This window comes from Mobula hypostoma, chromosome 3, assembly GCF_963921235.1.
Source record: "Mobula hypostoma chromosome 3, sMobHyp1.1, whole genome shotgun sequence".
Classification (NCBI taxonomy): Eukaryota; Metazoa; Chordata; class Chondrichthyes; order Myliobatiformes; family Myliobatidae; genus Mobula; species Mobula hypostoma.
Window position 1 is genome coordinate 171927384 of NC_086099.1, and position 121896 is coordinate 172049279.

Consider the following 121896-nt stretch of genomic DNA (forward strand, 5'->3'; position numbering starts at 1 on the left):
GATTCTTTGTCTATCTTGCTTCTTGCTTCTTCAAAGAATTCCACAGATTTGTCAAGCAAGATTTTCCCTTGAGGAAACCATGCTGACCTATAAGGCCTATTTTACCATGTGTCTCCAAGTACCCTGAGACCTCATCCTTGATGATCAACTCCAACATCTTCCCAACCACTGAGGTCAGACTAACTGGCCTATAGTTTCCTTTCTTCTGCCTCTTTCCCTTCTTCAAGAGTGGAACGACATATGTAATTTTCTAATTTTCCGGTCTTTCGGAACCATTCCAGAACATAGTGATTCCTGATAGATCATTACTAATGTTTCCATAATCTCCTCAGCCACCTTTTTCAGAAACCTGGGTTGTGCACCGTCTGGTCCAGGTGATTTATCTACCTTCAGACCTTTCAGTTTCCCAAGGACCTTCTCTCTAGTAATGGTAACTTCACACACTTCATGATCCCTGACACCTGGAACATCCACCATCCTGCTAGTGTCTTTAACAGTGAAGACTGATGCAAAATACTTATTCTGTTTTTTCCCCCCCCCCCCCCATTACTACCTCTCCAGCATCATTTTCCAGTGGTCTGATATCCACTCTGGCCTCTCTTTTACACTTTATGTATCTGAAGAAACTTCTGGTATCCTCTTTAATATTATTGGCTAGCTTACTTTTGTAGTCCATCTTTACCTTCTTAATTACTTTTTAGTTGCCTTCTGTTAGGATATAAAAGCCTCCCAATCCTCCAGCTTCGCACTAATTTTAGGTCTATTATATGCCCTCTCTTTGGTTTTTATTTTGGCTTTGACTTTCCTTGTTAGCCATGGTTATGTCACCTTTCCTTTTGAATACTTTCTCCTCTTTGTGCCTTCTGAATTGCTTCCAGAAATTACAGCTATTGCTGCTCTGCCATCATTCCTGCCAGTGTTCTTTTCCAGTCAATTCTGGCCAACTTCTCTCTCATGCTTCTGAAATTCCTTTTACTCCACTTTAATACTAAAATGTCTGACTTTAGCTTCTCCTTCTCAAATTTCAGGGTGAATACAATCATATTATAATCACTTTCCCCAAAGGACTCTTAAGCTCTCTAATCAATTCTGGTTCATTGCACAACACCCAATCCAGAATAGCTGATCCATTCTTGAGATCAACCATGAGCTGTTCTAAAAAACCATCTCATAGGCATTCCAGAGATTCCCCCTCTCAGAATCCCACACCAACCTGATTTTCCCCATCTATCTGCATAGTGAAATCCCCCATGACTATTGTAACATTGACCTTTTGGCATGCATTTTCTATCTTCCTTTGTAACTTGTAGACCACATTCTTACTACTGTTTGGGAGGGGGTCTGTATATAACTCCCAACAGGGTCTTTTTTACTCTTGCAGTTCCTTAGCTCTTTCCACAATGAATCAACACCTTCCGACCCCATGTCACCACTTTCTAATGATTTAATTTCATTTTTTTCCCAACAGAGCCACGCTGCCCCCTCTGCCTTCCTGCCTATCTTTTCAATACAATGCACATCCTTGGACATTCATCATGCAACTATACTCTTCTTTCAGTAAGATTCAGTGATGCCTACAACATCATACTTGCTAATCTGTAACTGTGCTACAAGTTCATTGACCTTATTCTGCACGCATTCAAATATAACACCTTCAGTCCTATTTACACCCTTTTCGATTTTGTCAGCCTTTTACTTTGTAACTCATCCTGTTGACTCAATTTTGCCCTATCATCAGCCTCTCCTTGCTGGGAGCCTCATTACAAATTGCCTCTATTTGTAAACCAATTACCTTATCTTCAGCACTATCACTCCAGTCCCATCCTCCTGCCAAATTGGTTTAAACCCACCCGAACAACTCTAACCAACTTGCCTGCAAAGCCTTCACATCCTTCCTTTAATGAGGCATACAGAAATGCACACAATAATCCAAATGTGCCCTATTCAAAGTTTCTAAACAGAGGCAAAATGACTTTCCAAACTTTATACTCAAAGCCTTGACTGATGTAGTCAAGTATGCCATACACCTTATTTACCAAGCTATCGAATTGTGATGTCACTTTCAGGAAGCTATAGATTTGCAACGCAAGATCCCTCTGTACTTCAGTACTCCAAAGGTCCCGACACATGCCAGCTACTCTCTTCTTCTATTTGATCTCCCAAACTGTAACACCTCACCCTGGTCTGGATTAAACTCCAGCTGCCAAATTGTGTGTCACCTACAAACTTACTAACCAACCCACCTACATTTTCATCCAGAGACCCCAGTATTATCCCTGTAGAATATCACTGATACTAGACAGAATTGCACTCTTCCAACACTACCCTCTATCTTCTACGGCCAAGCCAATTTGAATCCAGACTACCAAGTCAACATGGATTCCATGTGCCTAATCTTTTGGTTCATAGTGTGCATAGCTGACATAACTATTGTAGGAATCTGTCACAAATCCTTAGCTTCCCCCTCCACAGAAAACAATCCGGAACCAGGTCTAAATCCAACAATGAATCACCTGAACTCTATGTGGAGAGACTTCCTGAGGTAAGCAGTGCGACCACCCATTGCTGAGATAGGCAGCATCTGCTCCATGTGCTAGCAGAGAACCCGGATCCCGCATCTCTCTTGCCAGTTCTTGATGAAAGCTGTTATCTCCCCTTCTCTTCAATAGAAATAGAAAATGTTGGAAATGCCCAGCAGGTCAGGCAGCAGTTACAGAAAGAGAAACAGGAGGCACAAAGATACAACATCAGAGCTAGAAATGGCAGAAAACAAGTTAGATTTAGTTTGTAGAAAATGTGGGGGAAGGACAGGTAAGGAAAAGGGGCTATCTCTGATGGGACGGAGCAGTGAAGCAGGATTGCTGTGGCAATAACATTTTCATGAAGCCACCTAGATGATAATTTAATAAAGGCAGTTAAAATAAAACAAAGGGAAATAGTGTATAATAAATTCTATGGGAAATGCCCAGTGAGTCAGGCAGTGTTAGTGGTGGGAGAAAAATAAGTTAATAATAGTTTTAGAACTGATATGAGAATGTTTAGTTCTGCTGTGCATCCCCAGGTTACCAATGCCTGATTTACAGTATGCACAGCCCACATATACACATGTGTGTATGAGAGACTGGTGGGATAGGTTTGCTGGATGCAGCAGCTCTGGGGCACTTCCTACCATTGGGAATTCCATTCAGGGCTGCATTTTCAATTTACAAACTATGTGGGTTATGAACAATTCTGAGGATTAGAACCTCGTCATAATAACCTGGTTGTCACTGGAACGTAGGCTGATAGCTTCATAACAGCAGGGTAAAATCCTAAGCCTCACCTTTGAGCAGCCCCAAACAGGGTCCTGCGGTTGGTGCAGGGTCCCATGTCCACATTGCCCTTGTATTCAGTAATGGAGATCACAATTTTGGGAGGTGCTGTGGCAAGTAATTGTAATGCATTTTGTATATGCCACACACAGAATCACAATGCACCAGTGGTGTAGGCTGCTGCAGTGCCAATCAAGTGTTGGCTTTGCCCTGTATGGTACTGCGCTTCATGAGAGCGATTTGTAATATTGCGTTGATTCAGACAAATGGTAAGCATTTTCACAACATCACTGATTTGAAGGATCTGAGGATGTCCGGAAACAAGTCACCTGCTCTAAGATTCGTGACTGAATTTTTGGTCACTGGTGATCGCCCAGATGTTTTGAATGTGGGAGATAAGAATAAGAAGTTTGACCCGCTGTCTTAGGAAATTTCATGTGATGTCCCCATTGGCCCACTGAATCTCTGCTGCTGCCAGGAGCTTCTGTTTATAATGTGAACTGTTGTCGCCCCACCAACAGCCTGCCCCTCAGTGTTAGAATGTAATGCAGTCCTACATACAGCTCTTCTTGAAGGATCAATGCAGATGCGAAGAGAATAAAGAAATAAAAAACACTCACAACACGCTGGAGGAACTCAGCAGGTCAGGCAGCATCCGTGAAAATGATCAGTCAACATTTCTGGCCAGAACCCTTCGTCAGGACTGAAGAGGGAAGGGGCAGAGGCCCTATAGAGAAGGTGGGGGGAGGGTGGGAAGGAGAAGGCTGGTAGGTTCCAGGTGAAAAACCAGTAAGGGGAAATTTAAAGGGGTGGGGGAGGGGAAGCAGGCAGGAAAGGTGAAGAAGAAATAGGGGAAAACACAATGGGTAGTAGAAAGAGGTGGAACCATGAGGGAGGTGATAGGCAGCTGGGGGAGGGGGCAGAGTGAATCCCGACGCAGATTGGGGGACCGCTTCATTGAGCACCTCCGCTCCGTCCCCAAAACAGACAGGATCTCCCAGTAGCCACCCACTTCAACTCTGCTTCACATTTCCATTCAGAAATATAAATACACGGCCTCCTTTACTGCCATGATTCAGGTTGGAGGAACAACACTTCATATACTATCTAGGTAGTCTCCAGCCCCTTGGTATGAACATAGAATTTTCCAACTTCCGCTAATTCCCTCCCTCTCCCTTCCCCTATCCCTATTTCACTCTGCCCTCTCCCCCAGCTGCCTACCACCTCCCTCATGGTTCCGCCTCCTTCTACTACCCATTGTGTTTTCCCCTATTCCTTCTTCACCTTTCCTGCCTGCTTCCCCTCCCTCACCCCTTTAAATTTCCCCTTACCGGTTTTTCACCTGGAACCTACCAGCCTTCTCCTTCCCACCCTCCCCCCACCTTCTTTATAGGGCCTCTGCCCCTTCCCTCTTCAGTCCTGACGAAGGGTTCCGGCCCGAAACATCGACCGATCTTTTCCACGGATGCTGCCCGACCTGCTGAGTTCCTCCAGCGTGTTGTGAGTGTTGCTTTGACCCCAGCATCTGCAGAGTATTTTGTGTTAAAGAAATAAGAAAAGCTTGTGGCAAATATAATGATCCCAGTGATCCTGATTTTTCCAGAGCTGTTACAACACCACAGCACTGCTTAGTACATTTGCAGAGGTCTGAAAAGATTAAGAGTTATGCTATTTCCAGTGATGGTTGCCTGCCCAGCTGAGATTTTCTAATATTTCCCAAGTTTTATCATGCATTTCCACCATTTTATTTTAATATTCACTTACAAAGGAATCTCACCGACTTTGTTATCTGTGTAGTGAAATCAGTGACAACAGGATGTTTTCATTTAGAGATACAACGCTGAGTAGGCCCTTCCGCAGTGCCCCACAACCCCAAATTAACCCTAACCCAATCACGGGACAATTCACAAAGGCCAATTAACCTACCCAGTAGGTCTTTGGACCGCAGGAGGAAATCGGAGCATCCAGGGGAAAACACGCGCAAACCACGGGGCGGATGAACAGACTCTACAGATGAGGCCGAAACTGAACTCCGACGTGCCGAGCTGTGATACCGCGGTGTGAGTAAATTAATCGGCCTCGCATAATAACGCGGCAAGAGTTCACGTCTTCACCCCTCCCACCAGCACTGGCTTCCTGTAAAACCCACACATTGCATCAAGAAACCGAAAGTGACGGAGTTTACTGGGAACGAACAGTTCAGTTGAGGGTATTGTTATATTAACCTTGATTTGACTGAATCATCGAAGGGTCTACTCTTACTTCTAATTCGTACGACTGTAAACCAAAACAATTGCATCACATTATATCATCACAACGCGCCAACTGCTTCCTAGAATTAAATCTCCTGCTGGCTGCTCCAGATACTAACTCGGTTTCCATTTGACCAACCAGCCTAATTCTCCATTTTACAGGTGACGCAGGGACAAGCGGTAGGTTTGAGCGCGAGTTTACAAAGGCAACTGATAAACGTAAACGAGCTGGGAGTGGAAAGTCCCACGAGGGGTCGGGCTTCTTGTGTTGCACGGAATTAAAACAAGGAAGTGAAGCGAGAGAGGGAGTGGATTTGAAGCTACAGTACTTGGGGGAGGGGGAAGCGCAAGGAAAGTGCCAAGGACGCGCATCGCTGACTGGGTTGGCGGGCGATCAGCCAGCCGGTAAGTGGGGGTCTCTCACTGCGTGTCCAGGTTGCGGGGAGAGCGGGTTAAACGGGTCGTTTAGCTCTCGTTCGCTCTCTGTCCTGCCCAGCCTCGGATTTTCCCTCCCCGCGCGTCAACAGGCGACCATCTGCGAACTTTGCGTCCCCGGAGTTACAATCAATCGGCCTAGAGGTCGGAATAGTACTGAAAATGCACATTTTAGCGACCGAATCGTTGTCGAGAGTGATCGTTGTAAGAGATCTTTGAGAGAAGGAAGCCCAATTGAACGTGACGCCGATTGCAGGAAAGTCCGCGTTGTTTTGATTTCGTTAAAGACAAAAACTACTGGTGATCTTTTCGTGGGGATTTTGTTTTGTACAGGAAGTGGTTGAGGGTGTGTTGGTGGGGCCGCCGCCTCTTTAATACTCAGCGACACAATGCCGCAGCGGGAAGCGCCGGGGAACGGAACCATGGAGGTGGGCCAGGTCTACGAGAGAACCACCGAGCCGATCCAGAGTACTGGGGGCTTCTGTAATTCCGACTACTCCAAAAAAAGATGTATTGTGAAGGTGTTGGAAGTGGTGAGTCCTTTTGGTCTCAAAGTTCGGTTACGCGTGAACCTCCCGCGTTTGTCGGCCTTACGTTTCTCAAGAATGTAAAGATACAAAGTTTCAACATGGGGGGGGGTTGAAGTAAAATTTAATGCAGGTTGAGTAGCATTCTCCTAATTCCGAAACAAAGTTCTGGAAGTGAATATGAGAATACGTGCCTTTGCCAACTTGTTATATTGAAGGTTTCTCTTAACTGCTTTGATTCCAAACGAGCTTTACCAATATTTCTGTAATATATGCTGCGCAAACAAATGTGTAGATTCTCCTCCCCCCCCCAAAAAAAAATAAATCTTCTGTATAATCCATCCTGGGCAGTGGCAACCTTTGCAGAGTACTAAAAGCAGGCTGGTACGTCCATGATTTTTATTCGTGTGGATGAGATGTGACAGTTGTGAGCAAGGCCAATTACATACTGCCCTTCCTGATCATTCTGTTGAAAATGATGATGACCCACTGCTTTGATCTGTGATCTATTTGATAAATGTACTCCCACTGTGCTGCTGTTCGGTGGGAGATTCAGGATTTTGTCCCAAATTATTCAAGCCAGGAAGGTATTAGGGGAAGACAAGATGTTAAAAAGGTGGAAGGATCCTTCAAAGGGTTAAATGAGTGGGAAAATTGATGGTAATGTGAAATTGTTTTGGGAGGAAAAAAATAGTGAAAATGGGAGAAAATGGTAAATGTTGGTGTCTTTGGGGAGCTTAGTATGCAGTGTCATGACATGACTGTACTTGGAACAGCAGTTGGGAAGGTAAAGACATATTGACTTCATTGTCAGAGGGAGAGAACACAACACTAAGTGCATGTTGTAATTGTTTATGTCTTTGGGATTATACCATTTTATAGAACTGCTTTGTTGTCCCAGTGATGTAGGTTCACTCCTAACCTCGTGCTGTCGGAGTGGAGCCTGTGTGTTTTCCCTGACTGCATGGGTTTCCCCCAACTTTTGTGGATTCCTCCTACATCGTCCTTGTGACCTCTGTAAATATCCTCTAATGTCTGGGTGAGTGCTTAGTGTCTTAATGGGAATATAGTTACAGGGCAAAATTAGTGGAGGAGTGGGATTGTTCTGAGGCAGCCCTAGGTCAAAGTAACCTCCTGCCATATAGAAATTTCTGGTTCTGTAGATGCTGGAAATCCAGAGCAACACACCACAAAATAGCAATATTTTGTGTTTAGTACTCTATGCCATTTTGGTGTCTATAATTTCTTGTGGATGCTGTTCAAATATGGATTTCCAGGATTGATTCTTGGGATGAGTGACCTTGGAGAGTATCATTAATATTGTCTTAAACTTGATGGAGTTCAAAATAAATGAGAGATGATCTTATTGAGATATAATGGATTTGGAGAAAAATTGATGAGATTGATGCTGGGAGGTTGATTTTTCAGGATTGAAGACTTCAAATTAGATGCAGCATCAAGGATACAACTATGAAGAATTGAGATGATGGGAAGTGTTTTACACAGAATGGTAATTCTTTAAATTACAGAGGGCTATGGATATTCATTGACTGTATGCAAGGGTGAGGTTGATTACATTTTTGGCACACTGATTGAGGAATATGTGGAGAGGATCTGAGGCACCGACTCAGTTATAAACTTGCTCTACAGGAAAGCAGGCTCAAGGAGGTTTCTGTTTTTTGTGTTCTCATGATTATAGAGTGTAAGGGTCAGCCATTGAAGACAAGGATGAAAATTGTTTCTTCACTCTGAAGAGGGTGAATCTTTGGAATTCTCTGCCCAAATATTCTTGCAGAGGCTTGGTCACTAAGAATAATGATTTTTCTTAGATACTATAGGATTTAAGTGCCATGGTATAAACACAGGAAAATGGTGCTTGAGGTCAGTGATCAGTCATGAACTTACGGAGTGAGCTGGCAGAAGGGAACCAATCAGGCAGATGCTTTTTCTCCTGGAGCTGAGATTCAAGAGTGTTGTGGGAGCTGCCCTCAATAAAGTAAGCAAACAGTGCAAGATCACACTTGTACCTATTCGTTTGTAGATGATGGAAAGGCTTTTGGAAATTGGGAATTTTGTGATTGGTTGTGCCCAGTCTCTTATCCATGAAGAACCAAGGCTTAATTTGATTTTGATAGTGTAGTATTTAGTGATAATAATGCTTTTGGTTTGAGATAAACAATGGCTGGGATATATTTCATACTAATGGCTCTTCCATCAGCATAAGCCTACATGTTGTCTAGATATTCCTGCTTGTCAAAAGGATCATTATTTGGAAACTGAAATTTATTATCCTTTCATTTGGGGCTTCAGTCTCGGATGACCTTGCATAATCACAGTCAGGACTCTTGTTTCATGACTGTATTTGCCATCTTGTGTTGATGTCAGATAGTCCATTTTTCCGGCTGATGCAGAATCTTCCATTGCATAATTGTAAGCTTTTCCTTTGCTCACTCGTGTTTGACACCACAAGTAATTGCTTACTAACATAAACGCAGAAGATTCTATCTAAAGGTAAAAGTTCTATTCCTTGGAAAGGAATAGAAAACAGAGTTCAAATGAACCATTATTTTGTAAGGTTTGGGTCAAGAGGGTGGGGTGAAGTTTGCTGAACTTTCGGTGATGGTGCTATGCTGTCATGATTGTGTACTAAGTTATCCAATGATATTTAAATTTTACATTTCAATATTTTTGTTTTGTATGTGTGTATAAAGGCTTATAAACAAAAGTGATATTACAAGCTATTTTATTGGTTTTCCGTGTGTAAATGCTGGGAAGCTTCCATGTGTGTGCTTAGTCATTGTGAAACTAATTGATTTGATCAGTGATAACAGTAATTGGATTTGGTGTGCTGATGCTAAGGATGGGAATAATTATCCTGCAGATCCCATGTGAATGCCACTTGAGAAGTTGGTTGTGATTTCTCAACCCCTTCCTTGTGCACATGTTAACAGCCAAAACATGGAAACTTAGATGAAGTATTTCAGAGCAATTGAAGCTCAGAATTCATGATCTCAGTGTAAGATACTAAATTACGAGTACTAAATGGGAAAGTAGAAGTAGGAGGGATAGAGAAATTAAGCATCTGCTAAGGGGATTTTTCAAAATGGGTAATTTACCCCTCAAGGGGATAAACCTGGGAGTGTAAACATGAAGAATTTGTTTAAATTCTTTGACTTTGTTATAAATAGAATTGCACAATCATAGCTTTTTTCATGTGTAATGCTCTTGTCAGCTCCATTCATGAAAAGGTAATGAATTAAAAACAATTTTAAAGGAGTTATTTGGATTTTTCCCATTTTGCCTATATAAACATTATGTATTGCCTATATAAACATTATGTAATTTGTTTTCCATCCAATTTTGGAAGATTAATCTATGCTTCTTTCTGTTATCAGGGTGTTAAAGGGTATGTAATCAACGAGGGTATAATGAGACTCAAATTCAACCACTTTTATGATTTGATGTTGAATATACTGTACATACAAAGGATTCTGAAGGATCCTGTTGAGAGAGGTATTGGTTTTACTAGTGGTCACAGCAAAACAAAATTAAGAGAATTCTATGAAGAGTTGAAAGTCAGACTATTCAGAATTCCATAGGACACAGTCCATTATTTAAAGGAAGTCCACAAAAGCATTTAAATAAACTGGCACTTATCTAAGCAACTATCAGATTGGAGGGGAGCAGGAGGGAAGAATGGAATTAGACTTTGAGAGAAAAATGTTAGCTCAGAACGGTTTAAAGCAGTACTTTAATTATCTGTTTATCGAATGATTAACGCTGTAAAATGCTACACATCTTCTGTTTATTCTGCACTCTGGCTAGTAGATTTTCTCATGCCTTTATTTTTTGCTTATTGCCAGCAGGTTTTCTAATTTTTATGCACATAAACAATTCAGACACAATATAATTAACTATTTACCACAGACTTTAATCCCCAAGTTCCATTGAAAGCAAGGCTATAAAATGACCATGTTACAGCAGGCATGTTCAGCATTGCAAGAAATATTCCAATTGAACTATGGAATTTCGCAATTCCCTATGTCCTACATATTGATTTGATTTTTGATAAGCTAATGACTTCCTTCAAATCTGCCATTGTCACTCATCTCAAAAAGAAATCATTCCTTTCACTATGTGAGACCGCCGCCTCATATCCAATTTCTTTTAGCTTTCCAACCACCTTGAATATGTTGTAGCTCTCAAATTCATGTCCACTTTTTCTGGGATTCTATTTGTCCAGTCAGGGTTTTGTCATTGTCATGGTACAAAGTTGCTATTGTTACAGGACTTGGAACAGTACAGCACAGGAACAAGTTTTTCAGCCTACAGTGTTGTGTGGAACTAATTAAGCCAATAACACCTAATTACACAATTTTTTTTCTTCTCCCCATGATTCATATCCATCTATTCTCTGCATATTCATGTATCTAACTAAGACTTTTAAACACCTCTATCGCATCTGCCTTCGACGCTAGCCACAATGGCACAATCCAGGCACTCACTGGACCCGTACATCTCCTATCAACTTTCCCCAGCCTTAAATGCTTACCTTCTGATACCACCTCTAAACTCTGCCTTGATTAATGAAGGCAAGTTTAACGTGTGCCTTCTTTGCCATTTTGTCGACTTGTGCGGCTGCTTTCAGAGAGATAGGGACTTGACCCAGAGATTAGTCTGAAAGTCAATCCTGTTCAGAGGTTCCATTTAACATCAGAGTGAGTACAGTACGCAGCCTGAAATTCTTACTCTTTGCAGACATCCACAAAACAGAAGAAAAACCTCAAAGAATGAATGACAGGAAAATGTTAGAACCCCAAAGCGCCCCTCCCACGGCCCACACACAAGCAGCAACAAAGCATCAAACCTCCCCCCCCACCCGTCTCAGCAAAAGCATCAGCCCCACACCACCCGCCTAGCAAGCTCCCAGAGAGACCATGATCTAGCGTCCATCAAGAACCACTGTTCATCCCAACAGTTTGACATCTCACAGTATCTCTCTAGAGAAAGAGATCGCTCCTGCCACAGTGAGAGAGGAGACCAAAGCTCACCGTTTGTGTTACAGTCTGCAGCGTCGCTTATTTCGACAGTAGTGGACACTACTGCCTTGACGTTCTGATCTCCTGAAACATTGCAGTCGGCAAGACCACGGAGGAATCGGGTTCGTCCTTGGGGCTGTACCCCAAAGTATTGCAAGCTGCTCCTGGAGATATCGAAAATGCTAGGCCGTTGTGAGAGCCTGTGAAGGTCCGCAGTTTAAGCGTCCTGCCATTTACTGTGTACTTACCCTAGACATTTGAACTCCCAATCTGCAGTATTTCACGTTTGCCCAGATTAAATTCCACCCATGTCAGCAACTGATCTAAATCCTATGACATCCTCCTGCACTGTCCACAGTGCTACCAAGCTTTTTCTCATCAGCAACCACACTAACCCACCCACTCACTCACATTTTCATCATATATATCACAGACAGCGGAGGTCTTGGTATAGGTCACTGCAGCAGACCACTAATCACAGACATCCGGTCTTTATTAATAATCACATTCTTCTTGAAAAATTCAAGCAAGTTGGTTAAGCATGATATCCCTACCACTGATGTGAGACTCAACAGTCTATAATTTGAGGATTATTCCTCTTAACCTTGAACAACATTAGCTACCCGCTAATACTCCAGGATGTTGTTTGTGGCTACAGAAGCAGCAAAGATTTTGGTCAAGCCCCAGGAATTTCAACCTTTGTCTCTTCCAATTACCAGTGCTATATCTGATCAGGCCCTGGGGACTTATTCACCCTAATGTTCTTCAAGAGACCCAACACTACCCCTTTCTTTATCTCAAAATGCCCTAGCATATTAGCATGCTCCACACTCATCTTCTTATCCTCCATGTCATTCTCCTTGGTAAATAATGATGGAGAGAACTCATTTTGGACCTCACCCACATCTACCTCCAAGCAAATTTTCTTTCCTTTATCCTGGTATGATCCTATCCCTTCCCTGGTTATCATCTTATTCTTGATGCACGTGTAGAATGCCTTGTGATTCTCTTTAATCCTATTTGCCAAGGACTTTTCATGGCCCTTCCTTGCTCTCCTAATTTCCTTTTCGGGCTTCTTTATATTTCTAAAGGCCCCTTTTTGAGTTTAGCTTCCTAAACCATGTATATCTTTTCTCCCCTTGACTAAATTCACAACCCCCTCATCATCCAAGGTTCCCTTACTTTGTTGTCTTTGTCTTTCCTTCTTACCAGAATATGCCTGTCCTATAATCTCAGCAACTGATCCTTAAACAACCTCCACACGTCCGATGTGAACTTGCCTAAAAAGAGCAGTTTCCACTCAACTTTCCCTAGCTCCTGCCTAATACTCTCGGAATACTCCCACAATGTCTCCTCTTATCATAGCTGTTGTAAAACTTGTTGTGGCAAAGGTAATCTGCTTCTCTTAATCATTCTTAATTAGTGCACAGTCTTTGACATAGTTGGCTACACTAACCTCTTCAAAACCTTTCCATCGCATTGAGCACTTACCTTTGCATTTCTACCAATCCTATAGCATCCCATAGAATTGATTTTCCTCTTGCCTTTGTCTTCCAAGGATGTATCTTTTGCCCATTTCTACTTCTCATTCACACACCGATATTCCAACATTTTGCTAAATTCTTACAGCAGGGTGTTTGTTGCTCCAGATTTGTGGTTAGTTGTGTCTCCGTACTCCTGAGCCTGCCTTTGTTCTTTAGATCTGAAATTATAGTTTGTGCTCTAACTGGCACTGTCAGATCATTCATCATTGTAGAGGTATTGGTCAATCTATTTCTTCTCATTGCTCTAAAATAATCTGAAGCCCATGACAAGTCCTTCAGTTTATTTAAGAGCAATTAGAAGAAACAGATTGCTCTTGTTATCCAAATGCCACCAGTGTCTCTATGTTCTTGCTCCTTAACTCTATAATCTCGAGCTCAATAACTGTGAGAACCCTGCATTTGTCTAATTCTGACCCCTGAATCAGGTATTCTATTATTCACAGATGGACCTTCATCTGCAAATCCTGGGGTTCTGAAACTCCATTCTTAAGCTACTTCATCTTTTAACCTGGCTTTTCCCTTTTAAGATAGCCCTTTATGCTTTTGCTCATCCACCCTAACAACCTCAGGTGGCTTGGTAGGCAATTTTATTACTAACAACACAATCCTCAGAAGCAGTGTGTGACGACTTTCTAGATACAATGGAAACGTAAATAGTTGTTTTAAAGATAATTCTATTAAATGTTAATACTGGTTAGTAAACTTGGTTAGCCAGTTGAATTTGGTAAGCATCCCAAGGAGATGTATAAATTCTGACCTCTTTGAGCTTTATGCTGTATGTGCAGTTCTCAGTAATGGCTTGACAGAGGTGCTTTGTTTTTTCTCTAGAAAGTTCTACCTGCTGCTGTTGCTGTTGCATCACTTGTCTTTTGAATTCATCTAAATTTAAATCCGGTCCAATTCATGGTGCACTGCTTTCCTTCCCTTCACCTTCACTGCCCAGTAAGCCATATTTTCACCACTTTCCAACCCAACTAATCCACAGACCAGTCCCAACCATACTCTTGTAAATAGTTTTCTGTGTTAGGCTCACTTGTTGTCTTAGCTCAAATGCAGCACTCTGTACACAGAAAACCAAAGTGTGCATATTTCTACTGAATTGTTTGCCAACTGATCAGGGGTAGGAGCATGTGACAAAGGTGAGTTGGATAACCGTACATAAATATTTATTTATTTTGTACAAAATAAGGAACTTGCTAAACCTGTCTGCAAAGCAAATATTTAGTTCTCTGTGGTGACTCCTGTCGCATGATACTATAGTTCAGAAAAATCTGCTATTTTTTAGCAAAGTATTGTGGACTGTAGGACAATTTCTTGCAATTCGTAATGAGATATTCCATGTACCGAAGGAAAATCGGGGAAACAGAGCTGCATGTTAACCTTCATCAACTCTTATGATCCCTTGACCTGATCATTCAGTTAGTATCAGGTTTATAAACTAGAATGGCTCCTGATCAGTGTTTTATCATCAATTGAAGATGGTTGACATCCTAATATTGGTTAATTCCTATTGTAGGTTGGTATCCAATGATCCCTATTAAAAGGATATATATCTCGGGCTCAATTAGAATTAATCTCAGCAGCGATTTCATCCCCATCTAGGCAAATATCTGCCCATGTTGTCTCTTTAGATTTTTGTATCAATATGGGAAGCTCTGACAATTGATTGTAGAGAGGTGAAGTGGGAGAAAAATGTTAAAATAATTGAATCAGATTAAATCTTTCGAATTGTAAAATCTTGATATGGTTTCCAGTTTAGAAATTTCATTGTTTAATACTGTTTGTTACTTGGCATTTACTTTTGACATGGGGAAGTTCAATGTGAATCCCAGTAGTAGTTGTCAGTTATTAGTATGGGTATTTCCTGACTTTTTATAGTTCTGCTTACTTTTGTATTGGCCTAAAATAAGCCTCGAGTATTTCTTTAAATGACTGGAAAAACAGTGTAACATGACTACAGCACCTGTGATCGGGGTTCAATTGCTCTGCTCTCTGGTGAGGAGTTTGTACACTCTCCCGTCTTTCAAAGATGTACCAGTTAGTAGGTTAATTGGTCGTATAGATGGTACAAACTCACTGGGCCAGATGGGCCTGTTACCATGCTGTATCTCTAAATAAATACTTTTTTAAAAAAACTAGTGTACAGTGCCTGTTGTATAACTTTATTACTGATGTAAAAGTTGCCTGTCAATTTTGGTCAAAGTATGTATGAAGAAATTCAGCTCAAGTTCAAGTTAATTCAGCTATACAATACATGAATATAGCCAAATGGAAGTGTTCCTCTGGGGCCACTAAGGTCCAGCCCCCAAGCCAGTGCAGATTCCAGTGCACCCATTGAGGCCCCCAAGCCAGTGCAGATTCCAGTGCATCCCACTGAGGCCCCCAAGCCAGTGCAGATTCCAGTGCACCCACTGAGGCCCCCAAGCCAGTGCAGATTCCAGTGCACCCATTGAGGCCCCCAAGCCAGTGCAGATTCCAGTGCACTCATTGAGGCCCCAAGCCAGTGCAGATTCCAGTGCACCCATTGAGGCCCCCAAGCCAGTGCAGATTCCAGTGCACTCATTGAGGCCCCAAGCCAGTGCAGATTCCAGTGCACCCATTGAGGCCCCCAAGCCACTGCAGATTCCAGTGCACCCATTGAGGCCCCCAAGCCACTGCAGATTCCAGTGCACCCATTGAGGCCCCAAGCCACTGCAGATTCCAGTGCACCCATTGAGGCCCCCAAGCCAGTGCAGATTCCAGTGCACCCATTGAGGCCCCAAGCCACTGCAGATTCCAGTGCACCCATTGAGGCCTCTGCTCTCTCCCACACCACCTCCAGCATCTCCTCCCCTGAGCGACTGCAACAGGTGACCCCATGCCAAGGGCCTGGTCCTCGCCATAGCCAAGGCAACACAGCTTCCCCCGCTGTCAGTCTCAGCAATGAACTGGACTTATGATACAGATATCTAACAGGCTCTTGCAATCACAATAAAAATGTCCAAGCCAATCACTCATACCACGCACCATCTCGGAACAACTATGGTACGCAGCGAGTCCAGGCGACAACGCAACAACGGCACGCAGTAAGTCCAGCTCCATCGTTATATGCAACTCACTGCTGGGATGGTTCCTAAGAAATGTAGCATATTTTTGACAGTTGTTGCAGGATTGTGAATTTGATATTGATGAACCTGTATATTCCAGCTGGTGTATAATGTATCTCAGAGTGGGTGTTTCTATAATGCTGCATCAGGGTGTTCGAATTCATGCTTGTGAATCTTGGAATTGAGTTTTGTGCTCCATAAGAGACTGCTCTGTTTCTCGTAAACAGCTGATCATTGTGCTCATACTGCAGCTGCCATGTCTGCTTTAAATGTAAATTATTTCTTGGCATTCCCTTGATTTACAAATACAGTGGTTATACACATACACACAGCACCTATTTGACTTTGGAGATTCACCAGAATGATGTTAGGACTTTAATAATGTAGTTATAAGGACAAATTGCATTTGATGGCTTATATTCTCTTGTTTAGATGTTTAATGGTCGGTTGATGTTTTAAAATAGTAAAGAGATTGATACTACAGGTGTTTTACTGGAATGTTACAAGGAGCTGGTTATTTGTAGAGAATGGAAACACTGAGTTATTTCCCTTGGAGCAAAGAAGAGGTTTAATGGAGGTGTGCAAAATCTTGAATGATTTATCAATCAAGGAATTGGTAAATGGAAGTAATTGGAAAAATTATCAGAGCTGTCAGGACTTTTTTTTCCTCTCTACATCTGCTGTTTGTGAAAGTCTGGAAGTTGATTTGCATTATTTGTTCATTCCTCTTTCAAGTATTATGGGGGGATATTTGCAGTTATGGAAAGGGCAAATGCTCGGGCTAATTATACAGCTCTGTTCTTGGTGTACATTGGGCCAAATGAGATTACCTGAATTGGTCAGATAGATGCCACAAAGCTGCTGGGGGAATCCAGATCAATTTCAAGATGATATCTAACTCATTCAGAAGAATGATGGCTAATTTCCAACTTCTATGCACATGGAAAATGTCCATGGAAGTTTAGTCAGTTGAAATTTCTAAAATTGAAATATTTCTTTATTAGGTAAATGTATTGAAAAAGGATGAGTAGAATTATTAGAGTATGGTGAGTGTTGTGGAAACACTAAGAACACCAGAGTGACTTCAGTTTTGTTTTAAGAGTTTATTAACATAATGTCATGGAGAGTCTGCAGCAATCTCCACTGCCACCAGAACTCTGATTTTTAGGTTGTATAGAGCTCATATTTATACAAGACAAACAACTTCACATAACTTTGTTTGGCATCCCATGGTCAGTACAAGATCAGTCATTGAAAAGACATGTCAATTATTCTCTCAGCAGGAGTCTAACATTTCGCTTTGTTCCCTATTATCAGGGCTCATAATCTACCCCCAGGCGCATCCTCCCTCTGGGTTCCAGGGGCCTAGTATCTTATTAATTGGAGTTCCTGGTACTGCACTTATCATCCAAGGTTATTCTCGACATACATCAGCAGTCTTAAGCCCAGCTGTTCCAGAATGGTCAAGTATCCCATCAGACACTAGTTTTAACCATTTCTACCACAGTGATAGGCCATCTGTTTCATTTGAGTTTATAGGCTTCCAAAGGAGCCATCTTGTCAGTCCCAAGACTCTGCCATTTCTCAGCATCCTTGTAAGTTATTCCATCTCAAGTGCCTAAGCAGTTTCCTTTCCTGAAAGTAATTGATTCTTGATTTCACTGCTCTCACAGGCAGTGAATTCTGGACGTCAGCCAGTTGAAATTGTTTTTCTCTTTGTATCTTCTATGTTCCCAGTTTTGGGTCATCTACAACTGGAAAGTTTCTTTCTCTTTACTCCATCTAAAATATCTTTGTCTTGTCAAGTTTCTTCCCAACATACTTTGTTCCTAGGATCAAATGTAGATAGATAATTTGTGGCATGGTATAATGTGTTTGGGGGGAAAATTGAACCTAGTTTATGTCTGAGTCATCACTGTGTTAGAATCAGGAGATGAATGGTACTTGCATGCCAAGGGGCAGGCAGCTGTACCAATTTTGTAGGCGCTTAATTGAGGAAAATATAAGGTACCAAAAGTTCACAACTGCTGGTTACATTCAGTCATTGCCATTTCACATTCTAAGTACATTAGAGTTTGCCAGCTGTTGTTAATATAATTCACAATCCAGACTGAATTAGCTAGTTAATGAATTGCTCTTGCCTCTAAGATGCAAGCCCGAGAGTTCATTCTCCATTGTGTAAGACTGCAGAATCAAAGTTTCTTTATTTGAGTTGCTTTATTTGTTATAGATTGGCAACAACATCTCCTCCACAATCACCATCAGTGTAGATGCACCACAAGGCAGTGTGCTTAGCCCCCTGATCTAGTCAAGATTCAACATTGTTTATCGTCATTTCCAGGACACAAGTGTAAAAGAGAACTAAATAATTGTTACTCCAGATCCGAAGCAGCACATAAAACACAATAAGATAAAGAACACAGTAAATAATCGCAATAAATATAAATGCATAAGATGGCTTGCACATTGATTGTATGTACATAGTGACACTGGCACAGGAGTGTCTGTACGTAAACTGAATCTGACAGGAAATGATAAAGTAGTGGTGGTGCGGGTGTTGTGGGGTGGGTTAGTGGATGAAGGTATCAATCAGCCTTACTGCTTTGGGAAAGTAACTGTGTTAGAGTCTGGTGGTCCTAGCATGGATACTCCGTAGCCTCCTTCATGATGTGACTAGCCCTGTTCTGTTACCTTTCTGTATATATGATGGGGTAGGCTGGTGCCAGTGATACATTGGGCAGTTTTGATTACCTGTTGTAAAGCCTTGCTACCCACTGCAGTTCAGTTTCTGCATCATACAGTGATGTAGCATGTTAGAATGTTCTCCATTGCACATCTGTAGTAGGATGTCCAGCTCTCTTCAACCTCCTCAGTAAGTAAAGGTGTTGATGGGTTTTCCTGATTGTGTAGGATGTGTTCTGGGACCATGAGAAGTTGTGAGAGATGTGCCTGTGCACTCCCAAGAGTTTGAAACTGCTCGCTGTTTCCACTGTTGTAAACTTTATGCTTGTGTCTATGAGGCTAAGTACCGCTCCAATGCCATATTTAAGTTTGTTGATGATACCACTGTTAGTTGTTTGGGTTCTCCTACATTGCTCAGGTTAAATGGGTACTAATATTGTCCTAATGCACATGAATTTATCAGTTCTGTTCAGCTGTGTCTCATCACAGAAAGAAATAGTTTCAGTTGCTGTACAAAACAATGTTATAGATGCAAATTGGAGACAAATCCATTTATCACCTCATAGCTTCTCACATCATTTTCCCTTCCCCCTTCTCAGCTGGACTTGACTATTTCCAACCAGCTTGAGCTCCTCTCCCTTCCACCAATATTTTTATTCTGGCTCATCTCCCCTTCCTTTTCCAGTCGTAGAGGTCTTGGCCATGAGTTTTGGAAATTTAGCTTTTCTTTTTAAGAAACTGTCTCAGATTGCATATCTTTTTATGAAAGTAACTTATTTTGATCCTTTCCAGTCCTAATGAAAGGTCTCTGCCTGAAACGTCGACAGTTTATTCCCCTCTATTGATGCTGTCTGACTTGCTGAGTTCCTCCAGTACTTCGTGTGTGTGTGTTGCCATATTTCTGTAAGATGGGCTGTAATAGTCTATTTACTTTTCATAAATTCAGACCGTGCTCAGCCCATGAACGTTCACATTTTTGATTGCAACCACATGAGAAATGTGGCATCAGGGGAAAATGTTCCAAAAGATAAAGTTTGAATTTCTTGGAGGTCCAACCCAATAATGTCATTGAGATTTTCTTGGGACAGTGACCCAGGGTAATTTTTTTTATGTAGCATCATTAAAAACTGACCTTCCATCATCTGGTCAGAGAATGGATGCTTGCTGCTTTGAATTAAACATTGTGAGTTTTAGCTCACCTGCAAATGAAGCATTGCAGACCCACATGCAGGTCGACTTGGATAACTTTCAGATTTGTACATGACAAATATCATTGCCCAGTACCTTTGAAGCATGAAAACTTGATCTTCAACTACAGAGGCAAATCACCATTGACCAGAAGCAGAACTGGATGAGTCATGTAAATACTGTGGCTATTAAAGGAGATTGGAAGCTGGATATCTTGCAGCAAGTGATTTAGCTAACATCCCAAAAACTTTCCCCCATCTACAAGGGACTAGTTGGTAGTATGGTAGGATACTCTACATTTGCAGCTCCAACAAACTTGAGTGCAACCATGAACCTGCTTGACTGGCACCCAGTCAGCTACTTTAAACCTACATGGGTTCCTCTCCAAGTTGCATACCACCCATAACAGGAAACATGTCACCGTTTATCGTGTGTGTGAATCCTGGAATTCCTATCCCCAACGGCTCTGTCGAAATGCCATTACCAGAAGGATGTTGTTCAAGAAGCTGGTTTGCCACCACCCCACCAAGGATATTTATAGTTCAACAATAAATATCAGTCTTCCTGTTGACACCCAGATCCAAAAGTAAAGAATAAAATTTTCGCAAACTCTATTTGGTGTCTTAATTATCAGAACTGTTATAAAAAATGCTGCAGTTCAGTCTTGAGTTTGGTAGCTCATTCAGTTTAAGGGTCACTGTAACATAGGAGATCAGCACCTCAGCATCCAGGTATTTCTGCAGTCTCTCCCCTTTCTGAAAATGGCTTTCACATCCATTCAGGAGCAGGATGTCTTGCGGCATATAGTTTGCTTACTCACATGGCGAGCAATTTAAGTTCAGACATGGTATGGTTCAAGTGCTAATGCAGAAAGAGAACCATATTTTCCAGTGCTCGCGGTCTCTTTTACGGCTTTCTGGATATTATGACTGTGGGAGGGAGTCAGAATTCAGATGTCCAGTGCCAAGTAACTTGCAGATTTGATGATAACATCCTTTCTCTCTGTCTAAGTCAGGAAGTGGATGGAATTCTCTGCACAGGCCACTGTAGCAGCACTCAAGCTCAGCACATCTGATGAGAAAGTAGCCCATGTTGAATGTTTATGCCCTTCACTACAGAACCAACCATTTTATTACAATACTACTACTAATTTTACAGTATTTCCCAAACTCATAACCTCCATTATCAGTCCTGAAGAAAGGTGTCCTGAGCAAGCCCCCGAACATTGACTTGTTTATTCCTTTCCATAGATGCTGCCTGAACTGCTCAGTTCCTCCAGCATTTCATGTGTGTTTGGATTTCCAGCATATCTTCTGTTTATCACCTTGGGAGGGACAGGGAGTCTTTCTACAAGTCCCATATTATCTTAACTTGGAAATGTAGCAGAGTTCCTTCGTTAATAAAACACTAACATTCTCAAAATTCTCCACCTTAATAATACTATCGACGTATTTTGACAGTAAGGACTGCAGTGACTCAACTTTATTCTTCATTGCTTGATAAAAGGATAAATAAGCTTGAGTAAAATGCCCTTTTGTCATTGAAGCCCACATTTTGTGAATGTTAAGAAGAAAAATCAGCTGCCACTACTCCCAAATTTTTCAAATGTTTGTTGAGCAGAAGAGATTCTTGTTCAGAAACGTATGTATCTTCATTCTAGTGCAGCTCTTGACTTAGGAGATTCAACAAAAATTGTAAGCCTTAGCTAAGTAATTTATCCTCTGTAGATCTTTCTGTGCTGGTGCAAACCAGTTGAAACATGTTTTATTTCTGAAACCTCCCAATTAAGTGTTGCTGATAGGTTGAGGTCAACTTTGCTCATGTTACCATAAGATTAAAATACATGACTGGTCATTTGCATTAGGCAGAGTTTATTTGCATTGTCTGGTGTCAGCTGCTGATATTTCTGTGTCCTCTGCACAGTAAAAGAATAGAGTTGGTTGAGTTCCAGGAAAGCCACTTGCTGAATGAAAACTCAGAACTATCATAACATCATAGATCTGTGACTCAATCTTGAGTCTTCTTGCTGCCTTGTGTCATGGCACTCCTCCTTCACAGCTGAGATAGCAGTGCTCTTATTTGTAGATGAATATCATTTTTAAAAAGTTATGGGAAATACAAAATGTTAATTTTCTATGATTTGGCAGGAGTATCAGTGTGTTGCTGTCAACCTTCAGACACGGTCTGTACTTGGAGTAGAACAGATTACACTTCTCTATGTCCACTCTAACCAGTCCTTTCAATATCCTTGAAGTAGGTATCCTGTTTTGCATCTTGCTAAAACAGTGATCTCTCAAGCCAGCTGCTAGTTGTTCCCATTTTGTCTCATTCCTTGAGCTCTGGGATACCTTTAGTGACAGTGGCTTGAATTTGTTGTCCTTATTTTCATCCTGAATATCTGACTTAAATGTTATACCTGTATCCCACCTACAAGACTGAAAATATAAGGTTGCTTCCTACATTATGGTGACATTATGGTTATAAACAACATGAGACTTGATCTCACTAATCCCACAAATTTACAGCTATTTCCTATTTTGTGTGTGTGGGTGGGTTAATATTAAGTTCATTGAATCTAGCCTAACCTCCATAGAGATTCACTTATGTTTTTTTTAAATCCAAGCAGTTCTCCAGAAAATGTTCTATAGGGGGATAACTAAAGTACAGATTTTCTTTTTGTATATTGACTGACAACATACTCTCAAGCCAACTGTATAATTAACACAGGGAAAGAAGGTGAAGCTCTGGGAAGTTCATTATACTAAGTACAAATTGTGCCTGTGTTATCTTGACATTATATGGTGTCTTCTGGAGCCCTGACCTATGTAATTTCTTGTGATGAGAATGGGGAGAAATCAATACAAAGATCTCTGGCATGTGGACGAACTTGTTCACACCTCTATCTGGCTAAAAGAGAAATAAACAGTCTAGGCTAAATGGTTCTGTTTTTGGAAATTTTGTGTAAGAACGTGTTGGTTCAAGCGCTACTAAAAGTTCGATCACAAAATTTTTGCTGAAATTTCAGTGCTTTCCCCAGGAAACTACGTATTAGATGTCAGTTTGTCATATCAACGGTTCTTCCTCTTGGAGCACCACCAGAAAATCAAATCACCTATTAAATCATTGTGCCAAACTTAAGAGATGTGTTTGATATATTTAAGATTGAATGATAGAGGTTGTGAGAGATTGCTCCCATTGTTGGGAGAGGCTAGAACTAAACAACATAGATTAAAGGTTTTTGTCAGAAGAACGAAAGATGCCCTGATAATGAATGTTTTTTTTTATGTAGAATGTTTAGCATCTGGAGCACATTATCTTTCATTCAATCATAATTTTTGGAAAAAGATTATTTGAAGGAGAATCTATTGGTGGACAATGGGGAATGAGTGCAACTAGCTGCATTACTTCTGGAGAGTCAATGCGAACTTAAATCCAGATGGCTTCCTCCTGGGGTGTTTTTTTTTGCCTTTCTATAATTGTATCTCAAAAAGGAGCAGTCATAATGTTTCAGTTAGTTTTGAATCTGAAAAGCTCACGATCTGCAGCCAGTACACAAGTCAGCTAGGTTTTCAATCACCCTCCTGTATGCTGATTCAACACCACCTTTGATTTGGCCTATGACACTGGTGTTGTCAGCAAGCTTGAATATGGTATTGGAGCTGTGCTTAGCCAAGTGCAAAGCAAATAGAGCAGAGGGCTAAGCACATGATTGTGGAAAAGATGTTGTTTCCAATCTGAAATGACTGGGGTTTACAAGTGAGGAAATCCAGGATCCAGTTGCACAAGAGGGTATTGAGGCCAAGGTCTTGGAACGTATTGATTAGTTTTGAGGGGATGATGGTATTGAAATACTGAGCTGTAGTTGATTAAAAAAAACATTATCGATTTGGTTTACTGGTAGCAATTGACACAAGATATCATCAGTGATGAATTGCATTTGTTATACTCTTGAAGGGATTGGATAATTGGGTAGAGATGCTGAATTATCTTGCTGCTAGTTTTCATCACTTAAAAGAAATTAAGGCATTTAGTCGAGACCACAACTAAAAGTAGACTGCCACACTGAAGTGGATAGAACAATTCATAGTATGGATACTCCTGTTCATGTGGGCTGATCAGGAGATTGACTTGCATTTTATGTCATTCCTATTAGCATATGTGAAAATAAATAGAACTGCTCATTGAAGGGAAATGCTGCACAGGAACAAGTAAATGATGCTTTGAAGATAATTATTATTTGTCAAAGTCATTGTATGTAGGATTACTGACAATTTGTTCGATGGCTGTTACTGGACAGGATACATTTGCTCAGTCTGCTTAAAGTCTTCTTGTACAACATTCCCAATATCCAAAGGAATCACTCAAATGCATCTTGTTGCTGTACTTCTACTTCTGTGTTCCTTTTCATCTTCATTGCCACTCTGTTCTCAATTTATTTGTTGCTGTCATTTTTTTTTTAACTTTGCACTTTTACCAGACATCCTTTTTATCCAGCTCTCTTTTCGATCATCCATGGAGCTCTGGCTTTAATTTCCCTATTCCCCCTCCTCCCCCATGGGAATATGCCAAGACTGATGTGTAAATGTTTCAACTTTAAAGGCCTCCTATTGTTCAATTACCGTTTTGCCTTGCTTTTACAATTTGCATAAGCCAGATGTTTATATCCTCTCCCCTAACTGTTCAAGTTTGTCATTCAAACATATACCTGTATATCACCAAACAAAACAACATTCCTCCGGCCCAAGGTGCACAACATAATACGTATCACATACACGCACTACTGGCACTTCATACAGTATGCGATGAGACCTGGGTAGCGATAGGGAGTTCAGACTTCTCTTTTTCAATATTTTTATTAATTACTTGTATAGATTACTTACGTAAAATGCATTATGGAAACAGAAACAAGATGGAATTTCCCCATAACTATGTATAGTAAATTAACCATAATATTGAAAAGGTATATTTTATTCCAATCTAAAGCAAAATCAAAACCCCATAACAAAATAGGAAAAAAAGCTGTTTGGTTAAAAGAAAAGGAAAAAAATCTCTGACATATAGTCGTAAATTGAAACACATAATAGCCATCATCTTTGCTGAACAAGTCGAAGATTGTGAAAAGTAGTTCCAAAAAGGTCCCCATAATGTGGAAAAGATCTTGTCTAGGTATAGAGATAGAACACCTACTCTTCTCTAGATTTAAACATGACATAACATCAATCAACCAATGGGCATAAGTAGGCAGAGCGGCATTTTTCCATTTAAGCAACAAAACTCTTCTGGCTGAAAGAGAAATAAAAGCCAAAATATGCAAATCATTTGGCTTAAGAGTAAAATAATTTCCTCCAACAATGCCAAACAAGGCAGTCAGAGGGCTGGGTTTAAAGTTTACTTTAAAAAGCTCCGACAAATTTTGAAATACTGTTTTCCAAAATTTATCAAGCCGCGGGCAGGACTGAAACATATGAATTGGAGAGGCCTCTTCGACATTACACCTATTACAGTATGGAGAAAAGTCTGAATAAAAACGAGAGCGCTTATCTTTAGTCATATAGGCTCTATGAACCACTTTAAATTGTAAAAGAAAATAAAAACAGCCCACTCCCGTCTACCCCCTCCCAGGAAAAAAAATCACCCAAGCGAGGGCGAAAGCTAATCTACTGATAAATTCTTCCCCCAATATCCAACTGGCAAAGCTCCAAGAGAAGAAAAGATTAGTACAGAATGAATTCCAACCTAGACTAAATAACCTTCAGAAGAACTAAAAAAATCAAAACATAATGTTTGCAAAAAATAATTATAAAGAAAACTTACTGAAGTTAAGTCCTAAACAGAAAAAATAAGAGAAAAAGAATTATTTATGAAAATATATCGAAAAAAAGAATTATTCAGAGAGAGAAGTAATAAGCTGCACAATTGCAACGAATTAATCAGTCAAACTGAGGGAACAAGATTATATGAAGCAGAAATAAACATTTAAACTTCTGGAGTTGATAGACTAAATATTATTCTAAAGAGCTAAAGAAGAGTTCAAAACATCATGTTGAAAAAAAATTAACTCAGCAAAGAAAATACGATAAGAACAGAAACTAATTATAGAAGTATACGAGAGTAGAAGAGAGAATTGTTCAAAAAAAAAAGACGTACTAAACCATTAGATTGCAAACATCCAACAACGAAGAATAGGTCAAGCTAAGGAAGTGTAATTTATATGATACAGTCATAAACCATTGGTCTTCTGGACTTGATTTGGCCTGAAGAAAATCGTGCACTTCCTCAAGCGAACGAAACCACTTAGGAGATCCATTTTCCAAAATGATCCTGAGGTGAGCGGGGCAATTTAGTGAAGGTTTTTAGCCTTTGGTGTATAACTCCACCATAAACTTTTTATACTTAAAACGTTCGTTTAATACCTCAGGTGAATAATCTTTGGCCGGTCTTATCTTGTAATCTTCAAAGTTAATCATACCTAACCAATGAAATTGGTAAATTATAGAAACCTTAGTTTGGAAATCATGAAAAGCAATTATCACAGGTCGAGGTTTTTGTTGAGAGGCGGGTCTAAACACTAGAATTTGGTGTGCTCGGTCTATTCTTGGTGGAGTATCCAAAACTTCAGAAAACAAACGAGCCAACAGATTTGCAAAAAAATTCTGCAGGTTGCTTGCCTTCGACCAGCTAAGGAAGACCTAAAACTTGTATATTGTTCCTTCTTGATCTATTCTCCAAAGCGACAATCTTCTTAAAGATTCAACAATTTTCGATTGTTTATCTCCAAGCTTTTCTAATTCATCCGTCTTAGTGTCCAGTCTGGTTAAAGCATCTTCATGTTCTTGAATCTGAGTAGTATGTTCCTGTAAAGTTTTTTGCGAAGTCTGCAGCAGAATCTCCATTTGTTTAAGCTCTGTGGTAACTTTTAAACATACATCGGAAAGTTGTTGAGACATCTCGCTCTGAGCTTTCTAAATTAACTCCGCTTTAGCTTCCATAGTCCCAGAAGGATCCTCTTCTTTTTTTGAAGTTTTAGCATGAGACATCATAATACTCCAAAAGTAAGTTTTTCAAAGCAGATTGGATTCAGTAATTTAAAAAGAACGGAGCCATTGGACGAACGCATCTACTCCATGCAATGCCAGTAAGAGGAGTTGGGAGTTCAGTCTTCTCATGGCCTGCTTTTCATCATAACAGTTCTTGTCCTAATGTTACGGTACCTTCTGCCTAGTAGGGGGGCAAAGAGATTGTTGGACAGATGGGAGGGATCCTTGACTATGCTAAAGGCTGTGTGTTTGCGGTGCTCCTGATAAGCATCTCAGATGTGTGGAGGAACAACCCCAATGATCCTCTCAACATCATGATATGACCACCATTTGCTCCATTTGGCCTGGTTCCTTTTCCGAAGTCAAGCCTACCAATGCTGCCTTAATTGTTGGGCCAGTAACTTGCTGAAAAATGTTCTCCTGACCACACTTTGGAAACTCCCCTTCTTTGTTTGAGTTATTACTGTCCCTATCTATATTCAGTGACCACTTTATTGGGCACCTCCTGTACCTAATGAAGTAGCCATTGAGTTTATGTTCGTGGCCCAACAACTAAGACAGCATTGCCAGACTTGGCTGCTGGAGCCCATCCATTTCAAGGTGCGACATGTTATTGTGCATTCAGAGATGATGTTCTCCATGCCACTGTTGTAACACATGGTTACTTGAGTTACTGTCTCCTTCCTGTCAGCTTGAACAAGTCTGGCCATTTTCATCTAACCTCCTTCATTAACAAGGCATTTTTACACACAGAACTGCACTCACTGGATGCCTTTTTGTTTTTTGCACCATTTTCTAGAGACGTTGTGCATGAAAATCCAGGAGATCAGCAGTTTGAGATTTTCGAGCCACCCCGTCTGGCACCAACAATCATTCCATGACCAAAGTCACTTAGATCACATTTCTTCCCTCTTCTGATGTTTGGTCTGAACTACAACTGAACCTCTTGACCATGTCTGCATAATTTTGTGTATTGAGTTACTGCGATGTGATTGGCTGATTAACAAGCAGGTGTAGCAGTGGCCAGTGACTGCATATTGGTCCTCCAATGTGACTGTTATTTCTTGCCAGGGAAATTCAGGGATGCAAATTCAAATCCTTCAACAGCAGTTATAGAATTAAATTGTCACTCCCTATCCCATCGCCAATTTTGAGATGAATATGAACTAACTTTGTAATGATATTGACAAAAAAAAATACCAGATTATCTTGGGTGTTGTAGTTTTCTCCCACATCCTACAGATGTGCTGGTAAATAAATTGTCTACTGTAGGTTACACCTTGGTCCAGCTAAACTCAAAAAAAGTTTATGGGAATTTGGGAAAGGATAAGTTGCAGAAATATAGGGAAACAGGAGAGGGGGTAGTTGTAAGAAATGGAACTGATGGGTCATCTTGTGTTGTGATAAGTGACATCATTTGCATGACTAAGGAAATCTAGTTTATTTTCACCTACCATCCTCCCTTGCATGTTTATCCCCCCGCCGCCCTATTTTGAAGCATTGAAACTAACAATGGCTGAGAGTATATCCTGAGTGGGGAATATCATCAGCCATCTCAAGTGGCTGACGAAGCAGCAGTCCTGGGTGACCCTGAAGAATGTGTCTATAAACCGGATCAGAGCAAAATCCTGCCATCACAATGATACCCTGCATCATGCTGTATTGCACGAAGGGTAAACTCCAAACAGACCTGGTATAGCTCAATATATATATCTGGAACTACAACATCACGGCTTGGCATACCCCACATTATATCATTACAGTCAAGTCAGCGGATCAGGCAAAGGTCAGCTAAATAACGAATGGGTGGAGGTGGCTCCAAGTATGCCTTCAGCCACCACAATGGTGGAATCCAGTATGTTGCTGCAAGAAGTAAGACTGAGACATTTCCCACCATCACTTAAACCAGCCATCTGGCAATTAAATTTCCTCCAAACAAGTTCAGGAAATGACACTGGATCAGTGCTGATAAGGAACCAGACAGCATCTTGGCAGTAGTACGAAGATCTTCTCTGCCAAAGTAGCCGTTCCTCCAACAGCTTCAGTAGAATTGCCGTATTGACGTCTACCCATCTATAATCCCAAATATATATATTATTTCCCCTTGTTTTATCTGTGCACAAAAGAGAAGAGAAATGTGATCTATCCTCTAGTAAAAGACCATGTCTGTCAAAGGGAAAACAATTGAATCATATTGTCTCCTAAAGCAAAAAAATGGTTGTGGATATTGGGCGTCGATCATCCCAGCTGCATGAATTCCTCAACCAACTGGTGTTTGCCCAATTATCTCCATTGGCTTCACCTATGACTTCCCTTGCATTACAAGATCAAATAGGGATACATGCTGATGATTGCACGTTCTGTTTGGTTTGCTTGTGTTTCATTTATATCGAATGGTATAATGGGTTTGACCATATACTCTGGCCTAGCTGAGAGCAATGTACCGGCCATGGATCCCATGCTGTATAAATGAGAGAGATAGTGGAGAGGATGGCATGCAGCACAAATTGTAACAGATCAAAGAGAAGTTCTGCTAGCAACACTCCAAGTAAAAATGCAGATTTGCTTGTGGCATTGTAATGAGATTGTATCAAAGATCCATTTTGTCAGCTTTGGCTCTTTGGGGAAAAAAAAATATAAATTTTACATGCACTTTCTATTTCCTCTGCCCTGCAATTTAATTTAATTAACCTCCAATGTTTAACAGATACTGTGAAATCAGCTTCATCTGCCTATCAGCTGTGCACTCCACATCTTGGATCACTCCAGGATCTAGCCATTTTCCTAAGAATACAAATTTTATAACACTTTTCTGTTTCTGCTGGCAATTCAGTGGTCCTGTAGACCCTTGTCTCATTCTCTCATTGCAGCATCTTGCCAGTGACAACATATCTTATCTCAACTAGAGTATAATTAATTAATCTTTGATTCTGTTGCACTTGCCCAACATGGTTGTGAAATAGATGGAAATGATACTGAAAGTTCTTAACTTTTGCACAGTGCCAGTAGTTCAATATTTGTTCACTCAAAAGTTACAGTTAGGTCAGGGTTGCCTCTGGCTCTAGTTACTCTGATTTGAATAAGATCATGATGTGATCAGAGTTGGTCAGATCATGACCAAGTGGAGAAAAAATCATTTGGGCTATCAAAATGTTATACGTGTGCATTTGTACTTGTTTAACTAGAGAGCAGCAGGATATAGATGTAGCTTTCTAGCTGTAGCTTATGGCAGGTGAAGTAATGAAGCAGTACATCATTTGTACAGATATAGCATAATGGATTAAAAATATTAGACAATAAGACATGAGAGCAGAATTAGGCCATCTGGCACATCGAGTCTGTTCTGCCATTCAATCATGGCTGATCCGTTTTTCTTCTCCTCCTCAACCCCAGTTATTTGTTGTAAAGTCTTGCACTTTTACAGCAACATGTTTAGGTTGAGTCTGTATTTTCTGCAGTTGAGAGTGAGCTGTGATCTCACCATTGGAATGTTTAGTACTTGTAAAGAATTTGGCATATTTGATGCTGAAAAACTGTTTACTTAGATGAAGGATCTAGATTTGGGTGTTGACAATGTTGGAATAAATAATTCACCAATTAGTATGGAGATACAAAACAACCCTGTAGGGGCAGAATGGGCACTTTCCACAAATACTTGTGGACTAGTCTTAATGACCAAAATTGGCAGATTTTAGGATTGAAATGAATTTGAAGGATTCCAGAAACATGGAATTAAGTTACTATTGTAAATGTTCATCCATCCTCCTGTGGAGAAAATACTGACAATTATAATCAAATGTCACAAGCTGATTTAAATGAGATTAATTAAGGTAACAATAGCCGTTGAAAAAGTGTGTAAAAGTAGAGGATCTGGATAAGATTTTAGTCTGGAATAGATGTAGTAAAAGAAGGGAGTATTAAGGGTTTAGCAGTTTTAAGAGGATAAGTCTGCAGGTTGTTATGGGTTAGGAAAACTCTCAGACTGTGCGAACCAGGGGGAGAAATTGGAGGCTTGTCAATATCTCCCTACAATATGTCTCACCATGAAACCAGTACCAGAGTCTTGGATAACCACCAACATTATTACCTTATTCTTTAAAAATGGGAAGAATGGGATAAAACAAATAATTGTTACTGTAATTAGATTAACTCTGAGCAGATTATTTGAATCACTTCTAAATTTTAATCTTAGTAGAACACAATCAGAATAGAGATATACAGCACGAAAATAGGCTTTTTGGCTAACCGAGTCCAACTAATCATTTTACACCCATGCACACCAATAGCACTTTAATCCCAGTTTATTCTCCCTATATTATGCCTGTATGCCTGATGGTGTAGTGTGTACTAGCAGTATGCCTGATATTGTAGTGTGTGAAGGAAGAAAAATGGGTGCAGTTACTGTTACAAGAGAAGGTGCTCAAAAAGCTGAAAGACCTAAAGGTACATAAGTCACCCGGACCAGAGGAACTGCACCCTAGGGCTTTGAAAGAGGTAGCGTTAGAGATTGTGGTGGCATTAGAAATGATCTTTCAAAGATCATTGGACTATGGCATGGTGCCAGAGGACTGGAAAATTGCAAATGTTATTCCTCTCTTTAAGAAAGGAGGAAGGCGGCAGAAAGGAAATTATAGGCCAGTTAGCCTGACCTCAGTAGTTGGGAAGATGTTGCATTCAGTTGTTAAGGATGAGGTTATGGAGTACTTGGTAACACAGGTCAAAATGGGACAGAGTTAGCATGGTATCCTGAAGGGAAGATCTTGCCCGATGAACCCGTTGGAATTCTTTGAGGAGATTACAACTAGGATAGATAAAGGAGAAGCAATGGATGTTGTATATTTGGACTTTCAGAAGGCCTTGACAAGGTGCCACACATGAGGCTGCTTACCAAGTTAAGAGCCCATGGTATTACAAGAAAGTTACTGATATGATTAGAGTATTGGCTGATTGGTAGGAGGCAGCGAGTGGGAATAAAAGGATCCTTTTCTGGTCGGCTGGCAGTGACTAGTGGTGTTGGTGTTGGGACCACTTCTTTTTGTGCTGTATATAAATGATTTAGATGATGGAATAGATGGCTTTGTTGCCCAGTTTGCAGATGATTGGTGGAGGGGCAGGTAGCGTTGAGGAAACGGGTAGGGTGCAGAAGGAATTAGACAGATTAGGAAAATGGGCAAGAAAGTGGCAAATGAAATAAAATGTTGGAGAATGCATGGTCATGCACTTTGGTAGTAGAAATAAATTTGTGGCCTATTTTCTAAATGGGGAGAAAATCCAGGAATCTGAGATACAGATGCAGAACAGCCTGAAGTTTAACTTGCAGGTTGAGTCGGTGGTGAGGAAGGCAAATGCCGTGTTAGCGTTCATTTCAAGAGGTCTAGAATACAAGAGTAAGGACGTGATGCTGAGGCTTTATAAGGCACTGGTGAGTATTGTGAACAGTTTTGGACCCCTCATCTTAGAAGAGATGTGCTGGCATTGGAGAGGGTCCAGAGGAGGTTCACAAGGATGATTCCAGGAATGAAAGGGTTATCGTACAAGGGACATTGATGACTCTCGGTCTGTACTCACTGGAATTCAGAAGGATGGGGGGAGGGGCGGGGGAATCTCATTGTAACCTTTCAAATGTTGAAAGACCTAGACAGAGTAGATGTGGAAAAGATGCTTCTCATAGTGGGAGAGTCTAGGACAAGAGGACATAGCCTCAGGATAGACTGGTGCCCTATCGAAACATATGTGGAGAAATTCTTTAGCAGAAGTGTGGTGAAGTTGTGGAACTTGTTGCCACATGCAGTTGTGGAGGTCAGGTCATTTGGTGTATTTAAGGCAGAGATTAATGGCATCAAAGGTTACGGGGAGAAGGCCAGGAACTGGAGTTGAGGAGGAGATTTTAAAAAGAGGATCAGCTACGATTGAATGGCGGAGCAGACTCGATGTGTCAGATGGCCTAATCCTGCTCCTATGTCTTATGGTCGTGTTGTCATCACCTCCCCTTAGATTCAGCCAGTAGAAGGAAAGTGGTTTCCCGTAACTTTCATTGACTTATTTGAAGAGGTAACTTAGATCATTTACAAATTCCCACATGGTACATTGGTCAAAAATATAAAATATGACAGATTAAAAGTTTAAAAGATTAAAAGTTGTAGAACTGTTACTGCTGATTGCTCAGAGTTTTAGTGACTTGGGTTTAGTACTGATCTTTGGTGCCTCATATTTTCCCCATGTCTGTATGGGTTCACAACTGTACCCAACCAGACACTGCAGTCTCCATTTTATTACAACTACAGTCTATTATGTGTGCCAGCAGATACAATTCAAACTGTTTAAGGGTGAGTTTTAGAGTACTTTTCCTTCTGGGGAATTCTTTTCAGAATATTAAAAGATGATTGTAGGAAACCACAAGATGGGGACATTGTGTATTCAGCTTGGTAACTGGATGTAGTTTATTCTTGCTAAACATTTTGCAGTGACTCAGTGACCTGTTATTGATCAAAGCACGAATTGAAACCAAGTGGGCAGCTTACAATTTTCTTGTTGCTTATTGGTTGGTGTTTTTTTTTTAATATTCATAAGACATTTTTATCTGAGTCTAAAAGCTTTTGATGTTTATTACTCCTATGAAAAAATAAATTACCTTTTAGATGAGGAGTCTTCATCTAGTATTAAGAACATAGAGCATAGAAGAGTACAGCACAGGAACTGGATTAAATCTGATCTTTGAGCTTCTAACTTTCTATCTTCAAATTCCAGTTTTGAGAGAGAGTTGATAATTGGGTAACTGCAGTGCTGTAAAAAAAGTACTACTTCTACTTATAACGATGCTTAGTGAGGCACAGGGAGATCTGTATTTACTGACAAGTACCTTTATTGTTCAAACTAACAAGTACGTGAATTCATATACTAAATACCTTGTGTGCACACTCGCTAAGTATCCCTGACTCTCCTGAATAGTCAAAGAATAGCAAAGGTATTGCCCAGGCAAAAGAGTTTACGCTGGCCAGGTGTTCCTCGTTGTCCCAATTCACTCGCCACGTGCTTCACACAGGGTTGCTTACGCTTGTATCTGCGATGGTTATTCTTTGAAGTTACCGCTATCAGCAGACACAAAGCATCCACTCTTACATCCATTGCTTATCAATTGAAATATTGCATTCCAGTGTCATTGGCCACAGGCCATGTATCCGTCCTTTAACACCTTGTTATTGGCTCTGCTCCAAGCCAGCATCCATTTGTTATCCTCTTCCCATCAAGTGACAGTCGATAATTTATAGCTCTTTGTTCTCAATTAGCAATGAGCTCTAATCACTTCAGGCAGGCAACAACCCCAACATTCACAAACCTGCATGTTATAGCCAACCAAAGAACATCTCACAAATAACTTCTTATTTGGAAATTATCTCCAGTCCAACAGATTACCTGAAGAATCATTGTGTCTTCTTTAAAACATTGATCAAGCCCAGAAAATGGAGAATAGTGTCTTCACAAAATGGCAGCATCCATTCCCAAGCATGCAGCAAGAACAAAAACTGCTTCCACTGTCCTTGATTCATTTGAATTCACTGATTTGTAGATTGTCATTCTTTCTGGCCAACAGCAGGTTCTAGTATATTTTGTATGTTACCCTATTGAGCTACCATAGGTGATTTTGTTTTTTTGATATTAGAGAGAGGCCGGTGTTTATTACCCTTCCCTATATTGCCTTGAGAAAGTGGTAGTGATGGTTCACATTCAACTATGGCAGTCTTTGGAGTGTTGAAGCTATTATGGTTTTAGACTTCGACTTAAAGTCGTGGAAGTAACAAATTCCATCTTGGACTGAATTCTTCAACTTGCAAGGGATCACTGAAGTGATGACTCTGCATTCTATTCAAATTAATTTTGTGTTCAGTATTAGAAATGTGGACATGTTTGTGTCAGCATTGGACATTGTTTATCTGTACAATACAGAAGTTGACTCAAACTATAATAGTTTCATTTTGGTAGAAGAGTTTCCTGAATATGTCAATGTCATTAGGTATGGTATTTCCCATCTGTTCCCTCTAGACTTTTACCATTAAATGAGGACATGACTCATTTAGTAAGTTGTTTATTCATGTCTTGAAACTTTTAGCTGTGGCTATGCTAGCTTTTGGAAGAGCAGTGTCTTCACTTTGTTTCTCTCTGATTTGTGTCATTCCTTCAAACACATACACAATGCTGGGAGATCTCAGCAGGCCAGGCAACATCTATGGAAAAGAATAGAGTCGATGTTTCGGGCCAGGAACCTTCATCAGATCTGGAGAAAGAAAGATGAGAGGTCAGAGTAAGGCGGGGTGGGGGAAGAAATACAGGGTGATAGGTGAAACTGGGAGAGGGAAGAGGGAAAGAGCTGGGAAGTTGATTGGTGAAAGAGATAAAGGGCTAGAGAAGGGGGAATGTGATAGGAGAGGACAGAAGGTCACGGAAGAAAGGGAAGGGGAGAAGCACCAGATGGAGGTGATGTGCACATAAGGAGATAAGATGAGAGGGGGTAATGGGAATGGTGGAAGGGGCTGTGGGAGAGCAGTTCCTGGCAGTTCCCAGATGAACACACGCATGTAATCCTGCTTGTTATTCTACCGATCGAGGACTGGGGGGCAGACTAATAGATGTCAGTCCCCAACTGAGCATGGACACTGTGCTACACCACCTCCGGCGTCTCCTCTCCTGGACTGCAGCATGCTGCTTGAGGCCCAGTCCTCACTACTACCAAGACCACATAGCTCCCCCTCCACCTGTTGCACCAACAAAAAGGGCAGGGAGCCAGTGGCATCTTACATTATCAGTGTCCAACAAGGTCTTGCGATCGCATGATTAAAAAGTCTAAGACAATCACCCGCTGTTACACAGCACGCCACCTTTGCACACGAACTCTTGACGCCAGCTCGTCTACTGATGAGCAGCTTGCTGATTGGGTGGACCTGCAGTAACTGAAGGTCTTAAATTCCAGCATTGTCTTGCGATCACAAAAAAGATAAAATCACGATGAAGAGTCCTTGAAAGTGAGTGCACTGGTTATGGGAGCAGTTCAGTATTGGGGTGAGTGGAGTTATCGCTTGTAGTTCAAGATCCTGATGCTTGACGGTAATAACTGTTATTTAATTTAGTCAAGATCACCTAAATACATTGACAATATATGCCACTAATCCGAGATGTATGTTATATAGACATGAGATTTCACAGAAGGTGGAAATCTTGAGCAAAACTCATAAAGTGATGGAAGAACTCAGCATGGTAGGCAGCACTTATGGAGAGGATAAATAGTTATGAGGGTGATGACCCAGAATGTTCAGTGTTTAGTTCCCTCCATAGATGCTGTCTGACCTGCTGAGTTCCTCTGACATTTTGTGTATATTTAATAATAAGCACATATCTTTGAATCCTGTCTTATCACAGTCGGCTAGTAGTACAAACGAAATACTCTGTGGATATTCTTAGTCTTTGAGATTAAAACAGATTTGGAAATGCTTGTAATGCGATGACTGAACCCGAAAGATGAGCTTGGGCTTCTTCTAGTAGACAATATTAACTATGGAAAAAAGTGCATGTTTGGTTATTTCAGTTCCAGTGTTTGATGTTCAGAGTAAATCTATGATCAAAGTTCATATATGTCACCATATACACCCTGAAATTCATTTTCTTGCAGGCATACTTAGTAAATCCAAGAATCATGATGCCATACCAACTTGTGAATTCGATCAGTGTGCAAAAGATGACAAACTGCAAATACATAAATCCATAAATAAGCAATAAATATTGAGAACATGGGATGAAGAGTCCTTGATGGTGGATCCATAGTTTGTGGGATTGTTTCAATGATCGGACATGAAGTTCAGAATCAGGCTTTATATCACTGGCATATGTTCTGAAGTGTGTTAACTTTACGGCAGCAGTGCAATGAAATACATAATCATATAGAGGGGAGAAACTGAGTAGATATATGTCTATTAATAAGTTAAAATAAGTAGTGCAAAAAAACAGAATTTATTTTAAAAAGTAGAGAATTAATGTACATGGATTCAATGTCCATTTAGGAATCAGATGGCAGAGGGGAAGAAGCTGTTCCTGAATCGCTGAGTGTGTGCCTTCAGGTTTCTGTACCTCCTTCCTGACAGTAACAGTGAGAAGAGGGCATGTCCTGGGTGGTGGGGATCCTTAATGAAGGATGCCTTCTTCCTAAGGCCCCACTGCTTGAAGATGTCTTGTACACTACGGAGGCTAGTATCCCTGATAGAGCTGACTAACTTTACAAGTTTCTGCAACTTACTTCAATCTTGTACAGTAGCCCCCCACCCCCATACCAGACGGTGAAGCAGCCAATCAGAACGTTCTCTACGGTACATTTGTATAAGTTTCCAAGTGTTTTGGTTGACAAACCAATTTTCCACAAACTCCTAAAGAAATATAGTTGCTGTCTTGCCTACTTTATAGCTACATCAATAAGTTGCGTCCAGATTAGGTACTCAGAGATATAGACAGCTGGGAATTTGAAATTGCTCACTTTCTCCACTTCTGATCCCTCTGAGGATTGGTTTGTGTTTCCCCATCTTACTGTTTCTGAAGTCCAGAATCGGCTCTTTGGCTTTGTTGATGATAGGGCAAGGTTGTCGCTGTGACTCCACTCAACAAACTGGTATATCTCACTCCTGTGTGCTTTTTTGTCACCATTTGAAATTCTGCCAACAGTGGTTGATTCATCAGCAAATTTAGAGATGGCATTTGAGATATGCCTAGCCACACAGTTATAGATTGATCACAAAAGAAAGTACATTGTCACAGTAGCTTTACAAGTGCAGAGATATAAATATTAGAAGAGAAGTAGAAAGAATTTTTTTTTAAAAAGTTGCCACAAACAGTCTCACAGGAGGGGGCCTACACGTCCTCGGCTCTAGGTTGACTCATTATAGACTCTAATGGCCGAGGTAAGGATGACCTCGTAGTGCACTCTTTGGAGCAGCGCACTTGTCTTGGTCTATTACTAAAAGTGGTCCTCTAGTCAGCTGAGGTGGCATGCAGAGAGTGAGAAACATTGTCCAGAATTGCCAGGATTTTCCATAGAGTCCTTTGTTCTACCACAACCTCCTGTGCGTTCAGTTTGACTCCTATAACAGCCAGCTTTTCTAATCCATTTATTGAGCCTGTTGGCATCACGTGTGTTGATGCCTTTGCCCCAGGACACTACCACATAGAAGATCGTACTGGTGACAACAGACTGATAGGACGTGTGAGGGATAGGCCTCCATGCTCCAAAAGACCTCACTCTCCTCAGGAAGTAGAGGCAACTCTGGCCCTTCTTGTACACAGTCTCTGTGTCGGTGCTCCACTCAAGTCTGTCATCCAGGTGCACCCCCAGGTACTCGTAGGTCCTCAATATCAATAGTAACAGGGAGCAGTGGAGGCTTAGTCTTCCTAAAGTCCATCACCATCTCCTTTGTCTTACTGATGTTGAGCTGCAGATGATTCGGCTTGTACAGTTTCACAGAGTCCTGCACCGGGGCCCCGTACTCATCCTCCCATCCTCCCTTTTCACACCCAGCTATGGCTGAGTCATCAGAGAAATTATGCAGATTACATGACTCCGTGTTGTACCTAAAATCTGAAGTATATAGACGAAACAGGAAGAAGTCAATACAGTCCTCTGTGGGGACCCAGTGCTGTCTGACACACAGCTCTGAAGCCGCACAAACTGTGGTCTGCCACAGATATGAGCGGAGAGCAAGTAGTGCAGTGGGCTAAGCATGCACCCTTGTGGTTAGCCAGTGTTGATTGTCAGCAAGGTGGAGATGTTATTTCCAATCTGCACAGATTGTGGTCTTCCAGTTAGGAAGTCAAGGATCCAATTGCAGAGGAAGGTACAGAGGGCTAGGTTATGTAGCTTTTCCTATCAGGATTGTTGGGATGATGGTGTTAAATGCTGAGCAATAGTCAATAAACAGCATAATTACATGGGTATTTGCACTGTCCAGGCCGCACGGAGGGCCATTGAGATTGCATCTGCTGTAGACCTATTGTGGCGAAGGGAAAATTGTAGTGGATGCAGATCCTTCCTGAGATGGGTGTTGATTGTAGCTGTGACCAACCTCTTAAAGCATTTCTTCACTGTAGATGTGAGTACGACTGGATGATCGTTAAGTCAGCTCAAGCTGCTCTTGAGAACTTGTTGCCCTTTTGAAGCAGGTACTTCCGACCATAACAATGAGAGATTGAAAATGTCTTTGAATGCCCTCACCAGTTACTTAGCACAGGTTTTCAGAGCCTTACCAGGTACTCCATTGGGTCCTGCCACCCTGCAAGGGTTCACCCTCTTTGAAAGACAGCCTGATATCGGCTTCCAAGGCAGATCACAGGGTCACTGGATGCTGCAGGGATCCTCTTAAATGTGGTTTTATTCCCCCTTTCAAAGCGGGCATAAAAGCTATTGCACTGGTCTGGTAGTGAAACATCGCTGCCATTCATGATGTTGGATTTTGCTTTATAGAAAGTAATGGCCTGCAAACCCTGCCAAAGTTGACGTGCATCCAGTGTCGCCTCTGACCTCGCTCGGAATTGTTTCTTGGCTCCTGAAGTAGCCCTTTGCAAGTCATACCTGGTTTTCTTAGACAGACCTGGGCCACCACAGATCTAGCCCTCAGACGAGTCCTTGAACACAGCCCAGACCACCAACTCAAAGCGATCCTGTAGCCGCTCCCCTGCCTCTCGTGACCACCTCTTTGTTTTGCTAATCTCTGGGGTTTTGCTGTTTAGCCTCTGCCTGTATGCAGATAGGAGGAGGACAGCCAAGTGATATGATTTACTGAAATATGGTAGGCATTCCTTATCTTGGTATAACAGTGGTCTAGTGTGTTGGGACTACTGCTGGTGGTAATTGGGCATGGTTTTCTCCAAACAAGCCTGGCTGGAGCCCCCAACTGTGATTTGAAATGTGTTGGGATGGACCGTTTCTTGTTTGGAGACAGCGTCATGCAGTATCTCAAGTGCTTGATTATAGCCGGCCACTTAGTGGTATGATGTATGAACTAATTGTGCACCAGTGTACTTATCTTGCCATTCCCACATAAGGAATTGATTTAAGGATGATTATGAGAGAGCCAGAGGGTGGTAGTTGGTGACTAATTTGGGGGAAACATAAGATAAATTAAATTCTTTAGCATAACTTCTACCATGCATTAGGTAACACTGCAGAAACAAAGCTTTGCCAATGCTGAAACAAGGGACTTTATTGAAAATGTTTTGCAAGTCACCGACCCAAACCATTTCCACTGTCATCTCAACCAACACACATCAAAGTTGCTGGTGGACACAGCAGGCCAGGCAGCATCTCTAGGAAGAGGTACAGTCGACGTTTCAGGCCGAGACCCTTCGTCAAGACTAACTGAAAGAAGAGCTAGTAAGAGATTTGAAAGTTGGAGGGGGAGGGGGAGATCCAAAATGATAGGAGAAGACAGGAGGGGGAGGGATGGAGCCAAGAGCTGGACAGGTGATAGGCAAAGGGGATATGAGAGGATCATGGGTCAGGAGGTCCGGGGAGAAAGATAAGGGGGGGGGGGGAACCCAGAGGATGGGCAAGGGGTATAGTCAGAGGGACAGAGGGAGAAAAAGGAGAGTGAGAGAAAGAATAAATGTATAAAAATAAATAACGGATGGGGTTCGAGGGGGAGGTGGGGCATTTATAAAAATAAGTAACGTCCACTGTCATCTGTTGTTTTTATTCCATAGGCGTCACCAGCTGTGGTTGCATTTTTTTTCTGATAGATAACACATGATCCAGTTCACTACTTTCACTCAATTCTAGGTTCTTTCTGTATTGCCCTGGTTAAGTTTTCTACTACTATGCTGTTCTGTAAAAGCAGTGTGCCATGCTGGAAAGTGTGTTTTGGCTTCGACTAAAATAAGGACACATTGTCCAACTTAACAATGTGAGTCAGCCAATCAGGATTGTGGGGAAGACAATCAGGATTGTCTGGTTTGGGTTCTTGGCAGGAGTTGAGAGGGGATGGGAGGGAAGATGGCCGAGGATGCTGTGGAAAGGAGTGTCCCTGTTGCACAAGGTGCTTCGTGCGGATGAATGGCTCCAATGAAGGGCCAATATTACAGAGAGAATGCCCATTTGTTTGAGATAGATTTCGAGCAAAGTTCAGAAGGTGGCGTGTGCTTAAACGTAGACCGTGGGTCCAGAGCATGAGTAAAAAAGCAACTTTAAGCTAAGCTCCTCCGATGTGTGCATTTAGCCAGGTTTAATTGTAATGGGTCCTTTTATTGTTCTCTGTTTTTTCTACTAGCTGTTCAATAAAGCTGAAATATATAAATATACTTCTTTATAATTTTATACAGCGTGCAATTAGTTACTTCTTGCCCTCAGACAATTGTGTATGGGCAGTATTTACAGACCATTTGCTCAAATCGAGGTTTCTTTCATCCAAGCATCACAATGTTCCTGGTTGGTTGAACCCCAGATGATACCAACCCTAGGCATGTATTGTTTATGAAAGGTGACCTTCTCACCATTGACTCCCATGGTTGTCCATGGGGCTGGCAATGAGTCAAATTTCCATAACAAAGACTTGGTATATAGCCATGCTGTTCGCATACTGAATCAGCAACAGGTTCAGTTATGACTGGTGACAAAATCGTATAAAGCTGTTAAGTTGGTAAATCTTAAAACTTGCAGGAATTGTACTTTGTAAAATTTGGCACTGTTTCAAGTTCAAGTTTATTGTCTGTACTGGGTTCGATTTTTTTTTAAAAAAATGTTTTGAGCCTGCACTAGCAAAGATAATATGGGGTGTTTCCAATACATTGTGGTAACCAGATAGTTAAATTAATGAACCAGTAGTTCTGAGCCTTTGATCCATTGATAGGATTTGAATCCCACCATGGCATTTGAGAAAATTCAATTCATATAACTAAATAATTTAGATTTTATTGTAAAAGCTAATATTAGTAATAATAACCATGAGACTAGGACCAGAAAATTGTTGCAAAGATCAGTTGGGTTCACTGTTTTCCGTGGGGGGAAGAAATCTGCCGCCTTTTCTGGTCTTGTCTGTATGTGACTACAGGTGGTTGTCTCTTAAATGTTTCTTCAGTTCAGAAGCTATTAAGAGAGTTATTAAATGGGGAAGTTGCCAGTAATTAACACTTCTTGTAAGTTGAATAAATGGGTATAATAACTAGTAAAATTACACATTTTAAGAATAAAGCAAATACATTATTAAGTCAGAAACAGCTAGGACTATATTACACAAATTTATGCTTGATATAAAAACTTTTTTCATTTATTCTCATTTTGAGCAGAGCCATAGAGGTGACTTTTGTAGTTAGGGTTGCTCAATCCACTTAGATCTTTCTACTTTCAAATCGGGTTATAATCTCAAATCTTGGGGAACTATCATATTCACCATTGTCAGAAACCATGAATTAAAGATTATGTCAACAAATTGAATTTTCTGCAATGAATTAAAAGTCTGTGCACTAGGTGGTGCTACAGTATATGCCATGAAGTATTTGCTTTAAAAAAATACTGTAACGTGCACAAAATAACTTTGTAAATTTGTATATGGCCTGCCATTTGTGGGTCCTTACACTCAAAATTGCTTTGACATTAATGTTTTTATTGAAATTGTTGATTCACCTTTGCTGTGTTATTCCAGCTTTCAAAGTTTTCAATCAAATTTACAGCCTTGTCACAGCATTGAAACTACATTAACCATATCAGAAATTACTTTTGCTGAGTGTTCCATCACCTTCTGTCTGTCTGGAGCCTTTAACGTGATTAACCACACGCACATTTTTTGTAGACTAACTCAATGCACTTATCTCACCTGCTTAACAGTGTGAGCATAACTAAAGCTTTTCATTTTATTTGCAAGTGATTAATTTCAAAATTTGCCACGATTCCACTCTTGCCCCTTTATCCAGATGGTCTGTGACTGTGAAAGCCAACATCCTAAAGTATAATTGATGTGGTCTTCATTAATGCCTTTGTCAAAGTCCATCATGGAGGGATGGTCCAAATGGTTTCGAGCCCAAAGGATGATTTACCACGATGACAGCTCCCCAGAAACAGTACCGTTCTGTTTTGCTTTTATGATTCCATACTCTGTCAAGTATTGGAGGTGTAAATAAAATGGTCCAGTTGGTGCTCTGTGGAAATGGTCAACTGGAATTTCCAGAGAATACACCCGCATCTTTTTCAAACTCGATGAGAAACATTTGCTCACTCAATCACTCAAAATGTTTGAAGTAATGGGTGAAGTGTTGAGGAATTAAGATCAGTTTTTGCAACATGTTGCCTTCCAAGTGAGTTGCTCTCCAATACTATTCCACTTTTATGGCATTTATCAAGTGCTGATCAACCCCAAAGACGATGGCAAGACTTTTCTCAAGCTGCACATTTTGTTCACTGCGTGTAAAAATGGAAGAAGCGCATGGGATTGGCTGAGTGTTGAACTGGGCTACTGTACAATAGATAATGAGGATACTTGCAGACCCCAGGTTACAACTGGATTCCAGTGTGTAGCCAGAGATGACATAGGTGCCACAGTGCTCACTTGGGATCAAGTGCTTTGCATTCATATGCATCTCATTTCCGAAGTTCCAAATGCCTATGGACAACTATTACAAATGAATAGCCATGGCAAACCAGCAGGGCAGATTTGTCAGCTGCTGCAGGGCTGCAAGCATCTTCTGTTGAGTGGAAAGGAACAGGGCACTTCCACGCACTTCCTCTCTCCACCCCTCCACCTCCACCTCCACTCAAGTCATGGGCTAGTGACAAGCAGAGCTGAGCAGGCTCACTCATGTATAAAGTCATCAAGGCCAGCTGACAGCCGCTTGTCTCATGCCTGCTCGCTCTTCTGTCACATGTGTTTCTGTAATCCTCTCCCACACACTGCTGTTGTTCATTTCCGACTTATGTACAATTTGGGTTATAAACAGTTCTCGGGAATAGAGTCCTGCTGTAACCTAAGGAGCTACCTGTATCCTCATTCTCTATTGCTCAGTAGCCAGGTTTAATGCTCAGTTTGAGCAATGAATGAAAACAGGCGTAATTCCAATTGTTTGCTGAGCAAAAGGATCACATTATTCTTTTTGGCTCTGAGTACCCCACAACAGCTAAAATGTTGCTGGGGTGCAACCGGAGAATGAGGTTGGGCCTAGTCCTACCAGTTTGGATGGGAGGGTAGAGGAGAAGATGAGCCAGATGAGATGGTGGATGGCTTGGGGCAGCTGGATATACAGTTGGGAGAACCATTACCTTGGGAAAATACAACTACCAAGTTAGAAATGTGTGTAAGTGCTGGGGGGGGGGGGGCGCGGTTGGGGTCAGACATTACTTACTAATTATCAGTGGGAAATACAAAAAAAATTCATACATGATGCTCAGAGGATTTGTTCAACAGTTACAGTGTGTGCACTGTGATGATTCTTCCAGGCCTCCTGTTTTGTGCATGTTCAAATCTTATAACAAAAAATATCACTGTCAGTAAATATTTAACTGCTGTGAGGAATTTTATCACCATTAATCTTCAGTATGTTTTTGCTATTTCTGTTGAATAATTGTGCACAGTAGAGTAGGAAAAATTCTTGAGCATCTTTAGAAGTAATTGGATTGTGTGAAGGTTTGAGGAGGAAAAAATAAATCATCCTCTCATTTAAAACTGAAACATGACTGAGATGATTATTGGGAATATCTGGATCATTAGCATTGCTGGTTTACACATAGGCTTCGCACATCTCTTGTGTTCAAATATTGAAAGCAGAGGTTGATGGGTTCTTGATTAGTCAGGGTGTCAAAGGATGCAGGGAGAAGGCAGGAGACTGGGGTTGAGAGGGATAATAAATCAGTTGTGTAGGAATGGCGGAGCAGACCCAATAAGCTGAATGGACTACTTCTGCTTATGTTCTTATCAATCTAACTGATAATTGCCCAGGTAATAAATTATGTGAAATTTGGACAGTATCAACTTTGTTGTCCTTTTTTTAAAAAAAAAACACAAAGCTGGCTATCAAAGAAATGGAAAACTAACAACACTGCAACAAAGAGTTTTCTTGAGCTTGACAACTAAGTGCATTTTGGCATAGGAAAAGGGGTGATTTAATCTGCCTGTGGCTATTATTAACCCTAATTGATGAAGATATTCCTAATAATGTCTAACAGAAACTAAACTGGATAAATGGATTTAAATCAGACAAATGGGATTAGTATAGATAGTTGTGATGGACTGAAAGGCCTGTTTTATGCTGTGTGAGTCTGACTTCATAATTCTGTGACTCTAATATTTGTATCACTGCAAGATTTGCAAGTAGTATATTTGAGTTTCTCTTCTGGTTTGTTCCTGAATAGGTCTTTTCATTTCTCGCCTTTGTTCTGGAAGAGGTGGTGGCAATCTGCAACATCTGTCATGCACTTTATTTCTTCGAGTTTGTCAGCTGCAGTGCCTTCTTCCTGACTTTGCTGCTGTTAATTATATTGGTCACTTCTCTGAAACGAAAGGTGGAAAGAATCGACTGGAAAAAAGTGGTAAGTACAATGATTTAAGAAGGTTTAGTTTAGCTTTGCATTTCATGGTAATGTTGATGGTTCTATTACTCTTGATATCTCAGATTCTGTTTTAAATGCCTCCCCAGGCTTAATCAAGTTAATGCTGATCACATTGCTTCTATAAGAAAACTTTAGACCAGATCAAGCAATTCAGTTCAGTTCAAAAAACAGCAAAGAATCAGAATCAGGTTTATTATCACCGGCATGTGATGTGAAATTTATTAACTTAGCAGCAGCAGTTCGATGCAATACAGAATGTAGAAAAAAAAATAATAATAAATAAATCAATTACACTATACATATATTGAATAGATTAAAAATCATGCAAAAAAAATAGAAATAATATATATTTAAAAAGTGAGGTAGTGTCCAAGGGTTCAATGTCCATTTAGGAATTGGATGGCAGAGGGGATGAAGCTGTTTCTGAATTGTTGAGTGTGTGCCTTCAGGCTTCTGTACCTCCTACCTGATGGTAACAGTGAGAAAAGGGCATGCCCTGGGTGCTGGGGGTCCTTAGTAATGGACACTGCCTTTCTGAGACACTGTTTCCTGAAGATGTCCTGGGTACTTTGTAGGCTAGTACCCAAGGTAGAGCTGACTAGATTTACAACCCTCTGCAGCTAATCTTGGTCCTGTGCAGTAGCACCTCCCCCCCACCCATACCAGACAGAGATGCAGCCTCTCAGAATGCTCTCCATGGTACATCTATAGATGTTTTTGAGTGTATTTGTTGACATACCAAACCTCTTCAAACTCCTAATGAAGTATAGCCACTGCCTTGCCATCTTTAAAACTGCGTCGAGTGTAAGGGGTTTAAAAGGCTAAGGCTTCAGTAATATCCCAAGACATTTACTCTGATAGTAGCCACTATCTATGCACTGTTTCAAGACAACCCCAACTCTAAATTCAAGCAGAGGTAGTTTAGGTTATCTTTTGGAACCTATTGATTAGGAGCCGAACAAATACAGGCCAGTTACTGCTGCATCACTCTGCTCTTGAGCATCAGAGTGATGAAAGAGGATCAGTCTTATTCACTGGTAGCCTCCTGCCTATTCCACAGTTCGGTTCTACTGGAATCACCTGCTATAGGTTAATTCTTTATTTACCCTAAATGAGAGACAGAGAAAAAAGGCAGTTGCTTCTGGAGCTAAGATAGCAGTAACTGTCTTTGAATATCACGCAGCATTGAGCACAGCTTAGTTCCAAAGAACCTTACTGTAAAATCAGTCATTGGTTCTACAAAGAAAGATAGTTGAGAATGGTGGAGATGAATCACCTCGGCAGAATGTTCACTGTTTTTCCCCCATAAACGGATTTGGTAGACCATGAGAGCCTTGATTTAATCCATTGGTTTTAGAAACACTTCAAACCGCAATTCATAGGAGCAGAATTAGGCCTTTCAAGTTTGTCCCACCATTTGATCATGGCTGATTTATTTTCCCTCTCAACCTCATTCTCTGGGCTTCTCCCATTAACCTTTGACACCCTTACTAATCAACCTCCGCTTTAAATATACCCAATGACTTGGCCTCCACAACTGAAAATGTTCTTTCTACTTAGTTACATTATGAATTCCACTTAGTTCTCTCTAAAGCAAGGTTTCCTAACCTGTGGTTCCTATTGGTAATTGTCCATGGCATAAAAAAGGTTGGGAGCCTCTGCTCTAAAGCATGCTGCTTCCATTGTTTGCCATATGCACAGGCTTGCGTTACTGTTTCACTAGATTTTTAGATTTGATGCTGCTTTTGCATCCTTTTCTGCATTCTTCAATTAAATTTTTGAAGTAAAGAAAGAAGTCATGTTAACCTTTTCCACAGATGCTGCCCGACCTGCTGAGTTCCTCCAGCGTGTTGCAAGTGTTGCTTTGACCCCAGCATCTGCAGATTATTTTGTGTTTACGAAGTTATGTTGAGTCTCTTAAAGAGCATTAAGGTGGATAAGTCCACGGGACCTAATGGGATATACTGCAGGTTATCTAGAGAAGCAAGAGAAGGGTTTTCTGGGCCTTGACCAATATCTCCATGTCCTCTCTAGCCACAGGTGAGGTTCAGCAGGACTGGCGAGTAGCAAATGTTTATTATTCAAGAAGGGAGTGATGGATCATCCAGGAAAGAATAGACCAGCGAGTGTCAGGTCAATGGTAGGGAAGTTACTAGAGAAAATTCTTAGTGATGGGATTTATAAGCATTTGGTAGAGCCATTGTGGCTTTGTGTGGGGCAAATCATGCCTTACTATCTTAAGTTTTTTGACAAGGTGACAAGGGTGAGTGATGAAGGTAGATCTGCGGATGCTGTCTGTATGGATTTTAGTAAGGTGTTTGACAAGGTCCCTTATAGGACGCTTATGCAGAAGATTCATGGGATCCACGCTGAATTGGCCATTTGGATTCAGAACCGACTTACCCATAGTAGACGGGGGGTAGTGGTCAAAGCGATTTATTTTAGCTGGAAGTCTGTGATTAGTGGTCTTCAGCGGGAATTCTATACTGGGATTTCTGCTGTTTGTAATATATATAATGATATAAGATGAAAATGTAGATGGATGGGTTAGTACATTTGCAGATGATGCAAAGATTGGTGGTGGTGTGGTTAACATAGAAGACTAGCAAAGAATATAATGGGGTATAACTCAGTTGCAGATATGAGCAGAAAAATGGCGGATGGAGTTTAACCCAGCCAAATGTGATGTGTTGCACCTTTGTAGGTCAAATGTGAAGAGACAAGACTCTTAACAGTGTTGGTGAACAGAGGGATGTTGAAGTGCCACTTCATAACTTTGTAAAAGTGCCTACACAGGTTGATAGGCTGGTTAAGAAGCATATGGCATGCTTGCCTTTATTAATTAAGGTGTTGAGTTCAAAAGACTGGAAGTTATGCTGCAGCTTTATAAAACTCTAGTTAGGCTGCACCTGGAGTATAGCATACAGTTCTGGCTGTCCCTTTATAGGAAGGATGTTGAGGCTTTGGAGAGGGTGCAGAAGAAGTTTACCAAGATGTTGCCTGGATTATGTGTTATAACAAGAGATTGGACAAACATGGGTTGTTTCCTCTGGTGGGAGAGTCTAAGACCAGAGGATACGGCCTCAGAATAGAGAGACGTCCTTTTAGAATAGAGATGAGGAGAAATTTCTTTAGGCAGAGAGTGGTGAATCTGTGGAATTCTTAGCCAAAGGCAGCTGGGAAGGCCAAGTCTTTACTTGAGGCAGAGGTTGATAGATTTTTGATTGGTCAGGGATGAAGGGATATGAGGAGAAGGCAGGAGATTGGGGTAGAGAGGAAAATTGGACCAGCCATGATGAAATATCAGCAGACTCGATGGGTCAAATGGCCTGATTCTCCCCCTTTCCCATTTGGTTTTCTCTGGTGTGGCGGAAGCTGAGGGGAGATCTGATGGAGGTTTATAAGATTATGAGAGGCATAGATAGACTAGGCAGACAATATCTTTTTCCAAGGGTTGAAATGTCGAAATACAGAGGGCATGCATTTAAGCTGAGGGGGTAATTTCAAAGGAGATTTGAAGGGCAAGTGTTTTTTTTCCAGAGTGGTGGATGTCTGAAATGTGCTGCCTGGAGAGTTGATAGAGGCAGAAACTTTGAGACTTTTAAGCGATAGGCATACAAATGAGAGAAAAATGGAAGGATGTGGATATTGTGTAGACAGAAGAGATTAGTTATCCATTTCATTACTCATTTAACATGTAAGCTGCTAGATTCATTTAGAAGCTTGCAAATGTAAGATAGTGGTGGAATTTGTGTTCTCTATCATATCAATCTTCTATAGCTGCATCTGAGTCATCGGTTTGGCATGGGCTGGGTCAAGCAGATTTTTTTTCCCTGGTCTTGTATCTCTTATCATGAGCTGCTTGCCTTATCTGACAGTGGAACACAATCATTATTAGTTGTTGATTGTCTTGCCAAATGAATTACAGACCCTTCCTTCCTATACGAAATATTTCACATAAATGGTGTTCACTGTGGATGAGCATGATTCATCATCTGAGGGTGAACAGTGAGTATTCCTCAGCAGAAAGTTCCCTTATGATCCTATGCTACGAGCATTCATGCAGTCCTCTCACCAGAAGCCCCAAATGCCACTGACTTTGTTGCTGTGCTTTCTCATTTTGGATCTGGCTTCCCAATGGAACAAGGAAAACCAAGGTTGGCAATTGGGTGTCTGGGGAGTGAGATGAATGGTACTATCTGGGAATGTGAACATAACACTGTGCTGTTTCCCATCTGTGTGGGACAGCTCTCCTAATGCTGGCATATCTCCATAAGTTCTTTATAGCAGCAGAAGAGCTCAGTGTCATCTCAGCTGCCATAAGTTGATGCCTGATCATATCTGGTATTTTTTTTTAAGTTCATGAAACAGGAGTTTGGTGTACCACTTCAAAGAACAGTTAAATACTGAGGCTAGGTTAGATGAAGATGGGAGAATTTCCTCAAGGGGTTATATTGATCAAGGTCGAATTTTATGAGTCTGTGTGGGGGCTAACTGTTACTGGTAAATGACTTATATTTTGTATTTATTTAATTACTAAATTTTAAGTTCTCCAGCTCCTTTGTTAGGACTTGGACTAATAACTGGGTTATTATGCAGCCCTCTAGATTACTAGTTTAACCATAAAACCAGTATTGACAGCATATAGGTTGTTATTGTAGGCAAAATTCAATAACCATTTTACCATATTTGTTTGCATTAATCCTGTAACCATCAACTCTATTTCTCACAATTATTTGATTAATATGCTTTTAAGTACTCAACTGCATGTGAACCAACCCACTATCAACTGGGAAGGGAATTCTACTGATCTGTGTTTTCAATCAAGGCTCATCAATTCTACAAACATGTGAAGATCTGCAGATGCCAGAAGTCCAAAGCAACACACTCAATGCTGGAGGAACTCAGCAGGCCACGCAGCATCTGTGGAAAAGAGTAAACAGTTGTCGTTTCAGGCTGAGACCCTTCGGAGTCCTGTTGAAGGGTTTCGGTCTGAAAAGTCGACTGTTTGCTCTTTTCCATGGATGATGCCTGGCCTGCTGAGTTCCTTCAGTAATTTGTGTGTGTGCATTGTCAATTTTACAGTGTGGTTAAGCTTTGGGGCAGCCTTGATTGAAAACACAGGAGGTGGTCTTGGAGTGTTATCAGGAAATTTGTGTTACTTGCATTAAGTATATGTGAATAGAGACAGCAATAAATTTGATTTGATTTGTTAGCAATGTACCTCTCTGAGAACAGAAGGATTGCTTGAGTATAGCAGTTTTCTTTTTAAATATCAACTTTTCACTTGGTGCTGTTGGAATGAGTCAAGTAAAATACCAGCATCATTGGCAGCAAGTCTGTTTCTGAAGGTTTTCCATAAACTTACTGTGTGAGTCTGTGCCCATGGGAGGATTGCTTGCTGCTGTATAATATAAGTCATCTCCAAATATAGCAGAAACCTTGAAGCTGTTGTGTGTATAATTTTTTTTATATAAGTATGCTGAAATGAGGAAAAGGAAATGATACATCATTTCCTAATGAAATACAGCAGGAACTTGCAAGCAAAATTAAAAGCAAAATAGCACTTGAGTTTATTCCGAAACAACTTTTTTTTAAGTGAATGTTTGTTTGCTTTGCAGTTTAATTTCACTGCTCTTGTATACCACATTAAAAGCAAGACGGGTATCTTCTTGTAGACTTGGGTTAATAATCGAATGGCTGAACATTAAGGATAGTTGAACGCCATCTGCAGAATTTAGCAGTAGTACAGAAAGCTGCTGTGTTATTTGGATGATACAAATCAAAGCTGATAAAGAAGCTTTTCTTGCTCCACGCTTCTCACCATTCCTTTCCAGATACGAAAATCAAGAGCAGAGTTCTCTGTAGCCTGGAGAAAGATTTAGTCACTTAAATGTCAAAAAGGTTCTCTCTTAATAGGAAAAAAAAGTGAACAACTCTCACTCAGGGCAGCACTATTTCATTTCACAAAATTTAAGTCTGTATTTGTCACCACTGTTAAATGTATTATATCAGATGTATATTACTCACTGAAATATTTTAAAAAGCTGAGTACATTTGTTATTTCTTATCATTGCTTCAAATTTCTGTGGTTTTGTCTCAGCCTAATACACCCAGTTTATCTGAAAATAGGTATATTGATCCTTTTGGAAAGAAACATGAAAAGGGTTTAACTATAAATCTGAAATAATGAACAGTTAAGTCTTTAAAAGAAATCCAGACCTCTCTGTGTACAAAGTATTTATTTCTTTCAACAAGAGTGCACAGCCTGACATATTTTGGATTGCAGCAACTGGCAGAGGGACAAATGCTTACCCACTAGCAGACAAGTGAGAATCAACATTAAAGTTCCTTTGCTCTTCTGTGCTGTGTGAAAAGATCTTGCATTGGGCAGAATTGCTCTAAGTCATCTGTGGGTCTCATTACATCAAATAAGTGGAAAAAATATTTTTTGATGAATCTCACTCCTTGTACAGGGTCACTTTGCTGTCTGGTAACAACTCCATCTGGCTCAGTTACAGTTATGTGGTCGCACTTGGTGTCCAAATCTCTCTGAAGAATAATCAGCAGAGCAAAGTGCCAGTGTGTTTTTATTGCTAAATGAGCTGCTACTATTGCTCAAATATAGAAAAGTTAGAATTTGTAGATGAACTAGGAAACTACCTTATTTTTAGCACCTTATGTTCAAAATCTTAAATCCTCTATTTTTGTCTCATTTGTCACCTTCCCCCATTATAAATTCCTTCATCCCCATTTATAACGTAAACTTTTCACACACTAAATATATCGTCTGCCTCAAAAGCATCAATTACATTTGCAGTAAAGCCCAGTGAACTAAATGCAACCTTTTGGATAGAATTTCAGACGGTTACCGGATATAGCTACATTTGCAGTTGCTGTGCAGCTTTTAATCTAAATTTGCACAGATGTTGATTGATTTAATTCCAGTTTTATTTCTCCCAACTCCTCGGCAGATAAATCTTATGCTCAAACCAGTTTTACTTCCCTATCTTTTAAATGGCTCTCTATTTTATAATAATGTATACAATAAAAAAAAATGTAAGGAAGTGCAGAAGAAGCTTGTAAAATGGAAGCTTGTACGCTTCAGGAATTGATACTTGCCTTCTGGTCCCACTTTCCAAGAAGTTTTGAATGTCTAAACACCGCTTTATCAATGTTCATAAATGTAGTCTCACACTTCTTAGATAGTTCATCCATGTGTTTAATGGATTTTAAAAACTAGATGCACTAATTAATCTGTCAGTTAACTTATCCAGTGTGTCAATGTTAAGCCCCTTTGAATTAGATTACTCAGTGGCCTTGTGCCCAAAGCACCAGGTATAGAATTTGTTAAAATTAGCTTCTCCAAGTCTGCTCCTAATCCCTGCCCTTGAAGATAATAGGTGCTCTCTTAGTGTGAGACCTACTGCCACAACACGTCGACAGCAGATGTGCTTGTACTAGCTATTCGCTGTGCTCTACACCATCTGGACAAAAGGAACACATACATCGGGCCGCTGTCCACTGACTGCAGCTTGGTGTTCACACAGGCATCCATCCAAGTTCATCATCATGCTTCAAGACCTGGGCCACTGTACATCCCTCTGAAACTAGATCCTCCACTTCCTCATTGGCAGACATCAATGTGAGGTTTGGTTCCAACACCACCTCCTGGCTGACCATCAACGCGGGTGCTTAGTCCCCTGCCCAGATCCCTTTACGTATGTGACTGTGTTGCTAAGCACAGCTCCAATGCCGTGTGCTTATTTTCTGGCAACACCGCTGTTTCTGCACAAATCACAGGTTGGTGATGTGTCGGCATACAGGACTAAGAGAGGATACCTGGCTGAGTGATACCTCAACAACAGCTTCTCATTCAGTGTCTGTAAAAAATAAATAAAAGGCTTGATAGTTGATTTTCAGGTAGGGAAAGGAGAGCGAACATACCTCAGTGTACATGGGTGTATAGGTGATGGTGAGGATCAGCAGCTTTTCATATTAACACATTGGATGACTTATGAGCACAGCAGATGAATGCAAAAACAAGGAAGGAATACCACGATCTTTACTTAAAAGATTAAGGAAATTGCTCTCTCACCGAACACTTGTTCCGGGGTACTGTTCAAAGTATTCTGATTGGTTGCATCATGGTTTGGCGGCGCAGTTCAAAGACACAAAACATTAGAAGCTGCAGAGAGTAGCGCAGTGGTCCCCAACCGCTGGGCCACAAAGCATGTGCTGTTGGGCCGCGAGGAAATTAAATGAGTCAGCTGCACCTTTCTTCATTCCCTGTCACGCACTGTTGAACTTGAAATAACCTACCAAATCATACATAAAACCTAAAATAACACTAACATATATAGTAAAAGCAGGAATGATATGATAAATACACATTCTATATAAAGTAGAAATGTATGTACAGTGTAGTTTCACTTAACAGAATCGGGAAGATTAAGCCAGAACTGATTCGTAGAAAAAAATTGGCACATACACACAAGCCTGCGCAAGGCTTCATGGTCATGGTCGTCTTTCTCGGGCTAATCACAAGTGTCCCGTATGTGACTGCTACTTTTGTCCCTTGTTTGGGAGTGAGAAAGTTGCAACCAGTCGGCTATATCTGGTCTTCAAAAATCCGCGCAACAAAGTGAGCTTAAGATGGGGAAAGTCGAAGAAACAATTAATGTAATGAAGAAGAAACTTGACTTTTTGACTTTTAAAAACTCTGACTTGGAATCTAGAATGCGACGGCAGAATTTACGAATGATTGGCGTCAGGGAAGCCGTGGAAGCTAACAACCCTATGAAATATTTCTCCCAACTTTTAAAAGATGCATTCCCTACTGTATTTCCTGACCAACCACCGCTACTGGATCGTGTTCACAGAATCCCATCATACTCGTCTAGGTCAGATAGACCTAGGCATGTTATCTTACGTTTTCATTACTTTCAAGACAAGGAGAGACTGTTTCGATTCGCTCGATCTAAAGGTTTCATTGATTTTTCGGATCTTAAGTTCCGATTCGTGGAAGATTTCAGTAAACCAATCTGGGACCAACGGGTCCGTTACAGATCCGTGATGTCGGAATTCTATAAGATGGATTTAAGACCAGCGCTGCTGTACCCTGCACGTCTAAGGATTCGCATGTTAGATGGAGCTCTTCGTTTTTTTGATTCTCCATCGGATGCCCAGAGTTATCTGGATCAACTTTCATCTTCAACATCTTAATTGCCTTTTTTTAATTTTCTCCGTTGATCGGAGGCTGTGAATTGGTTGGTTTTAACTTTTCTGTGCCCTATTTGGGCAGAAAAGTTTACTTTTGATTTCTTAATATGGCTGCTAAACTTTCTTTTTAACTGCGTCATTTCTTTCTTTTCCCAGGGGATTCTGGGTGGTTACTTCCCTTTTGTCATCTTACGTATTTCCTGTGCGGCCTTAAATTTTGTAGTTTTTTTTTAAATTTTATTCTGTTTTGCTTTTTATAATCATTTTATGTTAATAATCCTATTTTTTTTGTTGCTGTGTCTATTCATGAGTTTGAGGTTTATTGTGGTTTTTTTTTAATATATACTTTCCGGCTTTTGTTCTGTTCTGTGTGTATTTTAATTGAGCTAACTTTTTTTTACTTATTTTTTTTACTGTTTTACAATTAGCTGATCCTTTTCATATTTATACCTTTTTTTTAGGGAGCGTATACCGGAAGTCATGGGGGTAGTTTTAGCGCTTGCTTCTTTCTGGCGGGTCTGCTTTAGATTTCGCCTTGGGGTCCTGGGGTGGGGGGTGGTGGGAGGGGCTTCACGTTTTAGTTTGTTTCTCTTTGGGCTATATACATTATTGAAGTATTGGTTACGTCCTTTTCCCCGGTATCTTTTGTATGTTCTGTTTCCTCTCCGGGTCTGTGGGTCGCGCCTATTGTCAATCCTCCTTGTTATGGGTTGACTTTAGGATTTATGGAGTCTATTATTAATTTTGTCTCCTGGAATACTAATGGTCTTAATCATCCTATTAAAAGGAAAAAAGTTTTTAAAGTGTTCCGGAGACTTAAAGCACAAATTTTATTTTTACAAGAGACCCATGTACGGAGGGGGGACAGACTACGTTTTTTCAAATTTTGGAAGGGACAACAATTTCATTCGAACTCCAATGCTAAGATTCGAGGCGTCTCTATTTTTATAGACTCCTCAGTTACTTTTATACAACAGGATATTATCTCTGATCCGAATGGTAGATTTTTATTGGTTAGTGGTTTATTATTTAATAAAAAAGTAGTTTTGGTTAATGTTTATGCTCCTAATATGGATTGTCCGGAATTTTATAAATCATTGTTTGATCAGTTTCCGAATTTGAATGAGTTTTCATTGATTTGGGGCGGAGATCTTAATACCTGTTTATCTCCAGCTTTGGACCGTTCGGCTCCTTTACTGACTTTACCTAATAAATCTGCAAATTTGATTAATTTTTTCCTTTCTGATTCTGGGTCGACGGACATTTGGCGTTTTCTGCATCCTCAGGAAAAAGATTTTTCCTTCTTTTCACATGTTCATCATTCCTATTCAAGAATTGATTATTTTTTCATTGATTCTCGTCTCATTCCTTCAGTGATTAAATGTGATTATGATTCTATAACCATTTCGGATCATGCTCCACTTAAGCTTTCTATTAAAATTATGGCCAATATACCAAACAATAGACAATGGCGTTTTAATTCGCTGTTGCTTCAGGACTCGGACTTTGTTAATTTTATGAATGAACAGATTGAGCTTTTTTTTACAATTAACCATACAGAAGATATTTCGGTTAACACTCTTTGGGACACTTTTAAAGCCTATATTCGGGGTCAGATTATTTCGTATTCCGTTGCTTTGAGGAAGAAACAGAAGCAGGAGGAGATGGTAATTGTGGACAAGATTAAAGAAATTGATAAGAAATATGTTATGGCTCCTTCTGAGGAGCTATACAAACAAAGAACTGAACTTCAAATGGAACACAGTTTACTACTCTCGTCCTCGATTGTAAACCAATTAAAGAAAACAAGAAGTGATTTTTATGTTCACAGTGATAAAATTGGCAAGCTGCTGGCTAATCAATTGAAATCTAATTATGTTAAATCTCAAATCAATCAGATTTATAACCAAAATGATCGATTGATATTGGATCATGTGGGGATTAATCAAACCTTTTGTGATTTTTATTCTTCTTTATACCAATCAGAGTCTCCTCGAGATTCTAAATATATGAATGATTTTTTAGATAAGTTAGACTTCCCTCAGATTTCACAGGATATGTCTTCTTTATTAGATACTTCCATTACAATGGATGAGATTAAGAATGTTATTTTTTCTATGAATCTGGGGAAAGCTCCTGGCCCTGATGGGTTTACCGTTGAATTTTATAAATGTTTTGCTTCTTTATTGATTCCTTGGCTCTATAAGGTTTTTGAGGCTTCTTTGAAACTTGGTAAACTTCCGGAATCTTTTAATAGAGCATCAATTTCTTTAATACTAAAGAAGGATAAAGACCCTGCTCAATGTGCATCTTATAGACCAATATCTTTATTAAATGTTGATTCTAAAGTTTTTTCTAAGTTATTAGCAAATAGACTAGAAAAAGTACTTCCTTCTATTATTTCGGAAGACCAAACGGGTTTTATTAAAGGTCGTTACTCTTTTTATAATATTCGTACATTGTTAAATATCGTTTATACTCCCTCACAAAATGTTCCTGAGTGTGTTATTTCTTTAGATGCCGAGAAAGCTTTTGATAGAGTAGAATGGCCTTATTTATTTAAGGTGCTTGAAATGTTTAATTTTAGCTTGAAATTTATATCCTGGATTAAACTGTTATATTACTCCCCTGTAGCCTCGGTTCGTACTAACTCCTTAAACTCACCTTTTTTTCCTCTCTTTCGTGGTACTCGACAAGGCTGTCCTCTTAGTCCCCTATTATTTGATATTGCATTAGAACCTCTTGCAATTGCTATTCGAGAATCTTTAAATATTACTGGGATAACTCGGGGATTAAAGTCCCATAAATTATCACTCTATGCTGATGATTTACTTTTATATATTTCTAATCCTGAGAGATCCATTCCTGCTGTTTTAGAGTTATTAGCACAATTTGGTCTTTTCTCAGGTTATAAATTAAATCTTAGTAAGAGTGAACTTTTTCCGATTAATAAACATCTTCCCTTATATTATAAATTTCCATTTAAATTGATTAATAATTACTTTTCATATCTTGGGATTAAAGTTACTTGTAAACATAAAGATTTATTTAAGACTAACTTTTTACCATTAATAGACCATATTACTCAACTTTCATCTAAATGGTTTCCCTTATATTTAACTTTGATTGGTCGTATTAATGCAGTTAAGATGTTTTTTTTGCCAAAATTTTTATATGTGTTTCAGGCATTACCAATTTTCGTTCCTAAATCTTTTTTTGATAAAGTTGACTCTAAAATTTCTTCATTTATTTGGCAGAACAAGAATCCGAGACTGGGTAAAATACATTTACAGAAAGCTAAGAGAGATGGAGGTTTAGCATTACCTAACTTTAGATTTTATTATTGGGCTATTAATATTCGACATATGAAATTTTGGTTACTTGACCGGGACATACTATTTATTCCTAAATGGGTAGCATTGGAATTACAATCTGTTCAGGGTTATACACTTGGTTCTATTTTAGGTTCCTCTCTTCCTTTTGATTCGAAACGTCTTAAGCAGGTCTCTAACCCGATAGTTAAATATGCTTTGCGCATTTGGTTTCAATTCAGAAAATTTTTTGATCTTAATCAATTCGGGTTAGCGATTCCTATTTTAGGTAACATATTTTTTCCTCCCTCTTTTACGGATCGCGCTTTTCAAACTTGGAAGACTAAGGGTATTTTACGGTTTTTGGATTTATTTTTAGATGGTTCCCTTATGTCTTTTGAACAATTATCTAATAAATATAACTTATCAAGAATACATTTTTTTAGATATTTACAAGTTAGAAATTTCCTAAGTACTATACTTACTTCCTTTCCAATGCTTCCTCCTATATATATTTTAGATTCGATAATTAACCTTAATCCATGTCAGAAAGGTGCATCGGCTATGATTTATAATATTATTATGAAACTTAGGAAAGCTCCATTTGATAAGATTAGGGTAGATTGGGAACAGGAATTGGGGCTTACCATTTCTGTGGATGATTGGGGGCAGATTTTACAATTAGTTAATACTTCCTCTATTTGTGCTAAACATTCCCTAATTCAATTTAAAGTGGTTCATAGAGCACATATGTCCAAAGATAAGTTAGCGCGTTTTTACTCGCATATTAATCCTTTCTGTGATAGATGTTCGGGGCAGATAGCCTCTTTAACTCATATGTTTTGGTCTTGCCCTACTTTGGAAACTTTTTGGAGAGATATTTTCAATATTATTTCTAAGGTATTAAATATAGATATCTCTCCTCACCCTATTACTGCTATCTTTGGACTACCTAAAATTTCTAGTAATCTTTCCCCTTCAGCCCGTAGAATGATTGCATTTCTTACTTTAATGGCGAAAAGATGTATTTTACAACATTGGAAAGAGCTTAATGCTCCAACTACCTTTTTTTGGTTTTCTCAGACGATTTTATGTTTGAATCTGGAGAAAATTAGAAGTAACCTTTATGATTCTTCATTTAAATTTGAACAGAATTGGGGACCTTTTATTCGATATTTTCATTTAATGTAATATTTACCCTTCTTGTTTTTTCTTCACTGTTTTAATGGAGGTCGGGATTGAGGACGTGATTTTAAGTTTAACTCTGTTTGGTTTCAAGTTAGCCCATTGCTTTGCTTTGCTTTTAGTTAGTTGCACGGTGGGTTTTTTTTTGGGGGGTTTTTTTTTTTCTTTTTTTTTCCATTGATATATATAAAATTTAGTATACTATTATGTTATTTTGGTTTCTTATGCTTAAATTACATTGTTTGTAGTATTTTCTTTTTGGTATTGTTATCTTTTGGAATTTTATTATACTTTAACATTGTATTAATGTTTATATGGCTTACCTTTTTTGTATACTTACTCAATAAAAAGATTTAAAAAGAAAAGAAAGAAAGAAAGAGAAAGTTGCAACCCTACTTGAACACCCCCCCCCTCCCCCCATCGGCCGGTCCACAAGAATATTGTCAATATTAAACCAGTCCGCGGTACAAAAAAAGGTTGGGGCCTCCTGGAGTAGCGTACTCAGCCCAAGACATCATGGTCACAGCCGTACCCATCTCCACCATCAGTAGAATCTATATGACATGCTGCCTCAAAGAGGCAACATCTATTATCAAAGATGGACCTGCCATCTCTCAGGCAGGAGGTACAGAATCATGACATCCCAAATTCAGGAACAGTTTCTTCCCTTCAACCATGTGGTTCTTGAACCAGCCTTCACACAATTCTAGTCCCTACCTCAGTGTAGCAAAACCATGGCTACTTTGCACTACATTAGACTTGTGTTTCTTTGTTCTAATTATGTTCTTTCTTGTAAAAATTGTTCAGTTTGTGTTTTTTTTCTTGTGGATGTTGTGTATCTGATTGTATGTTCCTGTCACGCTGTTGCAGGCAAGTTTTTCATTTCACTGAGCATTCACGTACTTGAATACAGTTTGTGACATAAACTGAATAGAGTTCCAAAATGATTAACCTTGTAAGTTAACCCTTCGATACCCAGGATCAACCTAGTGATCTGAATCTGAAAAGCCACTGGTGAAATACTGTTCTTCCATTCACGGGTTCCAAAAAGCGCCTTCCTAATTTTATATTCTAATCTCAGTGAAATGAAGGTCAACATTCTGATAGCCTTCACTATTATCTTTTCCCTTATCACTATAGTTTTGCAACACAATGATTACTTTGCTCTAAAATGGACTTCAGTTGTTTTTTGAAAATTCTAATTGCCATAGTTATAGTCATACTTTATTAATCCTGGGGGAAATTGGTTTTCGTTACAGTTGCTCCATAAATAATAGTAATAGAACCATAAATAGTTAAATAGTAATATGTAAATTATGCAGTAAATTATGATGTAAGTCCAGGACCAGCCTATTGGCTCAGGGTGTCTGACTTTCCAAGGGAGGAGTTGTAAAGTTTGATGGCCACAGGCAGGAATGACTTCCTATGACGCTCAGTACTGCATCTCGGTGGAATGAGTCTCTGGCTGAATGTACTCCTGTGCCCACCCAGTACATTATGTAGTGGATGGGAGACATTGACCAAGATGGCTTGCAACTTAGACAGCATCCTCTTTTCAGACACCACCGTGAGAAAGTCCAGTTCCATCCCCACAACATCACTGGCCTTACGAATGAGTTTGTTGATTCTGTTGGTGTCTGCCACCCTCTGCCTGCTGCCCCAGCACACAACAGCAAACATGATAGCACTGGCCACCACAGACACGTAGAACATCCTCAGCATTGTCCGGCAGATGTTAAAGGTCCTCAGTCTCCTCAGGAAATAGAGACAGCTCTGTCCCTTCTTGTAGACGGCTTCCATGTTCTTTGACCAGTCCAGTTTATTGTCAGTTCGTATCCCCAGGTATTTGTAATCCTCCACCATGTCCACACTGAACCCTTGGATGGAAACAGGGGTCACCGGTGCCTTAGCTCTCCTCGGGTCTACCACCAGCTCCTTAGTCTTTTTCACATTAAGCTGCAGATAATTCTGCTCACACCATGTGACCAAGTTTCCTACAGTAGCCCTGTACTCAGCCTCATCTCCCTTGCTGATGCATCCAACTATGGCAGAGTCATAGTTCTGAAGATGACAAGACTTTGTACAGTAGTTGAAGTCCGAGGTGTAAATGGTGAAGAGAAAGGGAGACAAGACAGTCCCCTGTGGAGACCCAGTGCTGCTGATCACTCTTTCGGACACACAGTGTTGCAAGCACATGTACTGTGGTCTGCCAGTCAGGTAATCAAGAATCCATGATACCAGGGAAGCATCCACCTGCATCGCTGTCAACTTCTCCCCCAGCAGAACAGGGCGGATGGTGTTGAACGCACTGGAGAAGTCAAAAAACCTGACCCTCACAGTGCTCACTGGCTTGTCCAGGTGGGCATAGACACGGTTCAGCAGGTAGACGATGGCATCCTCAACTCCTAGTCGGGGCTGGTAGGTGAACTGGAGGGGATCTAAGTGTGGCCTGACCATAGGCCGGAGCAGCTCCAGAACAAGTCTCTCCAGGGTCTTCATGATGTGGGAGGTCAATGCCACTGGTCTGTAGTCATTGAAGCCGCTGGGGCGCGGCGTCTTCAGCACAGGGACAAGGCAGGACGTCTTCCACAGTACAGGAACCCTCCGGAGCCTCAGGCTCATGTTGAATACATGGCGAAGTACTCCACATAGCTGAGGGGCACAAGCTTTGAGCACCCTGGTACTGACACCATCCGGTCCTGCAGCCTAGCTTGGGTTGAGACGTTTCAGCTGTCTTCTCACTTGTTCAGCTGTGAAGCCCACCGTGGTGGTTTCGTGTGGGGAAGGGGTATAGTCATGAGAGCAGGGTGGGGAACTGTGAGGAGGGGTAGGAGGGGAGAGTGGAATATGTGTTGGTTGGGGGCCGACAACAGATGGCTCCTGTGGGGGATGGGCAGGGGTCACAATGTCAAATCTGTTAAAGAACAGGTTAAGTTCGTTGGCCCTGTCCACACTGCCTTCAGCTCCTCTGTTGCTAGTTTGCTGAAACTCAGTGATGGTCCTCATCCCCCTCCAGACCTCTCTCGTGTTGTTCTGCTGGAGTTTTTCCACTCAAGCTTCCTCCTGTACCTGTCTTTAGCCTCCCTGACCCTGGCTTTCAGGTCCCTCTGTATTGCCCTCAGCTCCTCCCTATTTCCATCTCTAAAAGCCCTCTTTTTAGCATTCAGGATGTCTTTAATGTCCTTTGTCACCCATGGCTTGTTATTTGAATAACAAAGGACAGTTCTTTCTTGGTAAAAAAAAATTGTGCTTAATTTGCTTTTCTTGTGAACACTGCTTATATAATGCGAAGTACCTGTGATGTCACATGTAAGTTTCTCATTACACCTGTGAATACATGTAGCTGTGCATATGATAATAAATTGGACTTGGACTTCTGTACTAGCTACTTAGGATTTATGCACAAGTACCTTCAAATCACCTTTGTACTTGTTTTTTCTGGAATATTTCTAATGATACTCTGTTCTGTGGTTCTTACCAAAATGAGCAAATTCACAGTTTTCCCATATTATGCTCTGTTTACTGAATTTTTGCCCATTCATTCATCTTTTCTAAAAACAAACTTCTTTGTATTCCCCTTGCTATTTGCCTTTCTGCCTATTTTTCTGTCATCCACAAATTTGGCTGCCTAATTGCTGCCAATTGTTTGTTCAGTAATGTGTTTGTCAATTTCATTTCCCACTTGTGACTGGGCTGGAGTGGGTCCCCAGCCTTGTACAGACCTTCCTTTCTATTCGTTCTGTCCCTCTGCCCATTCGTTGCCATACACATGCTCTAAGCAGTTTTTCTTCAGTAATTCATCTTTGCTATCAATATTATTGAGGAGAAATATTGGCTTTGAGGGAAGATCCATATGATTGATTTTCATTTTTAATGGGGAGGTGGGTTGATCGGCCAGACACCCGAGCAATTACATTGTCGAGTTCGCTGCTCCAACAGTGATGGGACTCATCAGCTGCAATGATCAGACAGCTTACAGAGAGGAGTTTGAGGCCTAGTGCCAGGCAAATAACCTCTTTCTTAATGTCAAAAGACAAAGGAAGTGGTTATCGACTTCAGGAGAACCGGCACTAGTTTAACATTGCCGGCACATCAGTGGAAATTCCTGGGAGTGCACATCGGACACGACACAACCTCTAATGGTCTCAGAACACATCTTGCACAGTGAAGAAAGCACATCAATGCATCTGCTTTCTGAGGAGACCAAAGAGAGTTGGACTTTGTATATCTATACTCGTGCCACGCTACAAATGCGCAGTAGGGAGCATCCTAACAAGTTGTATTGCAGCTTAGTGTGGAATCTGCATTGCGGCAGACAGGAAGGCTCCACAGTGGGTAGTCAAAACTGCCCAGTGCTTCACTGACAGCAGCCTACCTGCCATCAGGGAAATTTACAGAAAGATGCCGGAAAAGGGCCAGTAACATCATGAACGATCCCACCAAAGAATTCACTTTCACCTTATGTTTTCTCTTGTGTTCTTGATATTTATTACTTATTTATTAGTGTTATTATTTTCTTTTTTCCCTCTTTTTGTATTGGCACAGTGTTGTATTTTGCACAATTGTTGTTTGTCCTGTTGGGTGTGGTCTTTCATCGATTCTGTGTTCGTTTTATTTACTGTGATTGCCAACAAGAAAATGTATCTCAGGGTGACATAAATTTACTTCGAACTTTGAACCTGTTCTCACAAATTGTTCCTCCCACTCCTGTAAGGGGGGGGAGAGATACATAGCGTCCATGACTCAAAAACAGTAACTTTCCCCAAGCAGTAAGGCTCGTGAGCACCTCCACCCACTAACTCCACCACTGCTTCATTATTTCCTGACAGTCACCTTATGTACAGACTGGTGTCACTTTATGGATATGCAATCAATCTTTTTGTATAAACTATCTAGTGTATTTAAAATGTATTGTGTTTTTAAAATTATTATTGTGTTCTTTAACTTTCATGGGGTTTTTTTGTGCTGCATCGGATCTGGAGTAACAATTACTTTGTCCTCCTTTTACAATTGTGCACAGGAAATGACATTAAACAATCTTGAATCTAGTGTGGTTAATGTCGTTTACTTGGACATAAGTCAAGTCTTTTAAAATGTCCCAAAAGATAAGCATCTATAAATTCCAGGATGATTTGGCAAAATGGGTATGAAAATAACTTGGCAGTAGAAGGCAGAAAGTGCTGGTTAAGGGGTTTTGAGGATTAAAGTTCCTGATAGTTAATTTCTTGAAGGTTATGGCTCAGGGACCCTTGCAATTTTCTATGAGTGAACTTGTGAGGTAAGATGACGTAAGAATTTGTGCCAGTATTAATAATGAGGATAGTCTGTAGGCTACAGGGTGATGTTGATGTAAACTGACCAGTGAAATACTGAATGAAGTTATCCTCTAAAACAGGAGGCAATGCACTTTGGAAAGACCAATAGAGCTAAGATTTAAACAATGAATGGTACGGCCTGTGAAGTACAAACTTATCCAAGGAGCCCTGAAGGCGGCAACACTCATGAGTAAGGTGGCTAAGGAAGCATACGGGATGTGTGTATTCTGCTGAGGCATTGAATTGCAAGACCAGGGAGTCCATGATACAACTATGATTTTAAAAAAAACTATAGAAAACTTTAGTAGGTCACTGAAGGCTAAGGGCTGAGTGCTAGAAAATGAGATTGGTGTTCATAGATATTTCATGGACATCATAGATTAAGATGAAGTAAAAGGTCTTTTTCTGTCTGTGACTCTGAAAACATTTAAAGCCACTCCATTCCGATTGCTACAATGTCAAATAGAAGTTGATAGTCAGCCTGTTACCATATTGTGCAGGTAGTCTGGTTACAAGGTGGGTATAGCACAGTGAACGTTGTAGCCATTGCTAAAGCTCTAAATTGATTGTATTTAGTATGAGTGGCAGGAGTTTGTTGCACTAGTGGTTTTGAAGTTGCTTTCATCTGAAATCGTTTTAAGGGCGTAACTTACAGAATGAACCACAAAAGGAGCTTGTGTAATTTCTGATAGCTATGTTTAACTTGCAAAACTGAAAGAGCAGAGGTTGTGCTGAATGTGACTTTTTTGTTGATCTCATAAAATAAAAACTTCCATAAGATGGTATCACAATATCATATAACAGAGGATATCTTTTGTTTACTTTTTAAAAAGACTTTGGTCTTTTAAAATCAAACATATTGGTTGTACAAGAGTAATAATGTACATGCATTGTTTTTAAAATGCGTAATGTAACCATGTGTAAACTTTAACTGATTATTGTAAAATGTATTAAGGAAGTTACAATGAAATTGAGGGGCATGAACAACTGTGATGACATAACTAATCACGTTATGAAAAATGTGTAGTTATTGGATAATCGAAGGGGGGTAGAAGCAGCTTCAGAATGGTTTTTGATTTTTACAAAAGTTAAACGTGGGACAGGGACGCAGTGGAGGTAAAGAATGTGAAAAGATCAAATTGAATTGCACCTGCAAAATAAAGAAGTGACTCAAACTTCACAAGACAAATGGCCTTTGAATGTGCTGTGCTATTTTATGGTTAAGTGCTGCCTCAGGGGGTTATGTTGAATGTTATTTGTTAGTGTTCCATATCTCGCATCACTAGAGCTGAGCTGTAAAGAAGCACTATATGTGGTGAGTTCTGGTTAATCAGGGCCACCTCTTATTTGGGACAACTCTTAAAGAACAAAACTAATTGAGAAAATAGCCAAGACTATGCCATAAGTTTGCCTTAATTTTTATTCATTGGAATGTTATTCATTTATCCCTTCTTTCAGAACTTTACACACTCATAGAACTCCCAGGCATGATGTCTGTCAGGCCAATCCAAGTTCAGGGCTTTGTTATTTTACCTGCAGAGGCATCCATGTTTCCTCATAACTAGGCTCCGGAATTGGCAGACTGAACAGTTGTGTTCCATTCTGTTCTACGTTAGTACATGTAGATTATGATAGGTGAAGGATTGAGTTAACTTAAGCAGATTCAGTCTATTAAGTTTCCCCATCAGTGTGCTGTTCTAAAATACCAACAGTGATGATATAATTGAATGGCAAGGGTTGCTGAAGTTTATTTGCCAGCATTTGTTTGGTGCAACTGTTATTTACTGTATACATGTAGATATGGATTATTTTGCTAATCAAAGAATGGAACTGAAATTTGTAGGACAAGTTGCCTTTTGTTTTGTGCGAAGATGAGCGACAGTCAAGATAAGTTGCTAATTTTACATAAAAGTAGCAGTTTCAACTTTGTGTAAATTTTGAACAATACAAAAAGGCTCTGACACTCATTTCAAGAGGACTATGATCAAATTTCACAATGTATGCCGGTGATAGGAAACCTGATTCTGATCATGCTATGTTTAAAAATCTAGATATTCCATTGCATTCATGCCCTGAAATTCCAACCATCCTCCTGATGTTCAAGGACAATACTTGCTTAAAAGATTCACTGTTTGAAGTTTATTTTCTGGAGCTATTGCTAATTCCTTGCAATTCTTCATAACATTTGCTGAAAGCTGCCAAATCTACTTTTATATGTAAAAAAAAATTGAAAGTAATTCTAAGTTCTCCTCCAACTGATACCTTCTCGGCTTACTGGCAACCTTTAATTTGTTTCAGAACTGAAGTACAGCAACATTTTACTCGCAGGATTTCCAAATGTTGAAAATACCACTCCCTAATATTTTTCCTTTACCCAGTAGTGTATTTTCTGTGGACATGAGAATTCCACTCCATTTGCACCATTGTAGATGAGCCTGTTTGCAATGTGCCTAGGATGATTCAGTACCATTCAGGCATTTATTTTCTGCAGTTAGTCATTGAACTACAATGGCTTCAAAATGAACCAGAGACAGTTTTCGTACTACATGAATTAATATTTATTTTCAAACTCCTAAGAGATTAGCCCGTTCTGACCAGCATGTAGATAATTATTCTCAATCAAGTTAGCGAGATATAACATATATTTTTTCAGGTTTCATTAGGATGGGTTGGAAGCAAATATTGGAAATAGTTCACAAGTCAGCTAACATTTTTGGAGAGTGAGAAAACATTTGGGTTGATGACTCTTCGTCAAAATTACTATCCACTTTGAATATTATCTCTGTTTCCCTCCACAGATGCTGTCTGTCCTGCTGAATGTTTCAAGTGTTTCATAACTTTATTTAATATTTCCAGCATCTGCAGTATTTTGCCTTTAAATTATTTACCCTGACTCTGTCCAAACTAGTGATGGGCCAGTTGATAATTTTACAGCTCGTTAGGGAATATCACTACAGATGGATCACATTGACAGTGAGGGTGAGGAAGGCAGTGAGAGGGAGGAGTAAGACAGGCTGCTAAGTGATGGGTGCAACTGGGTGGGTAGGGCTAATGGTGAGATGCAGCCAGTTTGGGGTGATGGATGCGGTAGTGCTGAGATAAGTTGATAGCCAATAGGTGGGAACCTAAACTGAAAAAGAACAACAAAACATATTAGCAAATTAGAAGCAGATGGTGAAGTGGAGGGGGAAAGGTAGCGAAAGTGGCTGGTAGGCAGTGGGTGGAGTGACGATGAGCACATGGAACCAGTGAGGGGTGGAACTATAGGGAAGTTCAACAAAGGGTGCCAATTTGGGTTTTCTGCTGTTTGTAGAGCTAACGCGATGTGCACGAACTGAAGGACTTGAAATTTGTAGGGGTTTTTTTCAGTGAAGTTTCTGGTTCTGAAAAAACTGCAGCAGTAAGTGCACCTGTTCATTTGAACATGTGGGTTACTAGCAGAATGAACAAAGAGGAACTGTGTATTGATCTGGTCACTTTTTATAACATTTAATTCCTGAGGGGTAATGTCCTGTATCTTTACCCTCCACTACCACAGGGTTTTTTAAAAAATCTTTCTTTGTGACTGGATGCTACTATTTGCATTAGCAGTAACCAACTTCATTGAACTGTGATCCCCAACAACAGAATGGCATTTTAAATTCATTTAATTTGCCCTTTATAAGTCAGGAATAATCAGAAATCTAATGATCCGAATCTTTCCGTTTGTAGTAAGTTGAATAGTTCCTTTTCATACTGAAATCATTATGAAATAATCATGTTCATTTAATTCATCCAGATGCTGCATTGTTTTGATTTCTTTGATGCTTTTTCTACTGCTCAAAGTAAATTGATAATGCAGTTCCTCCTTGACTGTATGTGCTAATTCTAATTTAGAAAAAAATAGTCTCACAGTCAGTTGCAGAAATAGTAGTCGTTATGATTCAGTGTCATGGTCTGCTGGACCTTGGCAAGATTTGTAATTTATGAAAGCCGGGTTTGGAGGATTCATTTTCAGTTCTAAGATGTAAAATGCTTTCATCTTCTTCCCATATCCTTCTCCTGCTTGTTTCCTCAACCAGTTAAAATATTCATTGGATTTGTTAAGCTGAGTGGTTGGTTGCTGATTGCTAGAAATTCTGAAAGTCTACAGTCTTTAGCATTTTCTCTTATATTATTTGGGAAAGGAGCCGACAGCTTATTTCTTTATAACAAATAATGCCAGAAGAAAATATGAAACAATTTTTGAAGATTCTTCTTGAGGAAGAAAAAATTAAAAATTCATTTGGCCACGGAGTGAACTTGCTTTTATTATCCTTGCCAAAAAGATAAACTTGTGCCTTTTTTTGGTTTAAGGTGCAATATTGAATATGCAATGGTTCACCTGTAATGCAGGTTAAAGGATTTGAGGGATTGAATAAAATGGGAATGAGCAGAATCTAATTGGTGAACAGGTGGTTACTGTATACAACCACTTCAGAAATAATCCATTAAACTTTGTGGAATATCTTAAGGTGGAAAGATCTAAAAGTAAGAAATGGAAAATGATAAATCATTTGCTTCCAAGAAGATTCAATCTGAATATTTGGTGTAGATGACATCAATATGTCCAATGGCCAACAGAAGCATTAAAAGCCTCAGGCACTGATGGCGTCCACCCAAAAAATTATTTAAACCCCTTGTATGAACAAGACAACCTACTAGCTGTTTTGGGGTCCCTTTACCAAGCAAAAACTCAGGAGCCAGTCTTGCAATGCTTGAGATTCTTTTATGATGTAAATTGGAGCTGTTTGCTTTTTCATAGTTAAATTCCTGAAGAGCCAGGATAAACTGGAGTGCTCATCCCTTAATCCTTGCATGTTGCCAATTCACCACCTAATTTTGGGCTAACTCTGGAAAGAGAAAACTAACTGGAGTAACTTGCTGAACTAATACTGATGAAGCATGAAATCGGCTTCCAGTTTCCCAGTGAGGCTACTCTAGGTCTGGAAAACAGGAGCTTTTGTGGGTTGTAATATCCAGAATTTACAAAGGTGGATTTGAAGGGGAAATGGAATATTTGGTTGATGCAGATGACAGAGGCATTTGATTGAAGTAAATTTCTCTTCATTTGGGTCAGGATGTCAGATATGTACTTTGGTATAGAAATTCTGCAAACCTTCCAACTCTCACCTTAAAGCTATGCCTTGTAGGATAACTGCACCCTTTGAAAGAGACTCTGTTAATGGAGATAGAACTATGTTGACATACATGTGAAAAAAGACTACCAGAGTATTTTTAAATGATTTTGTGAAGCACCAAAGTGTTGGTCAGAAATAGGAGGAGTTCTGGGGAAACCAGTACGTTCTTGTAATTAATGTGTGGGTGGAAAATCTGAATAATTTGCTTTGAAATGTTACAAAATAGCTCTGCGTCAGTTACACAAAATATTTTTCATAGTTCCATCAATTTTAAATGGACAAACTTAATTGTTCAGACAAAAGGCGATTAAAGGAATCTGTCTCCAACATGTCCCCTGACAGTACGTTCCAGACAGCTACTATTCCATTTAAAAAAAATTAATTGTCTCAAACTTTCCCCTTTTCACCTTAAATCTATGTCCTGTAAGATAACTGTGCCCTATGAAAGTGACTGATTCTCCTCCCTATATATGCATCTCATTGTTTTACATATTTGTGTTACATTTGCCCTGCAACCTCCAGGGGAAACAGTCGAAATCCCTCTAACTTATCCACATGAATAATGCTCTCTAATCCAGGCAACATCCCTGTGAAGCTCTTCTGCATTCTTTCTAAAGTCTCACACCCTTCCTGCAATGTGTGATCAGAACTGCATTCAATATCCCAAATACAACCTAACTAAAGAACTTCATACAGTTGCAACATAACTTTCTGGCTTTTATACTCAACACCCCAACCAATGTAGACCAATGCATATTGCTGCCTTTGCCTTCTTTTTGACCTGATTTGCCACTTTCAGTGAGATATGGACTTGCACCCAAGTTCCCTCAGCATTTCATGCTCCTAAAGGTCCTGCCATTTACTTGTGCATTTGTCCTCCTAAAATGTAGTATGTCACATATCTGGATTAAACTTTAAATTCTATCTGTCATTTCTGTACCCATATTTCCAGCTGGACTATGTCTTGCTCAATCTTTTGACTACCTTTCTCACGATCAACAACTCCACCAATGTTTGTCATCTGTGGACTTGTTTGGAATATGACGTAGGAAAGTGCACTCTGGTGGGAGGAGTAAACGCACAGACTATTTTCTAAGTGGGAAGAAAATTCAGAAGTCAGAGATACAAAGGGACTTTGGAGTCCTTGTGCAGGATTCCTTAAAGAGTAACTTGCAGGTTGGGTTGATGGTGAGGAAAGCAAATGTAATGTTACCATTTACTTTGAGAGGACTAGAATACAAAAGCAAAGATGTCATTCAGAAGCACTATAAGGGATTGGTCAGACCACACAGAGTACTGTGAGCAGTTTTGGGCTCTTATCTAAGATAAGATGTGATGTCATTGGAGAGGGTCCAGAGGATGTTCACAGGAATGATCTTGGGAATGAAAATCTTACATATAAGACCATAAGATATCGGAGCAGAGTTACTCTGATATATCAAGTCTGCTCCACCATTTCATCATGACTGATCCATTTTCCCTCTCAGCCCCAATCTCCTGCCTTCTCCCCGTATCCCTTCATGCCCTGACCAGTCAAGAATCTATTTACTTCTGTATTAAGTATACCCAATGTCTTGACTTCCACGGCGGTCTGTGTCAACAATTCACCTCACTCTAGTTAAAGAAATTCCTCCTCACCTCTGTTCTAAAAGGTCACCCCTCTGTTCTGAGGCTGTGTCCTCTGATTTTAGACCCCCCCCCCCATCATAGGAAACATCCTTTCCACATCCACTCTATAGAGGTGTTTCAACATTGGATAGGTTTCAGTGAGGTCACCCCTCATTCTTCTGAATTCCAGTGAGTTCAGGCCCAGAGCCATCAAACACTCTTCATATGACAAACTTTTCAATCCCGGAATCATTTTCGTGAACCTCCTTTGAACCTCTCCAATGTCAGCAAGTCCTCTCTTTGGGCCCAAAACTGCTCACAGTTCTCCGAATGAAACCTCACCAATGCTATATTAAGCCTCAACATTATGAAGGGCATTTGATATTCTGGCCCTGTACTCACTGGAGTTTTAAAAGAATAAGGGGGGGGGATCTCATTGAAACCCCTACCAAATATTGAAAGGCCTCTATAGAGTGGATGTGTCCTGTAGTGAGGGAGTTTACAACCAGAGGGCACAGACTCAGAATAAAGGGACATTCCTTTAGAACAGAGATGAAGATTTTCTTTGGCAGAGGGTGGTAAATCTGTGGAGTTTATTGCTACAGAAGATGATGGAGGCATTGGGTTGGATGTTGATAAGTTCTTGATTAGTAAGGGCATCAAAGGTTACAGGAAGAAGGCAGAAGAATGGGTTCGAAAAGGATACTAAATCAGCCATGATGAAATGGTGGAGCTGACTCAATGGGCCAAATAGCCTAATTCTGTTCCTATGTCTTATGGTCTTAATTGACCCACTTTGACTTTTGTCCAAATCATTTACATATTAAAAACAACAGAACTCCAGTCAGAATGACATCTTTCCATCACTTCCGTCTGTGTTTTTGTGGCTAAGCTAATTTTGAATCCTGTCTACCAAGTCTCTGTGGATCCCATGTGCCTTAATCTTCTAGATGAGCCTACCATGAGGGACCTAACTGAAAGCATTAGTTAAGTCCATACTGCGTCCACTACCCGATAGTTGTCAGTCATCTTTAATAGTCTTGTCTAATTCCTTGATTTTTCTAAAGCTTTTGCACAGCCTCATTTTGATAAAACACTGACTGATTAAGGAATTGGAACTCACTTGGTATAATTTTTCCTCAACAGGACTTGTATTATACTGCTGCGATAGCGCTGTTTTTCGTGATTGCCTCAATTGTGTTTGCAGCCAGGAATGGAGGATCTGATGTGGAGAAAGCTGCTGTGGTAAGATTTATTTTTTGCCATTTTTTTAAATCCTCCTTATGCTGTCATGTAAGTAATTGAATTGTAATCAAGAAGCAATTCCAGGAGCTTTGGAAGCCCCCTAAGTGATTTAGTTTCTGTATCAGCTCTTTGGGTAACAAGCTTCCTCCCAGGAGGTTGTTGGTCCAAGACCCACTCCAGATTCTTGAGCACAAAAATCTAGGTGTTACTTATCTTTCATGCTAGTCATTAAAAGATGGTAGTTTATCCCCTCAAATAGTTCTGTCTTAAACAATTAATAAGTTTTGGTTTGTTTCCTAGCCAAAGCCTTTTTCTTAATTGACGTAACAAAACCAAATGAGTTGCCTGTTATTTACTATATGCAACTTGGCTGTACTGTTTCCTGCTGTATGAAAATTATTTCTTGAAGTATGGTTTACAGACATTGGAGGCTGTGAAAATCATTTAATTTTGATATCTACCTAGCCAGGAGCATTGGCAGAGGCTGATTTCCTAAATTACTATCAGCTAGGCTAAGCTTAAGAAACAAACTGTGTCTTGCCCTGCAATTCAGTTTCCTAGGGTAGAGTGTGGTCTCGTTCATCATGTGCCATGTCATATGACATGGGCAATCAGGGTCTTTCCATGACCGTGATTACTCTTAGCACATTTTTCTACAGAAGTGGTTTGCTATTGCTGCCTTATGGGCACTGTCTTTATGAGATGGGTGACCCCAGCCATTAACAGTACTCTTCAGAGATTGTGTGCCTGGTCACATAGTCAGGATTTGTCATATGTACAGGCTGCTCATACGACCATCCACCACCTGCTCCCATGGCTTCATATAACCCTGACCAGGGGGCTAAGCAGGTACTACGCATTGCCGAAGAATGACCAGCAGGCTAGTGGAGGGATGGAGCACCTTACATCTCCTTTGGTAGAGACGTGTCTCCACCCTGCCTCTCTCTCTTCCCCCCCCCCCCCACCCGCACCCAGAACTTGGTCTAGACCTTGTATTTGGCCAAGCCAGCCAAACCAAAAGTTCAGCCTTACATTGTGATTGGTGTCTGTCCCTCCTCCGAGCAATCAGGCCAAGTTGCTTGCAGTGTTCATACCTCCACAGGTATCTCACTGAGCCAGTGAGAAGGTAAGATTTGAGAGCAACACACAGAAAATGCTGGAGGCAGAGACTGAAGGGTCTCAGTCCAACACATCAACTATTTATTCCTGTTTATGCATGCTGCCTGATCTGCATAGTTCCTCCAGCATTTTGAGCGTCTTCCTCTGGATTTTCAGCATCTGCAGAACCTCTTGTGTTTGGGTAAGGTTTGAGCTACCCGTGCCAAGGAGGCAAGCCTCAGTTGAGTCCTGTACCAAGCTATTTGTTAGATCTGTTTTGATGAAGAAATAATGTAAACTAGCTTGAACTGAACATGCTGAGAAATATAAAGTGTCAGTATTGTATAGATGCAGTTGGAGCAAATGTTATTAGAGGAGAGAATTTTGAAAAATGGTTAGAAATTGAAATGAATGTTCAAAATCATCAGAGGATATGGGGAATAGTTTTTTTGACTCAACAAATGGCAATGATTCTGGAGTTCACTTACTGAATGAGTGCTGATGTAATCAGATTTAATTTTGCTTTCAAAAGTGAATAGATACTTGAGGGAGAGAAGAACATTGCAGTATGTTAAGGAAAGAGCTGAGGAATTGTTTTTTGTAGAGAGCTGGCTCTAACGTTTTGAGGATATTTTCCAACTGATTATTTGTCTAGTTTATGGCTTCATGAGAACAGCTTTGTTTGCGTTTACTTTTCAGGCATTTGGATTCCTGGCTTCTTTTGCCTTCATAGTGGATGTTGTGCTGTATTTGATAGAAGAGAAATGGTCCACCAGCAGAAAAGAAACGGGACCAACTGATACAACAAAAAGAAGCTCTGAAAATGTCAAAGGAGAGACAGAGCCATTGAATGAGCCTGCAACTGTCTGAGCTACAGAGGCAAACCTCGGTTTTTTAAAATAAATAACTTACCTGTTTTGTATGTGTGTGTATTTTAAATACTTGGACTTGATCCACAAAAATAAACTGTTCAAAGATCTCTTATCTTCTTTGGCCTAAATGTCAGGTGTTTCATTTTCTAGTTGTGAGTCGAACTCATGAGACAAAGTGCTGTCTCTCATTTAAGCACATTTCCTTCATGTATATAATTAATAGGCTGCAGTGTAGGCAGATGGGATGAGATTAATGAACTTGGTAATCTGTGGTAATGTTGGTGTTTCTTGGTCTGAAGCTTTTCCCTATTATGAAGAATTTACATTTTGTTTATGGAAACTTGGATTTAAATGACATCATAACTTGCTTATTGTGCCTTTAATTGTTTAAATCAATCTTGTTATATTAAAAATAATCTTGTTTATAATTGTTTAAAGCAAAATGGCAACACAAGTACACTAATTTTCACTGAATTCTTTACATAATTTACTCAAATTGCTTGAACAATATTTAAGTACCTGCTTTATCTTGTATTCAGTTGAAGTCTACGACTGGACAACTGAAATATTTCTGATAATTTATGTGATTCTTAAAGGACTGCAGCAATATGAAGAAAAAAAGGTCTGGGATTTTATTATTCCAGGATAGTTTGTCCACTGCATTACCAGTACAAGAAACTTTGTCCTTATTAAATATCACCATTGAAAGCTCTTTAATAGTCAAACATTTGTTTCTAATTAGCCAACTAGAGCAGTGCTATATCAATTGAGATTGTTCCTGCAAATGAATTGGTTATATTAGTATAATTTTTTTGAGAATACTAGCCAGTCTGATTTTTAACATGAAGCTTTTAAGTACCATCATTACGTTACAGTGCTGTGCAAACACTTTCCACATAGCTGAAAATGCATGGAAAATCTTCAAAGAAAAAATTATTGGTGGTTGAACACTAGTTTTTATGAAGTAAGTTAAGGCAATTTTAGGTTGTCTTTATTAACGAGCCACCACCTTTAGGTGCATTGCAGCTTATTTGTATATGAATTTGTTATTATGTCCTCCTAGGCTGATCTGCAGAGGATTCAGATTGAACATGTATCACTCTTCAAATTTAAAATATTTACTCATTTATTATTGAAAGCTTATGGGTGACCAGGTAGCCTGTCACTAACCTATATAGAGAACGTAGTTGGGAAAACTAGAACATACTGCTTTTATCAATTTTTAAAATTTGTATGTTTTAAGATGTGCTTAATAGCATCAATTTAGCACGTGTCAGTATGTTCTTCAAACTTAATAGAAAATGTGCTATTAATCAGAAATGAAGTTAAATGATGAATGCTTTTAGTACTATGTTTTAATCAAGGTAGACATTTACAAACTATTTACAGAAAAATGTTTATAAACTGATATGAAGATCAAGTCTTTACTAAGTGTGTTTTTTAATTAATGCTGTAGACTTGCAAAACTCCAGGCAGTTACTGGTAATAAATATGTGGTTCTCTGTATTTCTGATTATTACATGATATCTACCAAAATTTGTCTTTTTTTTTCTCTATAGTAACCTGTTATCAGCTGTGCAAAAATAATTACTTACCTAGGCATTTTTTTGCTACTTTGCAAAATGAACTTGGTCCTTTTCACTATTTAAATCTCCACAATAAAGCTCTCTGACTATATAATTACCTTAAATCTTGCAGGGTAATAAAATGAAATTTGTTAAATTTATTTCTGTTCTACTCTCTTGATATTGAGTTTGACCATCTATCAACCATTCAGAGTAGGTTGTAAAGAAAAGCAATATGAGTGCCTCCTTGGTATGTGCCTGTCCACCTGTCTTTTAAACCAAGGGTAGAATAAAAAAAACCTGCATTTTTACATTGAATGTAAAAAGAATCTGAAGAAACATGAGTATTCAGTAAGATTAAAAATGTTTAGCATTTTCATGAATATGGCAGCAGCGAATTTCTAGTGGGGTGGGGCTTTCTTTGTCTTTAGGAAAGTGCATGTTCTAAAATCTGAGTGTCTGAGAAATATTTGATTAATTTTCAGCACTATGGTGCGGCAGTTACTGCTTCTGCTTCACAGTTCAAGGGACCAAGGCTTGAGCTTTACATAAAGTGCTGTGTGTATAGAGTTTGTGCATTCTCTCTGAACATATGGATTTCCTCTGAGAGCTTCCTTCACTTTCCACATTGCAAAGATGAATTGCCTTGTTTAATTTACAGGCTTCAGTAAACTACCCCTTAATGTAGCTTAATGGCAAAGGGAGTTGGTGTGAGAGATGTGATGCAGAGGTATAAGGAAATAAAGAAATGGACAATGAGGCTTGTGGTTTTTTTCCTCCAGCAGTCAGCACAGAAAATTGACTTCCTTTCTACTGTAGATGTAAATGTGTCTGTGGCTGAACACTTGTTAGTCATGTTGAGCAAAGAGACGTTGATCTTTTAGACCACCACCTTTGAGAGTCTGATTACACTTGCAGAAAAATTAAGAATATTAATGTTAGTCTAGCCGCCCCATTTGCAAATTGATACATGTCAAGTTCCAGGTGGAAGGGACAAATTATGTCTAAGTGAGATCTAGCACGCTTTTATCAATTTGTATTAAAATATTTTATGCTGATGTGAGAAAGATAAACATGTATTTCTGTCAATGTAAAGAGTGACTAACAGTGGATGTAGATTGTACTGATTTGGAGCATGACCACAATGTCCAACAGTATTGAAAGACTGTATAAAGACTCTCTGATCTTTAGCAGATACATTTCTATTTAGTACCACTCTGGCTACATTCAAATAATTTTTTATTCAAGGGCTGTGTGGTTTGCTAAACATGTGCTCAAACAGATCCCGGAGTCTTTTCTGCTTGTTGATTTTTAGCTATCTCCCTGAAACACACAAAATTATGGATTTACAACTTTCCTTGCTTGTGTACCTGCTCCCCTAGACTGTGACATCCTCTTGGAAAGGGGTCTTAGATCAGCTGGAATTTTTTCCCCCTCTGTTGAAGTCGAGTACAAATTGTCTCCGATCTGACTATTCAGGCCTTCAATGCAAAGAGTTGGAGAGAAACTGTGACAACAGGGAAAAGTGTAAGACCAACCTGTCTTTGGCTTCAGGGTGAATGTGAGTTAAAACGCTGCTGTGTTGTGGCTAGTAAAAACAAGATATAGTTATTCCATGCAGACAGTCAATAAGGTAATGCTGTAACTAATGATTGGACTACTCCATGGCTGTAGTTCTTTTGAATCAGTGTTTCTTCCACCTTCAAGTTTGGGTTAAAATTGGTATTGGCTCATAACATTGGGAGCTCAGCAGGTAAATAGGAAAAAGAATTTAATTTTAATGGAGAATGATTGCAAGACATGTTTAATTTTAATGCCTTTTATATAATTGATTAACTTTGCTTAATAGCAATTGTTTCACCCACGTCTGGACAACTGATGTCAGGATATTGATTACATAATTGGATATTTGGATTGTATGTAAAGAGCTGTTGAGACAGTAATTGTCCAAGTAACATTTACTAACTTTTTTGAGGCAATTGTTCTTTACTAAAATTATTTGCTTGTGCATCAAATAAGATGTAAATAATATTTCAATAAGGTAGAAAGAAATCTACAGCAGTGAGTCATCTTAATTCTACAAATATTCTCCTATTTACTTTGACATTGCAGTGTATTAACAGATTAATTGATTGATATAGGTTCTACTCCAGTTTATAATTGTTAACAATTAGATCTAAGTGTCAATATATTTAGTTGCTCACTTTATAGTGAAACTGGTTAAAATCACACTACTTCAGTATGCTCTTTATAGGACTAAGAAATCTGTAATAGTGAAACAGTGTATTTAGATGTTTATTTCTGCACATTCTCCACTGCCTTTATTGTAAAATATAAATGGCCAGAATGCGAAATGTCTTAACTGAACCCAAAACACTGCTCTTTGGTATTGACAGGTGCAAGGTTATTGGGTCCACGTAAATTCCAATGAGTCATATGTGATTTTTAAAATAAATTTGTATTTTGACTATAGTCATATGTATTTTTATTTCACTTGTTTATTTGTACTTCTGTAATTGAAATAAATTAAACTGTGTGAAATTGCACTACTTTTTGTTGTTATGTCACAGGGTAACAAGGCAGGTGGGAATAATTAGATAGCCTGTGCAAAGAGCCAACTCTGACTTTCTCTCTGAAGTATGTACAGAAATTAGGTGTAGGGAATATAGTCATTTCTTGGAGGATGCTTTGCAAAAGCAACAGGACAGTAGCTTTCATCCGCAAGCAGAACTGCTATTTACCGCGAGTGTTAAGACTGCAGAGTGAAGCAGTCCAGCCTGAGTAGAGACTGTGTGTGAGGCCATAAAACCCCATTGGATTCAATGGTCAGAAATGTCGCAAAGACAGGGCAGAGATTCTAAAGGTAACCAAGAAATTCAGTGCCTGAACAGCAGAAAGTAGATAATTTGAGATGACAAAAACCATTAATAAAATTAATCATGTGATATTAGAGAGCAGCAAAATGAAAGTAAATTAGCTGAGGGATAAATATTGAGTGGAGTGAACCAAATATTTCCCTACACTTCCCTTCGTGTTGTGAAGGGGCCAGTTACTGCTGTTCCAGAACCTTTTTCATTTCTGATTGGCAATTTCCGGTGCTTCTGTTGGAGATACAACATTTAACCTTTTTGCATACAACAGTACAACACAAGAATTGGCCCTTCAGCCCAATATGTTTGTACTGATCATGATGCCAATCTAATCCAAGAAAACACATGGTCCATATTCCTCTAGTATACATTTCCAACAAAATAGGAAAAAGACTGATATATGCCTCTCAATTTCATACATTTCCAAGTCTCCTCCTCAGCCTTTAACAATGCAAGTTTGGCAAACTTTACAGCCAGTACTCTCAAATCCAGGCGACATTCTGACGAGCCTCTTCTGCATCACCTCCAGTGTTTCCACATCTTTCCTGTAGTGTGACCAGAACTGCACATAATACTCCAAATGTGGGCCAGCAAAAGTTTTAAGCTGAAACTGACTTGCTAACTCTGTACTGTCCTAATGAAGGAAGATAAACTATATGTCACCTTTACCACCTTGTCCACTTGTGTGGCCGCTTTGAGGAAGCTATGGACTTATACTTGAGTATCCTGCCGCATCGGCGTTCCGAAGGCTCCTGCCACTTCTGATTGATTGTTCTGTACCCCAAATTCTCTTCTGGGCAAAATAAAACATATGTGTTTTTATGGTGAGAGATTGAGGTGTTAGTATTTTAAAGCATCACTTTATACGTCCTAATTAGGACAGAAAACAATGTTGAATTTTAATGCACTGGAATTTGAGTGCAAGAGTATAGATGTCAATTGTACATGGCCCCGGTGAGCCTGGATCTGAAATGTTATGCACGGTTCTGGAATCTATCGGTCCCTGCTGTTCCTTTGGATTCATCAAGTGCGTGGAGAGGGAGATCCTTCTTCATGGGCAACAAGCTTGCTCTCCATATCGTACTGCCTTGGCTTGTGTCATCATGTAGACAGCTAGGAGGCAATATCCATGTTCAACCCTGACCCAAGGTGGGCCTCAAATTGAGAAAAACAGTATTGCAAAGTGAAAGTTGAGCCAAAGTTCACATTTCTGGAATGGTGTATTGATTGAATGAGGAGAAATTGAGCAGATAGGGTCTATTCTGTACAGTTCAGAGCATATGCTGTTTGCAGCAAAACATTTTTTTTAAACTAGGTGGCTTGGCACAGTAGATGGGAGGCTGATTTTCTTGGCTGGAGTGCAAACCATAAAATCAGGTTGGTCATTCAGCACTGAAAAACTCCTACAGCTAGAAAATCTTTGGAGATGTCAACCCAAAAAGGATATGGAATCATAGACAGCAGCTACCTTGATGCCCTTAAAAACAAAAACAATTACAAATGTCAAATTTATATGAAACTGACACTATCTGGCATGTTGTAATAGTGATTTATACATTAAAAACTAGAAGGATGAGCATAAGCTCACAGAAGCTGCACTTTCCTGAGCATTGAATTTTTTGTTTGGTTTTCTTGCCAGGCTGGCCAGGGGTATCAGACCAGACTTAGAGGGGAGCAGCCACTGGTTCAAATCCAGCCAGTTCTTTGCACGCTTTCCATCTTGTGCTGGGTTTGACCATCCAGCTAGCAACCCAGCCTTGTAAAAAAAAAGGCGAACATGCTAAAGCCATGGCAAAGTTGCCACCCAATGCACCACATGGTGCAGAGAGGAGTAACATAATATTTCACTTGCCAGATGCCACATACCATACCCAGTATTTCCAGAATGGGCAGTGCTTTCCCTTCATATTGACTTGTTCCTTTTCAGTCAGGAAGACAGTTTTATAGTTGTGTTCCCTGGGATTAGTTATCAGACCAATGCTAGTTTTGGTGTTAAACCTTGTGACACATTTTTTAAAAATTTTCAGGTGACACAAAATTGAGGTATTTAATACATAATCCAAATAGCAGCAGATTTGAGGAGACAGAGGTGGTGAAAGGTGCAGAAATATTTGAATAGTGAATTTAAGGGCCAAGAGATGCACTTTAGTAGAAACAGGGATGTGGCAATGTAGTTTGATTTGAAAGAAAGAACTGGACTACACACATCTACAGCTATACTTGTATCTTTGATGTGACAATACAATTTGAGAAGGCTATTAATAAAAGCAATGAATTTAACAGGCTTTTTAAGACCATAAGACAGGTTCCATTTTATGTCACATTACCAGTTTCTGTATTATCTTTAAACTGAAAATTAACCATTCACCAGCACAAGAGGAAAACATAATATTGTGTACACATTGCTACTGACTGCTAAGGAGCTATGGAGTATAGTTAAGATCCCATTATCATAGCCTCATCACTTCCACCTATCTCTCCCTCACCAGACTCCATCTGCACCCTACCTGGACCCACCTATTGCCCACCCCTCACCTCTTTACATTGGCCATCTCCCCTCTACTCCTTTAGTGTAGATTACAATTCACAACCTAAAAACACTGACAATCCATTTCCTCCCACAGATACTCCTGACCTGCCGAGTTCCTCCAGCAACGTTTTTACATCCAGATTCCAGCATCCGTATTCTTGTCTCGTCATATCTTGCATCTGTATTTTAGTTTTGTTGTTTGTATCGGCTTGCAAATATTTTGGCATCTTTTTTCAGTATAAAATCAACCAGTGATGAGGAAGAGCTTGAAAAAGATGCAAATACAACAACATGTACACACCGGATTCATTTTATTTACAAAGCGAACCAATACTGATTTTTCCACACAATATGTCAGCATTCACAAAGATGTAGATACAGAAACTAGTCATTCAGACACATTTCCTGCCCCAAAACATCAAAAACTTTGCCAGCATGGCAAAAGTAAAAGGGTACAAAGAGGCGTTTTACTGGCACTTAGAGCAAGAACACTAAATGGTTGTAAGGATTGGTTGAGTTTTACATACTGTATAAGCAAATTGCACTTGGACTACAATGACTATGTGGTAATTCTATAGTAAACCAAAAGGAAGGCACTTATTTTTAAGCTGTTATACAAAATATTTTCATTCATGTTGTCTTTGATACAAACTAACTTCATTTATAAAATATAATATATTTAACTTAGACAAAAGACAATATTAAGTATAAAGCATGTTCTTGCAGAATTATTACAAAATGAATCTTCAGATCCAAAGTCAAGCACAATCGAGTGTCTGGACTGCACACTTCTGATAAAACTGCTTGCTGCCAACTTCTGAGTTATACATTAACAGCTGCAAAGAAACAAAAAATATAAATATAATTCTATTCAGAATTCAAATCTCTTATAGAATATCTATATATTTAAAAAAAACTAGAGTTTGGACTACCCTTCAAGAATTGCATTCAAACCAGAAAATCTTACACATTTGATAATTAATGGAGCTAAGATGACAGCCAACATTATCAAATGGACACTGATGCTGCTCCCAAATAGGCTGCATTGAGGTAAAAAGATTCCCCAAATTATACAAATGCAACATGATGTCCCAACTCCTTAGCATCTGAAGGCAAGAATATCAAATGTATTTTTCACTACCTTATTGCCACTCTGGGAGCAGGTGTCTCTGGATATCAAGCTCCTGGCTCCTTGCCATTTATATGTCTTTCAAGATTTTGACTTCCCAAGTTGCATTACCTCACATTTGTTTGGATTAAATTCCATCTGCCACCACTCCACTGAATTTTCCAGTTGATATACGTCCCACTGTAACCCTAGACAATCTTTGCTATGATTCCAGTGAATTCCTATTGTCTACCACCTACATTCTCAAAAGTCTTACAAACTAAGATCCCAGCAGCCCCATTGCTAGATCACATGTTACAGGTTTCCAGTTGAAAAACACCCACCATTACTACAATCATTAAGCTAACATACCTTGTATCTTTTGTGTCTTCACCTTCCTGGGCCAACCCAATATTCTCCCCCTATGCTCAATTAAATGTTTTCCTCCTGTCACCTCAATAATATTCAAACAAGGATAATTAATCCATCTTTTTAAGTCCTAAAATTCAGGTGTACAAATCTCTGCAATTGACAGCACGTGAAGTTTAGGCTCTGTGAAGTTATGTCAATGTAAACACATTAGCAAAACAGGTGCGTGAAATAATTGGTGTCAGAAAAAAATCCTCATTCAGGAAAATTGTGTTGTACCATAATAAATCAGGTTTCCAGTCTGCATCATCTGAAATGGAATTAGTTTACATTGAACTGAAGTGAAAAGAAGTATTCTATTCCCTAGCATTCAAACCCCTTACTTCAAACAATTTACCCAATCTTTTGTATAAATTTTCTATTTATTTGCATTTTCTTTTAAACTGAAAATTTTAAATGCATTGATACCTAGTTTGAAGAAAATATCTTACCTCTGATTTACAAAGCCCTGGCTACATGCCTAACCACAAGTAGGCAATAAGAACTGTTATAATTAAATCTCCAATCTCATTAATCCAATCACTTCCATGACAACTTTCCTTAATAGGATATTTTTGAATGCCTTGTCCATCCAAATTAGAAACATTTTGCAAATATTCCCACTGCATTATTGATAATTATTTACCACAGGGTTTAAAAGTCCATGCACAATAACATAAGAAATTCAGGGCAACACAAACGATAAGGCTGCCACTTGCATTACGTGTTCAAAGCAGTATTTCCATCCATGGAATGTCATCTAGTGCCGACAAGGAAAGGACATTCTATGGGTATTAAGTGAAGTTGGGAAATAAGCTAGTTAGTAACAGTCATCATGTTTAAGTCACCTGCCATAATGTGTTATCCAGGCTCTCATCTAATTACTCACCTGAATGAGACATTACCTTAGAAAACAAGTCCCCACACAATATGGTGAAATTAGAAGGTAGTGAAGATTGGGAGTACATGGGGGGTGGGGAGGAGCTTTTATGTTTTTTTGAATCTGAAAGCTTCCTTACGTGATGGTTGAGGACCACGCCACATCTTGTAGGCCTGCCAGGCACCAATGCCATACAGAATTGTTGATGCAAAGCCAAAGAACTACAAAACAGAACAAACGATAGGAGTAATTATTTTTAATCACGAATCTTCATCTTCCTAATCAAGTCCGCAGTGAATTGATTGAACTCAAAACAGATGCTTGTTAGGGGCCAGATCATTGCTCTCAGTCCCAAACAAAGCAGAAAGTAATTCAGCTTCCTCCCTCCCCACTGCCCCCCCACCCCCAACTACTACCCGACAACCTTTCAAAAATGGAAGCAGCGTATTCTGTATCAAGACAGAAGAGTGCAGATGCTGAACCTTAAGCAAAAATGAATCCTGGAAAAAACTCAACAGGTCAAGCAGCATCTGTGGAGGCAAAAGTTGTAAGCTGACATACTGAGTCAAGATCCTGCTTCAGGACTGACAGGGAACAGCATATAGTAGTACATGGGGTAGTGTGAAATGGTAATAGGTGGATGGGACAGGGATGATAGGCAGGAGGAATCAAGGGAGGGTTCAGGTACTACACATCCTTCAGTTGCAAGGGAGAGTGGCAGGTTACGGGAAGAGGGAAGATGGATGGTTGGATGTGGAGGCTGGCATGGTGAGAAGCAAGGACCAATTGAACTCTGCTGCCATCCTGCTTGGGGAGAGGGTTGTGCAAAGCAGACCAATGGGAAACGTGAGAACTTCATCAACTGTGGCAGAGGGGAAGCCTCATTTCCCAAACAGGACATTCTAGAAGTTGTGGAATAGGAAAGGTACATCTTGAGTAGAGAGAGAGAAAAAGGGGGTGGCATTCCACTTACCATCATTTCGAAACATAAACTACCCTTCCAGGTGAGGCAGAGTTTAATCTGCTCCTCTTCCAACCTGATCTATTGCATTCAATGCTCACAGTATGGCCTTCTCGACAATGCAAAGGTCAAGGATACACTAGGTGATTATTTTGCACAGCAGTTAAGCTGTCTCCACAACAACCATTTGAGCTCCCAGTTGATGTGATTTTAATTCTCCTTCCCACTCCCACACCAACTTTTGTCTTTAGCTTTCTCTATTGCCAAGTAGCCAAACGTAAACTGGAAGAATATCTTGATTCCACTTGGGCAGCTTACATATTAATAGTATTACAGTTAATAGTTTCAAATTTAAAGTAACTCGCACCCCTGGTACTTTGCTCAGATATACATTCACATGTCTACCTACAAACAAGAGACAATCTGCAGGTGCTGGAAATGAGAGAGAGAGCACATGAGAGAGAGAGACCCCCCCATGAAGGAACTCAGTAGGCCAGGCAGCATCTATGGAAAAGAGCTTTCTTCACTTCGTTTATTTCTTACATCCCCTCCTCCTATCGTGTGTCCTCGGCCGAGTATCCCCCTCCCCATCACTTACCAGCCTCCCTCAATACCCGTAATTTCCCCACACATTGTTTTATCTACTCACTATCCCCTCAAAGCAGGTTCCATCTATCAACCACCTCATCCCTACCTACCACTACATTCTGCTATATAATGGCAAATATTCCTGTTCCATCTCAATCCTGATGCAGGGTCTCCAACCAAATCAATTTAAACATTTTGGGTCCACAGATGTTTTTTTTGGCCCAAAGTGTTCTTCCAGTTCTGCTTTTGGACTGCATCAAAGCCAGCTATGATCTTCTATGATCAGTAAGCCCACTAACATCCACTGGGCATTGGCACAATGTCAAGAAATACTCAAGACAAATGGTAACATAACAGCTAGGAGTGCTCCCATTTTCAGAGAAAAACTTGACTGGCGATGGAGTTGTTGAAGGGTGCAATAACAGTGCTGATGTAACGATCTGTTGGAGGAACTCCATGTGAGGAAAAGAACTGTTGATGTTTCAAGGTCAGAATTCTGCACCAGGACAGGCTTGTTCTAGATTCCAGCATCTATGGTTTCTTGAAACTCCAGTGTTAGTATGATAGGTTAAGCACAAGTCATGGTTTAAAAAAAAAATGAAAAAGAAAATTTGTGAGTATACAAGTCAATCAATGACATCCATATTTGATTCTCATTCTGACGTTCAGTCACATCATCTAGTTGAGTCTACATCTTCAAGAGCCAATATTCAACATTCACTTTACAGGACTTGGGACGGCGCAAGACGGGAAGAGTTTAAGAAATGTAGGTCTCGGGGCTTGCTTGTGAGTTTTACTTTACAGGAATTTAAAAGATGCAAATCCACTCGTTGTGAGTTGAAAGTTGATTGACAATTAGCAGTAGCCAATAGTAGGGTCAAGTAGGAATCAGAATCATCATCACTGACATACTGTATGTCAGGAATTTTTTTGTTCTGTGTAGCAGTACAGTGCAAGACCAAGACTAGTCCAAGTTACAGAAATGAATGAACAATGCAAAAGAGGAATAAGAAGGTGGTGGTGTTCATGGGATCATAGATAGTTCAGAAATTTGATGGCAAAAGGAAAGAAGCTGCTCCTAAAAAGTTGAAGTTAAGTGAGGGTCTTCTCCTGTGCCTCCTCTCTAATAGTTGTATGAGCAGAGGGTCCTTAATCATGGACACTGCCTTCTTGAGGCACTGCCCCTCAAGTTGTGGGGAGGGTTGTGCTCCTGATGCAGCTGGCTGAGAGTACAACTGTCTGCAGCCTCCTTCAATGGTGTGCATTGGAACCTCCATACCAAGCAGTGAGGCAACTAGTCAGAATGCTCCCCACTGTGTATCTGTAGAAACTTGGACAAGTCTTTGGCATCAGACCAAATCTCCTCAAACTCCAATGAAGTAGAGCTGCTGGCAAGCTTTTTTGTAATTACATCTACATGTTGAGCCCAAGATAGACACTCTACAGGAACTTGAAGCTGCTTCCTCTTTCCAACATTGACTCTTCAATGACGATTGGTGCAAGATCTCCTAACATCTCCTTCCTGAAGTCCATAATCAATTCCTTGGTCTTGATGACATTGTGTGCAAGGTTGTTATTTTGACACCACTCAACCAACCAATCTCTCTCACTCCTGTATACCTCCTTGTCACTATCTGCGATTCTAACATCAACATTGGTTGTCATCAGCAAATTTATGGATGGTGTCTAAGCTGTGCCTAGCCAGAGTGATGAATGTAGAGAGAGTAGAACAGTGGGTTCAGCACACATCCTTGAGGAGTACCTGTGTTGACCACCTACTCGGAGATGTTATTCCCAATCCACATTGACTGCGGTTTCCTGATAAGGAAATTTGAGGATCTAATTTCAGACGGAGGTAAAGAAGCTCAGGTTTTGAAGCTTTTTAGTTAGTACTGAACAGATAATGATGATGATGTTGAAGGAGTGGGGAGCCAAGTCTGATTTGAGAGGCTCAGTGTGAGGAGACTGAGTAAATGGCCCAGTGTTGGGAGTGAGAGCAGAGCTTCGAAAAGGCTTTTGTGAAAAGGCACAAATAGGTTTTATATTGCTGTTGATTCTTAGCACTTGGTTAGGTCAGTGGCATTCTACTTGTGCAAGGTATGGGAAGTCAGTCAACCTCGGTCTCCCTGATGACTACATCTGTGGGAAGTGCATTCAGCTGCAGCTGCAGCTCCTGACAGGCTGCATCAAGGAACTGGAGCTGGAGATAGATATAGTCAGGATCATCTATTAAGCTTTCAGCTTCCCAGTTAAGACTTTTATTGAGGTTGTCACACCCAAAGTACAGGATTCAGATAGCTGGGTGTCCCTCAGGAAACGTAAGAGGGGTAGGCGGTCATTATAAGCCATTCCCATTAACAATATCTTTGGATATTGTTAAGGGAGATGTTCTTTCATTGGTTAGCAAAAATAATCTGGTCTTTGCCTCTGTGACTGGACCTGAGGCTCAGAAGGAAAGGGTGCAGTCAGACAGGGTATTAGTGATATGAGACTCAATAGAGAGCAGATCAGACTGGAGATACTGTGGCTGCACAAGAGACGCCAGGATGGCGTGTTGCCTCCTGGATACCAGGGTCAAAAATGTTTCTGAGTAACTGCAGAAGTAACTTGAGCAGCTAGCTAAACACCAGAGGTCATTGTACACGTTGGTACAAACAACATAGGTAGAATAAAGGACACAGTTCTGCAGAGTGAGTGTCAGAATTTTGATAGGAAGTTAAGAAGCAGGAACTTGAGGGGAGTGATTACAGATGACATCTGGTGCCATGTAGTACTGACGTAAGAAATAGAAGGATGGGCCAGATGAATCTGTGACTGAGGAGCTGGTGCAGGGGGAAGGGATTCAAGTTCGTGAACTACTGGGACCTTTTCTGGGATAGTAGCAACCTATACAAGAGGTTGGGATGTATTTCCCAGACGGGTAAAGCTCTCCCCAGCACTGAGCACATTTACACAGCTCTCTAGCACAGGAAAGCAGAATCTGTCATCAATGACCGCCACCATCAAGGTCATGCTCTTTTCTTGCTGCTGCCATCAGAAAGGTGGTACAGGAGCCTCAGAACCCACACATCCAGGTCAAAAAACATTTATTAACCATCAGCCATCAAGCTCTTGAAACAGAGGGGATAACTTCACTCCTCCCATCACTGAAATGTTCCCACAACCTATGGACTCACTTTCAATGACTCTTATCCCATATTCTGAATATTTATCACTAATTTATTATGATTCCTTTCTTCTGTATTTGCAGTTTGTTGTCCTTCGCACAGTGGTTATTTATCTGCCCTGTTAGGTGCTATCTTTAGTGGATTCAATTGTGTTTTTACTCTGAATGCCTGCAAGAAAATGAATCTCATGGTTGTACATGGTGACAGATAAGTACTTTGATAATAAATTTACTTTGAATTAGAAAGGGACTAATATCCTTGCAGAAAATTTGCTAATAGTAAATGGGGTCATATTCTGCATGGAGGTCGGTGACCAGTGGTGTGCCTCAGGGATCTGTTCTGGAATCTCTTTGTGATTTTTATAAATGCCCTGGATGAGAAAGTGGAGGTATGGGTTAGTAAATTTGCTGATGACACAAAGGATGGGGGTGTTGTGGATAGTGTGGAGGGCTGTCAGAGGTGACAGAGGGACATAGATAGGATGCAAAACTGGGCTGAGAAGTGGCAGATGGAGTTCAACCCAGATAAGTGAGAGGTGGTTGGTCAAATATGATGGCAGAATATAGTATTAATGGCAAGACTCTTGACAGAGTGGAGGATCAGAGGGATCTTGGGGTCCGAGTCCATAGAACACTCAAAGCTGCTACACAGGTTGACTCTGTGGTTAAGAAGGCATATGGTGCATTGGCCTTCATCAACCATGGGATTGAGTTTAAGAGCCGAGAGGTAATGTTGCAGCTCTATAGGACCCTGGTCAGAACTCACTTGGAGTACTGTGCTCAGTTCTGATCGCCTCACTACAGGAAGGACGTGGAAACCAAAGAAAGGGTGGGGTGCAGAGGAGATTTACAAGGATGTTGCCTGGATTGGGGAGGATGCCTTATGAGAGTAAGTTGAGTGAACTCAGCCTTTTCTCCTTGGAGCGACGGAGGATGAGAGGTGACCCAATAGAGGTGTATAAGATGATGAGAGGCATTGATCATGTGGATAGTCAGAGGCTTTTTCCCAGGACTGAAATGGCTAGCACGAGAGGGCATAGTTTTAAGGTGCTTGGAAGTAGGTAAAGATATGTTAGGGGTAAGTTGTTGTTGTGTTGTTGCTTTTTTTTTTAAAAAATGCAGAGTGGCAAGTGCATGGAATGGGGGGGCGGCAGCAGCAGTGGACGCGGAAACTATAGGGTCTTTTCAGAGACTCCTGGATAGGTACATGCAGATTCGAAAAATAGAGGGCTATGGGTAAGCTTAGGTAGTTCTTAGGCAAGGACATGTTCGGCACAGCTTTGTGGGCCGACGGGCCTGTACTGTGCTGTAGGTGTTCTAAGTTTCTATGGGTGGGGGGTGGGGTTATGATAGATTAGCCGGGGGTTGGGACTCTGAGCAGGAGCAAGTCACAAGATAAAGCAATAGCCAGGGAAAGCAAGTTTAGTAATCAGGATAGCCAGGGGCACAGTGAAGACAGGGAAAAAAATACACAAATATTCTCTTCTCAGACTTCCAGCCACGTACTGGTATTGATTTCAACCAGTTTGATGACAAAATCTGCCATCTTCATCAGGGATGATGCCTGGGCATGTCTGGACCGGTGGTATATATACACCCATCGTCCGGCCCTCCTGATTGGTCAGTCCTCATCCAATCTGCTCTCCCACCTTGTTTACAATCAACTTCCAGTTCTTACTTAGAGTGAGACCTTCATCGTTACTAAAATTCTTTTCCTCTGGTTTTATTTCAATGGCTTCCTTCACCAGGCAGTCCGAAAGCCACTGGCACAGAACAGTAGTTTTGTGCCATCGAAGTCAATCCTTTTTTTTGTAATATAATTTTTATTGAATTTTCAAAAAGAATACATGAAAAAAAAGAATCTACCCTCCCCACTCAACCCTCTCCCCCCCCATATATAGTTTCTATGGGTAGAAGAAAGAAAAAGAAAAAAAGAAAAAAAGAAAAGAACCGCCTGGGTATTGGAAGGTTTCCACATGCTCCATGGGATTCAAAATAAACTTGGTATAATTATTCGTTACTTTCCCCAAGTGACCAAAGTCTTTATCGGAGCATTTAAATATGCCATCCTATCTTTTGTAAATAAGGGCACCAAATATTCAAAAATGTTACATATTTATCTCTTAAATTATAAGTAATTTTTTCGAGTGGAATAGAACTAGCCATTTCATTATTCCAATGATCCATACTTAAATACGAATCGGATTTCCAAGTAACTGCTATACTCTTCTTAGCTACTGCCAATGCAATTTTTATAACTTCTTTCTGATATTTATTCAATTTAAGTTTCGGTTTTATCCCTTCAATATCACCTAATAAAAATAATACAGGGTTATGTGGAAGTTGAATTGCAGTAATTTGTTCCAATAAGATTCTTAAATTTATCCAAAAGGGTTGAATTTTAAAACAAGACCAAGTAGAATGTAAAAAGGTACCAATTTCTTGATTACACCGAAAACATTTATCAGATAAATTTGAATTTAATCTATTTATTTTTTGCGGTGTAATATATAATTGGTGTAAAAAATTATATTCTACTAATCTAAGTCGAACATTTATTGTATTTGTCATACTGTCAAGACAAAGTCTTGACCAATTTGTTTCATCAATAATAATATTCAGATCTGTTTCCCATTTTTGCTTTGACTTATGGGTTCCTTGTTTAATTGTCTGCTCTTGAATCAAATTATACATACAAGAAATAAATTTTTTAATTTTCCCTTTTTCAATTAAAATTTCAATTTCATTAGGTTTTGGCAAAAACATTGTTTGACCCAGCTTACCTTTAAGTAAGCCCTTAATTGAAAGTAACAAAAGAAAGTATTATTAGATATTTTATATTTATCCCTTAATTGTTCAAATGACATCAATATACCTCGTTCAAAACAATCTCCTATAAATTTAATCCCTTTTTGGTACCAATTATATAAAAGTTGATTGTCCATTATAAAAGGAATAAGTCTGTTTTGGAACAAAGGTCTCCTTGCTAATAGAGATTTCTGTGTTTCATTATCAACATTTATCTTATTCCATAGATCAATCAAATGTATTAATATAGGAGATTCTTTCTTTTCCCGTATTGATTTAGATTCCCATTTATATATAAAATCTTCAGGTCTATTTTCTCCTATCTTGTCTAGTTCTATTTTAATCCATGCTGGTTTTCGATCATCGAAGAAAGATGCAATAAATCTAAGTTGATTTGCTTTATAATAGTTTTTAAAGTTTGGAAGTTGTAACCCTCCCAACCCAAATTTACATGTCAATTTTTCCAATGATATTCTTGACATTTTACCTTTCCAAAGAAATTTTCTCACACATTTATTTAACTCTTGAAAAAATTTCTGTGGCAATTGTATTGGTAACGTTTGAAACAAATACTGTAATCTAGGAAATATATTCATTTTTACAACATTGACTCTACCTACTAATGTTATTGGTAATATCATCCATTTGTCAAGATCTTCTTGAATTTTTTTCAATAGTGGTAAATAATTAAATTTATATAAATTCTTTACATCATTATCAAGTCTTATACCTAAATACTTTATACCATTTACCGGCCATCTAAATTGGGTTACTAATCGACATTGGCTATAGTCTCCTTTAGTAAGAGGTAAAATTTCACTTTTATCCCAATTTATTTTGTAACCTGATACCTTCCCATATTCATCCAATCTAGAAGATAATTTATGTAACTAATGTTGTGGATTTGTTAAATAGATCAAAACATCATCGGCAAAAAGATTAATTTTATATTCCTCCTGATTAACTCTAAAACCCATAATATCTGGATCAATTCTAATTAGTTCTGCTAATGGCTCTATCGCCAATACAAATAAAGCAGGTGATAGTGGACAACCTTGTCCAGTTGACCTTTTTAACTGGAATGGTGTTGAAATTTGAGAGTTTGTCACTACTTTAGCTTTAGGGTTAGAATTTAAAGTTTTGATCCAATTTATAAAAGATGTTCCTAACCCATATTTTTCTAGTACTTTAAATAATTCTAATCTATCAAATGCTTTTTCTGCATCCAAAGCTACTACTATACTCTTCTCATCCCTTTTTTGTGCCAAATGAATTATACTGAGTAGCCGAGTTACATTATCTGCCAATTGTCTATTTTTAATAAATCCTGTTTGATCCATATGTATTAATTTTGGTAAATATTTAGATAATCTATTCGATAAAATTTTTGCTATTATTTTATAATCTGTATTCAATAAAGAAATAGGCCTGTATGATGCTGGTTTCATAGGATCTCTATCTTTTTTTGGCAATACTATTACAATCGCTGTTGAAAAAGATTCTGGGTTTATGTATTTTTTCTGCTTGACGTATTAGTTCCATAAAAAGAGGAAATAATAAATCTTTAAATTTTTTATAAAATTCAGGTGGAAACCCATCTTCTCCTGGAGATTTATTACTTTGGAGTGATCCTAAAGCTTCTTCAACTTCTTTTAATGTAAAAGGCATATCTAATCCCTTCTCTTCTTCCAAATTCAATTTTGGAAGAGAAATTTGTGCTAAAAACCTTTCTATCTCATTAACATCATTTTGGGATTCTGATTGATATAATTCAGAATAAAAATTTTTAAAGGTTTCGTTTATTTCAAAAGGTTTATAAGATATTTTATTTGTCCTTGTTCTAATTGCATTTATTGTTTTAGAAGCTTGTTCTGTTTTCAACTGCCAGGCAAGAATTTTATGTGCTCTCTCACCTAACTCATAATACCTTTGTTTAGTTCTTATAATTGCTTTTTCCATTCTATATGTCTGAAGGGTATTATATTGTAACTTCTTATTGACAAGTTGTTTTCGTTTTTCTTCTGACATATATCTTTGAGATTCTTTTTCTATTTTTGTAATCTCTTTTTCCAATTGATCTAGTTCTGCCATATATTCTTTCTTAATTTTAGACGTATAACTTATTATCTGGCCCCTAAGATATGCTTTCATCTCATCCCATAATATAAATTTATCATCCACTGAATGAAAATTTGTATCCAAAAAAAATTGAATCTGCTTTTTCATAAAATCACAAAAACCTTGACATTTTAATAATGTTGAATTAAATCTCCATCTATAAGCCACTTCTTCCTTATCAGCCATTATTATTGTCATTAATAAAGGGGAATGATCTGATAATATTCTTGCTTTATATTCCATATTTTTCACTGTGTTGAATATGCATTGATAATAGAAACAAATCTATCCTTGAGAAAGTTTTATGTCTATGGGAGTAGAACGAATAGTCTCTTTCTTTAGGATTGATTCTTCTCCATATATCAATCAGATTTAAATCCTTCATCAATGATAAAGTTAAATTTACTACCTCCGATTTTATAACAGCCTTGGTTGATCTATCTAAGACTGGGTCTAAGCAAAAATTAAAGTCTCCTCCAATTAATATTTTTTCATGCGCATCCGCCAAATTCAGAAAAGCTTCTTGTATGAATTTTGCATCATTTTCATTTGGTGCATAAATATTCATAAAAGTCCATAGTTCAGAAAAAAGTTGACAATGTATAATCACATATCTCCCTGCAGAATCAGTTATTACATTTTGTATTCTAATTGGTAACGTTTTATTGATCAAAATTGCTACTCCCCTCGCTTTTGAATTAAATGAAGCCGCAACAACACTACCCACCCAATCTCTCTTTAGTTTCTGATGTTCTGTTTCCGTTAGGTGCGTTTCCTGTAAAAAAGCTAAATCTATCTTCATTTTTTTAATATGTGTTAAGATTCTTTTTCTTTTCACTGGTCCATTAAGCCCGTTAACATTAAAACTCAAAAAATTCAATAAATTAGTCATTATTCTTAACAAAGTTACTCCAATCTAAAACATTATTTATCTTCTCAACTTTCATAGTTCCTTGGGGAAGCTCTTTAAACTTCACCATGTTGCTATGTGTCTCCCTCCCAACCTTCCAGGCAGAAAGAAAAAAGATAGAAAAAGTACAAAAAAGAAAAAACAAAATACCCCCCCCACTAATGTTGTGAATGAACGGATACACAACACTACCCCCCTCCATTTTACGGATCGTGGCAAAATCCACGCTTGCACACATGACTAGCGTAGCAATCGATCAGTGCTTCTTCCAGCTCCCCCGCAACAAAAAAAATTATATATATATCTAATATATTATTAATTATACGAGGGGGGAAAGAAAGGTTAAAACTGGAGGAATATTAGTTGGGAATAGTAATTTTGTCTATATATATATATATATATATATATATATATATATACATACATACATACACATACACACACATACATACACATACACAAAATTAGTATTACTATTCCCAACTAATATTCCTCCAGTTTTAACCCTTCTTTCCCCCCCTCATATAATTAATAATATATTTATACATTCAACCAGCTTCAAAAATCCATCAAGTCCATTCTTTAATCCAATCTTCATCTTCAATCTATCTCGCTCTCCTGGGTTTGTTCTTGTATCTGGTGAATTTTCAGAGAATCTCGCACAAACTGCTCTGCTTTCTGGTAATCATCAAAAAATCTTTTTTCTCCACCAGACAAAAAAATCTTCAAGGTTGCAGGATAACGCAGTGTAAATTGATAACCATGATCCCATAGGGTTTTTTTCACTGGATTAAATTTCTTCCTTCTCTTCAAAAGTTCGTAACTTATATCAGGATAGAAAAAAAATTTGTTCCCTTCAATTATCAATGGCCCTTTTCTATCTTTGGCAGCTCGAGCAGCTGCCTGTAGAATCCTTTCCTTGTCTTGAAATCTTAAGAATTTTATTAAAATCGATCGTGGATATTGGTCATCTTTTGGTTTTGGTCTTAAAGCTCTATGTGCCCGCTCAATTTCAATTGATCGAACCTCCTCTTCCATTTGCAAAACATCCGGGATCCATCTTTGAAAAAATTCTATTGGTTTAGCTCCCTCCATACCTTCTTTAAGACCAACAATTTTAATATTATTACGTCTACTAAAATTTTCCAACATGTCCACTTTCTCCAAGAGTCGGTTTCTTTCCGAATTCCAGACAAGCAAATCATTTTCTGTTTTTTCCACTATCATTCATATGCCCCATTGCTCTTTCCATCCTCTGAAGCTTCTTATCCATTTTGTCCTGTCTTGCCATAACTTTATCATAGCACATCTTCGTATCTCTAAGCTCTTCTCTTACTTTTCTTAATTCAGCCGTTAATTGCAATATAGCCTCTCTCATGTCTCTATCATCTTCTTTACTTCCAATCCTTCCTCCTCTTCTTCATCTATGTTCTTTGCAGAATCCGATTCTGAGTCTAAGTCATTTTCAATTGCAGTGGCTGTCGGTTCTTGTAGTTTGTGTTGTATCGATTTGAGCATGCGCTCTTCTTTGCGCATGCGCATTTCCGGTGTCTTCTTCGAAGAAACCACTACCACCACCATTGCTCCCTGTTCTACCGAAGGAGATCCAACCTGAGTCCGAGGCTCCGTCGTTGCAGTAGGCCCTTTTTTCTTCCCGTCTCACCGCTGCTTCGCAACAGCAGACTTCTTTTGTTGCGGTTTAGGAGGCATATCGTAAAGTAGTCTTACAAAGTTTATAAATAGTTTTCAGAAAATATTTACTAACTTTGTTTTGTTTAAACGGTACTTTACTGACTTGTTGCGGGAGAGCTGGATTTACACGTCTCAATCCCACGTCATCACGTGACGCCCCCCCGCATCAAAGTCAATCCTATGGTCATCGTGAATGCAAAGTACCCAGGACATCAAGGAGCAGTGTCTCGGAAAGGCAGCATCCATTATTAAGGACCTCCAGCACCCAGGACATGCCCTTTTCTCACTGTTACCATCAGGTAGGAGGTACAGAAGCCCGAAGGCACACACTCAGCGATTCAGGAACAGCTTCTTCCCCTCTGCCATCTGATTCCTAAATGGACATTGAACCCTTAGACACTACCTCACTTTTAAAAAAATATATTATTTCTGCTTTAGCCGGATTTTTAATCTATTCAATATATGTATACTGTAATTGATTTTCTTATTTATTTATTTTGTTTTTTTTTCTTCTATATTATGTATTGCATTGAACTGCTGCTAAGTTAACAAATTTCATGTCACATGCCGATGATAATAAATCTGATTCTGATTATAGATCCCTAATATTCAGCAGGAACTTGAGGAGATGGTGTGCAGAGAAACTGCTCATAGTTTTAAGAATAACAGGGCTACATTATTGGGAGATTTTAATTTCCCTGTTACTGACTGGGCTACCCTGTGTTAAGGACCTGGACAGGGTGGAATTAGTGAAATGCATTCAGGGTAGACAAAATTAGGAGATGCTACTGATAGTAAAGGTGGTCATCAAGGATTACAGGGGATTGTGATCAATACTGGAAAGTCAGCCAAGGAGTGGCATATAGATTTCAATACAGATAAGCATCTTGATGAACTTTAGCAAGTCAACCTAGCATAGGACTTGAACTAAAAACGGTAGGGCACAAGGTCATCCATTGAAGGGGGATGAAACAGAAGGAACAGTCCATAGTTCATTGAAAGCAGAATCACAGGTAAAGCGGGTGGTGAAAAAGGCGTTTAGCACACTGGCCGTCATCAGTCAGGGCACTTGTATAGCAGTTGAGACATTATGTTGCAGTTGTAAAAGTCATTGGAAGAGGCTGCATTTGGAGTACTGTGTACAGTGTTGATTCACCCTGTTATAGAAAAGACGTGGTTAAACTGGAAAGAGTGCAGAAAAGATTTGAGGATGTTCCCAGGACTATAAGGCCCGAGTTATAGGCAGAGGTTGGCCAGCTCGGTTTTTGTACCCTGGAGCACAGAAGAGTGAGTGGTTTCCTTTATAAAATCATGAACGGCGTAGATTCGGTGGATGGTAGCACGGTAGAGTAGGGGCATCCAAAACCAGGGGGTGTAGATTAAAGTGAGAAGCAAAGAGTTAAAAGGGGCTTGAGGGGAAAATTTTTCCATATGCATGTGGAAGTAGTTGAAGCAGGAACAACAGTATCATTTCAGAAACACTTAAATAGGTACATGCAGGGGCAGGGTTTAGAATGAGACAGGCTGAATGGAAGAAATTGTGACTAGTTGGGAGGGCATGGACTTGTAGGGCCAAACAGCCTGTACCTGTGCTCAATGACTCTATAACATCTATTTCACTTGATGATCTTCATCATGCTACTTCTTGGCTTCTCTTAATTAACTATAATTTACTTCAAAGTGCATTAACTCTCTTGGGTTTACTGGTGAATACCAACAACCAGTTTTGAAACTGTACCACATTTCCCAAATGAGGAAGCATCTATTTATAAGATATTTGCATGATGTTCCAAGAATTCAAATGAACACATCAAAACAAAAATACAGTATTTCTTACCACGCCAGCAGCCAATCCAGCATATCCATTAGCTTTAGTTGCTCCAACAATCGATGCAATCAACAGCAAAATGGTCGCAACAACATAGTGCAAGAATTCCTACATAAAAATCAGAACATTGTAAACACAAACACAAGAGCTCCAATGATTGTGAAATTATATAGCTAATCCTGCATTGTAACATACTACAACTAAAATTAAATAATCATTTGCTTCAATGCAATAACTTTTCACAAACTAGAAATCAGATTGACAGTGATAAACCTGACATGCAAATTCCATCATGTTACACTACAATCTGTAAAAAGCAATAGTGAGGAAGTGCTGCCTTTCGGACATGATGTTAGAAGTTCTCACAAGTGGGCAGGAAAGACCAACAGTATGTCCTTCTCGTATTCTGGCTAACATTTACGGTTCAAGAGGCATTGATAAAATGGATTACCTAGTTATGGTATCAAAACAATCATCTCTCCCTCAATGTTAGCAAAAATAAAAACTGTTGATTGACTACAGGAAGCAGGGTGGAATACACATCCCTGTCTGTGTCGATGATGCTGACTTGGAGATGCTAGAAAGTTTCAAGTTCCTGGTCCAGCCACGTGGACACTGTGGCCAGGAAAGCAACTTCCTCAGAAGGCTAAAGGAAATTCAGCAGATCTCCAATAACCATAATCAATTTTACTTAAATTGATATACCACAAAAAGCATCCTATCCCAATGCACTACAGCTCGGTATGCTTAAGACCACAATATACTGCAGAGAGTTGTCAATGCAGTCTATTCCAGCCCATTCCTACTCTGGTCTGTCTTACTTCTCACTCAATCCCAATGGAAAAAGCCTAAGAAAGTGTATCACTAAGGCCAAGCATAGCTTCTCTCCCTCTGTCATAAGTTTCTTGTATGGATCTCTTTTATGATAAAGGCAAATGACTGATCTCCCAGTCTAACTTGTTTTGACCTTTGCATTTTACGTATTGACCTGCACTGCCTCTCTCAGTAACTGTAACACTATATTGGTACTTTGTCTTTTACTACCTGTGTATGGAATGATATGTCTGGATGGAGTACAAACAAAAGCTTTTCACTGTATCGTGGTACATACAACAATAATAAATTACAATTATTTAACATAGAACATAAAATCACAGGAACAGACCCTTCAGACCACAATATTGTGCCAAACCAGCTAAAGGGTAAATCAACAACCCCGCCCCCCCCCAAAAACTAATCCCTCCTATCTACACAATCTCCATATCCCTCTGTCTTCCTCACATTCATGTGCCCATCTAAATGTTTATTAAAAGCCTCTAATGTATTTGCCTCTACCACCATACCAGGCATCCATGACTCAATTGAGTAAAAAAAAACTTACCCCCACATCTCCTTTGAACCCACCCCTCCCCCTCACCTTCAATGCATTCCCTCTGGTATTAGACATTACTACCCTGGAAAAAAAATTCCCTATCTCTGCCTCTCATAATCTTATAAACCTCTGTCAGGTCTCCCCTTAGTTTCTGCTGCTCCAAAGAAAACCACCCGTTTATCCATCCTCTCATGATAGCACATGCCCTCTAAACCAGGCAGCATCAACGTGCTTCCTCTCCAAAGCCTCAACATCCTTCCTAGAGTGGGGTGACCAGAACTATATACAATACTCCAGATGTGGTCTAACCAGAGTTTTATAAAGATGCAACATAACTACTTGACTTTTCAACTCAATGTGATTAATGAAAGCAAGCATTCCATAAGCCTTCTTAACCAGCCTATTGACCTGTGTAGCCATTTTCATGGAGCTGTGTACTTGGACCCCAAGATCTCTCTGCTCACCAACACTGCTAATGATCTTGCCCTTAACAGTGTACTGCCTCCTTGTATTTGCCCTACCAAGGTGCAACACCTCACATATATCCCAGTTAAACTCCATCTGCCATTTCTCCACCCACATCTGCAACTGATCTACATCACGGTGTATTCTTTGCCAGTCTTCTACACTATCCACAACTCCATCAATCTTGGTATCATTCACAAACTTACTAACCCACCCATCTACATTTTCATTTGGGTCATTAATGTACATCACAAACAGCAAAGGTCCCAGCACAAATCCCTGCAGAACACCACGAATTAGAGACCTCCAGCTCGAACAAGTCCCTTCAACTACTACCCTTGGTCTTCTAGGCACAAATCAATTCTGAATCTAAACAGCCAATTCGCCGTGGACCCAGTGCATCTTAATGTGTTGGAAGAACCTCCCATGAGGGACTTTGTCAAACGCCTTACTAAAATCAATGTAGACTGCACTCACCGTTCTACCTTCATCAGTCCTGTGCAATCATGTTGTTTAATGCACCTATACTAAAACAAACCTCAAAACAAATAATAATTGTGAACTGTTTTGTAATACCCAGTCTTACAAAAGATGTTTTATATACGTATATACTCTCTCAAAGGCCTTTTTCTAATTGTAAAAATTAGGAAAAGTCATATACCATGTTCCCAGACTTATTCTCAAGCTGGTGTTTCCAATATAACTGGCCAATGTTGATCAAATAGATCCAAGGGATTCAAAGAGACACTCACAACAAAAATTAAACAGTAAATTCACTTGTTAATTATTAGAATTTTAAAACTTACTGTTAGTGACCAGTGTATGCAAGTTATCTTTTGGTAAAGTCTTGTTAGGTAAATGATGTAAAATACCAAAACCATAATAAAAAACCAGATGGTGACAACTTCAAAATAGCGGTAGATTGAATAATGAGTCCACTCTGAACACCGTATACACAGGAACGCTATGAACACCACAACCTGAAATGGAAAGAGGAAATATGCAATTAAAAACAATTTGAAAACCAAGCAACAACTAATCTGTTGTAAGAACTCAGTAGCTCAAGCAGCATCAGTGGGAGGAAAGGAATTGAATATTTTGGGTCAAAACCGTGCATCGGGACAAGTGTGGACAAGAAATCACAAGTAACATTCCATACTGAATAAAATTACAAAATTTCACAATATTTTCAAATTGCAAAGCATGTTTATTACTCTTAAAGAACCAATATGTTGCAAATTACTGAAGAGGATGCAATCCAAAATTTGTTGACCACAAATACATGGAAACTAATAGAATCACCAGAGGATCACTTTACTGTGAGTCATCATCTGTTAACATCAAGGTATTACAACTCCTCCTGCAATTAGCAGAAATTACAGCGTTGCCTCACAATTCCAAGAGACCCTCTACTGTCTGCATAGAGTTTCCACATGATCTCCTTGACCACTTGAATTTCTGTCCATATTTCCAAAGTCATGCCGGAGGTGAGTGAGCTACTGTATTCAGCATTAACCCTCTGTGTATACCAATGGGAAAGGAATCATGCTGGCATGCAGGAGAAAATATATTGCACAGCTGCAGAGACAGGAGGCCGGAGACTGATGGGATTGAGCCACGGATCCCAAAAGACCCAACAGCCTCTTTGTCTCATGAACAAGTAAGCATGTGGACAAACAAGGTCCATAAAGGGAAAGGTTTTGGCATATAAATGCCAAAGTGGTCTGAACAGCCCAGCGCATCTGTAGATGTGAACTTCAGGACATGTACAAAGACAGGTGTGTAAAGACGGCCCAAAGGATCATCGGACACCTGAATCACCCCAACCACAAACTGTTCTAGCTGCTACCATCCGGGAAATGGTACCGCAGCATAAAAGCCAGGACCAACAGGCTCCGGGACAGCTTCTTCCACCAGGCCACCAGAATGATTAACTCACGCTGACACAACTGTATTTCTATGTTACCTTGACTATCCTGTTGTACATACTATTTATTATAAATTACTATAAATTGCACATTGCACACTTAGAGACATAATGTAAAGAGTTTTACTCATGTATATGAAGGATGTAAGTAATGAAGTCAATTCATTTAACCAAACAGCTCTGCAGAATCTTTAACAAATTCAAAAAGAAAATTGCTTATACAATATAGTATTAGTGCAAAGATGATGTGATGTACTTATGGAGTCCGGAGAATCTATAAGTCACTTCAAGTGGTTCTGTAGCCAAGTAAGAGTTTCAAGCCTCCACTGACAGAGTTTTTCAGCACAAGCGCTGGGAATCATCCACATAAGCAAGTCTTTCTCCTAATGGCCTCAGCAGACATCTGAAGTGCCATGGACTGACATGGTAAGAGGGCAACAAAGAAAAAACTGAAGCCATACATTTTAGTGACAATACCACTTTAGACTAGATCTTCCATTCTCATTCTGGTTCTTCTCATTCTCTTTCTCCCATGATCCACTCTCCTCTCTTATCAAATTCCTTCTTCTTCAGCCTTTTCCCGCTTCTACCCATCACCTCCCAGCTTCTCACTGCAATCCCCCCCCCTCCACCATCCCCCTTTCCGCTTCATTCATCAACCCGCCAGCTTGCACTCCTTCTCTTTCCCTCACCGCCTTATTCCGGCTCCTTCTCTTTCCCTCACCGCCTTATTCCGGCTCCTTCTCTTTCCCTCACCGCCTTATTCCGGCTCCTTCTCTTTCCCTCACCGCCTTATTCCGGCTCCTTCTCTTTCCCTCACCGCCTTATTCCGGCTCCTTCTCTTTCCCTCACCTCTTCATTCTGGCTCCTTCTCTTTCCCTCACCACTTCATTCTGGCTCCTTCTCTTTCCCTCACCACCTTATTCTGGCTCCTTCTCTTTCCCTCACCACTTCATTCCGGCTCCTTCTCTTTCCCTCACCACTTCATTCCGGCTCCTTCTCTTTCCCTCACCACCTTATTCCGGCTCCTTCTCTTTCCCTCACCGCCTTATTCCGGCTCCTTCTCTTTCCCTCACCGCCTTATTCCGGCTCCTTCTCTTTCCCTCACCGCCTTATTCCGGCTCCTTCTCTTTCCCTCACCGCCTTATTCCGGCTCCTTCTCTTTCCCTCACCGCCTTATTCCGGCTCCTTCTCTTTCCCTCACCGCCTTATTCCGGCTCCTTCTCTTTCCCTCACCGCCTTATTCCGGCTCCTTCTCTTTCCCTCACCGCCTTATTCCGGCTCCTTCTCTTTCCCTCACCGCCTTATTCCGGCTCCTTCTCTTTCCCTCACCACTTCATTCTGGCTCCTTCTCTTTCCCTCACCACCTTATTCCGGCTCCTTCTCTTTCCCTCACCACTTCATTCTGGCTCCTTCTCTTTCCCTCACCACTTCATTCTGGCTCCTTCTCTTTCCCTCACCACTTCATTCTGGCTTCTTCTCTTTCCCTCACCACTTCATTCTGGCTCCTTCTCTTTCCCTCACCGCCCTATTCTGGCTCCTTCTCTTTCCCTCACCACTTCATTCTGGCTCCTTCTCTTTCCCTCACCGCCTTATTCTGGCTCCTTCTCTTTCCCTCACCACTTCATTCCGGCTCCTTCTCTTTCCCTCACCACTTCATTCTGGCTCCTTCTCTTTCCCTCACCACTTCATTCTGGCTCCTTCTCTTTCCCTCACCGCCTTATTCTGGCTCCTTCTCTTTCCCTCACCACTTCATTCTGGCTCCTTCTCTTTCCCTCACCACCTTATTCTGGCTCCTTCTCTTTCCCTCACCACCTTATTCCGGCTCCTTCTCTTTCCCTCACCACTTCATTCTGGCTCCTTCTCTTTCCCTCACCACCTTATTCTGGCTCCTTCTCTTTCCCTCACCACTTCATTCTGGCTCCTTCTCTTTCCCTCACCACTTCATTCTGGCTCCTTCTCTTTCCCTCACCACTTCATTCTGGCTCCTTCTCTTTCCCTCACCACCTTATTCTGGCTCCTTCTCTTTCCCTCACCACTTCATTCTGGCTCCTTCTCTTTCCCTCACCACCTTATTCCGGCTCCTTCTCTTTCCCTCACCACCTTATTCTGGCTCCTTCTCTTTCCCTCACCACCTTATTCCGGCTCCTTCTCTTTCCCTCACCGCCTTATTCTGGCTCCTTCTCTTTCCCTCACCGCCTTATTCCGGCTCCTTCTCTTTCCCTCACCACCTTATTCTGGCTCCTTCTCTTTCCCTCACCACTTCATTCTGGCTCCTTCTCTTTCCCTCACCACTTCATTCTGGCTTCTTCTCTTTCCCTCACCACCTTATTCCGGATCCTTCTCTTTCACTCACCACCTTATTCCGGCTCCTTCTCTTTCCCTCACCACCTTATTCCGGCTCCTTCTCTTTCCCTCACCACCTTATTCCGGCTCCTTCTCTTTCCCTCACCACCTCATTCTGGCTCCTTCTCTTTCCCTCACCACTTCATTCTGGCTCCTTCTCTTTCCCTCACCACCTTATTCTGGCTCCTTCTCTTTCCCTCACCACTTCATTCTGGCTCCTTCTCTTTCCCTCACCACCTTATTCTGGCTCCTTCTCTTTCCCTCACCACCTTATTCCGGCTCCTTCTCTTTCCCTCACCACTTCATTCTGGCTCCTTCTCTTTCCCTCACCACCTTATTCTGGCTCCTTCTCTTTCCCTCACCACCTTATTCCGGCTCCTTCTCTTTCCCTCACCACTTCATTCTGGCTCCTTCTCTTTCCCTCACCACTTCATTCTGGCTCCTTCTCTTTCCCTCACCACCTTATTCTGGCTCCTTCTCTTTCCCTCACCACTTCATTCTGGCTCCTTCTCTTTCCCTCACCACCTTATTCTGGCTCCTTCTCTTTCCCTCACCACCTTATTCCGGCTCCTTCTCTTTCCCTCACCACTTCATTCTGGCTCCTTCTCTTTCCCTCACCACTTCATTCTGGCTCCTTCTCTTTCCCTCACCACCTTATTCTGGCTCCTTCTCTTTCCCTCACCACTTCATTCTGGCTCCTTCTCTTTCCCTCACCACCTTATTCTGGCTCCTTCTCTTTCCCTCACCACCTTATTCCGGCTCCTTCTCTTTCCCTCACCACCTTATTCTGGCTCCTTCTCTTTCCCTCACCACTTCATTCTGGCTCCTTCTCTTTCCCTCACCACTTCATTCTGGCTCCTTCTCTTTCCCTCACCACCTTATTCCGGCTCCTTCTCTTTCCCTCACCACCTTATTCCGGCTCCTTCTCTTTCCCTCACCACCTTATTCCGGCTCCTTCTCTTTCCCTCACCACCTTATTCCGGCTCCTTCTCTTTCCCTCACCACCTCATTCTGGCTCCTTCTCTTTCCCTCACCACCTTATTCTGGCTCCTTCTCTTTCCCTCACCACCTTATTCTGGCTCCTTCTCTTTCCCTCACCACTTCATTCTGGCTCCTTCTCTTTCCCTCACCACCTTATTCTGGCTCCTTCTCTTTCCCTCACCACTTCATTCTGGCTCCTTCTCTTTCCCTCACCACCTTATTCCGGCTCCTTCTCTTTCCCTCACCACTTCATTCTGGCTCCTTCTCTTTCCCTCACCACCTTATTCTGGCTCCTTCTCTTTCCCTCACCACCTTATTCCGGCTCCTTCTCTTTCCCTCACCACTTCATTCTGGCTCCTTCTCTTTCCCTCACCACTTCATTCTGGCTCCTTCTCTTTCCCTCACCACCTTATTCTGGCTCCTTCTCTTTCCCTCACCACCTTATTCTGGCTCCTTCTCTTTCCCTCACCACCTTATTCTGGCTCCTTCTCTTTCCCTCACCACCTTATTCTGGCTCCTTCTCTTTCCCTCACCACTTCATTCTGGCTCCTTCTCTTTCCCTCACCACCTTATTCCGGCTCCTTCTCTTTCCCTCACCACTTCATTCCGGCTCCTTCTCTTTCCCTCACCACTTCATTCTGGCTCCTTCTCTTTCCCTCACCACTTCATTCTGGCTCCTTCTCTTTCCCTCACCACCTTATTCTGGCTCCTTCTCTTTCCCTCACCACTTCATTCTGGCTCCTTCTCTTTCCCTCACCACCTTATTCCGGCTCCTTCTCTTTCCCTCACCACCTTATTCTGGCTCCTTCTCTTTCCCTCACCACCTTATTCTGGCTCCTTCTCTTTCCCTCACCACTTCATTCTGGCTCCTTCTCTTTCCCTCACCACCTTATTCTGGCTCCTTCTCTTTCCCTCACCACTTCATTCTGGCTCCTTCTCTTTCCCTCACCACTTCATTCTGGCTCCTTCTCTTTCCCTCACCACTTCATTCTGGCTCCTTCTCTTTCCCTCACCACCTTATTCTGGCTCCTTCTCTTTCCCTCACCACTTCATTCCGGCTCCTTCTCTTTCCCTCACCACCTTATTCTGGCTCCTTCTCTTTCCCTCACCACTTCATTCTGGCTCCTTCTCTTTCCCTCACCACCTTATTCCGGCTCCTTCTCTTTCCCTCACCACCTTATTCCGGCTCCTTCTCTTTCCCTCACCGCCTTATTCCGGCTCCTTCTCTTTCCCTCACCGCCTTATTCTGGCTCCTTCTCTTTCCCTCACCGCCTTATTCTGGCTCCTTCTCTTTCCCTCACCACCTTATTCCGGCTCCTTCTCTTTCCCTCATCACCTTATTCCGGCTCCTTCTCTTTCCCTCACCGCCTTATTCCGGCTCCTTCTCTTTCCCTCACCACTTCATTCTGGCTCCTTCTCTTTCCCTCACCACTTCATTCTGGCTCCTTCTCTTTCCCTCACCGCCCTATTCTGGCTCCTTCTCTTTCCCTCACCGCCTTATTCCAGCTCCTTCTCTTTCCCTCACCACTTCATTCCGGCTCCTTCTCTTTCCCTCACCACTTCATTCTGGCTCCTTCTCTTTCCCTCACCACTTCATTCTGGCTCCTTCTCTTTCCCTCACCACCTTATTCTGGCTCCTTCTCTTTCCCTCACCACTTCATTCTGGCTCCTTCTCTTTCCCTCACCACTTTATTCTGGCTCCTTCTCTTTCCCTCACCACTTCATTCTGGCTCCTTCTCTTTCCCTCACCACTTCATTCTGGCTCCTTCTCTTTCCCTCACCACTTCATTCTGGCTCCTTCTCTTTCCCTCACCACTTCATTCCGGCTCCTTCTCTTTCCCTCACCACCTTATTCCGGCTCCTTCTCTTTCCCTCACCACCTTATTCTGGCTCCTTCTCTTTCCCTCACCACCTTATTCTGGCTCCTTCTCTTTCCCTCACCACCTTATTCTGGCTCCTTCTCTTTCCCTCACCACCTTATTCTGGCTCCTTCTCTTTCCCTCACCACTTCATTCTGGCTCCTTCTCTTTCCCTCACCACCTTATTCCGGCTCCTTCTCTTTCCCTCACCACCTTATTCCGGCTCCTTCTCTTTCCCTCACCACTTCATTCTGGCTCCTTCTCTTTCCCTCACCACCTTATTCTGGCTCCTTCTCTTTCCCTCACCACCTTATTCCGGCTCCTTCTCTTTCCCTCACCACCTTATTCCGGCTCCTTCTCTTTCCCTCACCGCCTTATTCCGGCTCCTTCTCTTTCCCTCACCGCCTTATTCTGGCTCCTTCTCTTTCCCTCACCACCTTATTCTGGCTCCTTCTCTTTCCCTCACCACCTTATTCCGGCTCCTTCTCTTTCCCTCACCACCTTATTCTGGCTCCTTCTCTTTCCCTCACCACCTTATTCTGGCTCCTTCTCTTTCCCTCACCACTTCATTCCGGCTCCTTCTCTTTCCCTCACCGCCTTATTCCGGCTCCTTCTCTTTCCCTCACCGCCTTATTCCGGCTCCTTCTCTTTCCCTCACCACCTTATTCCGGCTCCTTCTCTTTCCCTCACCACTTCATTCTGGCTCCTTCTCTTTCCCTCACCGCCTTATTCCGGCTCCTTCTCTTTCCCTCACCGCCTTATTCTGGCTCCTTCTCTTTCCCTCACCGCCTTATTCCGGCTCCTTCTCTTTCCCTCACCACCTTATTCTGGCTCCTTCTCTTTCCCTCACCACCTTATTCTGGCTCCTTCTCTTTCCCTCACCACCTTATTCTGGCTCCTTCTCTTTCCCTCACCACTTCATTCTGGCTCCTTCTCTTTCCGTCACCACCTTATTCTGGCTCCTTCTCTTTCCCTCACCACTTCATTCCGGCTCCTTCTCTTTCCCTCACCACTTCATTCTGGCTCCTTCTCTTTCCCTCACCACCTTATTCTGGCTCCTTCTCTTTCCCTCACCACTTCATTCTGGCTCCTTCTCTTTCCCTCACCACTTCATTCTGGCTCCTTCTCTTTCCCTCACCACCTTATTCTGGCTCCTTCTCTTTCCCTCACCACCTTATTCTGGCTCCTTCTCTTTCCCTCACCACCTTATTCCGGCTCCTTCTCTTTCCCTCACCACTTCATTCTGGCTCCTTCTCTTTCCCTCACCACCTTATTCCGGCTCCTTCTCTTTCCCTCACCACTTCATTCTGGCTCCTTCTCTTTCCCTCACCACTTCATTCTGGCTCCTTCTCTTTCCCTCACCACCTTATTCTGGCTCCTTCTCTTTCCCTCACCACCTTATTCTGGCTCCTTCTCTTTCCCTCACCACCTTATTCTGGCTCCTTCTCTTTCCCTCACCACCTTATTCTGGCTCCTTCTCTTTCCCTCACCACCTTATTCCGGCTCCTTCTCTTTCCCTCACCACCTTATTCTGGCTCCTTCTCTTTCCCTCACCACCTTATTCCGGCTCCTTCTCTTTCCCTCACCACTTCATTCTGGCTCCTTCTCTTTCCCTCACCACCTTATTCTGGCTCCTTCTCTTTCCCTCACCACCTTATTCTGGCTCCTTCTCTTTCCCTCACCACTTCATTCTGGCTCCTTCTCTTTCCCTCACCACCTTATTCTGGCTCCTTCTCTTTCCCTCACCACCTTATTCTGGCTCCTTCTCTTTCCCTCACCACCTTATTCTGGCTCCTTCTCTTTCCCTCACCACTTCATTCTGGCTCCTTCTCTTTCCCTCACCACCTTATTCTGGCTCCTTCTCTTTCCCTCACCACCTTATTCCGGCTCCTTCTCTTTCCCTCACCACCTTATTCTGGCTCCTTCTCTTTCCCTCACCACTTCATTCCGGCTCCTTCTCTTTCCCTCACCACCTTATTCCGGCTCCTTCTCTTTCCCTCACCACCTTATTCTGGCTCCTTCTCTTTCCCTCACCACTTCATTCCGGCTCCTTCTCTTTCCCTCACCACCTTATTCCGGCTCCTTCTCTTTCCCTCACCACCTTATTCCGGCTCCTTCTCTTTCCCTCACCACCTTATTCCGGCTCCTTCTCTTTCCCTCACCACTTCATTCTGGCTCCTTCTCTTTCCCTCACCACCTTATTCTGGCTCCTTCTCTTTCCCTCACCACCTTATTCTGGCTCCTTCTCTTTCCCTCACCACTTCATTCCGGCTCCTTCTCTTTCCCTCACCACCTTATTCCGGCTCCTTCTCTTTCCCTCACCACCTTATTCTGGCTCCTTCTCTTTCCCTCACCACTTCATTCCGGCTCCTTCTCTTTCCCTCACCACCTTATTCCGGCTCCTTCTCTTTCCCTCACCACCTTATTCTGGCTCCTTCTCTTTCCCTCACCACTTCATTCTGGCTCCTTCTCTTTCCCTCACCACCTTATTCCGGCTCCTTCTCTTTCCCTCACCACCTTATTCCGGCTCCTTCTCTTTCCCTCACCACCTTATTCCGGCTCCTTCTCTTTCCCTCACCACCTTATTCCGGCTCCTTCTCTTTCCCTCACCACCTTATTCCGGCTCCTTCTCTTTCCCTCACCACCTTATTCCGGCTCCTTCTCTTTCCCTCACCACCTTATTCCGGCTCCTTCTCTTTCCCTCACCACCTTATTCCGGCTCCTTCTCTTTCCCTCACCACCTTATTCCGGCTCCTTCTCTTTCCCTCACCACCTTATTCCGGCTCCTTCTCTTTCCCTCACCACCTTATTCTGGCTCCTTCTCTTTTCTGGCTCCTTCTCTTTCCCTCACCACCTTATTCTGGCTCCTTCTCTTTCCCTCACCACCTTATTCTGGCTCCTTCTCTTTCCCTCACCACTTCCTTCTGGCTTCTTCCCCCTTCCCGTCCAGTCCTGATGAAGGGTCTCTGCCCAAAATATCGACTATTTATTCCGTTCCATTGATGCTGCTTGACCTGCTGAGTTTCTCTAACACTTTGAGAGTTGCTAACAGACCAAATTAGATACAATTTCCATTGTTCAAATTATGAGAAAAACTGAATTGTTAATCCACATCTAAATAATGAGAATTTGTATACTGTATCATCTACAGTAGTTTATGCTTGTTTTAGTCACAGACATCCAGTTCACTTTGTTGCTCTTTAACATAGGCATCAATGTGACACCAAAGTGCAAACTATGAAGTTCAAATACAACTACTGCAAATTATGCACTGAATGTAATGAATACAGTAATTTGTCAACTAATAATTGAGAAAGAATTCTTAAAGCGGCCAAAGTGTTGTTAGAGACGTTAGTCAAACATAAAGGGCCTATTATCATCTTGGATAATCAGAAAAGGCCTCTCCAGCATTATCCACACCCAGACAACAATTCTGTCCAAAATGTCAACATCTTATATTTATTTTTTCCTATCCCTGTGTCATTAGTCCAGGCATTTTCTATTATCTTAAAAGACTCTAGTAGTTCATGCTATTTTTCTCCAGTACATAGCTTTTGTTTCATTGTACATAATCTTAGTGCCTTTTAAAATGGGACCCTGACAAGAATAACCAAGTTTCTTATCATTCAACCATATACATATACACCGCCAAACAAGACAATGTTATTCTGGACACACTACATATATCTCACACACTACACAAAATAATATTACCACAAACAAATTAACAACTAATGTGTACTGACAACACAATTTAAAAAGTAAACAGTATAACACTAACAACAGGAATTCTGCAGATGCTAGAAATTCAAGCAACACACATCAAAGTTGCTGGTGAACGCAGCAGGCCAGGCAGCATCTGTAGGAAGAGGTGCAGTCGACGTTTCAGGCCGAGACCCTTTGTCAGGACTAACTGAAGGAAGAGTGAGTAAGAGATTTGAAAGTGGGAGGGGGAGGGGGAGATCCAAAATGATAGGAGAAGACAGGAGGGGGAGGAATAGAGCCAAGAGCTGGACAGGTGATAGGCAAAAGGGGATACGAGAGGATCATGGGACAGGAGGTCCGGGAAGAAAGACGGGGGGGGGGGGAACCCAGAGGATGGGCAAGAGGTATATTCAGAGGGACAGAGGGAGAAGAAGGAGAGTGAGAGAAAGAATATGTGCATAAAAATAAGTAACAGATGGGGTACGAGGGGGAGGTGGGGCCTTAGCAGAAGTTAGAGAAGTCGATGTTCATGCCATCAGGTTGGAGGCTACCCAGACGGAATATAAGGTGTTGTTCCTCCAACCTGAGTGTGGCTTCATCTTTACAGTAGAGGAGGCCGTGGATAGACATGTCAGAATGGGAATGGGATGTGGAATTAAAATGTGTGGCCACTGGGAGATCCTGCTTTCTCTGGCGGACAGAGCGTAGATGTTCAGCAAAGCAGTCTCCCAGTCTGCGTCGGGTCTCGCCAATATATAAAAGGCCACATCGGGAGCACTGGACGCAGTATATATCACCCCAGTCGACTCACAGGTGAGGTGTCGCCTCACCTGGAAGGACTGTTTGGGGCCCTGAATGGTGGTAAGGGAGGAAGTGTAAGGGCATGTGTAGCACTTGTTCCGCTTACACGGATAAGTGCCAGGAGGGAGATCAGTGGGGAGCGATGGCGGGAATGAATGGACAAGGGAGTCGCGTAGGGAGCGATCCCTGCGGAATGCAGAGAGAGGGGGGGAGGGAAAGATGTGCTTAGTGGTGGGATCCCGTTGGAGATGGCGGAAGTTACGGAGAATAATATGTTGGACCCGGAGGCTGGTGGTGTGGTAGGTGAGGACCAGGGGAACCCTATTCCTAGTGGGGTGGCAGGAGGATGGAGTGAGAGCAGATGTACGTGAAATGGGGGAGATGCGTTTAAGAGCAGAGTTGATAGTGGAGGAAGGGAAGCCCCTTTCTTTAAAAAAGGAAGACATCTCCCTCGTCCTAGAATGAAAAGCCTCATCCTGAGAGCAGATGCGGCGGAGACGGAGGAATTGCGAGAAGGGGATGGCGTTTTTGCAAGAGACAGGGTGAGAAGAGGAATAGTCCAGATAGCTGTGAGAGTCAGTAGGCTTATAGTAGACATCAGTGGATAAGCTGTCTCCAGAGACAGAGACAGGAAGATCTAGAAAGGGGAGGGAGGTGTATAACACTACTGGCACTTAATACGTGGTGAGACCTGGGGGGTGATGGCAGGGAGTTCAGTCATCTCATGGCCTGGTGAAAGTAGTTAATTCTCATCCTAACAGATCTAGCCCGAATGCCATGGTACCTCCTGCCTGAAGATTGTTGGGACAGATGGGAGAGATATTGTTAATGCTAAGAGACCTGCATCGGCAGTGGTCCCGATAAATATCTCCAGGATCTCTCTTCCACCCATCTATGATCCTCTCAGCAACCCTCACTAGCACTAGGGCTCGCGGTCAGATGCCTTGCAATTCCCGTACCAGATGGTTATACAGCTGGTCAGGACACTCTCGGTGCTGCTCCTATAAAAACGCGTTAGAATGGGGAGGGGGGGGCTCATTCACCTCAATCTCCACAGGAAGTGGAAACCACTATTCTGCTTTCTTGACCAAAGAGGTGGTGTTGACAGACCAGACCACTTGTAACAAAAACAAGTAAAGCTAAAACTATTTCAGAAATGAACACAGAATTTAGAACCCAACAAACAAACAAACTTTTCCAGAAATCTGACAAAGGTGGAAGAAGAAAACTGCTGTTTTCCAGGCTATGCTTATTAACGCCACAGAACAAACTCCTGTGGCAGAATATTCCCCACAAGTGAAACAGTTGATATATTACAGCTCACATATGGTGACAAATTGCTTATTTTTCTCCAAAAATGACTTAAAAAAGCATCTACAGGTGTTTCTGTTTAGACAATTTTATATAATTTTATAAATACAGAGGCAACAAAATCTGCATGTACAAGTAAAAACCACAATTTTTTTTAAAAGCACTTAAAATACACAGGTGCACAGCCTCTTTAGCATGGTGCAAAGGAAGTTAAATAAACCCAGAGAATCTAAAGCTCCAGCAAGCCTCATACAGCTTTAGCTCAAACATTTATACACAAGTTATGTAAATTTGTGATAGAAACCTGGTGAAAATGAGTTTTAAAAAATGACTGCAAAATAGCTTCATGTGGCAATTAAAAATGCTGACTGGTCTTGGCAGAAGTAATTTCCTGCAGAATGGATTTGATTGAACTAATCCATCATTGAGGAAACTTGGGTCATTTAATCTCAGATCTGACAATGCAAAATCACCAAATTCTTTTTAAAAAAGCTTAAAAATACAACTAGTATAGCTTAAGCTAAGTGGCTTAGCAATGCATAAACACGTTTTTAAAAATATGTACACCACCAACTTTTCACCCAACCCCAAGTTCTTCAGCATCAACTCCACTAACTCCCTTAAACATACAGTCTTAATCTAACATCCTTTACCAGGAGTATTAACTTGCTATTCCAACATCAAGAACATCCACACCAAATTCAATAGCTATTCTGGATAGATGGTTTTCTCCAAAACCATCTGCATTGTAACAAATGAGCAAAATCTAGTTGATTTTCCAAATTGTCATCCTGGCTAAGCAACTTTATGCAATTGGTTTCTTAAGAGCATACAATGTTCTTTAATGAACAAGAGCCTCAGTTGACAATCAAAGTACATCAAAGATATACAAGTACTGAGGGACTGGAAGAGGTGGTGGAGATTGAGATCAACAATGCCATAAAGAAATTAGCACCAGATGAGAAGGTTAAAGCTGAAAAGCAATTCTTTTTATCACCACGTCTTTACTGAACAAATTAGCTGGCCCAAAATTTAAAATCTTACTGTGTTTAAATTCTTTCAGTATCTGGCTCTTCCCCAATCCAACATTTTACCACTTTTATAATTTTCCCAGATCTTTATTTTTGCCCTTTGTGCACCTTTATCAGATGAACCACATCTCATGATGGAATTTTCTCCATAACCACATCTGACTTACCTCTTTCAGATCATCCTTAACACCCCACCTGCTTGACCTGTATTTCCCCCAGCTCAGTATCTAGTTTCATTCAATTACAGCACTGAACTGCCATGGAACTGTCTCTTTGAATTTTAAGTTAATCTATTATTGTGGGCATGCATACACAGGGTATAAATGCGATGAAAATCAGCCGTTTGCAGAAGCAGCACAAGACATTACCAACATGATAAACATAAGTTATCTCTAAGTTTATGATCACTTCCACAACAAAATAAACAAAACAACGTTAATGCAAGTTGAGAAAGAGAGAATAAGAAATATATTCCAAGGTAAGAAGGTTTATCAGGCCACTTCAAGAACCTGATGGCAGCATTAAGAGGAGGACAGGGCCCAGACTGCTGGAGTCCCTAATGATAGATGTCACCTCCCTGAAAATGGTCATTTGTAAGTATCCTTGATGAGTTGTACCCATGGTACACGTTAGAGGCTTTGCATAAATCCAAATGACTGGTTCCCACTTACCCACCATATGCAGTACACATTCATCTGTAATAAATGCTGTGAGGTCATATTTAACCAAAAAACATATTCACTGATGATTCTGTAATTTCAGGAGCCATTTTATCCAACTCAACTGCCTCTGCTGTTTGAGCACAATCCACAGCCCTAATTTTCTTCAAGCTGCTCTGAAATTCCAACATTTCTCCACTGTCTTCCCTTTAAAATTCTTCTCACAATCTTCCCTCCCATCTAAGCCTCTGATCTATGCTTCAATGTTCATTTTCTTCATGCTTATGTAAAGGACCACAAGACAGTTCCCTACATTGAAAGTACTTCATTAATCATTGTAGGGGTTGAAATACACAAATAATAAGGGAATGAAATGAAAATAGAAAGAGCTGTATTTGATAAAGCACCTTTTAAAATAGTAATTAAAAATTAAAGCAGATGATCTTAAAGAATTTAATTGTTTGGATACGTTGCCATGGATTTTGGAGCTGCTGGGAAAACCTCTACTAAACTATATTACACCAATGTTTTACAGAACATGGGAATTATACTGAATTTTTTCCATAATAATAAATTAAACAGCTTCAACAAATTGTTAAGAAAATTTCAAGGGATTACTGGATGAGCTGGACATTCTGGGATGAACAAAAATATACAACACACTGAGATAGGGAAAACGTATGCAAGTCAGTATTCCTCAAACTCTTCCTCAGCAACCTTTTCCCAATTCCAAACACTTTTTAAATCTGAAAAATTAACTCTGTTGTGTTCTGAGAATCAGGTTTAACATTGTTGACTTATGTTAGGAGATGCAGCAGCAGTACAATTGCAACACATAATTTTTAAAAAACTACCAATTACAATAAGGAGGAGAGATAAGACAAATTAAATAAGTACTGCAAAAAAAAAGTGGGGGGGGCAAGTAGTGAAGCAGGGTTCATGGAATTATTATCCATTCAGAAATCTGATGGCAGAGGGGAAGATACTGTTCCTGAAACACTGATTGTGTTTCTCTCAGGCTCCTGTCTTTTTGAGGCATCACCTTTTAAAGCTGGGGGTCTAGTGCCCACGACAGAGCTGGCTCAGTTTATAACTTTCTGCAGCTTTTTCCCATCCTGTGCAGTGGCCCCTCCATACCGGATGATGAACCTACCAATAAGAACACTCTCCAGAGTACGCCTGCAGAAATTTGCAAATGTTCTGGTGATATACCAAGTCTCCTCATAAAGAAATATAGCCAGTGTCATGCCGTGCTTGTAATTGCATCAGTATGCTGGGTCCAGGGTAGATCTTCAGAGATGTTAGCATCCAGGAACTTGAAACCGATCCCTCAATGAGGACCAGTGCATGTTCCTTCGACTTCCACTTCCTGAGGTCCACAATCAACTCCTTAGTGCTCCTGATGTTGAGTGTAAGGTTGTTGTTGCGATACCACTCAACCAGCTGATCGATCTCACTCCTGCATCCCTCCTCAGCACCATCTGAAATTCTGCCAACAATAGTGGTGTCGTCAGCAAATTTATAGATGCTGTTTGAGCTGTGCCTAGCCACACAGTCATGGGTGTAGACAGTACAGCAGTGGGCTAAGCACACACCTTCGAGGTGCATCAATGTTTACTGTCAGCAAGGAACAGAAGTTATTTCTGATCCGCACAGCCTGTGGTCTCCCGGTGAGGAAGCCAGAGATCCAGTTGCAGAGGGAGATATATAGAGGCTCAAGTTTTGGAACATGGTGATTAGAACTGAGGGTATGATTGTGTTGAATGCTGAGCTGTAATCAATAAACAGCAGCCTGACGTAGGTATGCTATTGTCCAGGTGATCCAAGGTAGAGTGCAGAGCCTGTTGTAGACCTGTTGTGCTGATTGGCAAATTACCGTGGGTCCAGGTCCTTGCTTAGGCAGGAGTTCATCCTAGCTATGATCAACCTCTCAAAGCACTTCATCACAGTAGATACAACTGCCCCCGGGCAATAATCATTGAGGCAGCTGGCCCTGCTCTTCCTGGGCAGCAGATGATGATCACGCTTTTGAAGCAGCTGGGAACCTCCAAATGCAGCAGTGAGAGATTGAAGATGTCCTTGTACACTCCCGTCTTTTGATTGGCACAGAGTTTCAATGCCCTACCAGGTTTACCATCCGGAACTGATGCCTTGCGAGGTCACCCTCTTGAAAGATGTTCTGATGTTGGCCTCCGAGAAAGAGGTTACAACATGCAGCAGGGATTCACGCAGGTGTGGTTTTATTCTCCCTTTCAAAGCGTGCACAAAAAAAGCAAAGGTTCATCTGGGAGTGAAGCATCACAGCCATTCATAACGGTAGGCTTCACTTTATTGGAAGTAATGGCCTGCAAACCCCGCCAGTGATGACATGCATCCAGTTCCATCTCTAACCTCAATCAGAGTTGTTTTTCATTCTTAAAATAGCCTCCTGTAGGTCGTATACCTGGACTTCTTGTATAGTTCTGGATAACTAGTCTTGAAAACCACAGATCTAGCCTTCAGTAGACTATAAATCTCCTTGATACATGTAGATAAGTTACTTTTATATAAATAACTGTAACACTTCATTTTGCACTGTTATTGTTCTTCCCTTGCACCGCTACCTCAATGTAATGATCAGGACATGCAACCACAGCACCTCGGTAAATGTGACAATAACAAAACCAATTCAATTCTAAATACAACCAATGCTGGATTTCTAACAGACCCCTGTGCAGTGTTGTGCTTCTTTTAGGCATTTATTAAAGTTGAATTTTAGTGGATCTTGGCACTATTTCAAGGATGAGAATTACAGAAAGTGTTGCAAACATAATCCCACTACAGCAACCCTTCCTCTCAGAAAAAGTGTGTACACCAAGTTCTCAGTTTTCACGAGAGATAGGGGCACAACTTCAAATGCATAACAAAAGATGGATAATTATAAAATCCTATCCATGACAAAGGTTTGCAAATGACAAACAGTGATCAGCCAGTCCTTGTAATTCTAAACAACTTCAACAAACACACAGCACCATAGCTTCATCTGCAAAAACAGATCCATGTTCCCCACCAATAGTGTTCCCAAACCCTTGGCCCAGGCCACATAGCCCAGACACTGGCTCCAGCTCTGGCCAAACAGCAATTATTAATATTTCACCACTTGCCACAGATATTAAATCCAATACCTCTCACGGTAAACTAAATCACTGAAGCCACAGAAGGTTCAGGAAGAATGTGCTATATTTAACAACACTCCCTGAAATACATAGCTGACCTCACAAACATGCAATTCAACAAATAGTAAATTGGTGAACAAGGACTAAGTGGCAACCTCCCCACTCCACTCCCCCGCCTCCCCACTTAGCACAACCATCGAGAGGCTGATTCACTGTTACATACCCCAAATGAACTGTAAAAACCATCACATCATTCCGACAGGATCCTGGTGTTCTTACAACAATGAAACAGTGATCCCTGAGCTGCACAGCTTTGTGCAGAGTGACTGACTGAGGTAACATGCAATGGCTGCCTGAGGACAGGTGTTGGCTGGGCCAGGAAAGCAACGTGACTGCTCAAAAGGTACATTTAATGTCAGAGAAATGTATACAATATACATCCTGAAATTCTTTTTCTTCGCAAACAGAGGAGTGCCCCAAAGAATGAATGACAGTTAAATGTTAGAACCCCAAAGCCCCCCCCCAGCTCTCCCCTCCCATGCACAAGCAGCAAAGCAACCAGCAAAAGAAGCATCAGTGCCCTCCACCGAGCACACAGGAGACAGCAGAGGGGAGACAGCCAAGGGCATCAGTGCCCTCCACCGAGCACACAGGAGACAGCAGAGAGGAGACAGCCAAGGGCATCAGTGCCCTCCGAGCACACAGGAGACAGCAGAGGGGAGACAGCCAAGGGCATCAGTGCCCTCCACCGAGCACACAGGAGACAGCAGAGGGGAGACAGCCAAGGGCATCAGTGCCCTCCACCGAGCACACAGGAGACAGCAGAGGGGAGACAGCCGAGGGCACCAGTGTCCTCCACCGAGCACACAAGCATGCAGCAAAGCATCAGTGAAGACACAGGCTTGCAGTACCCCAAAGACTGCTTATTCACCCGGTATTCGACATACCACAGGCTCTCTCTCCCCCGAATAAGGGAGAAAGAGGTCTCCCTGTTTCACTCAGTACTGTGTTACAGAACTGGCCAGGAGACCATTGCTGGGGCATCAGCAATACCAGGTGGAATCACAGACTTCTTGATATTTCTGATATTAAGTGTGATGGAAACTACTGTCTTCCCCCATCTAAGTGTTTAGCTATGCAAGCCTCCCCCCAAAAAGAAACAGATTTCCAGTGGTAACAAGCACAACAGTATTCTCAGCTGTTTCATACAGTCCTTAGCAACTCATTCATTGGGACAGGCTCACAGATTTTTAAATAGTTGCAGTGTTGCCAGCAAACAGATCTCCAGCACATTAGGGCTGCCCATAATATATTAACTTAAAACGCGCTTTAATGACTCTTTTATCAGTGGTTCCACTGGTAAAGGACAGTGGCATTGGCTTTCAAACTTAATCTGCTTGGACAGGGCAAAGCTCTCTAATCAGTTAAAACAGAAACGAAAGATCAAGCAATAAGCTTGGAAGGCAAGGTTGAGCCTCGCACTCCCAACCACACCTCCACCCCAAGATAATTAAGTATTAGAAAAGGGAAAGGGCAATTACATTAGAATTCACCAAATTATATTTAAGAGAAGTGGAGGGCAGAAGAAATATAGTTTGGCAGAGCAGCGAACTTCAACTGTTAACTGCCCCTTTTATGCACCATTTTTAAGCAGCTAGCAATACCTGTAATGAAAACAGGAAACTCAGCAACTCAAACAGACAGCTTTGCAGAAAGGTATCAGATGCAGCACCCTTTGTTCTGACACATTCCTTGCGTTTTCTGTTTTCCTAATGTTGGATTTCCAGTATCTGCAAGATTTTTTTGTATACTTTCACTCACATGATGCAAGGCTACTTCTTAAAAGATTAATGGAGCTACTAAACACTACAGATGTCGGAATCTGAAACAGCAAAAGAAAAAACCAGCTGTAGAAGGAACTCAGCAGGTCAGGCAGCAGCTGGGCAGGGAAATGGTCAGTGGACATACTGTGTCTCGAGATCATTAATACTGTCTAAAGGAGGGAAGAGAACCAGCGTAAAGGAATGAGGGAAAAGAGGTGTGGTAAGCCACAGATGTTGCCGGATTCGCTGAGTTCCACCAGCAGTTTACTTTCTTGACAGGTTAAATCACGGAAAGGTATAGGACAGGAACAAATCCCCCAGCCAACGATGTCTGTACCGAATACCATGCCAAAGTAAACCAAATCTCCTCTGACTGCACATGATCCCTAAACCCCCATTCCTTGCAGATTCGCCACTATCGCACCTGCTAATCATCTTCCACCCTAGGGATCTGCGGGACTGAGCTGACAGAGGTCAGTTGCCATCATAAAACAATGTGAATCAAGTGTTCCCCCTCCGGATCTCTGCCTTAACACGGCGCATTTACTATAAATAACCTTTCAACGAGCAGGCCACATCCGAGAACAAGTTCGGACAAAGGCTCCAGGACCGGAAATATTCACCGTCTCTTTCCACAGATGCAGCCCGACCTGTAGAGTGTTTCCACATCTTCTGTTACAACTTTGCGAGTTGCGAGGTCTGGAGGGGCAGACACGCACTGCGGCAGCGCGATTTCGCGGGTCTGCTAACAGGCGCAGCCTCGGGACGCCTGCAAGTTGCATTCTGCGATACTGTACTCCAGTTCCACACGCAGAGAGACTGCATTTTACAAAGCAGCCCAGAATGTGGCAGTCACTTCGCCCAGCCCGCTATTTGCAACAAGTGTAAATAAACCAAATAGGCAGCAGGCCAAACTTACAAAGAAAGATGCGTTTGCGTAATAAACGCATTTGTTCTCGAGCTCCGCCCGGAAACGGGAGCAAGACTAGATCACAATCTAATCTCGTCGGTTATTCTTATTCCAACATAAGCAAAAAAAAACACTTTAACAAACCAAAAGCTCGGTTTGCACGATGACAATGTTGTCTCGGCTTGGACGATGATGCCGAAGTTAGAGCGCCTTACACTCTTTAAAAAAACAATTGAAAACTAACAAAGTTAGCACCGAGTTCTCATTAAACACAGTTTCGTCTTCACGCCTACTTTCGTGTCGCTACAAGTCCGTAAGTGATAGGTGAATAAATAAAAGCAAAATACTTCGCTCTGAGCAGTTGTAAGGGTGGGACTCACATTGGCAGAAATGCCGATTTTTCAAATACAGTTTTGACTTTAAAACAGTGCAGAAAGGAGGCGCGGACAGTAAAAGTACGGTGGACCATACCGCTTGCATTATCTTCAAGAGGCCAGGGAAGGACCTTGCAAAGCCTAAATCTAAGAAGCCACCATCCCTGGACCGTGTACTCCCCATATCCGCCATCCTCTTTCCGAGACAAATTCCACGAAGCCTCTTCACTGCACTGAGTTCGAACACGCACTCGTCACTTGATTGGCAGTTGCCCTGACTATTTGCTCACGAAGTTCGAGCTGCTGATTGGCTCCGGGCACGCTTGTATCAATTGATTGGTCGCTACTACGGTAAGGTTCCCGCAAATCCGGGGCTGGTAGTTCTCTCCACGGTGTGCAGCCCCGGAGCGTAAACAGGAATAGAGAAGTCCTATAGTTTTCCAAAATCACAGATCAGATACCTTGCGCGAGGCCTGTAATATTTGTGCCTAACTTATTTGAAATAACCAGAGACTATGAAATAGGGTAATTTCCCCGAAAGATGTGGTTGAAGGATTGGAATATTTCGGATAGTTGACTGAGATGCACACAGTATCAATTATAGCATGCGGATCACGCTTGCGTACATAAATCTCAATGTGAGAACTTCTGACGGTTTGAAATGTCCAGGAAGAACGTCCTTTGTGGAAAATGTTCCGGGATTTCCCAGGAGGTATTGAAGAGGCTAGCCTCATCCAGTGAGACTTGGAAGGTACAATTACTCAATGTTTACGGGTGACAGTAAAATTGGTGGTGGTGTGGACAGTGAAGAAGGTTATCTAAAGTTACAGTAGTATCTTGAAAAACTGGGGAAAAGAGCAAGGAAAAGCAGACGGAATTAACTCAGTCAAGTGTGAGGTGTTCCATTTGGACAGGTTAACCAGGGTAGGACTTAAAAATAAAGGTACAGGTACGTAGTTACCAGAGTGGTAACACATGTCGACTGGGTAGTAAAGAAAGAGATTTAAGATGACTTTTTCTTAATTAGTTAGCTGAGTAACCTGTTCTGTTTTAAATGGGACTGGCTTGGA

At 40.7% G+C, this 121896-nt stretch overlaps 2 protein-coding genes across 6 annotated transcripts; one reads left to right on the top strand and one right to left on the bottom strand.

Moving 5' to 3' along the window:
* Positions 1 to 5272: 5272 nt before the first annotated feature.
* On the top strand, positions 5273 to 78781 carry LOC134344389 (CKLF-like MARVEL transmembrane domain-containing protein 6). Of its 4 annotated transcripts, none has more exons than XM_063044096.1 (5): positions 5273 to 5371; positions 6332 to 6531; positions 45463 to 45639; positions 72607 to 72705; positions 74503 to 78781. In XM_063044096.1, exons 2-5 carry the CDS (start codon positions 6388 to 6390, stop codon positions 74671 to 74673), a joined length of 591 nt encoding a protein of 196 aa, XP_062900166.1. In that variant the 5' UTR covers positions 5273 to 5371; positions 6332 to 6387; the 3' UTR covers positions 74674 to 78781. The 4 variants fall into 4 exon arrangements, with proteins under 4 accessions (XP_062900166.1, XP_062900168.1, XP_062900165.1 ...); XM_063044098.1 differs by lacking the exon at positions 5273 to 5371 and adding an exon at positions 5498 to 5520; XM_063044095.1 differs by lacking the exon at positions 5273 to 5371 and adding an exon at positions 5582 to 5743.
* Positions 78782 to 81940: 3159 nt separating this feature from the next.
* Positions 81941 to 121065, bottom strand: cmtm7 (CKLF-like MARVEL transmembrane domain containing 7). Of its 2 annotated transcripts, none has more exons than XM_063042368.1 (5): positions 120924 to 121065; positions 100751 to 100924; positions 98117 to 98215; positions 84176 to 84257; positions 81941 to 82476 (listed from the first exon to the last, which is right to left on the bottom strand). In XM_063042368.1, exons 1-5 carry the CDS (start codon positions 121017 to 121019, stop codon positions 82463 to 82465), a joined length of 465 nt encoding a protein of 154 aa, XP_062898438.1. In that variant the 5' UTR covers positions 121020 to 121065; the 3' UTR covers positions 81941 to 82462. The 2 variants fall into 2 exon arrangements, with proteins under 2 accessions (XP_062898438.1, XP_062898437.1); XM_063042367.1 differs by lacking the exon at positions 120924 to 121065 and adding an exon at positions 120166 to 120407.
* Between the last annotated feature and the right edge of the window lie 831 nt (positions 121066 to 121896).

Excerpts from the sequence above, each read along its gene's own strand:
- LOC134344389 (XM_063044096.1), top strand. The coding sequence starts at position 6,388 with ATGCCGCAGCGGGAAGCGCCGGGGAACGGAACCATGGAGGTGGGCCAG. Across the intron at positions 6,532-45,462 it reads TTGTGAAGGTGTTGGAAGTG|GTCTTTTCATTTCTCGCCTT; the intron begins GTGAGTCCTTTT and ends GTTCCTGAATAG. Across the intron at positions 72,706-74,502 it reads ATGTGGAGAAAGCTGCTGTG|GCATTTGGATTCCTGGCTTC; the intron begins GTAAGATTTATT and ends TTTACTTTTCAG.
- cmtm7 (XM_063042367.1), bottom strand. The coding sequence starts at position 120,324 with ATGCAACTTGCAGGCGTCCCGAGGCTGCGCCTGTTAGCAGACCCGCGA. Across the intron at positions 100,925-120,165 it reads TGCATCTGTGGAAAGAGACG|GTTGTGGTGTTCATAGCGTT; the intron begins GTGAATATTTCC and ends TTTCCATTTCAG. Across the intron at positions 98,216-100,750 it reads GCATACACTGGTCACTAACA|GAATTCTTGCACTATGTTGT; the intron begins GTAAGTTTTAAA and ends ATTTTTATGTAG.